The 121,896-nt window shown below is 44.0% G+C and overlaps 4 protein-coding genes and 1 pseudogene across 11 annotated transcripts; 2 read left to right on the top strand and 3 right to left on the bottom strand.

Annotated features, from left to right (window-relative positions):
- Nucleotides 1-455: 455 nt before the first annotated feature.
- On the top strand, nt 456-7,806 carry Znf397 (zinc finger protein 397). Of its 2 annotated transcripts, XM_057788279.1 has the most exons (4): nt 456-654; nt 2,075-2,547; nt 2,759-2,900; nt 5,755-7,806. In XM_057788279.1, the coding sequence occupies exons 2-4, from the start codon at nt 2,137-2,139 to the stop codon at nt 6,780-6,782; spliced, it is 1,581 nt and encodes a 526-aa protein (XP_057644262.1). In that variant the 5' UTR covers nt 456-654; nt 2,075-2,136; the 3' UTR covers nt 6,783-7,806. The 2 variants fall into 2 exon arrangements, with proteins under 2 accessions (XP_057644262.1, XP_057644263.1); XM_057788280.1 differs by lacking the exon at nt 456-654 and having other exon boundaries at nt 677-2,547.
- A 1,212-nt stretch (nt 7,807-9,018) lies between these two features.
- On the bottom strand, nt 9,019-23,709 carry Zscan30 (zinc finger and SCAN domain containing 30). The gene is made up of 4 exons (XM_057788283.1): nt 23,675-23,709; nt 18,332-18,754; nt 16,936-17,095; nt 9,019-13,177 (listed from the first exon to the last, which is right to left on the bottom strand). Exons 2-4 carry the CDS (start codon nt 18,734-18,736, stop codon nt 12,234-12,236), a joined length of 1,509 nt encoding a protein of 502 aa, XP_057644266.1. The 5' UTR covers nt 18,737-18,754; nt 23,675-23,709; the 3' UTR covers nt 9,019-12,233.
- Nucleotides 23,710-26,709: 3,000 nt separating this feature from the next.
- Nucleotides 26,710-40,238, top strand: LOC130886469 (zinc finger protein 271-like). 2 transcript variants are annotated; one of them, XM_057788282.1, is made up of 3 exons: nt 26,710-26,903; nt 27,136-27,330; nt 36,463-40,238. In XM_057788282.1, exon 3 carries the CDS (start codon nt 36,510-36,512, stop codon nt 38,073-38,075), a length of 1,566 nt encoding a protein of 521 aa, XP_057644265.1. In that variant the 5' UTR covers nt 26,710-26,903; nt 27,136-27,330; nt 36,463-36,509; the 3' UTR covers nt 38,076-40,238. The 2 variants fall into 2 exon arrangements, with proteins under 2 accessions (XP_057644265.1, XP_057644264.1); XM_057788281.1 differs by having other exon boundaries at nt 36,272-40,238.
- Nucleotides 40,239-44,582: 4,344 nt separating this feature from the next.
- On the bottom strand, nt 44,583-55,290 carry Znf24 (zinc finger protein 24). Of its 6 annotated transcripts, none has more exons than XM_057788285.1 (4): nt 55,177-55,290; nt 51,887-52,391; nt 51,053-51,197; nt 44,583-48,020 (listed from the first exon to the last, which is right to left on the bottom strand). In XM_057788285.1, exons 2-4 carry the CDS (start codon nt 52,304-52,306, stop codon nt 47,482-47,484), a joined length of 1,104 nt encoding a protein of 367 aa, XP_057644268.1. In that variant the 5' UTR covers nt 52,307-52,391; nt 55,177-55,290; the 3' UTR covers nt 44,583-47,481. The 6 variants fall into 6 exon arrangements, with proteins under 6 accessions (XP_057644268.1, XP_057644273.1, XP_057644272.1 ...); XM_057788290.1 differs by having other exon boundaries at nt 55,195-55,258; XM_057788289.1 differs by lacking the exon at nt 55,177-55,290 and adding an exon at nt 54,914-55,026.
- A 15,169-nt stretch (nt 55,291-70,459) lies between these two features.
- On the bottom strand, nt 70,460-92,695 carry LOC130886533 (40S ribosomal protein S8-like; annotated as a pseudogene).
- Nucleotides 92,696-121,896: the final 29,201 nt, after the last annotated feature.

Below are 121,896 nucleotides of genomic sequence, written 5' to 3'. Positions count from 1 at the left end.
CTGGCCTCTGCCCGCAATGCATGGTACAAATAAATGCGCAGGAAAAACATTTTTAAACATAAACAATAAACATTAAAAAAAAAAAAAGGAGGAAACCCCGACTTTGAACCCGAGTCTGTTTGAAGCAAATACAAGCGCCCAAGGCACCGCAGCTTGGTTTTGTGCAGTGACTAGGGCTGCACAGGGGACGAGGCGTGGACTGCTACTGCTTGCTGGTGCATTCACTCATAAGTTCACTCTTGACAGAGTTCACGGAAAACCGCTGTCATGGCAGGAGAACATGAATAGGGAACTGGGAAACCGGGAGAAAGAGTGGGACTGACGGGACAATAGAGCTGGCGGGTGGAGGCGGGAGAAAGACCCCATGTGGGAGGGGCCTGCACGCGAGCGGAAGGGGTGGGACACACGGAGGCAGCCGCGCGCGAGCGGAAGGGGCGGGGACGCGCCGCGGTTCTTTGTGGCTGCTGTGCGCCGCCGGGGCTGCTCCCGCACGGGCGCCAGGTCGGAGGTGAGGCGGTGGCCCGTCACGTCGAGGCCCTCGACCGCAGCTTTCCGCGGGACAGCCCGGTGGTGCCCCTAAGGCCAGCGCTGACGCTGTGCTGTAACCCGGAAGCGAATAGCAGGGTGAGAGCCACGGGCTGCCGAGGAAGCCAGGTTTGTGGCGGGTGTTTGCTTAGCCTGGACGGCGAGAGGCGGTGTCTTCGGCGCCTGGGGTCTCTGCCCACGGAACCGAGGTGTAGTGAGAGCCCCGAGCTACCGGGCGTGAAGGGCGCTGCAGACAGTGAGGGGCGAAGGAAGTTTCAGGCTCAGTTAATGGGTGGCCCCGTGCTCCGTTACCCGTAGGGGACGGCAGTGGTGTGACTTAGGCTACTTGTCAGGGGTCGGGTTCTCTGGTGGGCATGGGGCTGGGTTGATGTGTAAGCTGGGACACAGGACGGTGCGCTCGCCGCCTCCGTCCCGGTGGGGAGGGGTGTCCAGGGCCGGGTTTTAACAATTAAGGACATACAGGTCTCTGCATATACCCGCTCCAAACATCATGTCATGTTCGTTTCATATCCCCACATCTAGGACGTGATTACTACCATATTTCGATTGAATTTAGAATATTCAGCTCTTGAGAACTTAAATTGACCTTTTGCATTCATAATAGCATGTTTTTTTAACCCAAGCCAAGTATTTTACAGTTACTGAATTCCTCACTAAATTCATTCATAAGCCAAACCTTTCTATAATACTAGTTCAAAACAAAGCCCACACACACGTAAGTGCCTCCTATTCGCTGAAAACTTAAGTATACTAGTGGGATCAAACGGCAAGTATACAGCAATATTTTATTTAAACAAACTCATGTTTAGTACAAATTTTTAATTTTTACTACCTTAAATGTAGACTAACACTACATGCTATAAAAAACAATAAAAAGAAAATTAGGCTAGCATTCTATTCTGCCAAACGCTGGGCATAATGTTACATGCCTTTAATCATGGCACTGCAGAGGCAGGAGGATCTGTGAGTTCAAGACCATCCCAATGTACATAGCAGGTTCCAGGACTACATAGACCCTGTCTCACAAAAAGAGGAAAAAAATTGCCAAAGTATTATTATTCTTAGGTTTCTGAACCTGAAGCTTGTATTTTATTAAAATTTTCTGTGGCTGGGGATGTAGCCCTATGATAGAATGTTGTCTCGCATGATGAAGGGCCTGAGTTCAGGTCCCAGCACTGTCGAAGAGAGACAAGGATGCGGCTTAGTAGCAAAGTGTTTGTCTGCCATTCATAAGACTGTGAGTTCATTCCCAGCACTGAAAAAAGTTCTGCTTTATATATGGGGTAAAGAATTTAATCTGGACTGAAACATGACTGAAAAGGAAATAATCTTACAATGTAATTCATATTAATATTGCATTCTTACACTTCTAAGCATTTTTTCTGTAATTAGGAGTTCTACACAGTAGCGGTATGATCTTAATTCTTTGTCGAGTTATTTAGTTTAAGCCTGTTACCTTTCAATATTACAAGTTTTTAGAGATTTTTCTTTGTATGCTATAAGTTAATAGTGTTTTCATATCTTGTAGGATCCTCCCCCAAGCACAAAGCTCAGTTATACTAAGGTTTCTGTAAGCTATTTCAGCCCAGAATGGCTATGGAATCCAGAGCAATTTCAACTTTAAAACCTCAGGATCATCAAGAAGAATTAATACTAGTAAAAATAGAAGATAGCTTTTCTTGGAGTCAGAACTGTAAACAGAATGGAAGCACCCAATCTTGCCAAGAATTGTTTCGCCAGCAGTTCAGGAAGTTTTGCTATCATGAAACACCCGGGCCCCGAGAGGCGCTGTGCCGACTCCAGGAACTTTGCCATCAGTGGCTGATGCCAGAGCTGCACACAAAGGAGCAGATCCTCGAGCTGCTAGTGCTGGAGCAGTTCCTGAGCATCTTACCTGAGGAGCTGAGGGCATGGGTCCAACGGCATGGCCCAGGAAGTGGTGAGGAAGCTGTGAGTCTGCTGGAGGATCTGGAGAAAGAGTTTGATGATCCAGGGCAGCAGGTGGGAACAGAGATAGGATGCTTTGTTGGGGGGGGGGGGGTGCAATACAACCTCGATTATGTAGTATCTTATCTGGCTAAAATGTCTCTCAGGAACCACAACCTTAATATAACAGTAGCACATACCTATCTCTACCACCCATCCTTCATCTGTGACAGTGACCTCATTAACCTGTTCAGGGTTTTTACTAATCATATTTTACTTGTTTTAGGTCCCAGATAGTCCACAAGGACCATCAGTGTCATGGAAAGATTTAACATATCTCAGAGAATCCCAGGATTCAACAAGCATCCAAGTCCGGCCTCTGAAGACACAGCTAAAATCCTGGAAACCTTGCGCTTCCTCTAAAAGTGGTAAGAGCCGGGCGGTGGTGGTGCACGCCTTTAATCCCAGCACTCGGGAGGCAGAGGCAGGCGGATCTCTGTGAGTTCAAGACCAGCCTGGTCTATAAGAGCTAGTTCCAGGACAGGCTCCAAAGTCACAGAGAAACCCTGTCTCGAAAAATCCAAAAAAATAAAAATAAAAAATAAAAGTGGTAAGAATAGAAAATCCTTAGATTTATGTAAGTTAGGCCTCTGGTTTTGAAAATGCAGGCTTGCATTTATAAATTTGTTGCGTGTGAATATCACTTGTATTAATCAAAACAGAGGTACTAGGGCTGGAGAGATGGCTCAGTGGTTAAGAGCATTGCCTGCTCTTCCAAAGGTTCTGAGTTCAATTCCCAGCAACCACATGGTAGCTCACAACCATCTGTAATGATGTCTGGTGCCCTCTTCTGGCCTGCAGACATACACACAGACAGAATATTGTATACATAATAAATAAATAAATAAATAAATAAATAAATAAGTAAAAAAAAAAACAGGTGCTCACTTCAGTAGCTGTGACCCTCATGAATTGCAGTCATCTTCCTTATATGACCCTGTCATTGATTCACTTAATTGTTTTATAACTTTGAAGACTGCTAAAAATGTCTAATACTGTAGTAGATAAGTTTCTATCTTCAAGTAACTTTGAGGCCTTCGTGAGTGGTTCCTACAGAGAAAAGCAGATGCAGCCTAGTGCAGTAAATGATGGAATGCACATAGGCACTGTGTGGGTACTGTGGCAGCACATAAAGTGACTCCAGACCTAATGTGAAAGCCAAGGAGGGCTGGAGAGTTGGCTGTTCTTGCAGGGGACATGGGTTCATGGCAACTTACAACCGTCTGTAACTCCAGATCCGACACCCATATACATAAAATAATAAAATAAATCTTTAAAAAAATGAAATATTCAAGGAATACTTTCTGGAGGAAGAACCATCTAAGCTGTAATTTGAACTAGAGTAAAGAAAGCCAGGTAAATAGGTAATTAAAGTGAGAATACAAACGGTTATGGAAATTATAAGTACTTTAATTTGACTGGAGAATTGATAAGGGAAGGTATAATGAAGAAAATCTGAAGGAGAAAATGAGGCACAGTTGTTACAGCCTTTATGTCACACTGGTCCAGATCCCATGTGTAAAGGGGTGCAGCTGAAGGGTAGTGGGTAGGGAAGTGTAGTTCAGAACTCAGCTGCAGAGTATAGAAATGATGTGAGAAAGGCAAGACCAGAAGCTTCACTATAGAAGCATCCAAGAGGCTGTAGTGAGTGAGGAAACCTGTGCTGCTCTGATGCATAGAGAAGATTAAAGCTGGATCTTATTCCTCAGCATTGAAAGTGCATTACAGTAGATGAGCATCATTAAAAGCAGATCGTGAATGAGAATAATCTGAATGTGATAAAGTTTCAGTCTTGAACGACTTGGTTAATAATGGTACTGTTTGTAAAAAAAAAAAAAAACTGATGTATTTGATGTGGTATATTTGGGTATAAATATAAGCAAAAATTCAGTATGGAAGTCTCCAGGTAGAATTGAAGATCTGAGAAGACATAAGCTTAAGTGCAAGTGCTAATTGAAATCTAGGGTAATGTTTCAACAGTGAAGCTACAGAAAACCCAGGGTAGACTCTGAAGGAGTATAGTTTTTAAGTGACTAGCCCTAAAATCTAAAACAATAGGGAGAGAAGGAGGGCACTCTCATTTCTAATTCCAGCCTTTAGATGGCTGTAGGCTTGCCCTTGGTTTGAGGCCAGCCTGCTCTGTAGAGTGAAACCCTATCCCAGAGGAAAAATAGAACAATGAGAGGTATGGCTCTCAGTATCGTGCTCCAAAAAGACTAAGATCCAAAAGTACCCATTCAGTTTATATAGTTATCAAAGTGGTGACCTTGACAAGAGCCAAGGAGCAGTAGAGTTGAAGAGAAAGGCAGACTAGAAACCAGACTGCAGAATGGGATGATTCTAGACAAACCGTTTCAAGAAATTTCACTGTAAATGGGAGGCTGCTCAGCAGATACATAGGCAGAGAGCTTGGTTTTTAAGGAGGGCGGGAGTGACCTGCACGTAAGCTGGTAAGTGGGATTGTCTTAGGTTTCTTTTGGGTTTTATAGTAAGATATCCTGGCTAAAGCAACTTAAGGGGAAAATGGTTTGTTTTACCTCATGATTACAGATTACATTTCATTGTTGAAGGACAGTTAAGACATCAAGAACGTGAAGCAGCGAGTTACATCCACGGTACAGAGCAGAGGAGGATGGAAACATGCATGCCTGCTACTGTACTCTTTCTCTACTCTCACAGTCCGCAGTGTGCTGGGCCTTTTCACATCAATTAACAGAAGACAGTTTCCCTCTCCCAGACACGCCCACAAGCCAACTGATCAGACAGCCTCACTGAGACATTCTTCCCAGGTGACCCTAGATTGTGTTGGGTTGATAATTAAAAACTAATCATTACAGGAAGTCAATTTAGAAAGAGACTGAAAATAGTAGAAAAGTAATGAGCAATTGTCCAGTTGATGTCTTAAAAGAAAGGAAAGGTGAAAGGCGCAGGAAGATGTAGGCTTCAGCACTGGGAAAGAGAAACTATCCTAGGGGACACTGACGTCTTTCTAAGTGGACCCTAGAAGGGTCTATTTTCCCTTACATAGAAAGTACCTTAAGTTAGCCATATGGAGATGACATATAATCCCAACGACTTGGAAAGGTGGGTAGGAAGAAGCCTTTGAGACCAGAAGTATCAGGCTAACCTGTGGAACATAGAAAGACTTGAGAGTGTTGAACGAATGTAAATTCTGGAGTTTTACTAATTTTATTTTGTTTTGTTTTGCTTTTACCGTGTCAGATTCTAAGAATAATGAAACAACAGCAAAAGAGGACATTTCAGAAGAAAAATCACCGGGACTCTCTTGGGATCCTTCATTTAGAGGTGTTAGTGAGCACAAAAGCAATTTAGAGTGGCAGCAGAGAAGTTCCCCTCTCCATAGGGGTAGTTTTAGTCAAGTGATCTTCACACACAAATCCTTAGCAAAGAGAGATCATCATGATGAATCTCAAAGATGCTTAATTCTAAGTACCAACTCTGTAACATGTCAGAAAGTTTCTCCAGAAGAGAGACCTTACAGATGTGATGTATGTGGACACAGCTTTAAACAGCATTTCTCTCTGACACAGCATCAGAGAATCCATACTGGAGAAAAGCCCTATAAATGCAACCAGTGTGGGAAGGCCTTTAGTTTGAGGTCATATCTCATTATTCATCAGAAAATCCATAGTGGTGAAAAAGCATACGAATGTAATGAATGTGGAAAAGCCTTCAATCAGAGCTCAGCCCTCACTAGACATCGGAAAATTCATACAGGTGAGAAAGCTTGTAAATGTAATGAGTGTGGCAAAGCATTCAGTCAAAGCTCTTACCTAATTATACATCAGAGAATTCACACTGGTGAGAAACCCTATGAGTGTAATGAGTGCGGGAAAACCTTCAGCCAGAGCTCAAAGCTTATTAGACACCAGCGAATTCATACAGGAGAGAGACCCTACGAGTGCAATGAATGTGGAAAAGCTTTCAAGCAGAGCTCAGAGCTGATCACCCATCAGAGGATACACAGCGGAGAGAAACCCTATGAATGTAGGGAGTGTGGAAAAGCCTTCAGTCTGAACTCAAACCTCATCAGACACCAGAGAATTCACAGTGGAGAGGAACCCTATCGGTGTAATGACTGTGGCAAGACCTTCAAAAGGAGCTCAGCCCTTGTTCAGCACCAGAGAATCCATTCTGGGGATGAAGCTTATATATGCAATGAATGTGGGAAGGCTTTTAGGCACAGATCAGTGTTGATGCGCCATCAGAGAGTCCACGCTGTTAAGTAACTTAATACAATGATTCATAAATAGTTTATTTTTCTCTATATTAGCCAGAACGTTGACTTTGGAGCAGGATTCCACAAAGGTAGTTTTAAAAAAACAAAACGGTCTTTAGTCTAACTTGCTATGTGTAACACTTCCCGATGCCACTGCGAATTTTCTTTGAAACTTCCTGTGATTGACCAGAGCAAGATAAAGGACCATTCCTTTGAGATTTGCTCTTAACATTAGGAATACTCAGGAAAATAAAAAAAAAAAGGTAATGTAATATTGAGACCTCATTTTCTATGAGAATGTCATTGGAAGAGGCTACATCTGATTATACCAGATAATATGGATGACAAGAGAGACTGCTTAAGAAATTCAAAAGTTTTTTACTTAATAGTAGCCAGTCAACAAGAAAAGTGAGCAAACAATTTCATTGATGATTTGTTGATCCCAAGACAGGCCCAAAATAAACTGAGCTTGAGAAGAAAAAGATACAAATTAGTTTAGACAACCTGAGGGCCCTGTCCATTCCCCACCCATGTGCTGGGTATTGAATTTAGGGCCTTACATGCTAGGCAAGTGGTCAGTTTTGTTATTTTTTTATGCCGGCTTTGTGCCAGTGACTAGAAATAAAGAAAGATATTTCTACAGTCTAATGGCCATTACCAGTCAGGTGATGACACTTTAGTATGGCCACAGCCTTTGGGGGTGGAGTTCGGGTTTATTTGTGCAGCCTTGGCTGTCCTGGAACTCTGTAGACCAAGCTGACTGGCCTTGAACTCAGAAATCTGCCTGCCACTGCCACTATACACCAAGTGCTAGGAGTAAATGCGTGTGCCACCACTGCCCTGCACTTTCCCCATTTCCCTCTTGTGAATAACTCTGGATAAAGGATATTGAAATGACATGGAAAATGAGTTAACTAGGAAGGAAGGCAGGCCAGGTTACAATGAAAGATTGTTTTGTTTATCACCAGAAACATTACCTATTGAGTTCAAAATTGGCATCCTTTCTGTGAGATAGGATTACAGCCAGATTCTCAAGCACTGCATATGAGCCTATGAAATTTCTATTAATAAACTCGTAAAAACCTAGAGTCCTTGGTCAGTGTGGCCTAATGGTAAGGGCTAATCAGTAGTTTCCCAGCAGAACCTGAGACAATGTTTAAACTTCTACAGAGAGTGGGAAGAGTCCAATATAAGAACAGCCCAGATGCAGACTCTTTGGGTTCTTTAGACAATATTGGAGTTGCTGTATTAAAAGATGCCATAGCAACTGTTTGTAATGCTGCCATTTCTCCACCTGAGCACAATCTGCCTTGTGCAGCTGCTCAAAAAGTCTCCATTTCTGGGTCTTTGGCTTTTTCTCCAATTACCCTGCACATATTTTGTCTTATGTCAGCAATATTTAGCAGTATCCTGAACGTTTTAAGGGCATGCTAGAGCAGTGAAGACGCTGACTTTGTTGGGCCTGGCCCTCTTCTGAGGAGCCCCACAGGAAGAGTATCCTAATGCTGGTGCACCGTGCAACGTGGAGAACTGATCAACTCAAGAAGCCTTGTCATCCCTGCAGTCTCAACAGTGAGACAAAAGGCATACCTGGTCAGTTTGAGCTACATGATGGGACCATCTCAAAAACACTGGGTAGAAAAAGTCAATTCAAAGACCTAATAGTTTGGAGGAATAATATACCTTAACAAAATCAAATCTATGCAGAAACAGAAAAATAATTTTTATAAGGATACAAAAGTAATGCTGTCTTGGACATTTATAGGTGAGTATGTAGTAACCAATAAAAATAAACTAAATGCCTAATGTAGATGTTCAGTAGATAATGTTAAAAAAGGGAAATACACTAGAGCTCTTACATAGGATCAGAAGGAAATGTAACAGGTATTTGTCAAGAGTTTTGTGTATGTTAGTCATTAGTACAAATCATATTGTACACATAGGAAATGGAGGTTATCATAGCTAAAAGGTCCAGAGTTTTAACTTAGAACTACAATTTTATATGTACTTTATACAATCCATGAAAAAGTCCCACTAACATTTAAATCACAGATGTGCTAGTGAATAATACACATATGTCCAGTCATAGAAGTTACAGTCATGTTGGAATAAGAGTGAAGGTGGTATTTATTTTCCATATAAAATTAACAAGGATTTGAACATTAGGACTCTTGCTGCTAATGAGCTGTGAATACATTACCTCTGGTAATCAGTACCAAAACCCTTCAGCACTGCATTGGACTTTGACATTCTACCCAGAAATATACTTAAGGAACCATGACTATGCAGCCTTACAAGCTGTTAAAACATGTGAAACATTCATGAGATATTAAATACACTATATACAACATGAACCCATGTAAAACATTACGCATTAAAAATAACAGACATACAATGTCAAGATGGTTACTTCTGGGTGGTGAAGTTACAGGTAATGTGCTATTTTTGTATTTAAAGTTTTACTGCAAAATCTAGCACTGCTTATAGAGGGAGGGGCAAGAGAATATAGTTCAGTTGTAAAGCATAAATTTACTATGTTTAAGGCCCCAGGTTTAATCCCTAGATCCATAGCCCTAGGCAGAGCAGGTAGTGAAAAGCCCAAAATAGTGAAAATAAGTACTTGCCTTCTAAGACATCCCTGTCTCAAGTTTTAACTAACTTAACTCTGATCTTTCATTGTTGACAAAATCAATGCAGACATACTTTCCTAATATTGAAAGAATCCCCTTCAAATTCTAAATTCCTGTGCAAGTTAACTTTCATGCATGAAAATTTATGGCTCAGAGAAGCAAGTTGTAAGTATTTCAGAACCCCCGTCATTAGTGCTTTCCCATGAGTTCAGCAGGCATAAACAAGTGAGCTCATCTGTATTCTCATGTTAGAGGAGCTGAAGATGATCTTACAGTCAGTGTCAGTCTTTATGAAACGGAGTGGACACCACAGCAGCTGAAAGGAAAACAGCCGGTACCCTTCTCTCTGCTCTGCTCTTCCTCTTGCTCCAGGGGCAGTCTGTAAAGCAGTGCTTGCCTCACATGGAACTTACCTTCCTCCCTCATGCCACAGCCTGCAACTAGATCTGAGAGGACTGAGTTTCCAAGTCATTTGACAGTAACCTAATAACCTACTTCTGTTTGTGAACCACTGACGAGGAAGTCACATCTCGGCCATAAACTTCATATGAAACCGTCTCAAAATTACCCAAAACATGGAACTAAAGAGATGGCTTAGAGCAGGAACTGCTTTTGTAGGGGACCAGAGTTCCATGCCCAGCACCCACATTGGGTGGTTTACCTCCTGTAACTCCACTCCAAAGGGATCCAGTGCCTGTTTCTGGCCTCTGTAGGCATTTGCATTCACATGCACATAATTTGATGTCAGACCAAAGGTCTTTCTCAGCACTTAGCACTGCTGAGGGAGGCTCTCTTGGTGGATTTAGTGTATGTATGAATTTAAAAGGGTCTTGATTTTTCACTCCAGTACTCCAGCAACTCAAAAGTCTGGCTATCACAGCTTTATGCTGTTTCATTTAATTTAACTAGAAATTAAGTGTGCTACTTCCCATTTTTCTACTCTCCTTCATACCCTCCAGCCTAACTCCACTCTACTCTCTTCATACCCTCCAGCCTAACTCCACTCTACTCTCTTCATACCCTCCAGCCTAACTCCACTCTACACTCCTTCATACCCTCCAGCCTAACCCCACTCTACTGTCCTTCATACCCTCCAGCCTAACTCCACTCTACTCTCCTTCATACCCTCCAGCCTAACTCCACTCTACTCTCCTTCATACCCTCCAGCCTAACTCCACTCTACACTCCTTCATACCCTCCAGCCTAACTCCACTCACACTGTGCTTTTACCTGAATGATTTAAAAGCAAAATTTTAAAATTTCAGTTTAATTACAATACATTCCATTACATGCTGATACTAAGCAACTGGAGTGCATATTGAACATAAAAATTTTAAAATTAGAAAATTATACTAGAGATTTTTACCAGAAATATTAGAATTACAGAAAAACAGTAGGAAGTAGTTCAAAAGTTAATTTTGCTATGGGTAACACAATTATGGATGAGTTATACTTCTCAATGCTCACAATTAGAAAAAGGGTTAAATGATACTTAAAACACTGAATCATTCACTTGCCACCTATAGGAAAGGCAATTCACTGTCCATTTGAATTATCCCTTTAAGTCAGTTCTTACATAATTGCACATCCTTTGGACATGAGAACCATATCCATTTTTATCTACTCACAATAGCTATTACCAAGTCTTCAAAAATGGTGCATTTTCCTAAGTAAAAATTACCATCAGCAATCGTGGGTTAATTAAAACTGCCAAATGAAAGTTTTGAAGAGTCTGAGAGATTGACTCAATATGTATTTCCCTCAAGTGGCTTATCATCTGCAAGCCTAATGCTGAGAGAGACTCCAGTCCCTCAGCTTCCAGTGTATGTTGTTTCCTTGGTATACATTAGAAACACTAGTTACCATGCTAACTGAATACTTCCAGATCATAAAAGTCTCATGATCTGAAACAGGTTATCCAACTCAGGCTATTACAAGCAGCAAAAGAAACCAACCTGGCTTCTGAACTGGAATCAAAATTCCAGCAGGAATCGAAGAAACAGGAATGTCTCCAGATCCTCTCTTCTCATCATTCCATGTATGTATTATATAAACTCTGCCTCTGTTCTTCTGCCATTAGCCTGGCTAACTTCTGTATTTTAGGTATCAAATGAGATATCACACCCAAGGAAATATTTAGTTAATTTGTAAATCGGTAAAGCATCTCTGAATATCTTCCATCAGAACCCTACATTTATCTAGCAGTTATTGACACACTCTTACCAGAATTACTTGATTAATAAATTTGTATATTCCATTAGCCCTAAATTTTGAGGGGGCAGTGATCAAGTCTGTTCTCCCAATGGTTAGGCCCAGGAGGTACCAATAAGGAAGTAGACTACATCAGGAAGCTCAGGGTTGAAAGAACTGGCAATGGGGCAGACAGCTTCCATTCCTCAGATATTAAACTGACCCAGGACATGACATTTCATAGCCTCAATTCAACATTTCAGACCTCAGTAACTTAAAAAATGCACTCCTGCCAGACAAAAACACTTTGGCTGGACAGTGATCTTTGCATTTAATAAGGAGATCTTGCAGGATCCACGGTCATGGACTCACATGAAGGTGCTCAATGACAGTTCTATCTGTAGTGGGGAATGGATGAAGAACATATTGGTGAGAGTCCTCATTCAGAGTGGGTCCGTCTTTCTCTCAGTCTTTGTAGACTAGATCTAGATAAAACTCTTCCAATATGTAAGCTGTTTGTGTGAGTCTCTTAAGAGAACTAACTAGGCTGGAAAGAAAAAGTCTTGCTGTCTGGAAACTTCTAATTTTTGTGGAATCTCCCCTTCAAAGTGAATTCCTTGCATTTCACAATTACATAACCCTTATCCACAAAGCTGAACTCTGGTGTGTGCTCTCTGATGCTGCGTAAGGCCTGACCTATGCCTAAATATTTTCCTACATTCATAGCATTCATAAGGTTTTTCCCCAGAGTGGGTTCTCTGGTGCTGGGTGAGGGCTGAGCTTTGATTAAAGGATTTTTCACATTCATTACATTCATAAGGTTTCTCACCAGTATGGATTCTTTCATGTTCCCTAAGAACAGAACTTCTCCTAAAAGCCTTACCACATTCAGTACATGCATAACCTTTGTCTCCACTGTGAATCTTCTTATGCTGAATAAGAGTGGAGCTCTGGCTGAAGGCTTTCCCACACTCTTCACAACCATAAGGTTTCTCTCCAGTATGAATTCTCCTATGCCTAATGAGCCCTGAGCTGCCCCTGAAAGCTTTCCCACAGTCACAACATTTATAGGGTTTTTCACCACTGTGAATTCTCTGATGTCTAACAAGATCTGTTCTGAAACCAAAGGCTTTTCCACATTCTTTACATGCATAAGGTCTCTCTCCAGTATGACTTCTTTGATGTCTAGTCAGCTTTGACCTATGGCAAAAAGCTTTCCCACAATCCAAACACTCATAGAGCAGTTTCCCTGTGTGAGTTCTGGACTGTGTAGTACCGTGTAAGTTTAGACTGAGAATTCCTTCACCTTCTTTACACTTGAAGGTATTCTGTTCTGTGGGGGGTTTCTTGTTAAAGCTTGCCAGACTGAAATAGCTTTCCTGGGAAGAAAGTGGACTCGTTTTGTTGCTTGCATCATCACTTCCTCTTTGCTTATTGTTCTCCAGACATCCCATAGTTTCTTCAACTATCTGTACTGGAGAAGATTCCCTAGGAAGTCTTCCTGGAGATGCCATGGTCACTGATGTAACACATTCAATAATTTCTTGCTTTGCTGTTAGTACTTTGTCAGTCACCATCTTGCTATCTAAAAATGTGAATAGGGTGTGTCATTCTTTTATGTTAAAAATGCTATAGGAGGAACAATAAAACAAAGGAAAAGGGTAAGTGCTGGTTCTCAAGAGATGACGTGGTGATTTTTTTCCTTCAAGACAGGGTTTCTCTGTGTAACAGTCCTTGCTGTCCTAGAACTAACTCTGTAGACCAGGCTGGCCTTGAACTCACAAAAACCTGGCTGGTTTGGTGATTTAAGGGGCATACTCTTGCAGAGGAGCCTGGTTCAGTTCCCAGCACCCACCTGGTGGCTCACAACCATCTCTAACTCAGTTCCAGGAGATACAACACCCTCTTCTGGCCTCTGTGGGGATCAGGCATGCAGGTAGCGCATATGCAAACATGCAGGCAAACACTCATACGTTTAAAAAAATACCAGGGCTGGACATACAGCCCAGTGACTTTAGAGTGCTTGCAAACACAAGGCCCTGGGTTTAATCTCCAGGATTGGGGAAGGGATACGGGTGGGGAAATGAGAATTCCCTATACAGAACTCAATAGTAAAATGGACAAAGAATATAAGTAAGTATTGGAGACACTGACAATTGAACAAGAAAACAATACTTAGAGGTGACAAACAGTAATACCAGTCATAAACCAGAAAGAGAAGAGATGATTCTAGGTTAGATAACATGAAAAAGGAGAAGAGGTTATACAGAATCAGGAATAAGATGACTTAAGGGTTGTAGATCAGCAGTACATCTAACAAAGTAGGAGAGCATGTGATACTATAAAATGTTTGGGGGATAGATAAGTATTGGACACAGGGAGGTGGGCAGGGAATAGAAAACAAGATAGCATTTGCAAATTCTGGCAGGTTCCAATAGGGCAAATCAATATAAGCAGTAGAAAAAGACAAAGCATTTAGGAAGGAATACAGTTATAGTGACAATTATTCAAAGTGGTGCTTATCTTAATGGAAAAAGGCTAGGTGGTGGCACACACCTTAAATCCCAGTGCTCAGGAGACAAAGACAAATAGATCTTTGAGTTTGAGGCCAGCCTCGTTTACATACTGAGTTCCAGGCCAACCAGGGTTATATACTGAGACCCTATCTCAAAAAAAATACATAAATAAAATGCCCAACAAAGCACTAGTATATAATAAAGGCATAAAAATAGTGCACTTGTTGGGCATAGTGGTGCACGCCTTTAGTCCCAGTATTCAAGAAGCAGAGATGGGTGGATTTCTGTGAGTTTCAGGCCATTCTGGTTGGTTGACACAGTGTATTCCAAGACAGCCAGAGCTACTTAGTGAGACCCTGTCTTGAAAACAAAACAATAAAAATAAGTATTATATTAAGTGAAATGATGTGACCAGAGAAAGTTTGCATAAATCAGAAAAACATTTTTTTTCCTGTTCCCAAAAAGACAGCAGCCATAATGGATAAGGAACACAGTAACCTCATGTCCAAAAAGTACAGTCATACCCTAAGGTACTAAGTAAGAGCTAGCGCTTCAACCAATGATACATTAAAGGAAATCAGAATCTGTCAAGACCTTAATAAAACTAAGTAGAGGGCCAAGTGTGGCATACACCTTTTAATTCCAACACTCAGGAGGCAGAGGCACGGGCCTTGTCTACAGGTTGAGTATCAGGTTGAATATCCTGATACTCTCAAAAAACCAAGACAGCAATAGAAAGAGAGGTGGGGGAGGGGTTGATATATCTGTCCTAAAAGATTTAGACATTCTTAGGGTTTGCATGCTGTTTGTTCTCTAAGGCTTCTCTGTTGGGAGTTTGGTCCCCAGTATAGTGATGTAGCAACTGATGGAGCCTTTAAGAGGGCAGGCCTACTAGGATATGCCAATCAACTGTAATGCTCTCAAAAAGGATTAAGATTTTTCCCATGGAAACTGAGAACTGGTTAGTTCTTGCAAGGACTGTTCTAAAAACCTGAACCTAACCTTGAGTTGGTATCTCTGCTGTCGCTTTTATGTGATCACACGTTTGTCTGTATTCTTGTAACCATCATGATATGTTACAGAAAGGACCCTAACCAGAAATGAGCCAATGAAGGTAACACAGCCCTAAATCTCCAAATGTATGAACAAATAAACCATTTTTCTTTATAATGTTAACTGCTTCAGGTATCTCATTATACTGATTAAAAACTAATATAGATGCCGGGCTATGGTGGTACACATCTTTAATTCCAGCACTTGGGAGGCAGAGGCAGGTGAATCTGAGTTTGAGGCCAGCCTGTTCTATAGAGTGAGTTACAGGACAGCCAAGGCTACACAGAGAAACCATGTCTCAAATAAATAAATAAATAAAATCTTTATCAAACAACAACAACAAGAAACTAATACAGACAATTAGGTATTATTAGCTATTAGTAGATAGTTCTCTGTAAGGCAATATGATAAGATCATTTTTTAAAATGCATTTGAATGTGTAAGGTTGAGTGGGTGTTTCTAAATTAACCTCAGTAGATAACTTACATGATTACTTTGGTGAAATGCCAAGGTCTAAGGTCAGGCCTTCAGGCTTCTGTCCTCTTATATCCAATTCTATCAACATACAACAGATTTACCTCTTAGCGCAGGCTCATACTAGCCAACCTCTTGTAACTATATACTATAACTGTAATAAGAATAATGTAAATTACATAGATTTGACTGAATAAGGCATTCTCTTAATAATTAAGCTTCATGGGACTGTAACAAGATTGCTTGGTGAAAATGAAATCAGAAACAGATGTGACAGGCATTAGCCACCTGGGATGGCTGATGTCTATAGAGATGTTGTCAATAACTTAAAAGTCCTTTTGGCTCTAATCCTTGGCATCTGTGATACTTTGATTTATTGCCTCCTTATTTCAAATCTATCATTGTCCTATCCATAATACTGGCATTATGCTAGCATATGTGTTTTATCAGTTGAGGAAGTTAGAAGGACAGTGAGGAGGATCTTTCTCTTTATTCCTACAGCATTTAAGACACCCAACAACAAACACTTGAATAAGTTTCAAAGAAGCTGTCCACTTTGGCAGCTTCCCAGCAAATTTTATACTAAGTCAAATTTCCTGGCAGGCTTTTAGTACCCTAAAGGTGGCTTCTACTGGATCTAGCCTGCTGAGCATTTCAGAGCACATCTCTTCTGTCTGTGACTGTACCTCTCTAACAAGATCAGATGTCAGCCCTAGCAGGAGCAGATGACACACAGCACCTCTCGCATATGTGTTCTTCTGAGGACTTCCCATCTTAGTCCTGTATGCTCTAGAGTGTGACTTTTAGTGAGACTACATAGTGACCAATGCTCTGCTACTTTTCTTCTTGAGACCACCTCATTGTGTAGTAGTCCAGGCTGGCCTAGGTCATGCAGCCCTCCTACCTCTCAGCCTTTCAAGTCGGTACTGGTATTATAGGTGTATGCCACAACATCTGGCTTGCAGCTGACAATTTTTAATATTACATTTTCCCTTTTCCAAGTTATTATGAGACAAAAATACTGTGTCAGTGACACAGTATTCTTGTCCTTCTTAGAAACTTCCTTATAAGTGTGACAAAAAATACTTTTGAAAACAGCATTAGTCTTGGAATATGGCATCAGAAAATCTTATGAAAAACTTTAATTATTAATCCAAGTTTTAAAAATTATATTGAAATTTCAGATTCTAGGCTGAGCCAATAGAAGAATATTTCAAAGTCAGCATGATTTTCCACAATACTTAGTGACAGTACAGATGACAGTCATTAAAAAAGTCTTGGCACATTTGATAGTCCTCACCTTCATCCTCAACCCTAAATGGTAGGGTTGCCCCATCTCTCTCATGGAAAACCTGAGGCTCCTGGGGTTCACTCCTGCAATGGTCTTCCAAGGACTGCAGTTGGCTACTCAGAGGTGTCTGTGTTCCCATGAGTGTCATTTCTTGGCCAAGAGCTGTGTCCTAGAATAACAAATACCAGCACTGTGACTATATATAGGAGAATGGGTTGTAATCAACCCCTAAATGATGTCCCTAAACCCAAGGGCAAACTTGACTGGGAGAGGGGACGTCGTCCTCTAGAATTACTTCCAGCTGTCATGGGGGCGACGTTCTTTCTGGGGGATCCTGTGAAAGTAAAATGATGGTTAAATTTCAAGATCAATGTCTTTTAAAATTGCAAATAGTCTCTGAGTATTTTGTGCAGGTCTGGCCAGAATGTTGTATAAGATGTGCACCATTTCAGCTAACCAAGTCGGAACTGTCTTGTGCAGCTGGTACCCAAAACAGGTCTTGTAGTAGCGCTATCAGTATCATGACGTCAGTTATGTTAGACCTTAGCCAAAGTTGGTTGCTTCAACGCTGCAAACGTGACCTTGGGTGATTGCCCAGGTAGCTAGTTGTCTCTGTGATTTGTTGCATGTTTTGGAAGTTGTTTGATTGCACTTCCTAATTACTCAGGTAACATTATTTCCCTTCTCAGATCTTCGATGGGGTTGAAGACTATATAAATATAGTTACTTTCCACTCATGACTTGGCCAAGCTATTTATTATATAAGACTTAAGCTAGTTAGAATAGGATATTTGTACTTATTGTATATAATTTCGTAGTAGGTTTAGAACTCTCTTACTTAAACAAAAGGGGGAGGTGTTGCAGGAGGTCCTTCTGCTCCTCCAGCCAATAGCCGCTGAGATACCAGCCCATTGGGGCGTGGTCTCTCTCCTTTTAAAAAAGCGGCCACTTCCCTCATCGCGCTCTCTTCTGCTCTGCTTCCGGTGACTAGACTCCCTTCCTGATTGCGCAGAGGGCTATTGTCTGGGACGGTGATCTGTAAGTTTTTTCCCCTTTAAATAAATAACCATTATATTAATCATAATTCCAAACTAGCATGGGATTATTTATGATTTACACCTTCACCTTCATCTGGCGCCCAACGTGATATATATCATGACTATATACAGGAGAATCACCAACAGTGATGGACAAGGCAGAAGAGCCAGAAAACTCTTCAGATGACTAGGAAAAAAACAACAACACTACAGACCCCATGACTTGAACTAATGGGTGAATAATTAATTTACCAAGAGGCAGAAACTGGCTAAGTTCCTGAGAGCTGAGTCAGTGCTACTCATAATGACTTCTCTAATAACCACAATAGATCAAAACCAACAACAACAAAAAAAACCTTACCTCTTACCTGTTGTTTAGGTTCGTCAAATTCTCTCTCCAGCTCCTCCAGCAGAGTAACAGCCTCCTCTCCGTTTCCAGGTCTGTGCTCCTGCACCCAGGCCTGCAGCTCCATAGGCAGGATGGCCACAAACTGCTCCAGCACCAACAGCTCCAGGATCTGCTCCTTGGAGCGCTCCTCTGGCCTCAGCCACTGCTGACAAAGCTTCTGCAGTTGGTTTAGAGCCTCCCGAGGCCCACTGAAGTCAGAGTAGCCAAATTGTCTAAACTGCTGGCGGAAAACCTCCTGGCTCTGGAGGTTTCCCTGAAGACTGAAGTCCTGCCTCCAAACATTTTCTTCTTCAACTTTCACATAGCTGAGTCCATTTTGTCCTTTTGGAGCAAGACAGGCCAAGGCTGTGGCCTCTCTGAACATCCTGAAAAGACTACCTAGCTGAGGCAGAGAGGAGGTGGACAGTGTTCACGTTACACAGGGAAAGCATGTGCTCAGAATATAACTACATGTTTATGGAGGACAGCCACTTGGTATACACCACTGGGGGCGGGGGAGAGACTGGCCTGCAGAGCTAAGGAATGCAACTCTCTGGTTACCGTACCTGTGTAGAAAATGGGCTAAAAGGGTACTTCCATACAAATGATAACCTATAGATTATTCAAGATTGTTTTCAGAACATGAGACAAAATTTTAGTATAGCTACAATCAAGTGACCTTCAGTAATAACATTAGGGATAATAGTGCTCCTTAAGGACAATCATGATTTGCCCATTCTCCGAATGAAGCTTCTGAGGATCATAAGATGACCAAGGCACACAGCTAATGAACAGCAGAGCTGGACTTTGCATGCAAAGTATTTAGCCCTGTCACAGTCTCCCAAAAGACAGGAACTCAAAATGTAGCACTGGTCATGGGCCAGGCAGCTTACAAGAGATATTTTATTGAATTTCAACAATACCACTGTGCAGTAAATACCATCCCCATGTTTTACAGATGAAGAAGTCAAACATCTTGAATTTGCCTGACGTTCAATCACTAGCTGTTTTTATTCCAGAATGGACTGCCCAGACCAGTCTTGGTTGTTCTTGCAAATTAGTAATGAAGGCAAAAATGTTTGGATGGGGTCACAGGAAATGTCCATGAACGCACAAAGAAGGGAAGATTGTTCCTCACTGAAAGTCACAGCAGAAAATTCCCTTCATCATTTCACAAATACTTAAAAATCTACTGTGTGCTATGCAGACTGCTAAACAAGTCTCACATTAAAGTTTTCTTCCAATGGCCTCTTAGTTCAGTGTGGAGTAACAACAGGTAAGCAGCATGATAAATCAGGAAAGTAAGCACAAGGAAAATACCAACGACTAAGACGAGAGAGAGGGGCCAGAAGAGGCAGGGAGAGCAGCCTGCAAGATAAATCTCAGAGGAATGTGATCTGAGAGACACAGACGGGTGTGAGAGGACATGGCCCACTGCAGAAGCTGACGGTGGTTTAGGACTAGCAGACCAACGGCTGCCACCTCCAGGTATAGCTCAATTAGCCACGGAAGATGAACCCTATAACAGATCCAGTCAAAATCTCCAGGAATATGGCTTTAGTAAATGCCCCAGGTATTTCTATGCACCCACATTTAAAAGTCTATGCCAGACCCTGGAACACTAATGGATACTAAGAGAAAACATACCTATAGCAGAACAGCCAAATTATCCATGGTCTGAGCCAAAGCCACAGCATGGCTGGAAGGTCTGTCTCCCAGGCAGAGGGGTATGCAGAAGAGATGGGTCCACAGTCATTCAAGTGAGAGACCGTAACGGCTTGAGGAATACGATCCAGGATACAGAAACTGAACAAGACTTAGAGACCTACTTGATAAAGGTTTGGAAGATAGAGGGGTCAAGACCAGGTATAGTGTCTCAAGCCTGTAATCCCACCATTTACTAGCCTGAGGCAAGAAGACTGAATTCCAGGTAGCTCCGGCTACATAGTGAGTTCTAACCTACAGAGAATCTAAAGAAAGAATTCAGGTTTCTGGGCACCTCTAGTGGCTGGAAGATGACTGTGCCATATATTGAACTATTCAGTAAGAAAGTTGGGTCTGAGATACCTTGAAAGCAGCATTTCCTCTGTGCTGTGACAGATATTAACAGATGCTTCAGAAATAGCCAGGGACAAACAACATGCACACATACTAACTGTTCCCCCAAAGGACCTGGGATCAAGTCCAGAACCTACAGGGCAGCTCAGAGCAGTCTGTAACTTCAGTTCCAGAGGATTCAATGTCCACTTCTGGCTTCCAAGGGCTCTGCAAACACTTACTACACAGAACATGTAAATGAATGAAAAATAAAAGAATCTAAAAGACAAAATAAAACAAATAAACAAAAAGACCATTATGGGCCAGACTGGTTTCCACGGTGCATCACTCACTAGCTAGCAATTGGTTCTGGCTGGCAGCTAGATATACTACTAGTAAGACTAGATATACTACAAGTAAGGATGCTACATATGTTCCCTTCATGTGCCTTGAGAGAGTTTTTAATGTCCTCATCTCACTCACTGGGGATGGGAATGGGGTGACTTCTAGCTCAGTCAGATGCACCTAAATCAGATCACAGTAAGTACCTCTGTGACACCGTCTACAAAGGAGCCTGAGATGTCAGTGCTGAGAACTCTGACTCAGTCAAGGAGTTATAAGGTTAACAAGGTTAAAGTTAACTACATTTCCCTCAAACTACTTCACTTTTGGGGGGGAAAAAACCCACTTTATTGGGGTGGGGAGGGTTTGCTGGAGATGGTTCAGCACACTTACTGCTCTTACAGAGAACCCAGGTTCAGTTCCCAGTACCCACACAGGGGCTCACAACCACCTTAACTCCAGGTTCAGGGACTCACCTGCACATGGTGTACATAAATGCACACAGATACACATAATACAAACGCTTTAATGGGACTTCTGGTTTTGTCCATGACTATACAACAATCTATATTGTTCTGTGAGCCAAAAATTACTCAACCCAAAAATAACACGAAACTATACACCACAAATACACAGATAACTGAACATACATATGTGTGTGTGCACGCACATGTCCGTATTGTGTATGCGCTCATGTGAATGTCAGCATGATCAAAAAAGAATTTCAAAGAAGCATTGGTCAACACTGTCAGGTACCTAATACAAACTGGAAAACATTTCCAGAGCATTTGGCAGATTGCAGGTAAGTGATTTAGCTCACAAAAGCACCAATGTTGGAGTCAGACAATCATACTCTGTCTAGTAATCATGGTGAGATTTTACTCAGCAGCTGACCTTTTCTGAGATTCCATTCCCTCTCCTGAAAAGAGCAAGGTGCTATAGGAGCTCGGGCTGCTGGTATTTTAAACACACTTTCACACAAATAGTCCTCTTCCCAGTTCCCACAGCAGGAAGCAACTCGGTGTGAGCATCCTTTCTCTGGGAACCAACAGACCCAGAATCCCCTCATCCCAAGGTCTCAGGAAGGCTCTCACCCTCAGGACCACTCTCCTATCCTAACCACTTCAAGGTCAGCAGCAAACAAGCATGAAAATCCCCACCTCTCAGAGTGCACTGAAGTGACTCAAACAAGCAAACACGAGACGTGCTTCTGCTGCTCCGCCACTGCCATGGTAAGTCAAGATTCTTACCATTTCCCCTTGCTTTTCCTGCCTCCTGACTGGGAGCTTTCGTGTCAAGGCAGGGCCCATCTCCTGAGGACTGTAGGAACAAATCTAGCCTTTCCAACTCAATCACCTCCTGTTCTTTGTCTCACCACACCTGAACAACAATAAAACCACATTTTAAAACTGGCCCAGTAAGATACTCAAGGCAAGAGGAAAATCCCATTCCACAAGGAGTGAGTTACAAAATAGGCCTCACTGGGAAATTTACCAAAAGGACATCAATAAAATCAAGCCCAGGTTCTTGAGTCTCCTATCCTCTCACAGAAGGCAAGTCTAGAGAGGCACTGCAGTGTTTCAGGGCCACACCCCTACTTCTTAGCATACAAACTGGGGAAGCAAGCTTGTCCACGAGGATATAGCGTAACCATTCTGATCAGAAAACCTGATTCAGGTGTCACCCAGGAAATGGCGAAGGGGATGGGAGGCACTGAGCTTGGGTCCAAGGCCTGCCTGGAAGGCAAATCCAGCCCCTCAACTAGCCATCAGTCTAAGCAAGAGGAAACCCCCAGGACCCTTCTGGAGGCAATCCTCTCCTGGCAGGGAAGGCTGTTACTATTAAAGCATCTGTCCTGAAAGTAACATGTCAGAATGTTCCTGTTTGATCATTTAATACTTAACAACACACTGGGCCTTTGTAGTAGATCCCAGTTTTATCAGCCCATTTTAAATGTCTCAGCTCACTTTGTCTTCACAGCATGCTATAGTGTAAGTTCAACTGTGCTAAGAGAAACAGTATATCCAAGCTGCCCCACCTATGGGGCTTGGGAGGTAATCTGGACTGCTGTTTCGTTGAGTTTGCTTTTGTTGAGTTTGCTTTTGTTGTTGTTGTTTTGTTTTTGAGTTTGAGCTGGACTTTAACAATGTGGTCCCCCTGCCTCCACCACCTGCGAGCTGGGACTATAGGCCTGACTCCGGAGTCCACACTCTGATGCAGCCTCTGCTGAATGCAGCTCACATCGGCATTACTAAGACAGGGTGCTCACCAGAGGGCCTGGTTTTCACAAATCTGTTAATATTTATTGTGTGCAGACACTCTATTAGGGGCTGGACGGTCATGAGGACATTACCCTGCCTTACAGAACTCAACAGTGGGGGAGGGGGCGGCATGTGTTAAACAGAAGTACACTTGAATCTAATAGTGAATACAATTACAGAAAGCCAGACCTGTTAGCACAGGACTGTGAGCTCTGTGGGGGAGGCTGAGGCAGGACTTCGCCAAATTCAAGGTCAACCTGGGCTAGAGTGAGCTCAGGGCCAGCCTGGGCAACAAGTGAGACCCTGTCACCGATTTTAAAATAATAACCTACAGAGAAGCTGGTGCTCTCGTGGTGTTTAATAAAGGAAAGCCAAGACAATGACTGAGATTCGGCCCTGGAACGAGCTTTGTTCTCAAGCAAAGATCCTGGCAGCACCCCCAAGCAGGAGGCGCCGGTAAGTGGGAGAGCAATCGGTGTAAAATTGGGAGCGCGCGGCAAGCAGAGAGACGCCAGATGAGAGACAGGCGACCCGCGGACCTAGAAGAGGCCTGGCACAGCTCCATGCTCTCCCTGAGACTGGCGCGGGGCGAGGGGTAGAAGGGAGGGTGTACAGGAGGATGGCGACCCGATCAGAAGGGGCTGGAAGGCATCAAAGCCGAGGGGCTGCACCTTGGCACTCACCTCGGCTCCGCAGGTAGCCCGAACCGCCCGGGGAAGCGGGGAAGTCACTAGAAGCACTCCCCCCGGAAGTGGGGACGAGAGGGTCCCTCTAGGAACCCCGGAGGACTACTATTCTGTGGCCGCCATGCTCTTTGGGGAGTCTGCTAGGGAGGGGTGTACTGGGAAAAGAGTGACTGAATACATGATAAAATTGCAAACAAATTTTACAGTGAACCAGATCTTGCGAGCTGAATCAAGTCAGTGCGTGGAAGGGAATATCAGGTTTTCAAGAAGTGTTCAATATCCGTACTATCCAATATGGACATTATTGGCCACATGAAGCTACTGATGATTAAATGATGTGTACTTTCCCCTCAAGTTGGTCTGGCCGCAAAGGACTCCCTGCTGATGATTATTCTTTCCCAACTTTATTAAGATCATTGTTTAAAGACAAAGCTTTTCTGAGAGCCAAAAAAGGTGTAAATCAAAATACAGGTGTTGAGCCTGATAGAATACCTAAGTTACGCAGGTTCTGAAATACCCTTCAGAAACCAGCACTCATGTTCTTTCAGGACTCTATGGTGAACTACATACAGTCTTCCCACAAAGCCAGTCATTTCTATGCATGCATGGTTTATGTTTTCTTAAAATCAAGATTACAGCAGGAAGTGGTGGTGCATGACTTTAATCCCAGGAGGCAGAATTCGATGGATCTCCAGTTCGAGGCCAGCCTGGTCTACAATGTGAGTTCCAGGACAGCCAGGACTGTTACACAAAGAAACCATGTCTCTGTACAAATAAATCAGCGGGGGTGGTGGGGACGACCACGATTACAAGCATCAAAAAGAAGAATGTTCTCGCTGTTTTCTCTGCCCCCGGTTCTGTTACGCAGTTCTGCTATTCACTGAGCTTTGTACAGTACATAATTCTGTGATCATGACACGAGAGTCTGCATGCATCTCCTCGCTGCTCCATGAATCTTCAAGCTGAGAGGGCTCAGGCTTTTGAAGACCATTCCAGATCCTGTGTGTCTGTTGTAGCACAGTGTCTGATACAGTAATAGTTACTGAATAAATAAATTCACATAGTCCTAAAAAATTCCAATGTTATCAAGGCATTGTGACACATACCTTTAATCTCAGCACTGAGAAGGCAGAGGCAGGGGAATCTTTGTGAGTTCTGATTTATAATAGTGATTTCCAGAAGAGTCAACGCTACATGATAGAGACTCTGTCTCAAAAATAAAACCCAGTAATAATAATATTAACCCAAGGCTTCATTCCATGACCATGACTCTCAGCTTACACCTGTGGCTCCTAGTTTGACTCTGCTTTCTTCCACTTTGCTCCTGCTCCTTTCTGCTTTGTCACTATCAAATTCCAGCATTAGACTCCTAGTCACATGAGCACTGCAAGACTACCTGACCAGTTCCTGTATTTGTGTAAGCCAATTTCCCTTAAGGATATACATACAGCACAAAACACTACTACTATTGTGCTTCTCTGACTGGACAATGATGCTATATCAAAAAAGAAAGTCATTTCATGATGAAAAACAGGGGGTGGGGAGTGCATACCTAAAATCTCATCACTCAGGAACCTAAGGCAGGAAGACAACCAGGAGTCCCAGGTCAGCCAGAGCTGTATAGCTAGACCCTATTTCAAAACAGCACCACCACACCAGAGGACTGTAAGATGCCTCCATGGATAAAGCACTTGCTGGCGCAGCTAATGACCTGAGTTCCACTCCTGCAACTAAACGAAATGGGAAGGAAACAACCAAGTAATGCAATTTTTCCTCTGACCTCCGTGTTATGTTACGGCATGTGCAAAGACAAATACACACTAAATAAATAATGTCATTTTTATAGAGAGAAAATAAGAAGTGACATGTCTGAAATCCCAGCAACACCATAGGCTCACGCAGAAGGATTGAAAATCCAAGGCCTGCACCTTGGTGGAGTGTAGTGGCTAGGCATATGTCAATAACCTAGCATTATCTGAAAGAAAGGAAACTTAACAGAGAAAAATACCTCCATAAGCCCAGTTGTAGGGCATTTTCTTAATTGATTATTGATGGGGGAGCACCCAGTCATTGTGGGTGGTTCCATGGGTTCTATAAGAACACCCCTGGGCTGGTGGTCCTGGGTTCTATAAGAAAGCAGGTTGAGGGGCTGGAAAGATGGCTCAGCGGTTAAGAGCACTGCCTGCTCTTCCAGAGGTCCTGAGTTCAATTCCCAGCAACCACATGGTGGCTCACAACCATCTGTAATGGGGTCTGGTGCCCTCTTCTGGCCTGCAGGCATATACACAGACAGAATATTGTATACATAATAAATAAATTAATTAAAAAGAGAAAGAAAGAAAGCAGGTTGAGCAAGCCATGGACAGCAAGCCAGTAAGCAGAAGAACCCTTCCATGGCCTCTGCATCAGCTCCTGCCTCCAGGATCCTGCCCTGTTTGAGTTCCTGTCCTGACTTCCTTCAATAATGAACAGTTATATGAAATTTAAGCCAATTAAACCCGTTCCTCCCCAACTTGCTTTTTGGTCATGGTGTTTCATCACAGCAATAGAAACTCTAACTAAAACAGGCAGGGTGGGGAGTGTGCAAAAGACAGCTGGGGATACAGTTCAGTAGCAGAATGTTTAACTAGCATGTTCAATCCTCTGTATGGATGGATGGCAGGGAGAAGGGAGGGAGGAAAGGGATTAGGGTGGGGGGCGGGGGCAGAGGCAGATGCAGAAGAGAAATGGATCACGAGAGTTAATTATCTGGTCAGAAAAATACCTGACTTTATAGAGGTTTTACGAAAGATGATGGATCCTGACATTCACCTAAAGAATCACTAAACCGCCGCAAAGGACAAGCCAGTGCCTTCGGCTAAAGCTGGGAGCTGCAGTCGTGAACTGCAAGGACTCCTAATTCACGCTGCTGTGTGGGAGTGAGGATGCACAATAGAGTTGTGCTCCTCCCAGATTCCTAGAGCGGCCGGCTGAGGGAGCATCGGAAATGTGGAGAGATTGTAGGGGTGGTTGACAAGCCGTCACTCCAGCATTGGAGAGTCAGAGTGGCGTCTTGGACATGGGAATCGAGCAGTTTCATGGCCGACTGTTCTGGATAGCTAGTCTGTGCCCACTGGGCCTTTATTCAACCGCATGAACGTCCGAAATGTTAGGGTGCTAGTGGAATTACGAAGTGGATGAACCCCCAGTAATTAGCCTGCGGAGCTGGAAAGGAGATAGCTGCCTTGTGAGTGTTGGACGCGAATACTAAACCCCTCCCCGCACTGTTATTCCAGTCACACCCCTAGTTTAGTATTTTTAATTTCCAGTCTTGTTTGAGCGCCTCATCTTGTAAGGGGGATTGAATTAAAGAGGGTTAATTCCCGCTTCCTGCACGATCGGAAAGGAAGCCTTCTCTAAGAGGAAAGGCACCTGGAAGCTAAATAAGATTTTTCTCCTTCTCTTTGTTCTGTATCTAGAAGCCCTAGTCTCAGAAATGACATCTCCTCTGTACAGTGGTTCCAATCTGAACTCAGGGCTACCACATCGCAGGCTTGTGGACAAGAAGATCTTACAGAAGAAATGGTAATTCTCCACTCGTTTCCTGAGGTGTCCGATTGTGCCTGTGGAGATCCAGTTCAGCTGTGACTCTCAAGAGCGTCACCCTCTGTCAGGTGAGGAGTGGTGCGTTGCATGTTCCTTCCGTGGTACCAGTGGTCTCCATTGTCTACACCCTCTCTGGCAAGCCATACCATGCCTTTGGTGCTCCAAGCCACGTCATACGTCTTTGTTTTGAATTCTAGAGATACAGCTTTTATTCAGTTGCCTCTTCTTTTAAAAAATAGATTTTTATTGTTTCACAATATCATGCATGTAAACAATGCACTTTGATCACATTCACCCCCAATCCCACTACCAATTTCCCAAAGACCCTTTCCCCTTCATGTCGTCCCCCGCCAAACTGCCTGGAAGAATGTTGAGATACCTTACTGTCTTGATCTTGTGCAGATAATCATAACTGCAATGAGTTCAGTGTCGTGTCTGAAAAATAGCGGTCCACAGAATTCCTCCCCATCTTCAGCTCATTCAGCCTTTCTGTGCTCTCTTCTGGGGTGTCCCCTGCGTCTAGGGAGAAGGCCGGTTCCAGGACTTAGCACTTACTAGTCACTGTGCTCAATACTTTGACCAGCTATCAGTCTCTGCATTGACTGCTGACCACTACAGAGAGAAAGAAGCTTCTCTAGCCAAGGTTGAGAGCAGTACTAACCTAGGTATATAAACTTAAATATTTAGAAGGCGGTTTGACAGCCTTTCCATTTAGCGAGACACCAGCAGTGAGTTCTCCACTAGGACCTGTGGCTTTTAACCAGATTTACAGTGCTGGGAATGAATTACCTCCCGTGGATCAGGTTCAAATCCAATCCAAAAGCAGTTATTACTCCCTGTGGTGATTTGACAAAGAATGGCCCTGATAGGTTCATATATTTGAATGCTTCTCACTACTTGAGAAGGATCAGGAGGTATGGTCTTGTTGGAGAAAATGTGTCAGTGGGGGTGGGCTTTGATGTTTCAAAAGCCTAAGCCAGTGTTACTCTCCCCCTGCTCCCTGTAAATCTGTATGTAGAACTCTCAGCCACTCCTCCAGCCCCATGTCTGCCATGATGATAGTGGGCTAACCCTCTGAAACTGTAAGCAAGCCCCAATTAAATGCTTTCTTCTGTAAGAGTTGTCACGGTCATGGAGCCTGTAGCATTAGAACGGTGACTAAGACACCCCCACAACCTTCGTGCTGTTATTGTGCACGCAGGCACATCCTGCCTGCTGGTCAGGGTCTTAATTTCCTATTGCTGTGCTAAGGTGACATGAACAAGGCACTGTAGAGAAGAGTTTGTTGGGGGCTCACTTACAGTTTCAGAGAGTAAATGTCCATGGCTATCATGTCAGAGTACGGCAGCCGGCAGGCAGAGAGAGCTAACTGGGAATGGTGTGGGCTTTGAAAACTTCAAAGAAGCCTACCCCCAGTGACATACATTCTCCAAAAAGCCATACCTCCTAATCATTCTTAGACAATCCCACCAACGGGGGACCAAGCATTCAAATATATGCACCTGTAGTAGCCATTCTCATTAGACCACCACCATCAGAATCATAGCCTGCAGTGTTGCACCGGGCATCGATGGGTGTTCTCTGCCAGTGGCCCATAGCACATCCACGCCCTATGAAATCTGGCCTGCAGGGAGAGCATTAGCTCCGGCTTGATTTCTCTATGTTCTGCGGCCGGAATGTGTTGTGTTTAATAGATTCTTTCCGTTTGATTGTGGTGGGCAGCGAGGAGCAACGGCAATGGCCTGGGTTGTTTTAGGACCTGACACTAACTCAGGAGGATTTTCATTTCCTGACCCACGTCTTCTTGGGGAAACATTGTCCACCCACGCAGGGTACTTGTGTTCAGGATAGTGGGGTATTGCTGTGACGGACCTCACCATGTTTTAGGGAGGGTTATGTAAAGAACCCTCGGTGTTCAGTGCTTGGTGAGCTATTCTGTAGGGTCTTGGAAGATAAGAATTTTTTTTAATTTATTTATTTATTATGTACACAATATTCTGTCTGTATGTATGTCTATAGCCAGAAGAGGACACTGGACCTCATTACAGATGGTTGTGAGCCACCATGTGGTTGCTGGGAATTGAACTCAGGACCTTTGGAAGAGCAGGCAATGCTCTTAACCGCTGAGCCACCTCTCCAGCCCAAGATAAGAATATTGAGGGCAGATGGAGGCCTGGCTTGTGTAGTTCCACAGGGAAGTTTAAGGACTCTATCATGCCCATTTGCCGTTTTGAATTAAGATTCTGTCATTCTGAGAAGCTGGGGCTGAAGAGTCAGCCATAAAGCTGGATGGCAGTCGTGCAGGCCCTTAATCCCAGCCCTCGGGAGGCAACAGCAGGTGGATATCCGTGAGTCTGAGGCCAGCCTGGTCTACAGGGCAAGTTTCAGGAAACCCAGAGCTGTTACACAAAGAAACCCTGTTTTAGAAAACCAAGAGAGAGAAGGAGAGAGTCACCATGTTAAAAGACTGGCACTCCTGAAGTGAACCTGTCATTAGGGTTTCTTTCTTTCTTTTTTAAAACTTTTATTTATTTATTTATTTATTTATTTATTTATTTATTTATTTTGCATATGGTATTCTGCCTGCAAATATGCCTTCACACCAGAAGAAGGCAAAAGATCTTATTACAGATGGTTGTGAGCTTCCATGTGGTTGCTGGGAATTGAACTCAGGACCTCAGGAAGAGTAGCCAGTGCTCTTAACCTCAGAGCCATCTCTCCAGCCCTGTCATTAGGGTTTCTATTGCTGTTAAGAGACACCATGACCATGGCAACTCTTATAAAGGAAATGTTTGATTTTGGTGGCTGGCTTACAGTTTAGAGGTTCAGTCCATTATCATCATGGCGGGGAGTATGTCAGCATGCAGGCATACATGGTTCTGGAGCTGAGAATCCTACATCTTGATCAGAAGGCAACAGGAACTGGTCTCCAACAGTGGGTGGTATCTTGAGCATAGGAAACCTCAAAGCCTGCCCCCACAGTGACACACTTCCTCCAGCAAGGTCATACCTGTTCCAACAAAGCCACACCTCCCAATAGTGCCACTCCCTAGGAGCTTATGGGGCCAATTACATTCAAACTACCACAGAAACCTTTGCTTTGTTGAGACAATTGATGTTGGTTAGCTGGAGCTAAGAAATTGATGGTGATTAAGAAAAGACTAGCATCATTGAGATGAAATCTTCTGGAAAGTGTTTCCTCAGGGTCAGGACACAGGCTGTGTTTCAGAAGCAGTCAAAGCTGTGCCTTGTGCTGGCGGCTGGACTTGGGGATCTCAGAGTCACCCAGGAGGTTCTGGTTTTGAAGGCATGAAGAGCAGCTGAGGCTTGGGACTGGGAGAGGTCAGGAGAGGCCATTGGCGCAGGTGCACACCTCAGTGTCAGTTGAAGGCTCAGAATGGAAGGGGTCATGCAGAGAAGTTGAAGCTTCACAAAGAGATCCTGAGAGGCTGTTGGTGAGCGCACAGCCCAGTTGCAGCAGAAAAATAACCACCGAGAGGAGCAGCAAGAGGACACACACAGCACTCCACCCCCACAGCCTCTGCATCAGCTCCTGCCTCCGGGCTCCTGCCCTCACTACTGTTGATGGTGGCTGTTTTACGGAACTGCGAGTGGAATAAACCCTTTCCTCCACAAGTTGCTCTGGTTATGGTGTTTCCTCAAAGCCAAGGTAACCCTAGCTAAGACAAGTGGACGCTATTTGTAACGGAATAAATTCAGTAGTTCGTTTTTCCCATGGCTGTGACAAAGTACCCTGACAGAGGCGACTTAAGGGAGAATGGACTTAGCTCAGCTCACAGCTCAGCACTGTAGCCCACCGTGGTGAAAATCTCACCAACAGGAACCCGAGGCATTGGTCACATCAGTGTGCCACCCAGAAGCAGAGAAGGTGAATGCTCGTCTTCAGGTCACTTGCTGCTTCTTAATACTGATTAATCAGGGTGATCCCCTACATGTGGTGATCCCCTTCATGTGGTGATGTAATGCTATTAAAATCTCTTACATTCTATGTGATTAGAACTTTTGCGGGACCTCACAGCCAGAGTTAATGAGTGACCTCACACCTTGAGGTCACTTGAGACTGCTATTGTACTGTGTATTCAGCCTGTCCAACCTGTCTTTAAGAGAACACTATAACAACCAACTTTACTTGTCTTGGGTTTCCCGTGTTATCAACTTTTACAATTAGGTTAGTGCATAGCTGTAATCTTAAATCCTTAATTATAGCTCAGAGTTCTTTATCTAGTTCATATTATAAACTCAATTTCTTTTTTTTATTATTATTTTTTAAACTCAATTTCTTACATTATTTAAGTCTTTGGCAGGGCTTTTATCCTACAGGCTCTTCAGAGTGCCATTGTGTGGGCCTAAAATTAAACTTGAGAGAAGAGGTACCCCCAAAGAATTCTCTAGAGTCCTTGCTCATGGCATACGGCAGCAACATATTCCTTGGAATTGTGACCAGTCATTATGACCACAGTGTCTATAGTATGAAGAGCCGGAAATGACCAAGAGGCAAATTTACTGGCAATCCTGACCATGTTCCAGAGTAGAAGCATCTCTCCGTTGAGCGCTATAACTTCAAACTTACCAGGCCCAGGATTGGGGATAGGAAGCAAAAAGAGCCTAAGTGGATGGTCAGGTGTATAATGGGGGACAGTGAGATGGCTTGGCAGTAAATGGTTAAGGTATTTACTGAGTTCAATCTCCAAGACCCACATGTGTGGAAGAAGAGAACTGGCTCCCATAGGTTGTTATCTGGCCTCCATAATCATAAAATACACCATTGCACACACACACACATGCACACACATGTGTGTGTGTGCGCGCGCGGGTGCTCACATGCATGTGTGTATGTGTATGTGCGCGCACGCGCGTGTGTGTGTGTGTGTGTGTGTGTGTGTGTGTGTAATATATTTCTCATATAGAGGAGGAATTATTCTCATGACTCCTGTGCTGGCTAGTTCAACTTGACACAAGCTAAAGTCATCTGAGAGGAAGGAACCTCAGTTGAGAAAATGCATCCATAAGACTGGGCTGTAGGCAGTCTTAATTAGCTCACTGTGGGTAGTGCCACTCCTGGGCTGGGACTCCTTGCTGCTATAAGAAAGCAGGCTGAGCAAGCCATGATGAGCAAGCCAGCAAGTAGCAGCCTTCCGTAGCCTTGACATCAGCTCCTCCTCCAGGTTCCTGCCCTGTGTGAGGTCCTGCACTAGCTTCCCTCAATGGACTGTGTCTCTGGATCTGTAAGCCATATTAAACCATTTTCCCCAGTTGCTTTTGGTCATGGTGTGTAGTGGGAGCTGTGGGCTGCGTTCCTGCCGCCCCAGCTCCTGGGCCGCCTGGCTAGCTTATGCCCCAAAATAACAACACACAAACTGTATTCTTTTAAACACTGCTTGGCCCATTAGCTCTAGCCCTTACTGGCTAATTCTCATATCCCGATCAACCTATCTCTAATAATCTGTGTAGCACCAGTCTTACCAGGAAAGATTCAGCATGTCTGACCTGGCGGCTTGCTTCATCGTGGCTGCCCTGCATCTGCCCGGGAGAGGAGAGCATGGCATCTAAGCTCACTTCCTCTTCCTCCCAGCATTCTGTTCTGTTTACTCCACCCACCTATGTCCTAACCTATGAGGACCAAGCAGTTTCTTTATTATTTAACCAATGACCTTCCTCCATCATTGGTGTTTCATCACAGCAATAATAACCCTAACTAAAACAGCTGCTCCAACTCTCAGTTCCTGTAATGCATATGTGTTTGACCATTTAAAAAAAAAAAAGCCAGGCGGTGGTGGCGCACGCCTTTAATCCCAGCACTTGGGAGGCAGAGGCAGGCGGATCTCTGTGAGTTCGAGACCAGCCTGGTCTACAAGAGCTAGTTCCAGGACAGGCTCCAAAAACCACAGAGAAACCCTGTCTCGAAAAACCAAAAAAAAAAAAAAGAAAAAAAAAAAAAAACAGACAGCTTTTTTTTGTTCTTTGGCATAGGGCACATAGCATGTCTTCTATGACAACTTTCCTAGTGTAGCCCTTAGAACATTCCACCACAATCCCAAGTCTGCATTCTTCTCAATGGAACATACATAAGACCCAGGAGCTCCAGGTATTTGAGGTCACTTCTCTACTTCCTTTCTTAGAAGGTTACTTTTTTCGAGTTTGTATTATATAGGCTAGCATGGTAACAAACAGAATTACCATAAATAAATACAGCTTTGTATCTGCAGTGTGAAAACAAATTTCATGACAGAACTGGTCCTGTACAATGACTCTGCCTCCAGGAACCTGACTGATCGCTCTCCAGGAAGTGTTCCTTTAGCTGGTGTGCACTGTTCACCCTGGTGGTTGAATATTCAGGCATACAGAATTGATAATAGGCATGCCCCCTTGGAGAGAGGAGATCCATATGTTTGTAGCTATGTATAGCCGTCATCCTTGCTGCCGTGACCGTTCTGTACATCAGTCAACCATGCCAGCTGGAATAGAGGCAGATTGATGTAGTGCTGTGGATGTTCTTGTCTTTCAGGTTGAGAGGCCTCTTTGCTGGTTACCTTTTGCTGAAAATGTACAAAAAACACAATATATGTGCATACTGAGCCCATTCCAGAAGGTCTATCCCAATGTTTCTCCCAGGGTTCTACTTTCTTTCTAGCATTCCAATCTTGTTCTTTCCATGTATTTGATAAGTGATTTGTCATTAGCCATGAATCTATCTAGGCTTATATCATAGACTGTTTCCTTTCATAAATAGTAGACAGATGGCAGGTTTATTTCTAAACTTCTGCCTGTGGAAGAATTTGCTTTGACCAGTGTCTGAGACCATCCCGAGCGGGAAGATGAGTGAAGGTTTTCAGACCCATCTGTAAACCTGTTCTGAAATCATCTAGTAAATAATAAGAAGTTTCTAATGTGTAGCCGTTTAGTATTCTGTAATCAAGAAGTCTCCATTGGTGCCTATAAATAGTAACCCGGGATTTGCTTCTCACTTAGAAAACTCCTGCTGGCAGAAGCATATATGGCACTGAGCCACTGTAGTCCTCTTACAAATCTCCCAGGTAGTATCCTTGACTATCACCTCTACTGCCATGGTTGTCCTTGGAATAAAGTCAAGTTTCACTCAAGAGTGTTGTGAAGAGAGGGGGCGGGCCCTTTGTCCTGGCCGCCTGAAATAACCACACAGAAACTGTATTAATTAAAACACTGCTTGGCCATTAGCTCTAAGTTCTTATTGGCTAATACTTTTTTTTTTTTTTTTTTTTTTGGATTTTTCGAGACAGGGTTTCTCTGTAGCTTTTTGGTTCCTGTCCTGGAACTAGCCCTTGTAGACCAGGGTGGCCTCGAACTCACAGAGATCCGCCTGCCTCTGCCTCCCGAGTACTGGGATTAAAGGCATGCGCCACCACCGCCCGGCTTTGGCTAACTCTTATATATTAGTTTAACCCATCTCCATTAATCTATGTATTGCCACATGCCATGGCTTACTGGAAAGATTCTAACCAGTGTCTGTCTCAGGCAGAAGATCCATGGTGTCTCCCACTCTGCCCTTCTTCCCAGCATTCAGTTCTCTCTTCTCTGCCTACCTAAGTTCTGCCCTATCAGGCCCAAAGCAGTTTCTTAATTCATTAACCAATGAAAGCAACACATAAACAGAAGAACTTCCTACACCACAAAAGTAGCAACCCAGCTAAGTATGGTAGCATCACCTGTAATCCCAGCACTGGTGAGCCAGAGGCAGGTGGCCTACCCTGAGTCCAAAGCCATCTTGAGCTACAACGTGGCTTCAAAGCCATCCAAAGGCTACACTACAAACAAAAATAGAGGTGAGAGTAGAGCCAGGTGCAGTAGTCAGTATCTGTCTTCTCAGCACTCAAGAGTTGAGACAGAAGGATTACCATGAGTTGCAGGCCAACCTGGGCTACAGAATATCTCAAACAAAAACAAAAATAGCAAACCTGTAATTTTTTTAGTCATTTTAAGGGACAGTGAGATGACTCAGAGGGCGAAAACATTTAGCACTTAGCACCCAGCCTGCCAACTAAGTGTGAGCCCCAGGACTCACACGATAGGAGAGAACCAGCTACCTTCCGCAATTCATCCTTTAATCCCAGCACTAGGGAGGTGGAGACAGGAGTGATATGGCTGGGCAGAGAGAGGAACACAAAGGGAAAAGACAGGAACTCAGTGGTGTGGAATCTGAGGATTCGTGGAGACAGGATCCCAGCATTGTGGTCTGAAGACTTGGTAGAGGTAAAAGGTCTCTGTAGTGGTTGGATGTTTGCTTTTCTGATCTTCATGTTGAACCCCAGTATCTGTCCCTGGGTTTTTATTATTCAAGCTACACATGGCATAAAGAACCACACAAAAGCATACATAATCTTTAGCTGTACTGGCACACACAATTAAAAAATGAAATCAGTCTTTACATCAAAATTGATTCCTTGTTACTCTCATTAAGGCATGCAGATTGAAAAAGTAGAAAGAACTTGACCATCTTACTACTCCGGCCCTCTTGTTTCTGATGCCAAATGTAGTTCCAGCTGGAGATCATAATAAAAAGCACCGCGGTTATTTTGCAATAGATGTTGTTGTATGAAAACTCAATTTTAAACCGCTGTCTTGAACTGGTCCTGCTTGTGACGTTTTTGTAGAAAGTATTTAGAATACAGTGCATTTCTGTGTGTAATAACTTTTTTTTTACTGTTTCTTAAGGGTAGATGCAAAGGAATTAAACAGTTTTTATTTCTCTCTTATTATTTTTCTTTAGTACCTTACTTTTAGCCTAAATACCTGAGCATTGCTAGGTAAAACCCAGCCCACTTCTGTTTTCTATGCTTTTTATACTGCTTGCTTTAAGTATATTAGCAAGTTATTAACTCTAATGTAATCACACTTTTATTATCATAGTGAATCAATTTCAGTTTTCCCAGGTCATCTGTGAAAATCATACTTTTGTATCTGATAAGTCCATTCCACGAAATGTGATCCATTATTACTTATTTATTCTTCCAGTTTTCCTCAGTCTTCAGTGTCTGGAAGCCTCTCAGCTCATTTGCAGTCCCCCACCTTAACCGCGAGGATCACCTTGTACCACATCCTCCCCTCTCCTGGTAACATCTATAGACAAACACTGATTTGCTGCATCTGGAACTTATCTGCAACATGGAGCACATTTTCCATTGGGATTTTGTTTACTGTTCCAGATGGTGAGACCAAAATCAAGATTGGAGAGCCAGCTTCAGAGGAGGAAATGACAGGAGACACTGAAACGTTGACTGAAGAACCTGGCAGCCTCAAGGAGGATGTTCTCCCGAAATCCAGAGGCAAAGAATCCCGTGAATTGGGGGACGAATTGAATGAAAAGCCCCGCTTAAGAAGAAGACAGTATACCTGTGATGAATGTGGCCAGCACTTTGCTTGGAAAACGGGTCTCGTTAGACACCAAAGAAATCACTGCGATAGACCTCACGGATGCGATGAATGTGGAAAGGCCTTTCGTTCGCGCTCAGCCCTGGCTTTGCATCAGAGAATTCATACTGGAGAGAAACCCTATCCGTGCAATTGGTGTGTTAAAAGCTTTAGTCGGAGCTCAGACCTTATCAAACATCAAAGAGTCCACACTGGGGAAAAGCCTTACAAATGTGAGGAGTGTGGGAAAGCCTTCAGCCAGAGCTCGGATCTCATCATCCACCAGAGAATCCACACAGGAGAAAAACCCTACCCATGCGGTCATTGTAGCAAAAGCTTTAGCCAGCGCTCAGACATGGTCAAACATCAGAGGATCCACACTGGAGAGAAGCCTTATATGTGTAGCCAGTGTAATAAACACTTCAGCCAGAGCTCTGATCTTATAAAACATCAGCGAACCCACACTGGGGAGAAACCATATAAGTGTAAAGCTTGTAAGAAGGCCTTTAGTCAGAGCTCCGATCTTATCCTCCATCAGCGAATCCACTCCGGGGAGAAACCATATCCATGTAATCAGTGCAGCAAAAGTTTCAGTCAGAACTCAGACCTTATTAAACACAGAAGGATTCACACTGGAGAGAAGCCATATAAATGTAGCGAATGTGGAAAGGCTTTTAATCAGAGCTCGGTCCTTATTCTGCATCAGAGAATTCATACCGGAGAGAAACCCTTCCTATGTAACCAGTGTACCAAAACCTTCAGTAGGTTTTCAGATCTCCTTAACCATCAGCGAACTCACACTGGAGAGAAGCCGTACCCGTGTGGTCAGTGCAGTAAAACGTTCAGTAGGAGGTCGGATCTTATTAAACATTACAGAGTCCACACTGGGGAGAAGCCCTATGAATGTAAGTGTGGGAAGGCCTTCAGTCAGAGCTCCAACCTTGTTCTCCACCAGAGAATCCACACCGGGGAAAAACCCTATCCCTGTGATGACTGTGCCAAGAGTTTCAGTCGCCGTTCAGACCTCATAAAGCATCAAAGAACACATACTGGCGAGAAACCATATACATGCGATCTGTGCGATAAAAGCTTCAGTCAAAGCACAGACCTCACGAAACATCGGAGAATGCATTCTGGTGAAAAGTCCTACCACTGTGATAGCTGCGGCAAAGCCTTTAGTCAGAGTTCTGACCTCATCCTTCACCGTAGAATATACACAGGAGAAAAACCCTATGAGTGCTCGCTGTGCACCAGATGTTTCAGTCAGAATTCAGGCCGTATCAAACACCGGAGAAGCCACACTGGAGAGAAACCCTACCCATGTGCTCAATGCGGCAGAAGCTTTAGTAGGCGCGTTGATCTCTTTAACCATCAGAGAATACACGTTGGGGAAAAACCGCAAAAATAATACCCGTGAGAAATTGCTGGGAATGACCCTTCTGTACACTGAGTATGTGTACTCTCACTGGCTGATAAAAAGCGGACAGGCCGGTAGCCAGACCGGAAGTTAGGCGGGAAAGCCAAACTGAGAATGATGGGAAGAACGGGGGTGGAGTCAGGCAGACGTCCTAGCTGCCTAGGAAGTAAGACATGCTAGAGAACAGGTAAAGCCATGAGCGATGTGGCAATACCTAGATTAATAGTAATGGGTTAATTTAAGTGTAAGAGCTAGTAGCAAGCCTGAGCTTTCGGCCAAGCATTTATAATTCATATTCAGCCTCTGAGTCAGTTATTTAGGACCCAGGAATTGGAACAGGAAATGTCTGTTTACAGGAAACCTTTCGGTACTGTGACCAGTCTCACTGAATAGCAAAGGATGCACATAGAAGGGAAACTATCCTCAGTTCGGGGTAGCAGACGTTTTAACACACCTGATCGTGGTAACTTTAAGAAAACCCATTCTAGCCAGGTGGTGATAGCGCATGCCTTTAATTTCAGCATTCAGGAGGCAAAGGCAGGCAGATCTACATAGCAAACTTTAGGACAGCAAGGGCTACACAGAGAAACCCTGCCTTGGATGGAAAAAGAAGAAGTAGGAAGGGAGGAAGGAAGAAAAGGGAGGGAGGAAGGAAGAAAAAGATTCTTCCTGAGAAGGAGGAATTGCATGAACGTGACAGCTATGGGAAAGTGGTGCACAGATTCTGATCCCACACGTGAAAAAGGTTTTAATCAATGTCCAGCCCATGCTGCATTTAAAAAATAGAAATTCTTACCCTTACTATAATCTAAGAAAATCTCTTAAAATTCACAGCAATATCATTATAAAATATAAGACATTAATGCAGAACTTACCATATTTAAAAGTAAATGTGGAAAGTCTCAATCAAAATTATGAGGAAAATATATTTATCTTAGAATCTCAAACCTTTATTGAGTCTAAATTACCAAGTGCATATTAGAAGTTATTTCAGAGAATGCAAGGAAACCTTAAATCCTGTAATTAAAGCGGTATTAATGCTGATGTCACAGTATCCTCTAGAGATGGAGAGTTGGGTCCTATGCACAAGCTGAGTATAAATTCACTGTGTAACTCCATGCCGCTTTGTCTCCGTGATTTGTTGGTAGCGGTCTAGTTTCGGTTTCCTCGTGAGCATGAATTCCTATGGTGCACGCAGCAAGGCTAGTTTAATTTTCAGTAATGCAGACCAATATTGAACAAAATGGAGCTGTTTTATTGTGGTCCTGTAAATACTGTAGTTCCATGATATCCATGGGGGCTATGCCCCGAGGCATAGAACTTCGCCAGTCAGCTGACAGTCTTGCTAAGTCCAGATAGACTGTGAATAGGCAAAGTACATGACCCTTTGCATTAGTGATAGAGGTTCTCAGTTCCTGACTAACAGTTCCAAACTTTGTGTGCCAGTGACTCAAATCCTACCTAGTGTTAGTGTCTTCGCTGCTCTTCTTTCAGTCAGAACCATCAGCTACCAGAATTTTCCAAGAGATGGAGCTAGCTGGTCCCAGCACTGGTTACCAGCCATTCTCAGTGGTAACAGTTCTAAGGAAACCAGCCAGTGTATACTACCCTGAAATCATAAATATGCAAAACCATCCTGAAGAGATGCTATTGGTACTGGTGCTGCAGCAATGCATGGGCTGACAAGATGGAATGAGAGAGGGGCAGATTATATAGACAAAAGAAAGAGACGCATGTGTGTTTGTGGTGTCCTGCTGATGAACGGCAGACTTTATGCAACTTTAGGTTGTGAGCAGGAGAAGGGTCTGGTGTTGGACAATTGTATTCTGTCAATTATGTTTTAAATAAACACTGATTGGCCAGTAGCCAGGCAGGAAGTATAAGTGGGACAACCAGACAAGAAGTAGAGGTGGGTCAAAGAGAACAGGAGAATTCTGGGAAGGAGAAAACCCATTCCTCCCGAGTCCTGTCCAGACACCGAAGAAGCAGGATGTGACCTGCCCCATTGAAAAAGGTACCGAGCCATGTGGCTGACATAGATAAGAATAATGGGATAATATAAGTAATAAGAACTAATAAGAAGCCTGAGCTAATGGGCCAATCAGTTTATATCGATGTAGACTCTGTGTGATTTTCTTTGGTACCTAAAGACTGTGGGAACCGGGCAGGACAGAAATCCCAACAAGCAGGCCCTCATGTTACAAGGGTCCTTTATGGATATGGAGACAACTAAAGCATCAGCTGGTACCAACCAGCTGCATAGCTAGAGTGTATGTAGTCCCTCACTGTGGTTGCTGTGCACTTTGGAAGATTTGACCCTCTGTATCACGTGAACAGTACTGCATTCTTAACACCATTTCCTGATTTAAGCACTCACTGTGCACCAAGTCTACAACTTGCATTTTGAGATGTTAGAATAATAACAAAATTTCCCTTCAGTTTCACAAGATTCATTCTTACTGGAACATCCTCAGATTTTTTTTTTCTTCCCTTAAATGAAAACCTTCCACTTTTTCACTTACAGCTGATAAAACTGTCTTTTCTTCAACTTCTCTAATTGCCAGCACCACTTCATCCTGGGGCCATTGTTCAGTGAAGTAAGGATTCCTTGAACATAAGCAGTGAGAGTATGGAGATGGAATCTGATGGCCCAGATGGCTACCGTGACTAATGGTGGAAATAATACATGGGAAATTGGCATCCTAGACAAAGCAGTGATTCACATTCTGGAGGGTGTGCAAAGGGGCTCAAGGTTTCACTTCTGAATGCACTGAGAGACTATGGGAGGTTCCAGGCAAAGGAGCAACATGATGGCGAGGACTAATGTAGAAAACAAAGACCATTCAGTTTCTTAAATGCTTTTTTATAGTCTGAGGGCTTTTGTTGCTTGAAACAGGGTCTATGCAGAGCAAGCTGGCTTGAAACTCAAAAGATGTGCTGGGATTAAAGGCATCCACCAAGCTGGGCTGTGGTGGCGCACGCCTTTAATCCCAGCACTTGGGAGGCAGAGGCAGGCAGATCTCTGGGAGTTCGAGGCCAGCCTGGTCTACAAGAGCTAGTTCCGGGACAGGCACCAAAGCTACAGAGAGACCCTGTCTCGGAAAAAAAAAAAAAAAGGCATCCACCAGCACCACATCTTTATGTATTATCTTATGGAGGATATACAGTAGAAAATATATAATAAAAAACTACCCCAAACTTGAGTTCACAAGTAGTATACTAGCACTATAGACTTCATCTGCATGAAGCCACATATATATGTATGTGTGTGTATATATGTAGTCTTAGAATTTTATTGATCTGGAGAGATACCATGACCACACCAACTCTTATAAAGGAAAAGAGGAAAATATTTAATTGGGGTGGCTTACAGTTTCAGAAGTTTAGTCCATTATTATGGCAGGACATGGCAGCATGCAGGCAGACATGGTGCTGGAGAAGGAGCCAAGAGTTCTATAACTTGATCCACAGGCAACAGGAAGAGGACTGAACTGTTGCAATGGGTGTAGCTTGAGCATTGAAGACCTCAACACCCCCCCACCACCACCACAGTGACACACTTCCTCCAAGGCCACACATTCTAATAGTGCCACTCTCTATGAAGGCCTTTTCTTTCAAACCACCACATACGGTGTGTAAACCACACACACACACACACACATGTATCTTAGGGTTTCTATTGCTGTGATAAAACACCATGACCAAAAGCAACTTGGGAGTAAACAGTCTACTCCATTTAGACTTTCACATCATAGTTCATCATGGGAAGAACTCAAGCTGGGCAGGAACCCGGAGGCAAGACTGCTGCAGAGACCATGGAGGAGTGCTTACTGGTGCTCAGTGCTTGCTCAGACCACATTCTTACATCATCCAGGACCACCTGATGAGGGGTGACACCACCCACAATGAGCCGGGGCCTTCCACATTAATCAAGAAAATGTCCTATAAACTTGCATAAGATTCTTTCCATCATTCTAGGTATTGGGCTCACAGAACTTCAAGACAATGGACCTAAAATAGAGTGCCCCTCTCCCAAAAACCCATCCTGGGTTAAGGTAATTGTGCAGGGCTCCAAGGACCACGGGCAGTAAGTGTGAAGGCAGTGCCCTGAGCCATGTTTGCTATGTACAGCAGTGTGCTGGCCGTCAATACGACACAAGCTAGTGCCCCCACCACGTTGGCCCGTGGAGTATGTGGTGCATGTTCTGGATTGATGACTGATGGGGAGGGCCCAGTTCACTGCAGGTTGTGTCACCCCCTCAGCTGGTGGCCCTGGTTGCTGTAAGAAAGCAGGTTCAAGATGCTATTAGGCACAAGTCAAATCAGCATTCCTCCATGGCCTCAACATCAGTTCTTCAAGTTTTTGTCTGGAGTTCCTGCCCTGACTGAACTCAGAGACAGAAGTCAAGTCTGAGCAGGAATTCAAGTAACCTGAGAGTTGTAAGATAAAGTAAACTCTTTCCTCCCCCAGCTGCTTTCAGTCATGGTGTCTATCACAGCAATAGACACCTAACGGATTCAGCAGTTTAACATACCCGGACCCAATCAATCTGTTGGAGACAATGTATGAAAAGTTGTCAGACTTAATGAAAGCCACTGTTAGAATGTCAAGTATGGGAATGGTGTGTGAACTGGGGAGGGGAGAGAGTAAAGTAACACATGGCAGAGGCTGACAGAGTCCAAATTATAAAAGGCCATTGCTAATTTTATTAACTTATATAATGTGTGAATCTAGAATTAAAACTACAAGTTTTCTACAAATCAACAAGAAAATACAAATACCCTATATTAATCAGGACAAATACAATTATCTTAAACAAGAAAGGGACTTTATTGGCTCACAAACTTTAAAGTCCAGAGGTAGGGCAGGCTTTAGGCACAACTGGATCTAGGGCCTCCAGAAAAACGACATCAAAACTTAGTTTTTCACCATCTCTGCTAGCCTCTGAGTTTCTCCTCAGGGACTTTCTCCACATAGGAAAAATGCAGGCTCCCGTCGTCCTTGGGTCTCCAGTGTCTCCAAAGCCTTCTTTCCAGGAGTTGCTGTTCTCTTGAGCGCTCTCCTTAGCCTGCTTCAGATTGATGCCCACTGTCTAATCACTGTGGCTAGTGTGGCTCAGGAGACGAGCCTGGTCCTGTGCTCACCAAAGCCATATGGAATGGGTTAACCACAAGAAATAGGGATACTGTTGCCGTAAATGAGGGAAGAGATGCTGAACAAACACAGATACCCACATAACCCAGTACAAAGGCAATAGAAGCATGAATGAACAATCCTCCGGAAATTATAAATGACCAACTTCACTATTCGACAGGGAAATGCATATAGGAAGGTCTCTTCTCTCTCCTTTTCCCAAACAGGTAAGGGCTGTCCAGTGTGGGTAAGGCGGCTCTGTGGGCAATGAGTACTCTACAGAGGTGAAGACTCTACAGCTATCTGTCGGAAAATGGAGGAGAGTGTCAGGCAGCAAGTGCCTTACAGCCAGCCATCCACCTTCCAGGAGTTTGAAGACCAGAATATCTAAGACAAAGATGTCTTAAAATTCATAATAATCCCGTTTATTTAAAGGGAGTCCACATTTCTGTATATTCACATGGAAATGTGCACAAATTGTACTAGGATGTACAGTAAACTGGAAAATGGAACTGACCTGGGAAAATGGTCTTACATTTGTCTCTCTTAAGTTTATGATGTTAATGTAGTCATTTATACTTTCATAATTAGAACAAAAGAAGAAAAGAACAAGACCAAAACAGGACATAAAACAGCCAATGAACAAAAAAAAGTTCCTTCTTACCAATAAAGGCGCACATGCATGCGTGCACACACACAGACATACATGCACACACACACACACACACACACACACAGAAAAGAAAATGAAAAAAGACCTGGTCTGTAAGACGAGCAAAACCTTTTCAGGCTGCAGTACTGTCAGGAGAGCAGGCAAACAGGCGTTCTTACTATTAATGGAGTTATTGGTCCAACTTTTAAAGTTGTATTTTCTCAAAAATGTCAAATATGTATTTCCCGACCCAATGAATTCATTTCTAGTTATTTGTGTTATAGGGACAACTACATAAGTAGTAGAATCTATGTTTATGGACAGCAAATGTATCTGTTATGCATAAAGAACCTACAAACCCATCAGTGGGGGTGGGTTAGATGGACTGAGTGTAATAATGCAAAGGAATACCATAACTATGGAAAATGCCCACAGCAGTGGGGGAGGGAAAGCCAGTCTCTCTACGGTAGATGGAGCTATGTAACGACCTCAGGTCTGTTGAGGATGAAAGCAGAGTAAGGCACTTTAGTTGGTGCCTGTACTCAATCCAAGACTGTTATTTTAAAGGTGTTTGCTTAAACGTGTATAGAGCTGAATTTGGAAGGACAATAAACCAGATTACCACCATTTCTGGCTAAATCTGATGTCTTTTTTCATCTTTTGTTTCTGCATTGTGGAAAATTTAAATGGGTGTATATATAATAACTTTCAAGTTTATTAAACTTGTACTGCCATCTTTTTTTTTTTTTTTTTAATTTGGTTTTTTGAGACAGGGCTTCTCTGTGTAGTCCTAGTCCTCGCTGTCCTGGAACTCACTCTGTAGACCAAGTTTGCCTTGAACTCACAAACAACCACCTACCTCTGCCTCTGGAGTGCTGGAATTAAAGGTGTGCACCACCACCCTGGCTAACACCATCACTCTTGACAGAATAAGCAAACAAATGAACAAACGAACTGGCCTGTGGAATCCACAGAACTAGGTTTGTGTTGCAGTTCTAAGTGGCCATTTCCAAGTCACAAGTTCCGAGATTGTTGGGTCTTGTTTTCCTAATCCACAACTCTAGATGATTAAGTACTCCAAGCATTTTAGCATGCACATTCTCTCAGAACAGGCACCCTCCCCGAAGCTCACACGAATCTAAGACAGGCTGCTAATGGTCAAACATCTGTGACTATAAAATCAACAGACAGCCTGTTGGGCCCATTAGTGTGCATGCCTTCACAGAAGTGCTCACATGCTAACCAGAAAGGTGTTGGCTAGGCTACTGCTTGCCACCTGCTCATGTCTACTTCATTAGACTGGGTACCCCCAAATAATGATGATCTGTGGGGGACAGTTCTGAAGACAGCAATCACTAACTGTTACTGTAAATTAATCTGTCTAGTGGAGACTTATGCCTAGCCAGAGTCAGTTAAATATACATCCCACTGCTTTCCTTTTCCTTTATACCATGAGGGGTTTTAGACCAGTCCCTTGTCCGAGCTTCCTTCCCAACAGATACACAGGGGTCAGAGCCAGAAAGATAACACCTACCTGCCAACTCTAGTACCGCCTTTTCTGAGCTTCCACATTACCCAATCTACCCCTAAAATTGTAAGTCTGGCATTCCACCCTTTTACCTACTCTGTCATCCCAGTAGTCATCAAATGTGCCACGTCAAAAACCTACTGGGAAAGAACCAGCCATAAACAAGTAACACGGTTCCAGGTTACGCTACCTTAGAGCAGAGGCATTTACAGCTTTATTGGACATTAACGTGTTTCCTCTCAGCCACAGAGAAAAGACCCAAACAAAAGTCCCTACTTTTCTTGTATAACTTAAAAATACATTATAGCATTACTACATATTTATACTTCAATAAATCTTAATCTATAAAGCACGTTTTTTAGAATTGTTATCAGAAATCTATGAACAAGCTTCATTCTGCCTCATTCACCAGCTGCATTGCATTTAGAACTGTTTTCAATAGACTCACGCAAAAATCTCACTTTTCAGTTTAAAATTCAACCAAGTACCAGATATAACCCAAATTGCTGGAAATATCTGTCCTCCTGTGGATAATTTTCCATGTAATGACGCCTGTCTTACATAAAACAAACAAACAAACAAAAAAACCCCACATTTTCTTATCCTCAATGCTTTAACTTCCAGAGTTTGCCACTGAACAGTAGAGCCACAGTACCTGGATTCTTAGCCAGGTATACAGAATCCTACTACTAAAATGTATTACTTTTAATGTTTTTTTAAAAAATGTGTTAAGACTGTAAATTAAAAAATTCAATCAATTCTGCCAGTTAATAAAACTAGTTATTCATAGCTTAGTTATTTATTTTTAATGTAGAACGGTCCATTCAACTTAACGTGTAGTTATAGCTACAATACTACTAGAAATTACATTTGGATTTTTAAGATTCAAAACTGTTTAATAGAGGGTGTCTTGAGCTCACCTCTGAAAAGTGCGAACAGCTGACTAGCTAGCTTTCTGAGCTCACCTCCCTCCAAACACAACACACTGCTAAGAGAACTACAACTCTGGGAATCTCAGAGGTGACCTGGGAATGCTGACGGGAACCCCTATGACTTACAGTGGAACAAATACCTACCTACTGACAGCAGGATTACAGTACCTAGCACAGTGCATTGTCGGTAAAATGTTTAGTAACAAATGCATGGCTGTTTTAGCCTGGTGTTCAACCCTTTTGTACCAAAGGAATAAGAAGAGCAAACCTGATATTGTTGCCCTCCCCTCAAGGAGTTTTCTATATCCTTAACTAGGATGAGAGCAAAATGAGTTAGACTTGAGATTTTTCTAAAAGCCACATCATCTAAGTGCCTTAATTTTACATCTGCCTTTCGACACCAGCATTCTTCCTTAGTGTAATATTTATCTTCACTTTACAAGTGCTATTTTTACATAGGAAACTCTTCATTAGTAAGATGCCCACAACTTAGATAAAATCAGTTTTTCTTTTTTTGTTGAAGTTTTCCTAAGGAAAGATGCCTGTATGTAACTGATACACTTCGGTGTGTAACTTTTCCAGTTTTTCCCTTCACTCTTTAAAATTCTGCCACCATCACTCATCTGAGATCTTAAGGCTCATTTAACATTGAAGCTTTGACTAGCCTCTATCTTCTAGTTTCCCCAAATATACTCAAACTGAACAAAAGGAAACTAAATGTTCAAAGATGTTTTTAAATGATGGGCTTTAAGATTTTACAATTCTTACGTTGCCTTTTAAAATAGAAAGGTATGTATCCTTATAAAACAACATTCCAATGACCAACACAGAAATAAACTCTTTGTCTGAAAAAGGAAATTGTTAAGAAAGGGACAAAGAATTAGGTAGCTCATTACTAGGGAAAAAAGAGAATATAAATATCACATGGAAATTTTAGGTATTAATACCTGAATTATTTAAAATTTCAGTTTTTAGGCATAACAGCATTTCTTTCGAGATAATAATGATGAATGAAGATTTTTTTTTTTGTATCTCCCAGTGGATTTTCTCGGTCAACAGGGAAAAAAAACTTTTCTTTATCACTTCATGTTTTTAATAGTATTCATTTCTGAAGAAAAAGACCTGAGTGCTCATTGTTTCCCCCTAATTTCTTAAACTTTCACAACATTCAAAAGTTTTTCTGCATTGTGTCGTCTCTGATGTCTAAAAAGGTTTGAGCTTTGACTATAGGACTTTCCACACTGAACACATTCATAAGGTTTCTCCCCAGTGTGGATTCGCTGATGATTAATAAGCCCAGAATTCTGGCTGAAGGCTTTCCCACACTCAAGACACTTGTAAGGTTTTTCACCAGTGTGGACTCTCTGGTGCTGCACAAGGATGGAGCTTCTGCTGAAGGCTTTTCCGCACTCGACACATCCATAAGGCTTCTCCCCACTGTGGATTCTCTGGTGAAGAATAAGGGCTGAGCCCTGGCTGAAGTGTTTCCCACATTCGTCACATATGTGCTGTTTCTTTCGAGAGGGATTTCTCTTTCTTTCAAATCTGCCCTTGGGTAAACAGGTTTCTCCATATTTAAAAATTTGAGGAACACCTATATTAAGAGTGCCAGGAACTTCCTGAGATTCCACAGCGGAAGCAATCTCCTGCTTTGGAGCCAGCGCTCCATTTTCTGTCCTGACATCATCATCTGAAATTAAAAAAAAAAATACAAGTATCACTCAGTTCCTACTTGAAGAGAAAAGAACTTGAAGGGGGAAAAAATGGTTATTTGTTGTTGAAACAAGGTCTCACTATGTAACCATGGCCAGCCTGGAACTTGCTATGTATAGACTAATTCGGCCTACCTCTGCCTCCTAATGTTGGCATTAAAATTATGCACCACCATGCCTGGCAAAAAAAACCAACCAAACAAAACAAAACAAAAAGTTGCTCATGAACTAAAACAAAAGCAAACAAACAAAAAACCCTGTTCACGTCTATGAATGTATAAGGCTGACAATTCTCAATGAAGGAAAGGGGGTGGTGAAGAGGCCAATGAGCTAATGGCCTGACAACAAAACGACAGAAGGTTTTATTTTATCTATTTTGTTTGTTTTTTGATTTTTCAAGACAGGGTTTCTCTGTGCATCCCTGACTGTCCTGAAATTCATTCTGAGTTTGGTGGCCTCAAACTCAGATCCAACTGCCCCTGTCTCCCAAGTGCTGGGATTAGAGGTGTGCGCTGGTTTTATCTAAATTTAACATAGGGGCTAGAGAGATTGCTCAGTCATGAAGAGCACATGGTCTTTCAGAGGACCCAAGTTCAGTTCCAGCACCCACACTGGGAGGCTCACAACCACCATCACAATTCCAGGTCTAGGGGGTCCAACTTCCTCTTCTGACCTCTCTGGGCAACTGAACAAATGACATACATATACATACGTACATACATACATACCCACATACATGTAATACACACACAAAATTTTCTAAATAGAACATAGTCAAAAAGGTGACAGATTATAAAACAAAAGTGAAAAATCAAACTGATATGGCTAGGTCTGAAGGAAACTTCGGGAAGAAAAATGATGGCCATTAGGAAACAGTTTTTAAGAGATTATAGCAAAATGAAGGAATAACAAAAAGGTGTCAAACAACAGCTGCTGCTGAAATAAATTAATGTGTCACAATCGATACTGAACTCAAAGCAGAACAGAGTCCTGATTAAGAAAAAGTCGAGAACTGGGTGTGGTGGCACATTCCTTAGACTCCAGCACCCACAGGAGGCAGGCGTCTTCAGACCAGGCAGAGACAAAGGCTCAAACAAATAAACAAACAAACACAAAACAAAACAAAAAAAACCCCAGAACAAATAAAACCAAAAACAGCCCATGTTAACTAAAGCCGACACTCAGAGCTTTAATACACCATAATGAAAAGTCCTCATTAAAGCAGCTCGCCCCAATTTGCTATTTGTCACAGCAGCCAGAAACATTGTTCCTTGTAAGTCTGAGTGAGACGTGTCTAGAAAAAAGCCTCAATTTTACAGTGCAGCACTTGCTACTCACAGGCAGAGGAAAGAGCAAGACTCACCCACAGTCCCCTGAAGTTTAGGCCACACAGCGTAACAGGGACTACGGTGAGCAGCAGCACCGAGAGTGGCCAAAGATGGAGCCACCACGGGTAAGACAAGCGGGAAAGCAGGGGGGAGGAAGACCTAAGGGCCTGAAGGGTTAATGCGGCTTAGCTACTTGAAAAGTCAAGTATGAAGGGCAAGTGAGGATGCGTGGCATGAAATAAATGAACTCTCTGAACGTGAAAGCGGCCAGACTGCTAACATGAGGCCAACCATGGAAAGCCATCCCAAAATTTAGGAAGGGAACAGCTTTGACCCATTAAAGTACACCTCTGAAGAGCACACTGAACAACATCCCACGAGCTAGGGAAAACCGCAGTAGTGAGCGGATCGCACCTCTGCCTCAGGTCTGATTTACAGCACCACCCCTCACACAGGAAGAAAACCTGCTCATGTCCCTGTGTGTGGCAAACCAACATTATCTCCATCTACCTCAGAGACTGACTCCTAACGCACTCTCAAACAAACTTCCTATAAACAAAACGCTAACACAGCAAGTTGAGTATCCTAGATCATATAAACAAGTACACAGCATTAAGTGCCAGTATATTGGAAACAAAAAAAATCTGAATTATTACAATTATACTTTGATATTTCTGCATTTAAGCCATACTATAGCTTGGGAGCCTAGTTTGAATAAAAACTCAGGAAAAAGTAAAGAGTTTATCCTCGTCTCATTTCTGAGTTTTTTATTTTTATTTTTTAAGTTCTAGAGGGCTGTAGAGATGATTCAGTGGTTAAGAGCACATACAGTTCTTGCAAAAAAGCCGCATTCAGCTCCCTGCACCCTCATTGGGCGGCTCATTACCCACCGACAACTCCAGGGATCCAGTGCTCTCCCCTGCCCTGAGACCTGCACTCACATGCACATCCTCACACACAAGCACACATTCTTTTTATTTAAAACATCTTTTTAAAAAGCTTCTTAAGGGGTCTGCAGAGATGGCTCAGTGGTTGAGCACTGGCTGCTCTTCCAGAGGACCCAGGTTTAATCCCCTGCACCCACGTGGCAGCTCACAACCATCTGTAACTCCAGCTCCAGGGGGTTTGACTTCCACTTCTGAGTTCTAAGGACAGCTAGCAAGCACATGCTACAGACACATATAAAGGCAAAACACCCATACACATAAAATAAATTAAAGTATGGGGGGAAAGTTTCTTAATTAAAAAGAGGCAAAATATTGAAGCAAAAAAAAAAACCCAGAAATAGCTGAAATTTTAGGAAGTAATTCAAGTAATAAAATGAAAGGTTGAAGGAGACTTCCAGTAACTTCACCGTATTAATACAGTTAGGCGGGAGACCAAGAACAAGAGAGCACACAGCAGGCGGCAGATAAGCAGTGTCATGTGTGAAACAGACATGGTCTACAGGCACTGGCACAGAGTCAGGCAGACCGAAGCCCCAGTATGGGCGGTCGTCCTTAAAGAAATGCTAGAGATGCCAAACCCGAGGAGTAAAAACTCCCAAGGCCATTGAGTCGGCCACCAGGAAAGTCAAGCTCTTCACAGCACGGCAATTTCTAAACAGCAGCTTAAAAGTGTTTCTCCAAAAAACAAACAAAGCACTCTGGGACAGGCCGGCCCCATAGAGTTCTGGTCCTCACCACAGTGCCTCAGAGAGCTGAGTTCCCAGGATGCCCACTTGAGCTGGTTCTCTACAGCATCAAGCTCCGAACTTGGTAATCCCTGAGCATCTTCTTGAGACATCTCTTCTACAAGCACTTCCCGTTTCCGCCGGCGGAGAGAAACCTGAAAACAAGGTTTTAGTTTGGTTGAGAAGGAATTTTGATACTAAGCACATAAGAGATGCCACAAAAAATGTAATACAAAGCCCTAGAGAGCAGAGCAGTGTTGCACAATATTTGTTTAACTATGCAGTGTTGTATTTGTTTAACTATGTAAAGATTGAAGCATCTGTTTATATCATGTAAAGATGTGCTGCTGTTTTGCTCTGCCTGCTTAAGGCACCTGATTGGTTTAATAAAAAGCTGAATGGCCAACAGCGAGGGAGGAGGTATAGGTGGAAGGAACTTCTGGGCAGGAGAGTAAGTAGGAGGAGGGATTTAGGCTCAGAGAAGAAAGGAAACGATAGGGAAACACCAAGGGCCAGTCAGCCAGACAGGAAGGAAGCAGGAAAGTAGGACATACAGAATGAAAAGTCAAAAGCCCCGTGGCACAATGTAGATGAACAGAAACAGGTTAAGTTAAAAGAGTTAGTGGAACACTCATAATTAATAATGTCTCCGTGTCTTCATTTGGGAGCTGTTTGGCAGCACAAAGAAAATTCCAACCACAGAGCAGCCCAGGTATTGCAGAGTGACAAATGAACAGGAGGGAGGCACAGACATAGTTTAACTTAGTCAAATGAAGTTAATCGCAGTTTGCCTACTGCTATATGAGTGTTTCTGACTTGGGAAAAATGAGGCAAACATGCTCACCGGCTGTCCGGGATCATCAAGTTCACTCTCCAAGTCCTCTAGAACGGTCACTGCCTCCTCTCCATTCTCTGGGTGATGTTCTCGAACCCAAGTCTGTAGCTCCTTAGGTAGGATGGCAACAAATTGTTCTAACACTACCAGCTCCAGTATCTGTTCCTTAGTGTGTGTCTCTGGTCTGAGCCACAGGCGGCAAAGTTCTCGGAGCTGGCTCACAGCCTCTCGGGGACCTGGAGAGTCCTGGTATCCAAACTGCCTGAACCGCTGTCGGAAAACCTCTGGGTCAGGGAGCTGACTCCAGGAAACGCTCGATCCCTCCTCACCATCAGGGTCCTCCTCTAGCTTCACTCTCAGAATTTTTTCTTCTTCATCTGGATTTGGGATTATAAGTATTGAATCTTCTTCTACCGACTGTGCAGACATCCTGTTACAATCCTTCAAGAAAAGGCAGCCGAGGCAGGATATAGACCGTACTCACAGAAATACTCTGCTTTCCTCAAAGGTACTCCTAAGTGATAAGAAATATAAGACACATAAATTACCGAATACCCCAAGATATTTGAAAGCAGCAGAAAAAAAAAAAAAAAAAAAAAAAACGTTTTTACTGGATTAAAAATTTCAATCAATAGTTTATACTGACTAAAATGCTACCATAGGTGGTAGACTACAGCCAAATCTAGTCCGCTGCCTATAGTAAGAGTAGTGTAAAAACTTACACTAGCCATAGTAAGAGTAGTATAAAAATTTAAATTGCTAAAAGGCATAGAAACATTTTATGATAGGAAAATATGATGTATTTATCTAGGGCCAGCAAGGCCACTCCGTTAGCAAAGGAACCTGCTGCCGAGCCTGATGACTTGACTCTGACAACCAGCATTCCATAGGAGAGAACTTACTTCTTCTGTTATTCTCTGGCCTCCACACACATATACATACACACACATAAAATTAAAAAAATACTTTAAATAAAAAAAATGGTTTATTTTATGTGCACTGGTTTTTGCCTATATGTGTATCTGTATAAGGGTGTTGGATTCTCTGGAACTGGAGTTACAGGCAACTGGGAGGTATCATGTGGGTGCTGGGAATTGAACTTGGGACCTCTTGAAGAGCAGTCAGTGCTCTTAACCACTGAGCCATCTCTCCAGCCCTGTATTTTTTAAATTTGTATCTATAAATCATTACATTTAATCATAGTTCAGGCAATAATGGAAGAGTTTACAGGGTTCGACAATTTCAGCTAAGATCTAAAGCAACTTAATATTTACTATCTGGCCCTTTCCAGAAAAAGATTGCAAGTCTGTGACATGAAGTCAACAGAAGGTAATTTAATTTAATAACCCAAAGAACCCACGTAAGACTCCATCGACTGCAGTGTTCTCCAGATGTTCTGAACCCTTGGGGTTGAAGAATTGGTTCAGCAAGTAAGAAGGCTTACTGCCCTTGGAGAGGACCCAGATTTGATTCCAGCACCCCCGAACTCTCTTCTGGCCTCCTTAGGCACCAGGCAACACATGGTGCACACATACATAAAATAAAAAGCTAAATATTCAGAACTGTAGGACACTTAAAACATTTTTTGACATTGATTTTGTGTTTGTACATCTCAGCCAGGTGTGGAAGTCAGAGGACAGCATGCAGGGTTCGTTCCCCTTCTGTGCAGAATCTGGGATCCAGCACCGGCTGTGAGGCTGGAGCAAGCCCCATACCCACTTTTCTTTTCGTCTTTACAAATCTGGATTAGGAAACAGGTCGACTGTCCGCACCCACCCCCATGGTTAGAGACTGTATACAAGTACCGTGCAAATCTGCTCTGCTGCTGAGCTACTGCTCAGAATGTGAACACATGCGCGCACACACTATTTCTTTAAAGTTAAAAAAAGTATTGTTTAGGAACCCCTTAAACAAAATATTTGTGAAAATGTTCTGTTCACTTGTTCTGGTGTCCTCAACCTGTAACCCCAGCACCTAGGTGAAGCAAGACTGTCCTCATTTACATAGCAAAGCTAACTGCGCTACTGGCTTTTGCCACAGATTCACTTTTACACAGTCAGTAACGGATCACGAAACACTGGGGAAGAAACTATTTCACATAAAAAGCAAATGGCATTTAGGCATCCACCACACCATACATGCACTTAAACTTACAGCGACAGTTCATCTCCTGCAGCAAATGCTATGGGAAAAAGCACTCACAACTTCTCACGGTGGCCTGGAGTCTTTTTCCTTAAATAGCTTCCCCTAACTTTTCCTTTGGGGAAATCTGTGAGCTACTTTCTCATCCTTTTAGTATCTGCAAAATCATACCAGTGTCACGGTTCACAGCACATTACGAATAATAAGTTTAGCTAGGCAGTGGTGGCGCACGCCTTTAATCCCAGCACTAAGGAGGTAAAGGCAGGTGGATCTCCTTGTTCGGAGCCAGCCTGGTCTACAGGGCGAGTTCCAGGACAGCCAGGGTTACACAGAGAAACCTTGTCTTGAAAAAAAACAAAACAAAATAGAGGAAGAATAACCTTTACAGCCACTATTTATTTATCAGAGCCAAGAATATGAAAAACAGAAACTTAAGAAAACCTTACTGAAACCTGTCAAGGTGAAGACAGAGAATGAGAAAACACCGTATCAACAGACAGACCATATAGATCCATTAAATATTGAGAGGAACGATGGCCTGAGAGCAAAATCCAAATTATTTGTTCCTCTTCCTGGACCCGACCCTATCAACGGCTCAAGCATTTCTACGTAATAGAAATTGCTTTGACTCCTATTTTGTACTGCACCAGGCTCGTGGGACGAGGAGGAACGCCGTCGGGCACCTGGCGGGATCCTGGTCTTCAACGACCTCCCGCCTCACAGCGCCAAGCCCAGCCAGCCCCAGTAACTCAGGCCGATGTCCTCTTCCCAGCAACAACCGCGAAGGGCCGCAGAGGCGCCACAACACCCCACCACCCAGGACTGGCACTTCCGTCCTGCACCGGCGGGACTACAAATCCCAGAAGGCCGTGCGCGAGAACCACAGGATCCCACCTCGGCTTGAGCGATTCCCAGAACCCTCAGCGAGCCGATAGAGCCTCGAAATAGAACAAAACCGGTCGGTGGGGGAGGGGAGGACATGCCGGCGAGGACGCGGATGCTGGGGGTTTTGCGGACACTCGAAGTACGGCTAGCCGCGCCGCCGCCCTTCCGCCGCGGCCTTCTCCGCGCACGCCCGAGACGCCGAACGACGCCGGTCGCTGTCCGACCGCCCCGCCCCGCGCCCCTGCTCGAACCCTGTCCCGCACGCCGCTGACCTCTGGCTCGGGACCCACCGCAGCCTCGCAGTCCCGGGCAGACGCTGCACCGTCGCTCACAGCCTCTTCCCACAAGCCCCCGGCGCGCCCGGCTTCCGGTCCGCAGGACGGGGGGCGGGGGTATGGGGGGGCAGACGAAGCCCCGAGTTGCCATGGGGACGCGCGGCAAGCGGGGGAGGTGCGGCTTGATGACAATGGCCGCATTGAAGCCGGGCTTGGCCTTGCGCCTCTGCCGGAGTGGGCTCTGCTCTCTGTTCCACTCGACGAGAAGCAAAGGGGAGCAAGAGGAAGGTGGGCGGCAGTTTCCCGAGTGTCCCATACTCCTCGTAGGAGCCCTCTGAAGTAACTAAGGAAAGTGAACATTTCTGAAAGCCTGTCCCAGTCGTGCCAAGCACAGTCGCTTTCTCTAGTGTAAATCTTTACCCCCACATCCTATAGTGCAGGAACTTTGACTATTCCCGCTTCAGGGCCGAAAGTAGGAAGGTTTGCACCTAAACATGGCTCAAACTGTCGTCTTCCACTAGCTGTGTTACAACAATTACGTCAAGTTATCAAAGAAAACAGATGAGACTAGCTGCGAACTTTGGCTAGTCGTCACAGGGAATTTGTAGAATCTACGCATGGTTTTTATTTCATGCCCCAAAGCAGCTGCAGGTGTAATCAATCGGGGCACCTCATTCCCCAATTTAAAGTCCAGTGGATCTCAGCTACCTTAACTATGACACCAAAATGTGTTACACTATCCGGCAGGTCGACTATGGTCTGTTGCTTGCTTTTCCCTCTGACTATGACTCGGGCAGCCTCAACCTCTCTGGCCAATGTTCGTTTCTCCAGGTGGTCCCCACACGCTTAGGGGCATTCTTAGAAGTGATCGCATTACTTAGTTTTGCTTTGAAAGTACAGTAAAGGTTGAGTCGTCTCTGTCCTGGTTTCCACAGCACCCCCACCTAGTCTCAGGATGCCGGCTGGTACACAGAAAACTCAGTACATTTTTCTTTGAATAAGTGAATGAATTGCGAGCTGGTCACATTGCGGCCTTTGCTAGGTCACATGTCAAGTCTCAGAAATGGCACAAAAGAGCCCTGTTTTGGAAAGCCTTGCAGAACATTTAAAAGATCCCCAAGCTTTGCGTTATTGTCTCATTCGGGAAAGGGCCTCTGCGAAGTGCCCTGGCCTCTGCTGGGGTAGTGAATGGGAGCAGTAAACAAGCAGCTGGCCACACAGCAAGCGCTCACCTTCCCACAGCCCCTGCTAAGGCCTTCCTTCACTGTGAGGCTTTTGTCCAGCAGTTCACTCTCCCGTTTGCCGCCAGCCAGGATCCAGCTTGGCGGCTCCCTGCCGCCTTTCGAGCATACTGTTTTGTTTCTTTAAGAGATTTTATAGCAAATTAATCTTGAAAAACAAAAAGAATAAACATACTCAAGTAAAAATGTGGCATTTTGTAATCTTTGCCTCTTGATTCCATTCTCAGTTTTAAAGTGGGGACCAGTGAGAATTGCCTCGCAGCACCTCTTCTTTGAAGGCACTCACTTTAGAAAACTGTCATTTCAGTCCCTAGTTTGAGGGCTTCTAGACTCATATCCCTGGTCTTCTTAAAGATCTAGTCAAACTGGGGCAGACTGGACCTGGAGAGCCCATAGCTCAGTTCCCAGATCACAACCAAGTGTAACGTAGCTCTAGGGGATCCAACAACCTCTTCTGTCTCCACCACACTTGCACAGACATAGCATCTTGCTGGACAGCGGTGGCTCACACCTTTAGTTTCCCTCCCTCCCTCCCTCTCCCTCTCTGCCTCTTGTTTGTGGGTCAAATGTAAGCACTCAGCTACTGCTCCACCATCATGGCTGCCTGCCAAATTCCTTACCATGATGGCCACAGACTCTACTGCCCCCTGGAACCCTAAGCCCCAAATGAAATGTTTTATAAATGAAGTGGTGTGCACGCCTTTAATCCTAGCACTCAGGAGACAGAGGCAGGTGGATCTGCAAGTTCGAAGCCAGCCTGGTCTACAGAGCTAGATCTAGGACAGAGAAACCCTGTCTCAAAAAAAAAAAAAAAAAAAAAACAACAAAAAAGTTAGCTTGGTCATGTTGCTTTGCCCCAGCAGTAGAAAAATAACTAAAGCAAGTTAGCAAGACAAAAGTTCCTGGAGCGTTGCAGAGCCTCCTGGACTCAGGTGAATCTCAGTAGTCAAATCGTGGGCCGAGCTGCACCAGTGAAGGTTCAGGTCCTGACCAGAGGCCCACTCCTCTGTCTTTTCTGTGAGAAGCCCAGCAGGCTCTTCAGGGCTTGGAGAAGGCATGTTGATGACTCTTTGCAGACATTTTGCCTGGCAATAGCTCAGGACTGTAAGGCTTCTTTCTGAGGATATGGGAATCTCCTTACAGATTCTCCGAAAACACACTAAAGATAGAAATGGAAACAAGACAACACAAATTCCTCTTCCAACCAAACAACTAAGATCAGAAACAAGACTACAGAAGTGCTGCCCCTGTCCTTGATATCAGTCTCTTTCAAAGATGCCTTTCTTAAGACAGCCAAGGAGCTAAGACTCATTAACTCATGGGTGTGAGTGATTTCCAACTTCTAGAAAAGCCTTGCCCAAGAGGGTAATGAAATGGCAATAGGAGATTAGCCAGGACTGCAAAGGATCTGCCAGAGAACAGGAACAAAAGAAAAATAAGAAAAGCGCTCTCCCTGGAGCAGGTTCAAAGAGACCAAAGAAATGGCCTCATGGGAAAAGACTTTTGGGTGGATTTTTCAACTTCTGGTAACTGTTAAAACTATTATTTATCGGGTATACAATCCAGGCCTTGTGCATGGTAGGCAACGTTCTACCTCGGAGCTCTCTCCAGCCCCAACGATATTATTGTGATGCTACATGAACCATTTTTAAAAGCAAACACATATTCTTCATCTTAATGTGTTCTAATTTGTATAGTCTTTTATTTCTCATTTTGAGCATCATTATATTTACTTGACTATTACTCTACTGTAGAATACTCAATTTCTATCTGATTTTCTCGATTACAAATACTGCCTGCAGGTACATCTTCATGAACACAGACTTTTTCTCCTTTAAGATTATGGCTTCAGGTATATACCAGTGCAACTGCATATTGGGATCAAAAGAGAGTGGCAAACCCCGTCTTGTATATTATCAAACAAATTATAAAACAGAGCACCAATCATAGTATTACTAGCAACATAGCAATTTGCCAGGACAACTGTTTCTGCATGCATTCCTTTGCTAATAATGAAAAGGAAGACCATTTTAGTTTATGAATCACTAGTAATCAAATATTAAAAACTGGACAGTGTAAACAGAGACTGCTTTTTCTTTTTCCAGCTGCCCAGACCCAAATAATCACACAGAAACTATGTTAATTGCAACATTGTTTGGCCTACTAGCTCAGGCTTCTTATAGCTAACTCTTACATCTTAAATAAACCCATTTCTATTATTTTGTGTATCACCACGAAGCTGTGGCCTAACAGTAAGGTTCCCATGCGTCTTTCTGTTTTGGCAGCTACATGGTATCTCTTTGACTACACCTACTCTCTCTATGTATCTCTTCCAGCCTGGCTACATCCTGCCCTGCTGTAGGCCAAAGCAACTTCTTTATTAACCAATGGTAATAAAACATTCATAGCAAACAGAAGGGAGTCCCACATCTCCCCTTTTCTGTCTAAATACAAAGTTCTAACTTTAATATAGTAAAATTACATATACAAAACAGTTGTCAAGCAAGAATTATAGTTATAATATTTAGTTCATTTATATTCAGCAAATTGAGGAAAATAATATCCTATTTTTGTAAGTCTAAAGTTTTACATCTAATCTTTTGTTATCAATAAAACTATAACTATTTGTTCTTCAACTCTGTCAAGACATCTTGCTGCCTGGACAGTCACACAAAGTTCTTCAGTAACGTTGAGGCATCCATCTTCAACCTACAGGCCTATAGTATCTTGCAGACTTTTTAGTGAAGCAGAAAAGTTGAAGACCTATTTTTTTTTTGTACTGGAAAAGTTCATTGGTTGCTTTATTTTGTATCCTGTAGAATGTCTGGCAGTTTCTTCTGTGAAGCAGGAACCCTGAAGGATCGTTATGTCTTTTTGAAAGTTTAGCAGTCACTTTTCCGTGGGTCCTGCATGTCCAGTTTATACAGCATACTATCAAGCAGTCCAGGCAAGAGCAGTTTCTTGCCCAAATAGCACATTAAAGTCAAATTTCATAATGAGTTTATTCGATGCCCATCAACCTCTGTGAAGTAATTGGTACTGCCAGAAGCAGACATGTGTCACCGTCAAGAAAAGTCTAAGTTCTTAAAACATTTTAAATGCCATATTCTTCAGGTCTTTGAAAGGGTTGAAGAATACTTATACATTTGAAATACATCTCTATACATCTAGAAAACCTAACTAACATGGCTACAAGTTTTACTATTATAAATGACTTTATGAATCTGTAATTTTTAATTATATATCACACTTTTAAATGAGCTATGTAAACAATATCTTAAATAAGAGTAGAAATATATATGTATATATATATACAGTGTAACAAAATCAACCTGAAATCTGTAACAATAGACCAAGATCCATACCAATGCAAAGTATTCATCTCTATATCATATCCCCCTTATTATTTTTTTTTTAGAAATTGACCATTAATCACTTGTAATCAGCCCCCTTTAAATGAAAACAAACATTTATAAACAATTATTTTAGGAATTTGGGCATAGTTTTCCTTAAACTGCTTCTTGCTGTTTGTTTGGGCAAAGTATATTTTAGGGTTCATAGAGAACTTTCAGGGAGTCTTGTTCTGTTTTATCAAACCACATTAGCCTGGAAGGAACCCACAGGTTCTCATTCTCTGTGGAAACAAAAGCAGAGCTTCTTGCTGTGGGACAATTGTCTTTTATCCTGTCAGTTGTATTATTTTTAATAAAATGCTGATTGGTCAGTAGCTAGGCAACAAGCACAGGTGGGGTGACACAAACAAGCAGGAAGTAGAGGCATAACAATGAGAATTATAGGAAGAGGGAAGTTTCAGTCTGCAGTCGTCACCCAGACACAGAGGAAGCCAGATGTGACTGCCTTGCTGGAAAAGTTACCAAGCCACATGGCTAACACAGACAAGTATTATGGGCTAATATAAGTTATAAGCGTTAATAAGAAGCCTGAGCTACTAGGCCAATCAACTTATGATTATTGTAGTCCTCTGTGTGTTTCTTTGGGACTGAATGACTGTGGAACCTTGTGGGACAGAAATTTCTGTCAACAACCTCTTTTTAAAAGCAACATATTCTTAGACCCAAATTGTGAAGTCATAATACCTTTTTGTTGGTTTAATTTAGCAGCCCCCAGAATCAAATGTCTCTCTGCAGTCAAAAAAATTCAAAGAAAACACAATAATATGTATAATCCAGACTCTCTGTGTGTTTTCCATCTTTATATGGCTTATTTTTCTTTATTCCTTTAATCTACAACTGTCTGTACTCTTTTATATTACTTTTACTGTCTCTTTAAAGACTTTAGTTCTTTTTATAACTGTCTATACCCATTTTCCCCTCTCTATCCCAAGCCTACATATATTTTAAAACATACTGTATCTCTTTTGGAGGTCTTTTATGTCTGAATCTGTCCTATTGTATATCTGAAATCCTTTTCTGACAAGGAGCATTTTAAAATGATAAACAGTATGGTTGTGGCACCCCTGGATGCTGGCTTCACCTCTTTTGGTCTTTCAATATGATGGAGGCACATTTACTGCCAGCCCTGGGACTGCTGGGCAGGAGCCATGGTCACCACCTCAACTCTGGGAAGCACCATGCAGCACATAAACCTTTTTTGTCTGAGTAAAAGCTAAATCTGACATGCAGCACACTGCATGGCCTGGAAATATCTCTGTGTATGGGGAATCTGCCATGCTCTTCTGCCTGGGCATGCCTAGCAGACATGATTCAGCCAGTTGCCTAGGCAGAAAGTGCTGAGCTGCTGGCATGCTCTCAACTGCTTTCCTCCTAACCCTGAGTGGGTATACAAGGACCCAGATCTGAAGTGGGTGGCAGGCCATGCGTGTTAGCCCAAGCTGTTTGGGCGCCATTTTTTTTTAAATATTTATTTATTTATTATGTATACAATATTCTGTCTGTATGTATGCCTGCTGGCCAGAAGAGGGCACCAGACCCCATTACAGATGGTTATGAGCCACCATGTGGTTGCTGGGAATTGAACTCAGGACCTTTGGAAGAGCAGGCAATGCTCTTAACCTCTGAGCCATCTCTCCAGCCCCCTGGGCGCCATTTTAAAATAAAGACTGCTCATTCATTTTCCAGCTGCCCAGACCCAAATAATCACACAGAAACTATATTACAACACCATTTGGCCTATTAGCTCAGGCTTCTTATTAACTAACTCTTACATCTTAAATTAACCCTATTATTTTGTGTATCACCACTAGGCTGTGGCCTACCAGTAAGGTTCCCAGGCATATCTCTGCTTCAGCAGCTACATGGCATCTCTTTAACTCCACCTATTGTCTCTCTTATATCTCTGGTAATAAAACATATTCATAGCATACAGAGGGGAATCCCACATCAGGACAGTATATGCAACAGTGTAAGTTTGGTCACAACTGATAAAACTAATATTACCCGTGTCCTTGTTTTCCCTCTTTCTGGAGCCTGTGGCTTTATCCCACTGTGGTTACAGCACTCCAGGTACTTTATAAGGCAGTAATAATACAGCTGTGACATGAGTGAGGCCTGAGGTTTTATAAAGCTTACGTTACCAACTAAATCCCTTTAGACAGCCACACGGTAGACTGCAAACACTAACAGAGGTCACAGGCTTTGCCCTGTTCTGTAGCACTTGGTAAACCTTGCTTAAGTCCTCATAAAGCCTGAGCTTTACCATGTTGTAAAAGAGGAATCTATCACAGTCAGATAAGGTTCCCAGGGACTAAGGGGGAAGGGTGGGGTCCTGACATGGCTCCTACTTAGAGGCCCAACACAGAGTTAGAGGCCTGAGGCCCACAACAGCACACCCTGATAATTCTAGGCCTGAACAAGACTATGGGTAGCTCAGAAAGGCTTCTGGAAGTCACAGGAAGGAAGCCTTCAAAATACCCTGCCAATTCAGCATTTCAGAAGGAATCAATGATTCCACAACTGCTCCCAGCTCTCCACCTGAGATGGTAGACCAGATGGCCCAACACACCCAGTGGCCTGAGGAGCAGGGTCCCAGGACTTGAGGATACCCCACTCCTAGACAGGACCAGGGTGTTTCAGGGTGCCTCTTAGGCCGGGTACCATCTCAGCAAGCAGCAGGGGTTCAGTGTGGGCTCAGAGAACAAGGGACAGACAAGTGCAGGATGTGCATGGGAAAATGGTAAGGGTGATGCTTCACAGCTGGGCCTGGCCAGGTTTGTGGGAGAATTCCAGAGAAAGCCGACTCCGTGCTGCTTAGAGTCTTGGGGTCCCTGATTGGAGGCAGTCTCCAGATATAAGAGCAGTTGCCATGGAAACCAGGTGCCCCTGACTTGGGCTTTGATGCAGCCAGGGGGATAGGCGGGGTGAACTTGACCTCTCATGAGTTTAGGGCCCTGTGCCTCTCACTCCAACAAAACCATCATTTCTCAGAGTTCTGTCAACAACTAGGTAAAGTTACAAAAACAAACAAACAAACAAACCACAAAACCAAAGTCCTGGGCTTGTGTAAAGGCACAGAAACTGGGAGGCTGCTGGGGCTTTGTCACAGTTTGCTGGTCCCATCTTTACACTAAAACATCCAAATATCGATGTTTTAACGAAGAAGTCTGTTCACAAAACAGAGTGGCCTTAGAAAAAGGTAAGTACCACCGGTACCATGTGCTTTGTCACCAGTAATTTGTTTCTACATCCTCAAATATCTTCTTGTGCAGTGGGAAAATAAGGATGGGGCTAAATGTGGCCCAGAATTCAGATTCCTCCCCCATCAGCCTGCTGCAGAGGCCGAGGACAGTTCCACAAGCGCTCTCAGCTTATGATTGTGGAGAAAGTTCCACGAGCGCCCTCAGCTTATGATTGTGGAGATAGTTCTACGAGCGCCCTCAGCTTACCATTGTGGAAACAGTTCCACGAGCGCCCTCAGCTTACGATTGTGGAAACAGTTCCACGAGCGCCCTCAGCTTACGATTGTGGAAACAGTTCCACGAGCGCCCTCAGATTGTGGAGACAGTTCCACGAGCCTCTCAGCTTAGGATTGAGTTGGCGAATGAGTTCCTAAACATTACGACGATGCTTCGGCTCAGAGCTGAGGCTTTATAGACTTCTAGAAAACACACATGCAGGGGGAAATGAGGGATTAGACAAGAGAATAAGGAATTAGTCAAATGCTTGAAAACCATTAGCTAATCCATAAATGGCAGCAAGACAGACTCCTTTTGGTGCAAGACCAGAGGCTGTGTGGTCCCACACTGGCCGTGGGCACATTGAAAAAGTAGAGAACCTGGTACCCGCTGAGCCTTAGCAAGCCGCAGAGCAAAGGGGATCCGTGACCATTTGGAAACTCCTAGCTGTCACCAGATGAGTCTGCATTGAAAGACTGGATGAGCTGGATCTGATGTTTCCCATAACAGCAGCCGCAACAGGCACACACACCCAGGAAGAACAGAGCCTGTGTGTACTGGGTGGCCTTCTCTTTTCTACCCCTGTTCCATCTGGGTCCCCAGCCTGCTGGATGGAGCCATATGCATTCAGGCCGTTCCTCCTCGGCTGCCATCCCACCTGTCAATCCTCTCTAAAAATGTCCCCAGAGACACACTTAGAGGTGTACACTTACTTCATGTATGCGGGGCCACTCTGCTGCCTGAGACGCATTCCCGAGCCCTCGTACCCTCTTCTGTATTTCTCCACTTTCATTTGGCTGACCACTTCCACCCAGCTGGCTCTCTTATTCTGCAATCCTTCAAGCTACCAATGTCATCCACGGCACCTTCGGTTGCTGCACCTTCCACGCAGTGGGTTCCCTGTGAGCCAGCTCGTCAGTCCCACCAGGACTCCAACTACTAATGAAGTCCAATGTGAATCTCGAGTCTGACCTTTTCCTTGAATTCTCTGTGGAACTGACTACCACCGAATGCCGTTACTTCTTGCACAGGCATCCTTACCAGACTGTAAATTATTACCCCTCACCTCTGACTCTCCATTTCCGGGCTAGCTAACCACATCGGCCATTCGTTCTCCCCAAGAGAAGTGTGGCCTCTCTTAAGGTGTCTTTCACTCACATATGCGTGTGGTAGGATGAGCAGACGTGGCGCTCACCGTCGTTCTTGCTATGCCCTTTGTTCCCTGATGTGGGAGGTCCTTCTGTATATGTGTGGCTCTTATTGGTTAATGAATAAAGCTGCTTTGCCCTATGGAAGGGCAGAATATAGCCAGGCTGGAAGAGATATAGAGTAGATGGAATCAAAGAGACGCCACGTAACTGTCAAAGGACATAGATGCTCAGAAACTTTCCAGTAAGCCACAGCCTCATGGCGATACAAAGACTGATAGAAATGGGTTAAGATGTAAGAGTTAGTTAATAAGAAACCTGAGTGAATAGGCCAAACAGTGTTGTAATTATTATAGTTTCTGTGTGATTATTTGGTTCTGGGTGGCCAGGAAGTAAAAGAGCAGTCTCTGCTTACAGTCCCCTGTGTGGTGGCTGGTACATTAATCTCTACTGAAATTCACGCAGATACAAAATCCATGTGGATATGGACAGAAACATGAGGAATAAATGGGGAAGAAGAGTCAGTTTCCCGTTAGTCACGGCATCAGGAGCGTGAATTGGACACCAGTGAGTGAGAAATTTAATTTTATTGGTAACGGGAACCCAGAGTAATACCAAATGGAGATACAGAATGAAGCCAAAGTGTTAAATCTGGAACTGAACAGAGACTGTTGGGTATTTCATAGCTGTCAGCGAAGACAGTAATCCGCGAGGGGAAGCTCATGACTCAGAGAAGGGCTGCAATTAGACACATTTAATAAAAGCATAATGGCTTCGTGACTCTTTGAAAGCAAAGAGATGAAGATTATATATTTTATTCAATACTAAAAATACACATCTAGAAGATGGTGACGTGCAGGGAGCTGAAGACAGGGATTAGCATTTTAGGGTCTTCTAGCACTGTGTGTTTTTAGCACAGCTCTCTATACAGTCTTGCTTCTTGCCAGTCATGGGTTTGATGAGATGATTATCCACAGACTGAAACTAGACATTTTTGTGAGGTGATAGTGATGTGTGTGTGTGTGTGTGCGTGCGTGCACGCACACCAACGTGCACTTCATATCTCCTTCAATTCCTGTTTTATTTTGAGACAGGGTCTCTCACTGAACCAGGAGCTCACCATTTCTGCTAAATCGGCTGCCCATAGAGCCCCTGGGATCTGACTGTATCCACCCCTCCAGTGCTGGAGTTAAGTGGGTGTTAGCGATCAGGACCCAGGTCCTGGTGCCTCTGAGAACACTTTGCCCACTGACATCTCCCCAGCACCTGCAACTAAATACTTAATGATGCCATAATTGGGGTATATTAATTACCACAACAAATTACCAAAAAGTTAGGTGGCTTAAACCCCTGCAGGGATGCTAACCTCTTGATTGGGGCTTACCAGAAGACTATAATCAAGGTGTTAAAGACCACACTGGGTTGAAAACGGAAGGAACTCACTTCTGGTCCCCCTTGCTCACTGCTGGTCATTGCTAGCAATCCTCTCCATCCCTTGGCTTGTAGCAGCACTGTCCCAGGCTCTGCCTCTGTTCTCACATGGGCTGCTCTCCTCGCTGGACACGAACGAATTTCTCATGTTCTTTTAAAGGGCACCACACAATCAGATGTCATTTTAACACATCCCACAAGCAAAAGAGGTACATTTGCAAATAAAATCGCATTATGAGGTCCTACATAGACCAGAAGTGAGGGGACGGTGCTAGCATTCCACGGAAATTCAAATTTATTTGGCTCTTTTTTTTTTTTTTTTTTTTTTTTTTTTGGTTTTTCGAGACAGGGTTTCTCTGTGGTTTTGGAGCCTGTCCTGGAACTAGCTCTTGTAGACCAGGCTGGTCTCGAACTCACAGAGATCCGCCTGCCTCTGCCTCCCAAGTGCTGGGATTAAAGGCGTGCGCCACCACCGCCCGGCAAAAAGGTGGCTGGAGACTCAGCCGTGGGTGCTGGGAACCGAACTCTTTATATATATATATTTGGTTGTGTTGGCTCTTTTTTAAAGTGAAATGGGCCCCCAAAGCTCTTCTGTAACAAAAGCCAATGTTCTAGTGTGCCACTAGAGGGCGCAAGAGAGCCGCTCATTGAGTGGCCGCACGGGCCAGCTGAATAACTGCGGTCAGATCCTAGCATCGCTTTCCCTGACAGTCATGCCTGTATATTCTAGGCAATTTTGCTAAACAGTGCTTCCCTGAGCTATCTGGCAGTGTTTGGTTTACCATTGCACCTTAGAGGTTTCTGTAAGTTCCAGGGGGCGAGTTTCAATACCATGGCATTACTCTGGCTTTTCTGCTATCAGTGAAGCAAGACGGTGTGCCGAGGGGCAGCTAAGAGTAGCTGGGACTGCAAGTGTGTGCCGTAGCACCTCGCTGCTCGGCTGTATGGGAAGTTCCCTGCAGGAATAATCTGAGGTTAGGATGACGGTACCAACTAGGGAAGATTTTCACGTGCTACTAACCAGACACCAAGGAGAACTACCAGCCCAAGCCTCTTTAAACCTCCCGTAAGCCTGGAAACTTCCCAACCATGCAGGTTGTTCAAAACTAGCCTGCGATTCTGTACAGAGACTGTGTCTCTTCCCAATATGAGGGAGCTTTTTCACTGACTCCTAATATTTCAGGTATCTGTTCTTCTGGCCTTATTAGGCCGTTGTAAAGGGAAACTTTAAATGTTCCCTAGTGGGCAATCTTTTGGAAAGTGAATCGATCTACCTGCCTTCCTTTTCTTTCTTTTCTTTCTTTCCTCTTTCTCTCTCCTCTTTCCTCTCCCCACCCCGTCTCTGAAAACATCTAACATCCATGCTATATCCTAGCTCAGAAACTGAATCTTGACTCTTACCTTATGCTACATAAAACTTATTTTTAAATGGAAAGTATATACCTGTATGCTGGTTGGGTTTTGTTTGTTTGTCAACTGGGCACAAGCCAGGAAAAAGAACCTTCAATTGAGAAAATGCCTTGGTAACATTGGCCAATAGGCAAGTCTGTACGGCATTTCCTTGATTAATAGTTGATTTAGGACGGCCCAACCCACTGTGCGTGGTGCCATTCCCAGGCAGATGGCTTTGGGTTGTGATGTGGGATGCCTCTTTGTATGCTATGAATATATTTTATTACCATTGGTTAATAAAGAAGGTGCTTTGGCCCATGGCAGGGGAGAATACAGCTAGGCAGGAAATCCAAACAGACACAGGGAGACAGAAGGCAGAGTCAGGGAGATGCCAGCAGCTGCCGGAGAAGTAAGATGTGAGGTAACGAGCCACGAGCCTCGTGGTTAAATATAGAAAAATAGGAATGGGTTAATTTAAGTTGTAAGAGTTAGCTAATAAGAAGCCTGAGCTAATGGGTCAAGCAGTTTGTAATTAATATTAAGTCTCAGAAGCCGGGCGATGGTGGCGCACGCCTTTAATCCCAGCACTCGGGAGGCAGAGGCAGGCGGATCTCTGTGAGTTCGAGACCAGCCCTGGTCTACAGAACTAGTTCCAGGACAGGCTCCAAAGCCACAGAGAAACCCTGTCTCGAAAAAACCAAAATAAATAAATAAATAAATAAATTAAGTCTCAGAGTGGTTATTTGGGAACTGGCAGGCAGAAGAGAAACCTCCAGTTACAGGGCTGTATGTCAAGCTAATGACCCATCGGGAACAAGCCAGGAGGCAGCATTCCCCTATGGTCTCTGCTGCAGCTACCGTTTCCACCTTCCTGCCTTGACTTCCCTTCGTGATGGACTTCATATAAATATAAACTGTAAGATGAAATAAACCTTCCTTCCCCACACTGCTTCTGGGCTGCTGTTTATCACAGCACTAGGAAGGAAACTAAGATGGCAGGCAACGCCAAAAGCTAATTTTTTTTGTTTTTTGTTTGTTTGTTTATTTGTTTTTGGCATTTTGATTTTTCAAGGCAGGGTTTCTCTGTGTAACAACCCTGGCTGTCCTAGAACTTGCCTGGTAGACCAGGCTGGCCTCGAACTCATAGAACTCTCTACCTGACTTCACCTCCAGAGTGCTGAGATGAAAGGCCTGTGCCACCACACCCAGCAAAAAACAAAAACAAAAACAAAACAAAACATGATTTTATTAACTCAGATCAGGCAAAGGATTTCCTAGTGAGGGGACAAGGATGAACCTGGCACAATATGAAGGATGCTGTCTGCTCCTTACAGGACCCGTTAAGGGAGGTGTTTTAATGCCAAGAGCCCTTGTTTCTCTCCTGGAGGACCAAATTTAGCTCCCAGCACCGATATCAGTCACACCAGGTGGTTCCCAACTGCCTGTAACTCCAGCTTCAGGGGTAAATACTCTCTCTTGACTTCTGGACATGCACATACAAACCAATAACACACAAACACATTTAAAAACATCTTACAATAGTTTTAAACATAACTCCATTAAGAAGCAAATGAGACAGGCACAGTGGTGTGCACCTTTAACCCAGCACTCAGGAGGATCCATGATCTCCGTGACTCCGAGGCCAGTTTGGTCTTCTGAGTGAGGTTTCAGGCCAGCAAGAGTTACATGGAGAGACCCTGTCTTAAAAAGCAAAACTAGCCTTTAATCCCAGCACTTGGAAGCCAGAGGCAGGCGGATCTCTGTGAGTTCGAGTCCAGCCTGGTCTACAGAGCGAGTGCCAGGACAGGCTCCAAAGCTACAGAGAAGCCAGTAAGAAACTGGGTTGAAAAGAGCACAGAGTTAGGAGTGTCGCTCAGGGGAAGAATAAAAAAGTCTCATGTGCAGAAGACCCTGGGAGAGAGAGAGAGAGAGAGAGAGAGAGAGAGAGAGAGAGAGAGAGAGAGAGAGGTTAAACATGTAAATAACGTAAGTAGACAAAACCACAATGCTCTGAGAAAGACAGAGGTCTTGAGACTTTTCGGTCTCCCCATTCCATTCTTGTAGCATGCACCAGACATGGCCTTCTCCGTGCGTTTTGGTCTCCAGCCCAGTTGGCAGGGTTTGGGAAGGAGGCTCAGGTCTATGGAAGAGCCAGAGAAAGCTGGATCGCTAATTTTCCTGGAATACTTTAGAAAGATCTGTGGTCGCTGGCAGTGACTTTGCTCGAGCAGAGCAGGCTGTGTTCCTGCTCAGCTACTGTCTTCTGTTCCTGTGTTTGTTCCTCTGTGGTTTGGTGCCCAGAGAACCCATAGAGGAGTGATTTCCCTGAATCCCTCACACATCCTGCCTGTGTCGTGAAGGACAAAAGTTACTACTTTAAGTTTTCAGTTCCCACGATCGTTCAGAACGGCAAAATGTAAATTTTCATCTGGACAAATGTTGCCTATGGCGGGCAGCCTTTGATAACATTTTGTTTATTCGTTTGTGTGTGAACATGTTTTGTAGAGGAGCACGCACACGTTGTGTGCACGTGAATGGGCTTGTGGCGGCCAGTGTCTTCCTCAGTCACTTCCCACCTTATTTTTTTGGAAGCTGAAACAGGCTCTCTCACTGAACCTGGAGCTCAGTGGCTGGTCCACAGGCCCCAGGGGTCCTTTTGTCTCTGTCCTTCCAGACTGTAATTACAGAGGCAAACTGCCTGTGTGGCTTGTTACATCAGTGCTGGGGCAAGCATGTTGCTGGCGAGCCATCCCCCGAGGCCCATAATCAAATAAGTTTATCAATGGAAATAGAGTTTAGCATTTCCAGTAACTTAAAGAGCTGGCGTGAGGCTACGATGCATGCAATCACGTTTTTCTTTCCCAGGAAGTACTACTATGTTAAGAACTTGCTATCGCTTGGGAGAAGGACACTGAACACCTAAGAACATTAAGCTGTGGCCCTAATCACAGTACAAGACACTCACCCTGCCAAAACCGGCTTCCTTGTTGTGACATGGGAGTGCTTGTGACCTGGATAGAGTCTCTTCTCGGAATTTACACGTGGATGAAGAAAGAGACATACTTCCTCTGGGAAAAACGAAGCCTACTGTGGAATTATTCTAAATTTTCCAAATTCTCTTTTCCATAGCAGCCAGCCAAGGATCCCACATGCTAGATTTCCCTTTCCTGCCTGGGCAGTCCGTTCAGGAACTCCAGCTACATCATCCAACGCTGCGCTGCAGAAGTTGGTACCGGGACAGCACGCCATTTCATCACCCCTCTGCGCACCAGGAGGGGTCGTGACCACTGGGCAAGGACTGACGTCCTTTCCGGAACCTGGTCCTTTTGTACTTCAGAGAACCCTGCGGGATGAAGGGATTGGGGACAAAGGTTGGTCAAGTGTCCCGGGAGCCTGAAAGGGCTTCACCAAGGCCACTCTTGCCTACGCGGTTTTTTTTTTTTTTTTTTTTTTTTTTTTGTAGAACATAAACACCTTTATTACATGAGCTATGAATGATGGTTTGTTTGCCTTCCCACGCTTTGATTTTCCTCAGCTAGAATCCCAGCTCTTGCTTTCTAGCCCATAGCTCTCTGCTTTGCCGCGCTGCCCTGGTCTAGAGGCAATGCAGGCAAGAAGACGCTTGCCCTGCTGGAACCACTCCTCCAGCAGACCGCTCCTCCAGCAGACCGCTCCTCTAGCAGACTGCTGGTTTGGGCTTCTGTTTCCTTTCATCGTATTTCTTTTGAATTTCCTTTGATAGTTTTCTTGTTTAGCTTGGTTCCCTTCTTGCGGCCCAGGCGCAGTGCATTGTGGGACTCGCACACTGGTGGTGTGGTATGCTGTCAACAAGCAAGCAGTTCTTCACCAGGGTCTTGGCGCGGACCGGCTCCTTACTGGATGCACTGTAGACAGCATCAGTGATCCTTGTTTTGTAAGTATAACACTCAGAGCCCCAGGAAAAGTTCCTCACACCCAATCTTAGGGCTCGGTACTTCTTATTGCCTCCTCGCATTCGGACTGTGCCAATCTTAGCGTTGGAGCAGGTAGTCCCAGCTCACACTTCATACTTGCACTTCTTATGGTAGGGTTTTCTCTTACGTCTGTCTTGTGTTTCTTGTGCCAGTTGTCCCAAGATGTCTATCGCTTGGCACTGGCTGGAAAGAGCCAGATTCGTGTTCCCGTGTTGTCCTATCGCTGTGAAGAGACACCATGACCATGGCAACTCTTGCTAAAGAAAGCATTTAATTGGAGCTAGTTTCAGAGGTTTAGTTCATTATCATCATGGTGGGGAGCATGGCAGCACTGGGGAGCATGGCGGCATGCAGGCAGACAGGGTGCTGGAGAAGTAGCCGAGAGTTTTACATCTGGATCCACAGGCAGCAGGAAGAGAGACACTGGGCCTGGAATGGGCTTTTGAAACCTCAAAACCCACCTCCAGTGACACACTTTCTCCAACAAGGCCACACCTCATAATCCTTTCAAATAGAGCCACCACTTTAGCATTCAATTCTATAAGGGCCATTCTTATTCAAACCACCATAAATTCCTTACTGAAGACCCTCATCAATTGGGGTACACACTCCTGGTCCCTCTTCCCAGAGCTGGGGTGTGTGCATGTGTGTGTATACATGCATTCATGTGCACACAGTCGTGGAAGCCAGAGGTTAGTTACTTCGGTGCTGCTCCTCAGAGTCTGGAACTTTCCAAGTCACCTAGACCAACCGGTTAGCAAGCTCCAGGACCGCCCAGTCCCACGTCCCAATGCTGGGGTTACAGCACACACTACTACGTCCGCTTTTGAAAGTGAAGGTCAAACTTAGGGCCTTGTGCTTCTGTGGCAAGTAGTTTGCTGACTGAGCTCTTTCCCCGAGCAGAACTAAGTCCTCAGAGTAGAGTGGACACTGTCCCAAGAAGCTGGGACCGCGAAACCTGGTGCCACACCCTTCCTACCGCTGAGGTCAGTGACCTGAGGGACTGTTTCAGAAGACAGAAAGATCCAGAGTTTCTCCAAATTACTTTTTAAACCCCAAAGCAGAAATAATCTTTAAAGCCAAGACTTATTATTGCAGAAATAGGTTTTTTTTTCTTTTAAAAAAGAAGATGAGGAGGAAGGTTTTTTGAGAAATGTCTTCATTCCTTTTTTTTCTTTTCTTGAGTTATAAAAATTGTATTTGCCAGGCAGTGGTGGCACAGGCCTTTGATCCCAGTACTCAGGAGACAGAGACAAGTGGATCTCTGAGTTCGAGACCAGCTTGGTCTACAAGTGAGTTCTAAGACAGTCAGGACTGTTACACAGAGAAACTCTGTCTCAAAAAATAAAACAAAACCAAATAAAATTGTCTTTGACATGAATGTAGAAGTGGAAATATTTGGGGAGATGGAATCTCCCAATGAGATCCACCTGCTTCTGCCTCCCAAATGCTAGGTTTACAGGGTGCACCGCCACTGCCGCTGCTGCCTGGCTAACTCCTCCTCCAAACCCTCTCCCAATCTTTTATTCCTTACTTGTAGGCAGTTTCAGGTTGTACCGGCTCTGTGGAGTCAAACCGAAAGATGAAATCCAAACCACTGAAGACGGAACGTGTGGTGAACAGAATATTCTCCCTGGATGGCGGCTTAGCCACAGGCACCCGAAGGTGTGGTGATTTAAGCTCACAGACAGAATGAATCTTGCTAATAAACTGACTTTAAGATAAGAGATACCTGAGCCGGGCGGTGGTGGCGCACGCCTTTAATCCCAGCACTCGGGAGGCAGAGGCAGGCGGATCTCTGTGAGTTCGAGACCAGCCTGGTCTACAAGAGCTAGTTCCAGGACAGGCTCCAAAACCACAGAGAAACCCTGTCTTGAAAAACCAAAAATAAATATAAGATAAGAGATACCTGCAGTTATGGGGGGACCCAGTGAGGTCACAGGGGCCCTTGAAAGCGGAAATACGAATTGGGAAGAAGAGCAGAGACTAACAGAATGCAGGCGTGGAACTTGTTTTGAAGATGCAGGACAGCCTTGTCAGAAATGAAACTTACACTGTGAACTTGTGAAAAATATTTGTAGACCCATAGTGAATACTCATCCTTGTGGTTAAAAGGGAAGGAGGAAAAACTAACCTTATCTTCTAAGACAAGCAGTGGAGTTATCCTTTTGTCCACTAGAGGGCAGAAACCGAACGAAAGTTTCCAATCGGATTTCTTAATTGGCCCTCTACCTACCTCCTGCTTTCATTTTGGTGGACTTAACAAATTGTTGTTTTATGTGAATTTATTTTGCTTTATTTATTGTAACAGGGTCTTACTATGTAGACCTGACTAGCCAAGAACTCACTGTGTAGACCAGGCTGGCCTCAAACTTACAAGGATCCACTTGCCTCTGCCTCCTGAGTGCTGGGATTAAAGGCGTGTATCACCATAAACTGTTCCGAACATGGTGCCTTAAACATTCAGAAAAAATGGCTCAGAAAAAAGCCATTCCTAGGCCGGGCGGTGGTGGCGCACGCCTTTAATCCCAGCACTCGGGAGGCAGAGGCAGGCAGATCTCTGTGAGTTCAAGACCAGCCTGGTCTACAAGAGCTAGTTCCAGAACAGGCTCCAAAACCACAGAGAAACCTTGTCTCAAAAAACCAAAAAAAAAAAAAAAAAAAAAAAAAAGCCATTCCTAAATATCACATGATCTAAATACAACACTTCAAAGTATTTGCCCGAAAGGATTCAAAGGTAAGGGCAACAGAGATATCTGCACACACGTTTATCGTGGCTGTTTTCACACTTATGCAGTTATGGAATTCAATGATGTGCCCGTGGCTGTAACAACGAGTAGATTGCCACTGTCTAGTGCCAGCCCTGCCTCTGTCTTGTCGAGCTGTAGCTGAAGAAGTAAGTATGGAGGACTTTATACCATGACTTGAATAAAGCAGACTGCCCTTGGGGAGAAAGGTGAGAATGAGAGACAGCGGATGTGGGATGCCCCTCTGTAAGCTGTGAATGCCATTGGCTAATAAAGAAGCTGTTTGGGGCCTGTGATAGGGTAGAGAACTAGGCAGGGAAACTAAACTGAATGCTGGGAGAAAGGAGGCAGAGTCAGGAGAAGTCATGTGGCCCCACTGGAGACAGATGCAGGAACTTTACCAGGTAAGCTACAGCCTTGTGACGATACACTGATTAATGGAGATGGGTGAATTTAAGATATGAGTTAGCCATAAATACGCTTAAGCTATTGGCCAAAGAGTATTGCAAATAATATGGTTTCTGTGTGATTATTTCGGGACTGAACAGCTGGGAACAAAACAAGTGGCCTCCTACTATAGAGTACTCTACTATAAAGAAACTGCAGGAAAATGGGTTGATCTAGAGACCATCATTGGTCTCTAGATCATTTATAGCACAATAAACTAACCAAAAAAAAAAAAAAAAAGCAAATATCATGTTTTCCCTCATGTGTGAAGTTTCTGGAGGTTTGAGCAGAGACAGGGAAGTACATGGGAGGGAGGCTGTTAGGGAAGGGGAGGGGACGGTAGGGCAGGAAAGAGTAGTGGAGGGTGCATGTGACCAAAGTGCGTTATATGTATGGACTAAAATATTACAATGACGCCCTTTCTTATGTGTAACTAATATACACTGATAAAACTAATTTCAATGAAAGAAAAAGATAACATATATTGGATGTCAATAAATGCATCTCTTTCAGCCTCCCTGGCTCTGGTGGCCACTGTGCTGTGAACAAGTTTGACTTTACCTCACTGAAGTGGAGTCGCCCAGCGTCGGACTTCAAGACTGGCTTACTATAGTTCACATGATGACTTAATATCCATTCATGTTATAGCACGTAGCAGAATTTCCATCCGGAGTGCAAAGACACTACACTTCCTTCATCCTTTCGTCTGTTACTGCACATTTAGGTCGCTTTCGAGACCATTTCTGCAGTGGCTATGGAAATCTTTTCCAAATCCCATTTCTGTCTGTTTACTTCTACACCCAGATGTGGGATCACAAATCAATTAATTAAAGCTTTATAGGCTGTGCCACCATGAGCACTCTTGGTATTCCAGCCTTCAATCTGACTATAAAAACTAACGGTGGGCCCCGGGAGATGGCTCAGTTGGCAAAGTGCTTGCCACACAAGCATGCAGACCTGTAGGCCTGTAGAATGGTAGAGGGGTGGAGGCACGGGGATTTCTGGGCATTGTAGATGAACCTCTGGGAGTCTAGCTGAGCTACTGGGTTCCAGATTCAAAGGAGTGTGTGTGTGTGTGTGTGTGTGTGAGAGAGAGAGAGAGAGAGAGAGAGAGACAGAGACAGAGACAGAGACAGAGAGAGATCCAGCATCAAAAACTAAGGTGGGGAGCAATTGAGAAAGATAGTTATCATCAGCGTCTGGCCTCCACTTTCAAGGGTGCACGCAGGCTCGCACACACATGTGCGTGTGCACACACACACACGTGCCACATATGCACAGGTGTTATCTCATTGGTGTCATCTGTATTTGGTTAAAGCCGACTGATGAGCGTAAGTGCACAGTCCATTGGTCTCTAGTCTCTTTCCAGTAGCTGTTCACTATCTCTGTGTTACAGTAAGTGGTTTTTGTTTTGCTTTGTTTTGCTGTTTGTTTTTCAACACAGGGCTGCCCTGTGTAGCCCTGGATGTCCTGGAACTCACTATGTAAACCAGGCTGTTTTTTAACTCAGAGATCCTCTTGCCTGTCTCCCATATGCTAGGATTAAAGGCGTGTGCCACCACCACCCAGCGGCTTATAGCAATTTTAAAGACATTGCTACACACATAAACCAGCATTTGTCACATATTTTGAGAGTCTTTATCTGTATTTTGACATTTTTGAAAACCGTGACCAAATTGTTATCTCCACTGCAGAGCAAGGCAACCAAGGAAAAGCTGACTGGCAAAATAGTTACTTTTTATTTTTTTTGAAAAAAATTAAATTAGATATATTCATTTTATTTTATGTGTGAGTGTTTTTGCCTGCATGTACATCTGTGTACATCATATGCGTGCTTGGTGACAGTGGTGGCCAGAAGAGGGTGCCAGATCCTCTGGGACTGGAATTATGTTGGTCCTGAACCACCATGTGGGTGCTGGGAATCAAACATGGGTCCTCTGTAAGACAAACAAGTGGTCTTGACCACTGAGCCATTTCTACAGTCTTTGTACACTTTAAATATGTATTACTCTCATTGGTTAATAAAGAACTGACTGGTTTAGAGCTGGGCAGAAAGAGACTGAGCAGGAGAGCCAGGCTAGGAGGATGCTGGGAGGGAAGAAGGGCCGAGTCTCAGGAGTCATGAACCTTGTGCAGAGGAAGCAGGAGATGAACATGCCATACTGAGATAAGGTACTGAGCCACAAGGTAGATCCAGGATTAAAATATAAGATAATTTAAGTTGTAAGAGCTAGTTAGTAACAAGCCTATGCTATTGGCTGAAAATTTATAATTAATATTAAATCTCTGTGTGATTATTTGAAAGCTGGCTGGCAGGACAGAGCTGACTAGTGGTCTTGATGAAAACCTCTGCCTACATCTGTGTCTATTTGTCCTTCCCTTTATAGCTCCTAGTTTACTTGGGGTCCCTGGAAATATTTTCCTGCCATACATGCAAAATATTTCTGCATTTTATAATTACTTGTAGTATTCTTTGAGATAAAGAACAAAACAAGAATCCATCCTTTTTATTTATTTTTGATCTTATTCATATATTTATTTATCTATTTATTTATTGTGGGGATGGATACTGGACCCAGAACTTCTTGCATGCTAGGCAAACTGACCCTAGACACCGTGGTTGTTTTAAAGACCAGTCTTGACACTGGTGTTGGACAGTCACCTCCTTCCTCCCCCTGACTTGAAATACCATTCTCATGCCACTCACCATCGCCCTATCTGTTTGGGTGGCTGCTCTTCTCTTTCAGTGTTAGCATACCCGTTCTTCCAGTTCCTGTAACTGGTCTGTTTTAAATCTCATCTGTCCACATTCCTAGACCTTTCCCCCCAGACATTTTCTTGTCGTTTTAAGCATCTTTTTTCTTTTCAAGTTTAAAATAAATCACCTCACTTTTGTATTAAAGGGTAGAGAAATTAATGCCACTCAAGGAAGGGAACTTTAAACACTTTGGGCTAAAGGGGTTTGGAAGCTATCAGAAGCGATGCCCCTGACCCTCTGCCCTCCTACTGACTGCATCCTTTTTTTTTTTTTTTTTTTTTTTGGTTTTTCGAGACAGGGTTTCTCTGTAGCTTTGGTGTCTGTCCTGGAACTAGCTCTTGTAGACCAGGCTGGCCTTGAACTCCCAGAGATCCGCCTGCCTCTGCCTCCCGAGTGCTGGGATTAAAGGCTTGCACCACCACCGCCCGGTTGACTGCATCCTTGAAACTAGGGTTCCTCTTTCCCAAGGTGAGTGTAGGAACTGGAAGTCCTTTCCTCAAATGCCAGGGATGAAACCTGGAAAGACGACTCCCTTCCTTCCCCCTGAGCTGTTATTCCAGAAGGTCCTGGCTTAAGCCCCAGCAGAGATAACGCTGCACGGAGAGACCAGGAAGAATCGCAACAGGGGCTTTTCTGGGGTTTTCCACCCTCTGTTACATTAGCTCCTCCAGCCTGGCGTAGTGGCGCCCATCTGCAACCCAGCACTTGGAAGGCAGAGTTGGGAACATCAAGGCCAGCCTCAGCTACTTGGCAAGTTTGAGGCCAACCTAGGCTAAATGAGACCCCGTCTCAACCAAAAACCAGAAACACTGTGCCATGCTAAAGTAGCCACATACCACACACAATTAAAAATACTAATAAAAAACAGTTCTCTGTGTCCTTCCTTGGTCTTCATTTCTGGGGGGGGTTGGGTCATATAAAACTTTGATCAAACAAAATGTATCATGCTGGGCTCTTGCTAGCCATAGCCTTAGCTAATCTCTTGCTATGGTGATAAAATGCCCTAAGGAAAGGAACTTTAAGGGAGAAAGAGTTTATTTTGGCTTACAACTCTGGAGGGATGGAGTCTACTATGACAGGGAAGCCGTGACAGCAGGCAGGGCAGGCTTGATGGTAGGAGCAGAAGGCTGGCTGGCCACATTGCGTCTACATAGGAAGAGGAGAGCCTGAACAGGAAGTGGAGTGGAGCGAGGCTATGAAAACTCAACGCCTGCTTCTGGTGACCCACTTTCTCCACTAAGAATCCACTTCCTAAAGGTTCTACAGTCTTCCTAAACAGTGCCACCTACTGGGGACCAAGGGTTCAAACACTTGAGCCTGTGGAGAAGGTTTCATGTCCAGACCACAACACCTGTCCACCCATCTCATGGAGGAAGCTTTGGTTGGCATCCTCAGGACGGATACAGAGAGGGCTCACCTCTTCCCACCCCTACACAAAGAGTTGGCATGCAATGAGTGCCCAGATTAATAAGTCAGTTCAAAGCACTATCCACAGTAATCAGACCTGAGATGGGTATAATGGGCCTGGGTTGTAGTTCAGCTGTCAAGTACTTACCTAGCATACACAAGACACCAGAACAAAGAATTTTAAAGGACACATTTGAAGGACATGTCTCAAAGGCAATGAGCTGAAGGAAGGTACTAGAGGGGGTCAAGGAGCTACGGGGATGATGTATCCATAGCAACATCGACAGTGTGTTTAGACGAGGCAGCGAGGAAGAGTTAGGTGCACAGAGAAAGCCAGTTTGGGGACTGTTGAGAGCCCAGGGTGGCTGAGAATGTGGGCAGTCCCTCACTAGGCTTTTGGGCCGTGGATGAAAGAGCTGGGTTTCTTCGCCAAGACTGCCAAGACTGCCAAGACTTGGGCAGACTGAGATCTTCTCTCTTCAAGTCCTTCAACCCCCTTCTCAGTTCCCCTAACACAGAGCGGAACATTCTTTAAGCCCACAAGGCTATTCTGTTCCCACATACCCTGTGATCTTCACACACCCCTCCCTGCCCGTCCTCCCTTAGCTGATGGCCTTCTGCAGACTTTATTCTCCCTTTCCCTCCACAGTGGTTATTTTCTGTGCTCAGGAAAATTTCTGCTTAAGTTTGCTTCGCCTGTCTTCCCCTATGATCTCTCTCTCTCCCTGTCTGTCTCTGTCTGTGTGTGCATGTGCGTGCGCACACTCACGCATGCATGTTGTCAGAGTGACTCTCAAATATCAAGCCAGGCCTTCTCTAGTTCAGAACCTACAAACCCTCCCAGCAAAGGCCTCTTCAGGTCTTGGGTATTTCTTCCCTGAAGCCTCTTGGTTCTCTAAGCCTCTTTTTGTTTTGTTATTTTAAGATAGGGTCTCACTGTGTAGCCCCGGCTTGAACTCAGTTCACTTTATAGACCAGGCTGGTCTCAAATGAAAAAAAAAAAAACTCTGCCTGCCTCTGCCTCCCAAGTTCTGGGATTAAAAGCGGGCAACATTATCACCCTCTAAGCCTTTTATTTCCTGCTCCAGGATTGACGTCACTCCTCTCAGTCTCTCTGTCAGATGGTCAGAGGACCCCAAAGCAGTCTGCCCCTTGGGTCCCAGGAAGCCCTCATGGACACAGTCTTTTTTACCTCCATGCTTTCTTTGGTTGTCTGATCTTCATACTCCATCCTGTATGTCAATCTGATACCACAAAGCAATGGAAAGTGTAGTCACGTGGCCCCGTCTTTCAGATTCCCAACATGCTTCTAGAAGATTACTCCCGTTAAACAGGGCACAGTCGCCGCACAAGGGAGCAGGCATCATAGAGGCTGTGGTTTCCCCTGGGGCTGCCCCTTTCTGGAAAGGCCACCCGAGGCACGCGAACCTGCTGGTGTCTGTCAGCTCCCCAGGCAGTCTTGAGAAACCCCTGGTGCCTACGAGTCTCACCCTCACAGAGACCGCGCGGCTATCGCTGGAGTTATTACTATTTCCTCATTGGTGAAACTCAGGTGAGACTTCTCAGGGAAAGGAAGCTTCTCCCAGGGCCTCCTTTGTGGTCTCTTGTTAAATTTGTTGATTTACAGACCGCAATCTGAATAACTTGCGGAAAGCAGGGAAGGGAGACAGAGGAGGAAGGGCACACTGTTCTTGGCTCTGTGCCAGTGACTTCTGCAGCCTGGGGTTCCCACACTCCCCTTCCCTGCGGGCTTTGTACTGTGCAGCTGCCCATACTGTAAAGGGATGGGCCGGGCGCTGCCAGCAGTTTGGCAGATGGCCCTGGCCCCTCTGCAGTGTTAGTCCCTGACACTCCAGGCAGCATGAGGCAACTAGGGGACAAGAACTCTGGCCCCAGGCTGGCTCTGGCTCCTGGTTTCTTGGGAGTCCCTACCTTGAATCCTCCTTTGGGGAGCCCCATCACCGCAACACCTTAGCCCTTACTCCTTTTCGTCTGTTCATGGGTTGTATGGCAGCCATCATCTGGGGAGGCAGCCACTGGCAACTGGCGTACAACCATATCATAGGTGTCTCTGTCACCTGCTCACATTTGGATTTCTGGTTATTGACAGTATCTGACAGCAGCCTGCTGGTTGCTGCAAGCTACCTGCTCCGTACGGATACACTCATTTCTACTCGGTAGTAAAACCTCTCATAGCCTGAGAAGCTTTGGGGGCCTGAGGGAAAGGCTGGTCTCTCACCGATGCTAAGGCCTGATCAGATAGCCCCCTTCCTTTCTGCCAGTTCTGTCTGTCTCCTGGCCTTTCACTGCCTTCCTGCTTTAAAACGGAAGCAAGCAGGAAGCAGCCAACCTCACTGAGCATGTGCCAAGGCTGGCAACATTTGCAACAGGGACGACACTTGACTCAGTGTGGGCTGATACCTAGCCAGCACTGCACTGTAAAATAGAGGGTCATGGGTTCAAGGCCAGCCTGGGCTCCACAGAAAGACGTGAGGTTTTTAAAAGAAGGAAGGGAGAAAGAGAAAAAATAAAGAGCATCTTTTTATTACAAAGGACGCTGTCGGGTGGGGTTTTCACTCAGCAGTAGACTGCTTCCCTCAAATGCACAAGGCCCATGAGGTCCTGGGTTTGGTTCCCAGTACTGCAACAAACAAAACAAAAGATGTTCCTAAAAACTGTCTTGTGACCCAGCTAACCTATAACCACTGACCTAGAAAAGAATTGGGCATGGCTGAGAAAGGAATTTAGGGAAAATGGCTGGTGTTCTGATATACAGAGGGCAGGTGTAAACGTTGCTGCAGGCCAAGGGGATGAGCAGACTCAGGCACAGGACGGGGTGTGGCCACAGAAGTTTCCAGAAGCTCTCGTGGGGGGGGGGGAGGAGAAGCAGATCTGAAGGGATCTGGATGGCTGGAATGATCAGAATGTTAAGCCTGAAGCCTCCTCCCTACGCCCTGCATTGGCTTGGGCCTGGGCCATTACTTGGCCTGTATGAACTGACTGCCCGCTTCTCCTGGTCTTCACTTCACTGGAATGTGGCACAACCTGGACTGGTCTCCCGGTGGCCTCTTCTCGTCACTCAGGGAACTGTTTGCCTAATTCAGCGGCTGCCAAGTGGTCACACTAAGCTTCTCTGGTGGTACTTCATAATTGGCAGGAGTGGGTGAGCTGCCCCAAGTCTTGTCATCCATTGTCAACTTCCTCAGGAATCCCCAGGCTCTTCTGTCAGATGCACTTGCTCGGTGGTCAGAGTAAGAAGTGCTTCGCTGACTGCTGTGAGGGACCAGACCTGTCTTCAAGAAGCCTACAGAGTGGGAGGGGAGAGGCTTGCTCGGGAGCCACTAGAGCCACAGGAGAATGACGGGGAGTCCTCAAATGGTCACACTTGGGACGGTGGATCCAACTCAGCTGAGAAGGGCTGTGAAGTCGTTGCAGGACAGAGAACTCCCAGGCTGAGATTGTTTAGAACAGCAGCCAAAGAAAGGCAGCTTAGTGTTCACATAGACATATGCAAAGCCAGTGGCAACACACATGCAAATGCTCTCAGCAACTTGAGACAGTGGGATCTCACTCAGTTCCCTGATCGGACGGATTACTCTGCACTTGCATGAAATATCAGATGTATACTATTCTTAGCATGGGAACCTGCCTTGCACATTCCAGATGCCCAAGTCACGGACGTCCAAGCTTGTCAGCATTCAGACGCCACACCTAAGAGCAACAGGTGTGTCCTTGTGCCGTTCTTGTTCAGCTGGCTTGATTCTCCACCACAAAAAATCCTCCCAGTGTCTAAGACAAGACCTGCTATACTCCCTTGATTACAGAGTTGCCTCATCCTTTGATGTATACCTTCATCAAACTGTAGTCATCAAAGCCACTGGAGCTCATGGTTCCCCTGCGAAAGATCAAGACAAAGGACTAAGACCCGAGCAGGGAAAGGTCAGACAGAATGGAGGAGGCTGGGGAGAGGACAGGACAGGGTGGGTGACTCTGCAGCCACAAGCAAGATAAGACTTGATGGGCTGAAAGACACTGTGGGAGGCTGAGAGGGGCCTGTTGAAGCCAGATCAACATGGGGGCAGGCATGAGGTTGTAAAGAGAGCAAGCACAGACCGTTCCTGTAGAAGTCTGGCTAAGAAAGGACAGGGAGCAGGAGGGCGTGTTTCTCATGGGTGAGGTTTGAGCGAGATGGAAAGTCTGCTTTTGCTTTAGCTGCTTCTTGGTTGTAGTGCGCCAAAGCCAATGTGACATCCAGTTGATCTGTGGGCAGGGAATCACACAAGTGTCTACCTCTAACAACACCAATGATGACACACATCCCACAGTGTCCACAGGGCAGAGTTTACACCCAAGAGAGTCTGGGCTGAGCAGCAAGGAAGCTGGAGGAGCTTGAGGAAGCTCTGCTGATCAGAGGATGGAAATAGAGAAAGAGGAGAAGAATGGTCAGACACATCTTAGGGCAAATGGAGACTGATTTCAGAAATCTACAAACACCCAAAAGATAAATGGGCTGGGTTTTAAAACTTATGTCAAAATCCTCTAGAGCCCCAAGGTTTCCACAGAGACCAGGGCTTCTGTGGAAAGTTAGGTGGACATGGCCGATGTGACCATACCTGCTTCAGGGGAAGCCAGCTATGGTCACAGCAGCTGACGACTAAAGACAGCAGCAACAGCTATCCCCAGCTACCGGGAAAGAGGCTCTGAAGTCTGACTGGCACATGCTGACTGCAGACAAAGAAAGGGAAGGTAGAAGAAATGGGCATATCTTGTACAGTATAGTCTACTAAGGAGACTTGAGGTTGGTTGCTTTCTTAGTTAAAATATAATGAAATGTCCATGTCTCCAAGAAAGTAGAAATGAGAATCTGAGTTAACTAAAATTAGAACAGAATAAATATAGCTCTTTAAGCTAAAACACTCAGTATATGTGTGTGTGTGTGCGTGTGTGTGTGTGTGTGTGTGTGTGTGTGAGAGAGAGAGAGAGAGAGAGAGAGCGTTTGTGGAGACCAGACATTGACTATTGTTTCTTAGGTTCAGCTTACCTTGTTGATTCTTTGTTTATGTTTTGTTTTGTTTTGTTTGTTTTGGTTTTGAGACAAGGTCTCTCTGCGTAATTCTGGCTGTCAACCAGGCTGGCCTCAAACTCACAGAGATCTGCCTGCCTCAGTCTTCCTCAGCGCTGGGTTGCTGGGATCAAAGGCATCACTAAACCCTACCTACTAGTTTGTTTTGTTTTTGAGACAGGGTCTTTCACCTTTAGCATGCGCTCACCAAGTAGACCAGGCTGGCTAACGAGTCCAGGGGTCTTCCCAGCTCCACCTCTCCAACCTGAAGTCACAAGTGACCCTCTGCACCTGACTTCCTTTTAGAACAGGTTCTGGGACCAAACTCAGGTCCTCATGCCTGAGCTGCAAACATTCTATTGATTGAGCCATCACCCAAGCCATCATAACCTATGTTTCAAAAGAAAAGTTGGGGTTTGTTCTTAACCAAGGCAAAATAAGAGACTATATTTACCCTCCCATAGGAAGCAACCCCCACCCATGAGGCTTGGAGAACGGACAAAACACAGAAAACAATGGTCCTCAGAAGCTTGGACAGAAGCAACAAAAGCACTGACCTTGGGATGAGGGAAGCAAATTATTTCCTCCAGTTCATTCATAGCCCCCAAACCCAGCAGGAAATCCAGAGACTAAAGCTGACTCTAAAATAATTGCTTGTTGTGATCTTTGAAAAATGAAAGATGAGATTATTTTTTTTTTAAAAAAAAAGCAAAGAAATTCAATAACTGTGAATCTGGAATAGACATTTGAGGAAGAAATTAATGAGCATCTGATGAGTCAGAAGAGAATCTCAAATACAGCAGCAAAAGTAACAACCAAGGAACCATGGGAAGGAACCTGAGATGAGAAGTAGTGGAGCAGAAGCCCTATGTCAAGAATTTATAGTTGATTTAAAGTTAGCAGAAACATCAAAGCTCTATGTAAGCATTGGGTGGAGCTCGGCAGCCCACCTGTAATCCCGGTGTTTGGAAGGAGGAGGTGAGGATCCCTGGAATTGTTTTAGTGAGCTCTGGGTTCAGTTTGTGAGACCTTGCCTCAGTGCATAAGATGGAGTGAGGGAAAGTATTGACATGGACCTCGAGTCTGCACATAGGAGCACCTGTGCACGTGGGTGCACCTGAACACACACTGGGAACTTGCGCCACGCACAATGCACACAAAAAGATGTTACTTAAACGTAGGCCAGCAAGATGGCTCAGAAGGCAAAAGCACTTACCGTAAAAACGTGACAACCTGCATCCAGCAGAGGAAGGCAAGAACTGGCTCCTGAATGTTGTTCTCAGACCTCTGACCTCTACAGTGCACCATAGCACGTATGTGCACACACGCAATAATAATAAATCAACAAATAAAAATTTTAAATTAAGCCATTAACTTGAGCTGACTTCTCAGCAGAAACAACAGGATCTGGGAGACAACAGGACGCCTGTAAAAATGGAAACACGAGGTGATGAACACCGTGGACGTGTGCCACAGCAGGTCGGAAGCAGGATTCACGAAGGAGCAGAGAGTATGAGAAGATCTCAGGAAGTGGGAGGGCACTGAGCAGGTGCCTAAGGAAGTTTAGGGAGATGCGAGGAAACCTGCCTATGGCTGGAACACACAAGGGAGTCGACTTGGAGGAGGCAGAGCTTCTGGTATGGAAGGGAGCAGGATGGATGCCCAGATTGGAAAGGAGGCAAAATGGAGAAGGATCTCTCTGCAGGGACAGGCAGTGGGGCACTGAGAGCTTTCGCAGGATTTCCATTTGTTTCTTGATGGATTTCCTAATCAGAGGCAGTCCTGCTTTCCTCATGCAAGCATTGCACAGTCCTGCAAGGTCTTCTTTCTTTACTCACAGTGCTTCGAGCCGTAGACAGACATCAGGTCAGCTGAGACTGGACTTGTGCTCCCTGGAGAGGAAGTATTATTAAGTTGCCAATTTGAAGGAATCCAATCACAGGAACCTCATTTCCACTTTCACTTGTGCCTCTGGGGCAGGCGCAAGACTTCCAGAGAGAAGGGAAAGCCAGTTAGTTCCCCTTCAGATCCCTTCCACAGGCTGACCTTTAATTCTCTCTCTAAGCATGAGTTCTGTTCATCACAGCCCCTCCACTGTCTCCATGAGGGATGATGTTCCTCATGCATCCACACACTGGCATCAGCAGCCACCCCTGAGCCTCATCACTGAGGGGCCCTTCAGTTGTTTGCTCCTCGGCAGTACTGCCCTGATGTGTCTGCTATCCACCCTTACGTAATTTATGAGTCTTTTAAAAAAAAAAAAATCCATGGTGTTCTTTAGAGGGTGTTTCATGTTATATCAACAGCATTGTGCTTTTAGATCCTGTAATCGGGCCCACTCGACGGAAACCCATATTGCCAATCTTATCACTATTAGTTTCTTTAGAATTCTCAGCTTTAGCATTTGGTGATTTAACATTTCAGTCATAAACTGGGCAGTGGTGCATGCGTATAATCCCAGCAACTAAGAAGCTGAGGCAGAGAATCATTGTGAGTTTGAGGACAGCTTAGGCTATCTAGTGACTATAAGGCAAGCCAGGGCTGCTTAGTGAGACATTATCTCAAAACTAAAAAAAGTACAATGGTCAGAGAGACCCCAGAGGCCTCCAAACCCATACAGACCTTCCGCCATTGCTCTTGGCTCCCACCTGAACTAGACGGGAAAGACGTTTGTGGAAAACTCTGCAGACTTTTATCACAGGACAGAGAAAATAAGCAGAAACAAGCTAGAGGCTTCTCTCTCGCCTACTGCCTAGTATTCACAGTATCAGAAGGTGGTGTATAGGATGCTATGGGGGAAAATATCATTAACAGCCTCACCCAGCTGCAAATCCTGCAGCTACTGTACCAAGCTGCCAGGCCCACTGTATGGTTTGGTGCAGTAGTGGCACGATTGTTATGGGAGTAAACAAATGCTTTACGACTGCATCTCAGCTCCACTCCACAGGAGGAAACTCATGCTTAATTCTATTAGAATGGTCTTGAGCCTGTGGTTGGGAGGTCATGGGCCCTGGGGAGATCTAATACTATTGCTTTGTTAAATAGTCATGGTACCAAACTGCCTTCTAAATATTCCTGTTTATATCCATAGATCAGTGCTACACAGCCTTCATCAGAAAAATTCCTTATTGCAGGGGATGATGCTTAATACAGAAACCTGCAACTGGCCAGAATGTCAACAATAAGTAGTGGTGGAATGTTCATCACTAAATGGTACATCTATGTGACCTTCCCCAAGGCTCAGGGTGTAAAGAATATAAAAGTCAGGGGATGAGGAGATCTTCTGGACGTGATATAGCCATTGCTCATTGCACCTCACCCCACTGGGGCCATCCACACAAGACCTGCACGGGACTGCACCTCATCACTACTTCACCATGAACAGAGAGATGCGAATTCCTGCCCCACCCTCAAGGATCTATTAGCAACTGATGTTTTTTTGGGGGTTGTGGGGGCAGCCTGGCAGTGGTGGGGAGGTCATTTTCTTCACTGGTGTAGCCACTATCATGTTCCCTATGCTGTAAATACAATTAGCGGATCATATACAAAAGGAAGATGGGAAAGTGGGAGAGGGACCTGCTGGGAAGAAAGGTCTCAGTGTGGAAAGAAGGAGATGAGAGTAAGGGATGAATGAATAAACTTCATATAAAGATAAGAAACTCTCAAACATGTTTAAAAAGCAAGAAAACAAGCAAAATACATATAAGCCTAAACAAAAGGCTTTCTTGCTATAAATTTGATAAGTGCTCTTTTTTCTGATGGCTGTATGTAATAAGAAAGGAGTCCACAAAAGGACACCAGACCCATGGGTGTAAACATCCATTTAGTTGAAGTAGACAGTGACGGGTGTTTCTACAACAACAGCCACACCACTCCACATCCCTATTGTCAACATAGGAAGCCTCCAGTTTTACAAGCTGACCATTGGATATTGCCCAGCTTTCAGCATGAGTCAGTATTACAGGTGCATTTCTAACTACTTGGGTTCTCTTTTGTCCATTGCCCATTTTCCTAAGGAGCATCTTAACTTTTTTTCTTGTTCTATAAAACATCCCTGTATGTCTTAGAACACTACTGTTGCATACCGTGAACAGTTATAAAACTGTGCTTGTTCATGTAAACGTGGCAAACGCTGCCGCCAGCAGATTAGTTCTGGAAATGTGGACGATGTGGCTGAGGAACTGGGTTTTTAAATAATGTTTAATTTTCAGCAGTTTAAATGTAGACGTAGCTAGCAATAGGTGTCTAGCTGCTGTCATGTTGGGCAGCTCAGGGTCTATATATTGATCCTTTGTCAGGTTTTAGTCATTGTAAAGATCTTCACCCCAAATATCTTCTGTCAACTGTCCAGTGACTTGTATACTGGATCTTCTGGAGAGCAGAGACCCTTAACTTTGAACTTGACTCTTGCTTCATAATTGGCATTTTAGGGGTCATTGTTTTCTCTAGAATGGACTCTCTACCAAGTTCATGTGACCAGACTGCTCCCCAGCAGGCTGATGGAGTGGCTTAGTGGGTGAGTGTAAGAACAGCACAACGATGAGGACCTAAACTTAGCTCCCCAGCACCCACATAAAAACTGGGTGTGTGGGGGGTGGCTGGAGAGATGGCTCAGAGGTTAAGAGCATTGCCTGCTCTTGCAAAGGTCCTGAGTTCAATTCCCAGCAACCACATGGTGGCTCACAACCATCTGTAATGGGGTCTGGTGCCCTCTTCTGGCCTGCAGGCATACACACAGACAGAATATTGTATACATAATAAATAAATAAATATTAAAAGCCACGGACGCCTGTAGCACCAGTGCCGGAGGACAGAGACAGAGAGATTTCTGAGATCCTGCCTCTCAGCAGAGCTAAAATATAGTGAACTCTGGATTCAGCAAGAGACCCTGTCTCAGGGGCAGAGCATGACAGAGAAGGACCCCAATGCCATCTGGCCTCTGAACACACACAAATGGGTGCACAGGCACAAATGGGTGAGCGTGCTCATACACACACATGCTCATAACTTATCCAAATCTTCTTTGATTATTTTTTAAGCATTGCCTTCAATTTTTAGTTCTTTAATCTGATCAATGTTCCTGTTTATACATAGTCTCAAGCAAAACTTACTTCATTTTTATCCAGATGGAAGGCAGTCTTCTCAACACTGCTTATGAAACAATGCCTGCCTGCCTTCCAGGGGGTGGGAGCATTTTAGCAAAGTCGTAAAGCTCCAGTCATACCAAGGCCCATTTTGGTCTGTCTCCATTTGCCTGCTCCTGTGCGGGTCACCCTGCATTGACACCACTCTTCCGGAGCGTTTATAGGTAATTGTTAGGACAGCTTGCCCTTCTTTGCTTCGTTATCAAATTGGCTCAGCTGTCCGGCAATAGATAATTATACCCGTCTTACCGCACACATCTTTACACTGAAGTTGCATTTTTTTTTAATAGGTGGCATTTAAGCAAGTGCTGCTTTTTAAACCCCACCGATAACCTGCGCACTCTCACTGACCGTGACTATGGATGCAGTTGTGTTGAAAGCTTTCATCCTGACACTTACTTACTGTGTGTATTTTGCTTTTTGTTTCTCGGCCCTCCTTTTCTGCTTTATTTGCTGCTGATTATATTTTATGACCCCATCTTATCTCATTTGTTGCTTCATTGGCGGTCACTCTTCATCATATTATTTCTGTCTTGCTTTAGGGTTACAGTATTCATCTTTAATGAACCAAATTATGTTATATTACCCATATATATTGCAAGAGTCTTACAAGAGTGTGTTCCCATCTCTCCCCTCCAGGCCTTTGTAGCATTGTGGTCATTTGTTTTACCTCTAAATCCAACAACATATGGTTATTGTTTTTGCTTTAAGCAGCCCATTATCTTCATGTGAGATTTAAAAAATAAAAACCATCTTTCTACATCCTCCTGGAATTGTTATTCCTAACTCATTTCTATGAGGACATCTAACTCTCTGTCGGATGTCATTGTGCTGTCTGCAGGACTTCTCTCAAATGCTTCTTGTAATATGAGTTTTCTGGTGATGGATTCCTTCTATTTTTGTTTGAAAAACAGCTTTACTTTGTCTTCTGTTTTGAAAGACAGTTTGTTGAACAAGGATCTTTAGATTGACTGATGTTAATACCTCTGTACATTAAAGATATTGATTCATGGTTTTTTTTTTTTTTTTTTTGCTTACATTGTTTCAAGAAAGGAGTCTGTTGTTCATGTCTGTGTGTGTTCATATGTAAGACTCCCCCAGAGACAGACAGAATACCTAAGATGTTTGTGACTGGGCCTCTTGATACAGACCCAAGTCAGGCCTCCCCAGTTTTCCCTGCCTCCCCTTCCATCCTGTCCTCCGAGACCATCTTTATTCCTTTGCGACTCCCTGGCAAACTACAGTGCAGCTCAGCACAGCCATCCTTGGCTAGGACCCAGATTGGGCAACCAAAGAACCAGAGAACACTCACCTAAAAAGGCAAGACCAGATTTCTATACCTAGAAACACTTAAAATGTCATAACTCCAGATGCTTAGATCCCAGTGCAAAAACAAACGTGAACAACCAAGACAAGGTCCCTCCTCTGGGATGGAGGAAGCTCAGCGCAGCAGGAGAAAACAGATTAACTGGTCCAGAAGGCAAGGACTTCACAATTGCAATTATAAAGAGGATAAGAATAAACACTTTCAGGAAGATCATGAAATACAAAGAGTTGAATTAAATAATGAAGACAATTCAAGATATGAAAGTTGAATTTAACAATGAATAGAATTACTAAAGAAAACCCAAATTGAAGTAAAGCTGAAAATAAAAACTTTAGAAAGTCAAAAAAAAAAAAAAAAAAAAAAAAAACCTCCAAGGTAAGCCTCACCAAGCGATTAAAGATCAGGAAGAGAGGATTTTAGGTCTTGAAAATGAAGTAGAAAAGACAGATATCTCAATCAAATACAAACCTAAATCTCAAAATCTCCAAGGAATCTATCACACTGTAAAAAGTCCAAACCTACAAATAATAGGTATAGAGGAAAGAGAATAAAACCAGGTCAAAGGCACAGAAAATATTTTTAACAAAGTATTTTTATAAATGATACAGAAGGCTTACAGAACATCAAATAGGCAGAACCAGAAAAGAAATTCTCCATGATACATAATAATCAAAACACTAAATGAACAGAACAAACAATGGGTATTAAAATCTGGAAGGGAAAAAGACCAAGTCATATATAAAGCAGGTCCCTTAGAATAACAGCTGGCTTTTCATTGTTGACTTTGGAAGTCAGAAAGGCCTAGATGGATGTTCCCCAAGGTCTGAGAGGCCACAGATGCCAGCCCAAACTACCATACCCAGCAACTGAGAGAGGAAGAGAAACATTTCATGTTAAAAACAAATTTCTGTACAGCAATCCAACTCTAGAAAAGGTACTAGAAGAAAAATTTCAGTCTGAAGAGAAGGTTCACTACCCCTAAAATGACACAAGGAATAAGTAATCTCAGACCTAATCAAAGTGGGGACCCGTACCACCACAACAAAATAACAGGGATTGATAGGCATGACTATTGAATAATCTCAGACCTAATCAAAGTGGGGACCCGTACCACCACAACAAAATAACAGGGATTGATAGGCATGACTATTGAATAATCTCAGACCTAATCAAAGTGGGGACCCGTACCACCACAACAAAATAACAGGGATTGATAGGCATGACTATTGAATAATCTCAGACCTAATCAAAGTGGGGACCCGTACCACCACAACAAAATAACAGGGATTGATAGGCATGACTATTGAATAATCTCAGACCTAATCAAAGTGGGGACCCGTACCACCACAACAAAATAACAGGGATTGATAGGCATGACTATTGAATAATCTCAGACCTAATCAAAGTGGGGACCCGTACCACCACAACAAAATAACAGGGATTGATAGGCATGACTATTGAATAATCTCAGACCTAATCAAAGTGGGGACCCGTACCACCACAACAAAATAACAGGGATTGATAGGCATGACTATTGAATAATCTCAGACCTAATCAAAGTGGGAACCCGTACCACCACAACAAAATAACAGGGATTGATAGGCATGACTATTGCTAACTCACAACATTAATGGTCCCAAATCTCCAATAAGAAGACATAGACTAACAGATTGGATTAAAAAATAGGATCCAAGTCCCATCAGTGGTGTGGGACAATCATCTATATTCTGTCAATTATGTTTTAAATAAATGCTGATTGACCAGTAGCCAGGGAGGGAGTATAGGCAGAACAACCAGACAGGAAGTAGAGGTGGGTCAATGAGAACAGGAGAATTCTGGGAAGGAGGAAGTCTATTACTCCCTAGTCCTGTCCCAACCACAGAAGAAGGAAGATGTGATTGCCCCACTGAAAAAGGTACGGAATCATGTGGCTAACATAGATAAGAATAATGGGTTAATATAAGTTATAAGAGTTAATAAGAAGCCTGAGCTAATGGGCCAATGAGTTTATAACTAATGAAGACTTCTGTGTGATTCTTTGGGACCTAACAACTGTGGGAACTGGGCAGGACAGAAACCTCAGTCAACACATCAGGTCCTGGTAGGCCTGGACAGGTGGAGTACACTCAACATGCCCAATGGGCACCATTATGCTCAACAACTACATGGTGGAGAAATGGGAAGAAAGAGAGGTGGAGAGGTGCATGTTCTGTGGAGAGAGGAGTAACTGAGGAAGCAAAGGGGGCGAGGAAGGGGCTGATGTGGGCGGTCTGTGTTGCCACCCAGGACCATAGTGACATCTGTGCCCAGGCTGCTGCTGAGGACCACATATGGGTGTGTGATCCTACTGCAGCCAGGGTCTGTGCTGATGTCCATGGCCTATGTTGCCACCAAAGGTCACATGGATGCCCGGGGCCACCACCTGTGGTCATGTTGGTGTCCAAAGGCCATGCCACTGCAGAGGTCATGCTGACCTGAGTGGCCTGGGCTGCCACCCGGGGCCATGGCGACATCAGCCCTGAGCTGCTGACAAAGGAGATGTCTGGGTCTGTGGCCCTGCCAAAGCCGTGGTCTGTGTTGATGTCCATGGCTCCTGTTACCATCAAAGTCTATGCGGATGCTTGGAGTCTGGACTGTCACCTGTGGCCATGTTGGTGTCTAAGAGCCTGCCACTGTTGGGGCCATGCAGATCTGGGTAACCAGTGCTGCCACCTAGGGCCATGGTATCCAGTGCTGAAATGCTAAGGGTCATGTCTGGGTCCATGGCCCTACCACAGCCAGGGTCTGCATCGATGTCTGTGTCTCCTGCTACCATCAAAGGTCATGCAGATGCCTGGGGAATGGGCTGCCACCTGAGGCCATGTTGGTGTCGGAGGGTCATACTGTCACCTGGGCCATACTGATCTGAGTGACTCGCACTGCCGCCGAGAACCATGGTGACATCCAACTGAAAAACCAAAAAGAAAAGGATAACCTGTTTTGAAATAGAAGCAGTAATTTTTCCAAGCAGGGACTGGTTAAGAGCACATACTGCTGTCCTGTCGGGTCTGGAGTTCAAGTCCCAAAACTGTAGCTCACAGCTGTCTATAACTCCAGTTCCATGGAATCTGATGTCCTGATTTACCAAACATGGACACCAATGTCATACATGCTTACACACATGCAAGATAAATACTCATACATATAAAATAAAGATAATAAATTTTAAAAATCTTCTACCCAATAATAGCCCAATAATCATTCCAATACCAAAAAGACCCAACAATAACAATAAAAAAGAAAAATATAGACCAATATCCCTTATAAGTGGAAAATTTTCCCAATAAAATACTCACAAATCTAATTCAAGAACATATCAAAAACATTATCATCATAATCAAGTTGGCTTCATCCCAGTGATGCAGGGTTAGCTCAACATACATAAATTAATAAATGTAATCCACCACATAAACAGACTTAAAGACAAAAACCACACAATTATCTTGTTATATGCGGAAAAGGCCTTTGACAAAATCCAGCATCCTTTCATGATAAAAGTCCTAGAGAGACTAAGGATATATGGGACATAATGAAGACGCTTTGCAGCAAACCCACAGCCAATATCCACCCAGAGAAAACACTCCACCATCTCCACTAAAATCAGGAACAGGACAAGGATGGCCACTCTCTCCAAACTTCCTCAATATAGTCCTTGATTCTTAGGTAGAGCAATGAGACATCAGAAGAAGATCAAGGGGATACAGGCAGGAAAGGAAGAAATCAAAGAATCTTTATTTGCAGATCATATGATTTTACACACAAAAGAGTCTCCAGTTTCCGTTAGGAAACTTCTATAGCTGTTAAACATTTCCAGCAAAGCATCAGGATACACAACACAAAGAGTAAATACTAAAAGAGAAATCAGGGAAACAGTACTTGATCACAATAGCCTCAAAAAGTTTCCTTGTCATAACTCTAACCAAGCAAGTAAAAAAAAAAAATTGAACAAGATGCTAGAAGATAGGTAGGATTCATTTTGTGAAAATGGCCATCCTGTCTAAAGCAATCTACAGATTCAGTACAAACCCCATCAAAACTCCAACACGATTCTTCACAAATCTTGAAAGGATAATTTTGTTTCACATGAAAATACAAAATATCTAGACTAGCTAAAACAATCCTGAATAATAAAAACAGTTGGGGGTATCACCATTTCAGATTTCCATCCTATTACTGAGCTATAGCAGTAAAAACAGCATGATACTGGCATAAAAACACACGCACGGATCTACGGGATCAAATAATAACCCAGATATAATTCCATCCATCTATGATATTTGACAAAGAAGCCAAAATTTTACACTGGAAAAAAAAAAACAGCTTCTTCAACAAATGGTGTTGGTCAAACTGAACGGCCGCATGTAGAAGAATGTCAATCAATCCACAACTGTCATTCTGCACAAAATTCAACCTCAGATGGATCAAGGACCTCAGCATAAGGCCAGATACCCTGACTGATAGAAAAGAAAGTGGGGAATAGTCTTGAACTCATTAGCACAAGACAGGACTTTCTAAACAGAACACCATTAGCACAGGCACCAAGACCAACAATCAGTGTATGGAATGTCTCAAAGCTAAAAAACTTCTGTACGACAAAGGACACCTTCATTTGAGCAAAGCAGCAGCCTACAGGGTGGGAAAATCTTTATCAATTATGCATCTGATAGAGGGTTAGTTTCTAGAACATATATAAAGAAGAAGACAACGCAGAAAAAAACCCCTGAGCATCAAGAAAGCAAACAACCCAATATATAAAAGAATGTGGTGCAGAACTAAACAAAGTTCTCAAAAGATGAAACATGAATGGCTGGGAAACACTTGTAAAACGTTCAACAACTTCAGAAATCAAGGAAATGCAAATTAGAACTGCTTCGAGATTTCATCTTACCCCGGAACGACTAAGCTCAATGACGGAAATGACAGCACCTGCTGGGGAAGTTTCGGGGAGGGGACCACTTTTCACTGCTGGCGGGGGTGCATACTGGTACAGATACTATGGAGATGAGTGAGGAGGTTCCTCAAAAAGTTGAAAAACAAGAAAATTCAGCTATACCACTCATAGGCAAATACCCAAAAGTCTCCACATGTCACTACAGACATATTCCTTGCTTCTCTTTTCACAACAGCCAGAAATTGGAAACAGCCTAGATGTCCATCAGCTGATGGATAACAAAAATGTGGTATATTTACTCAATGCAATATTATTCAGTTGTTAAAAAATGGAACTTACATATAAATGGATAGAGCTAGAAACAGTCATCCTGAGTGAAGTAATCCAGACCCCAAAGATGAATATTTCATGTATTACTTTTAAGGTTTAGGTATCTGTGCTTCAATCAGAATAACCACTGAGATTAGGTAGCTGATAAAGGACCAGGTGTGGGGGGGGGGGTGGAGGAAGAATCTTCCAAGCAAGGGGAAAGAATATAGCACTATGAAGAGACTAAGAAGAAACTCAAATGTCAATATTAAATAAGGAAGTGGATGGGTGCGAAGAATAAAGGAAAGAACATGGGGAAAGCAATCAATACTAAAGACCTTTGGAACGCATATGGAAGCCAGGCATGGTGGTTATGACTTTCATCCAAGCATTTGTAGGCTGAGGTGGGTGAGATCTCTGCGAGCTCAAGGCCAGCCTGGTCTGTGTAGTGAGTTCCTGTCTCGAAAACAAACAAACAAAGAGGAAGGAAGGAATGAAGGAAGGAAGGAAGGAAGGAAGGAAGGAAGGAAGGAAGGAAGGAAGGAAGGAAGGAAGGAAGGGACCCATATGGAAACCTACTACTGTAGGAGTTTTCTAAAATACAAACTTATAAGAAACAAAGTTAAATGGAGCCATCATATAAAGGGGAGGGGGAATGTATCTTTGGACATCTTACACCACCAAGTAAATTTCTTATGTCATCAAAAAGCGTGGAGAAACAAGCTGGTGCCCAAATGGAAGCTTCATTCATAGTGACTAGCTTTCATGTTGCTAGGAGGTACTGTACACACTACCAGAAGAGAAAGGTAATCATCAATATCACCCAGCTGCAAACACTTCAACCTACAACAGTGAATGGCCTGCAAGATGCATCGGCGCAATAGTGGCACAAATGCTGTGGGAGTAACCAACCTTCGGCTTAGATTTAAGGCCCACTCCTTATCATGATATCCATGCCTAACACTGCTACTAAAACCTGAGATTAAACAGATCATGGACCTAGGGGAAAACCTACTACTATCCTTCTGCTAAAGGAACATAACAATAAAATGACTCCTTAATGACACACTGCTGTACCCATAGATGAGAGCATCGTTTAATCCAGATCAGACGAGTGTCTTCTTATAGCAGATGGCAATTAACACAGAGCTCCACAACTGGGCCACTGCAGAGAGTGAGAGACTTTGGAGCAATTAGCATAATATCTTCTTCAAACCCTCCCCTGAAGACCTAGGGACCTATATGGAAGAAGAGGCGGAAAGATTGCAAGAGCCAGAGGTGGTGGATGACGCTAAGGAAACAATACTTTCCAGATACGACAGGATTGATGCACAGAGCTCACAGAGACTGTGACAGGATGTGCAAAACCTGCAGAAGTTAAAATCAGACAAAACCCCAGCACTAGATCGGGGAGGTGACACAAAGCTGAACAAAGTCACACTCCTAACTAAGAAGCTATTTGTAATTGACCTAGTGGAGAAGGCCTGCAGCTCAGATGGCAGAGGACTTGGATGGTGTGCATGAAGCCCTGGCTTCCTACAGCACCACAGTCGCCGTAGTTCCCAGACATAGAGACAGGACGATCAGTTCAGAGTTATCCTTGGTTACACAGTAAGTTCAAGGACAGCCTTGGATGTATCAAACTCTCAAAAACAACAAGAACAAAGGAGACATTATTTAATTTTTGTAAGGCTGAGGGCATCTTTATTTCTCTTTTGCAAAGAATGCAGATAGAAATGTCGAGCTCAAATATTGTTCCGTAATGTTCACACACCATCACACGCCCTTCTCCCTTCAACAGTAGCCTTTCATTGATGTAATATTTGCCTTGCTCTAGGATGTCTGTGGGTGCTCACAAATAGTGTCCTTTTCCTTTTCTGCAGCATATTTCTAATAAAGTCAAGCTACCAGATCTTTCTCCAGAGAAGGATGAGGACTCCATGTGCTTCTGTCCTGCAGCCATGGCTGAGGAGGACTCCACGCGCTTCTGCCTGCAGTCATGGTGAAGGCCTTCCATGGGGTTCATGAGGCTGGTTCACTGACCTTCATAACACACCCAACAGCTGAAGACACACCCAACCGCAGAATCAAGGCCTTCATTTCTGCAGTGCTGAGGACTGAATCAAGGGCCTGCACATGCTCAGCACCTCTATCCTTGAGCTAATCCCCAGCTCTTTCACAGGAGTAGTTTGCTCCAGGGAACAATATGAAACACTGGGTCCCCAGAGGCAAGGCTCAAGGGAGATGGAAAAAGAGACAGGCCCACTCTGGGTTCTGTGTGTAGGGTTCCATGTCTGTCTCCTCCCTAAGGGCTCTGCACTAGCCTGTTGGCAAAAACGGATGTCTTGTGTTGGTAAAGGAGGAGCGGAAGTGTGTTTGGGTTTAGGAGTAACAATGTGCTGGTGACATCCTGGAGCATGGTGATCTTACAGTAGAGAAAACTTTGAAGAAGGGATAGAGGAACAAACTCAAGTGGTAGCCTCCAGTCTATTTTCCTCCCGCCATTTTATGGTTTCAGCATGAAATGTCCCTCGTAGGCTCACGTGTTCAAACATTCGGTCTATAACTGATGGCTGTATTCAGAAAGGTTGTGGAAACTTTAGGGCATGAAGCATGGCCAAAGGAAGCAGGTGATTTGGGTGAAGGCGCTGAGGTTTACAACTAAGCCCTACTTCCCACCCCAATCTCTCCTTCCTTCCTGACTGACATCCCAATCGGCCAGTTGCTTCATACTCTTGAATTGTCATGGAGCTGCCTGCCACCATGCCTCCCTGCCACCATGCCTCCCTGCCACCATGCCTCCCTTGCCTCTAAAGTCTGTTCTGTCATCACAGACTGTAGTTCCTTAAACCGTGAGCCAAAATAAAGATGTCCTTTCTTAAGTGGCTTTTGTCCTATATTTTACCAGTGCAAAAAGAAAAAGGAAAACACTAATACAGTATCATGTTCCAGAGGTTGGGCTGTGAATATCTTTTTAAAACATTTACTTAGATTTATTTATTTGTTATGCATAGTGTTTGTCTGCGTGTATGCCTGCAGGTCAGAAGAGGGCACCAGATCTCATTACAGATGGTTGTGAGCCACCATGTGTTCGTTGGGAATTGAACTCAAGAACTCTGAAAGAGCAGCTAGTGCTCTGAACCACTGAGTTATCTCTCCAGCCCAGGTTGTGAATAACTTTAGGGTTCTCTCTGCCATAGCCCCTTCCCTTGCTTATCCGTAGGTTTCAGGCATATGGTTGGGGTACAGAAGCCAGAAAAGCTATGTAACAACAGGATATGAAACACGAGGAGAAAAAGGATTTGAGCTCTGTAGAGCCGCAAGGGGTCCTTGTGTCTTAGCTTCATTTTTATGTCTGTGGTAAAAATACTTTGACAAAAAAGAAACCTAGGCAAGAAAGAACTTATTTGAGTTCACAGTTCCAGGTGACTATCATGGCAGGTAAGTCACAGTGTCAGTAACTTAAAACAACTGGTTACATCACATCCACAGTCAAGAGCAGAAAGAAATAAATGCATGCATGCCTGCTGCTCAGTTGACATCCTATACTCTATGTAATTCAGGACCCAGGGAATTGTGCCACCCACAGTAGTCTGGGCCTTGCTATGTCAATTAGCATAATTATAACAGTACCTCACAGATAAGCCCACAGGCCAACACAATCCACACAATTCTTCCTTGAAATTCTTCCCAGGTGTTTTAGGTTGTGTCCAGCTAACAATTAGAACTATAACATTAATCAACTGTGGTGGAGCACATCTTTAATCCCAGCACTCAGGAGGCAGAGGCAAGAGGATTTCTGAGGAAGAAGACAGCCTGGTGTACATAGAGTTCCAGGACAGTCAGGAGAGACCCTTTCTCAAAAAATTCCAAACAAATAACTAAAACTAACAGTCACACCCACCATGAAGAAAGGAAATATAAAGTCCTATGAGAAATGTGTAAAGAGACACCTTTGCACTGTGCCCAGCCAGGCTGTAAAGACCTGAGACACCTTTGCACTGTGCCCAGCCAGGCTGCACACTAAGGATATGATTGGAGAGGAGAGATCTGGGGTCCTTTCTTTCTTCTAAAGAGACTCACACTCCATGGGACCCAAATGGTGGCAAATTATCAACTATCAACCAGTGATGACAAGCCTTTGCCCATCCATGCAGGTCTGGTTCTCATTGCTAGAGGACTATTGCAAGGAATACCCACAGGGCTGGAGGTGCTGTTGCACAACCGAACAGACTAGCATCTCCTCCCCTGTGGTCAGCTGACAAGGGCTGCACTGATGAGCGTGTTTCACATGCACTCTGTCCAAGAGCATGTGCCCAGGAGAAAATGCTGGAGAAAGGATCCCACCTCTTCATTTCCTCTTTCAAAACACAGGACTGTAACAAGTTTTTCTCTGTCTCACCAGCCAACTCCCAAATAATGACATGGAGATTTCTTATTAATTATGAAAGCTTGGCCTTTAGCCCTCAACTAGTTTTTATAAGTTAAATTAATCCATTTATAATAATCTACATTCTACCCTGTGCCTTTTTTACTTCTCCATTTCTGGAAGTCTGATTTATCCCATGTTTCCTGGTGTCTCCTGCACTCTTAGATTCTCTTTCTCTCTCCCCAGAAGTCCTGCCTATGTCTCCTGCCTAGCTATTGGCCGTTCAGTTTTTTATTACACCAATCACAGCAACACATCTTCGTACAGTGTACAAATACATCACAATATTTCCCCCTCTTTTGTCTAATACAAAGGAAAGGTTTTAACTCCAACATAGTAAAACTATATTCAATAAGAACAATTATCAGGTAAGAATTACATTTACATTGTCCAATCCACTAATATTGGTAAATTCAAAGAAAATACTCCATTGTCTACCCTATCTTGGTGAGGTCAAGGTTTTGAACTTAATTTATTTTTTTATCCTAACTTGTATTATCAACCCAAAACTATGTTTTCAGACCTCAAAACATTTTCTTAGATAAATAACTTAAGCTCTTATATGTCTCTCAACTTTATATATGTTGTCTAGGGATAAAGGCATTTTTAGGGGACATTGAGAAAACTGGGATAACTGTCAAGTCCTGGGAGAGCTAGGTGTATTAGTTTTTGTTTAGTCTCTGTGTGATGGGAAAGTGTAGAGCTTATCTGAAGTCTTGGATAGACAGTCTGTGAGGCTGGACCATCTCATCTAACAGCTTTGAAGTTGTTCTGGATGCAGAATTCTGAGGAAATGGCAACAGAGGCATTTTGGAATGCCTGGACTACTTGCCTTTACTGATAACTGGTCCTTCTGTTCTGAAAACACAAACATTTAAAGGTAACACGTATATCTGCATTAACACAAGCATGGAATGCTCAGTGTGCACAAGTCAGTTAATGATGACTTTTTGTTTTATGCTTGAGCAGGTAAAAGACATCTGTTAACTTTATGTTTGTTTGAACTGTATAACCAAACTGTAATATAAATCTCTATTCATACCATATGAAAAGATGGCATGTAATAATAAGTCATCAGGACTCTGAAGCCAACAAGATTTATCATGTCTCATTCAGTCTCGGAGGTGTTCCCATGTTGAGGGATCAGCTTATAGATCATCTGTCTTGTAGTCTATAGCCAAGATCCTCAGGAGGTCTCCCCTGATCAAATCTGATCTTGATTAATTTTGAAGGAATCCATAGCTTTCCATTTCCTATGGAAACAAAAGTACAACCTCTCTCTCCTAATACAACACATTGTCCAACTTCCATTCTGAAGCCAAGATATCCCTACAATATCTAGGCTAGTTTAACTCGGCAGTCCTTTCCACAATCCAGTGTCTCTCAGCAGCTGTCATTCTCTGTTCATTGGCATTCAAAAAATTCAAACTTAACACAGCACCATACAAGGTATGAATTCCCTGTGTTATAATATTTTCCATCCTTATGTGACTTTTTTATATTCCTTAACTCTCTTTTTAAAGACTTTATTAATTTTATATTATTTTTCTATGACTGTCTATGTTCATTTTCTTTTCTTTCTTTAGAATCCAAACACATTTTTCAAGCATAGTCTACCTGTTCAGAGATTTTCATGATCTGGACCTGACTTTCTGTGCATCTGCAGTGTTCTCTGACTGTGAGACAAACCTTAAAGTGCTAAGCAGAGGCTAGGCCCTCAGCTGCACGGCTCAACTTAGCACGTGGCCTGGTGGCTGGCTCCTCCCACTTCAGGCTGGTGAAAGTGGAGCCTCGGGCCTGCAGGAACCAGCTCAGGTAGATGCTTCCACCAATCTCCCACCACTGAGCAGTGTGCCTTACCCCAAGTCTATCTGAGAAACCGCTTTCTCAGGCTCTATGTGAATATCCAAGCATCCACATCCAATGCCATAGGGAGTTGGACTTTCCTTTGGACTGCCAGTTCACAAATAATGACATTTGGCCTATAGCTTAGGCTTGTTCCTAAGTAGCTCTTATAACTTAAATTAATCAGTTTATATGAATCTACATTTTACCATGTGGCTTTTTACCTTCCTTTCATTCTGAATGCCTGTAGGTCCATATTTCTACATTGAATGGTGGCCAGACTTCCAGGCCATAGTTTGCACCTGTCACACAGGAGGAGGTCACCTCCCTAACAAAGGGTCAGGATATGGTAATGTGCTGATCCTTGTTTGTAATTTGGAGGGTGCCTGTAAAGAGATGTTAATTCAGCCTACTGACAGAGCTGGCGTGTGACAGAGCTGGTGTGGGTAGATGTGGACATGACCACAGCCATTCACCTGGTTACCTAGGAAACAGAATGCTAATAAATTTCCCCCTCAGTTCACGTTTTTTGTATAAAGGCTGGAGAATAAACAGAGGAATTTTCAGGATGTGAACTCAGGATTTCATGAGGGATCACTGAGAATCTCCCTCCCGAAAAAGTCAAGTGAGGTGTGTCTTTAATCCCACACCTCCCTCTGGTCCCGAGAAATAATTTAGGGTCTGGGCTGGCACTGGACCCCAACAAATGCCAATCTCCCTCCATGTCTCGTTGGCATCTCCTGTGTTGTTAGATTCTCCTCCTCTTCCTTCCTCTCCCTGGGAATCCTGCCTATATCTTCTGCCTAACTATTGGACATTCAACTTTTTATTATGCCCATCACAGCAAATGCATCTTCACACAGCACTGGGGAATGTCAAACCTCATATGTTCAGGTTTATTAGAAAGAAGGACAAGCAAAACGACAAAGCGACATCAGACACATTTACTGGAAGGATCATCCAAATAGATCTCAGGAATCATTCCTAAGCATGAAATGCCTTTGTGTAAGCCAGGATTTGTGGCCAAGCTCGCCTTGCTCAAAGCCAGCCTGTCTGCAGTCATAATTGACACACACTTACTCGCAGCCATCCACACTTGCTGATGCTTCTCCATTTGCTGGAACTTCTTGAGTTCATGGCCAACTTTTGGAAATCATTTCCAGATACTACCCCTCATGCATGTATTTTCTATAGTATATAATAGGTGTGTTATTAATCTGACACAATCTTGATTAAATATCAAGGGCTGGTGAAGTGACTCAGTGGGTAAAGGCACTTGCTGCCAAGCCTTGAGGATCTGAGTTTGGTTCCCAGTACCCACATGGAAGAAAGAGAGAACTGACTCCCACAAGCTGCCCTCTGATCTACACACACACACACAGACACACACACACACATATGCATACACGCATGTGCGTGCACACACACACAAACACACCAAATAAATGCAAAAAATCTTGGTATTTTATTTAGCTACTTAGGAACACTTTGCTGTCTGTGTCTTGCCATGTAGGCGTGTGTCCATGAGTGCTTCACACTTTCATTTCCATAAAGGAATCAACTAAACGGCGTTCTATTTCCATAGTGTGGTGGCCGGTATCAACTTGCTACAACCTAGCATCACGCAGAAGAGAGTTTGAATGAGGAACAGCCTAGATGAGGTTGCCTTATAGGTGGTCTGTGGGGGTTGTCGATAAGCCTACCCTGAAGGTGGGGTCACCATTCCAGGAGCTGGGCTCTGAACTGTGTAAGAGCGACAGTAAGGAGGCGTGTGCTTCTCTCTCTTCTCGGAATGTGGATGCGCCGTGAATGGCTGCCTGAGATTCTGCCTTGAATTCCTCGAGAGGGTGGACTGTAATCTGGAAACTGGAACCAAACGGCCGCTTCCCTCCTCGATGCTGCTGTTTGTCAGAGTCTGTTGCAGCAACAGAAATGAAACCAGAACATGAGCCAAGACGACTTCTTTTAGAATTGTGGAACTAGAGCAAGTGTGGAGAAGACACGTGATTGGACGTGAATCAAAGCCAGCCATACGCTGGGGTGATTTCCTCCTTCGTCGGAATTCTTATTTGTACTGGGAATCGTGGCTACAATGCAGATTGTGCGCCTCTGTTTATCCTCTTGCCTTCCAAAGAAAAGCCAGCTCAGAACTCGCTCTGTGTAGACAGTCTTCAGGGAATCCAGAGACAGGAACCTCACGGGTGTCGGTCCCTGGTCCCCACACCACTCCTCTGTCTCTCTTAATAAACTCCATCTCTCCTTCAGACGGTTCACTATGAAATTCTTTTGTTTGGTGAGGCCAAGGATGTGGGTCAAAGTCCTTGAGTCAAGGTCCCAGGCTGCGGTAATTGACGTGCGGAACTGTTGCGTCTCCATCCCTGCTGTCCCTGACAGGAAAAAAGCGAGGGGATCGGGCTCCAGCGAAGTTCAGCTACAGGGTCTCGGCTGTGCTGTTGGCCTTCACGGGAGCCTGTGTCCTAATTCGAAGCCCTTTTCAAGATTCATGACTGTTCCTGAGCCTGGAGCTCTAGACAGGCTGGGGATCCAGCCACTCTGAGCACTGAACAGTACAGAGAGGGAGAACAGTGTGGACGCTGGACCCTACACTCTTTCACCATGAGGCTCCTGTCCCTGTTTCTTTGTTCCGGGAGAGGTTGGAAAATAGAAAATTGCTATGTACCCTAGCAAGATAAACGTAACAAGCAAGGAGAGAAATGGAAAGGCCAGAGACACACAGAGAGATAGATGGGTTCATCTGCATTTGGGTGAAAATTTTAGGGCTGTGACAACAAGCAGCAATTGTGGCTTGTGACCATGGCCCCGCTGAAGGAAATCTGCACCAGGCTGAAATCCAGGGACTCTGAAATGGAGCTTTGTAGCGGCTCGCAGGTTTCCACTGGTCGTTTCTTAAGCTGAAGAGTTACAATTAGAGGAGAAATGTGTCCAATTATTTCTGGGTCCTGTCTGAAAGGCTGAAGCTGGTAATGAGAATCACATGTCTCAGCTGCCCCTCCCTCTAGTTCCAAGCAAGCTGCCCCACAAGAGAAAATCCCTTCTATTCAGCAAAGCTCAGAAAACCACACTTCCCTCTCCTTCTGGCTCCGGCGACTGTGTGCTCCCGCTGCCTTTTACCCATCTCAATTATGAACTGCTCATAAATGTCATGGACAATGTTTTCACTTCTCTCTCCGTTCTTTCCTTTGTAAGACATGACAGGGTGACAGGACACAGCTCTCTGTTTCAAAGAACTCCATCAGAAGAGTGGAAATATTTAGTTCCAACCAGCTATGACACAGTTGGCCAGGAGCGCCAGGCAAGGAGCTGGACCACTGCCACTCAGGGTATGGTTAGGCTAGAAGAAGGAAGTAAAGAAGCAATGACCAGGAACAAGTTTCTCCACTATGTGAATGAGGTCCCCGTGACATGGTGACAACATGCTCTGGAAATGCAGGGTTTTGAGACAGAACATCATGGCTACCAGCAACGAAGGCATTCCAGGCTTACGCTGTTCTTACCATATTGGCTACTCAGAGATTTGATTTAGGCATCACATATTCTAGGACAGCAAAACAACCCTACCCCAACTCCTGCCACCGGCAGAGCCAGCCCCTAGATGTCTGGAACACTCACATTTGCCAGAAGTGTGTTGCCATGCACTTCTCTGGTCATTTGAGTATCTCTGTTAATGAAATTCCTATGAAAATCTTTGACTCGTTCTCAGATTGAGTTATTTGACTTACAAATTGATAGATTGTAAAAGATCTTTTAAAAAAGATTTTTTTTATGTGTATGAGTGTGTGCTTTCATGCATATATATGCACCATGTGCATTCAGGGTGCAGGCCAGAAGAAGGTGTCAGATCCCTGTAGCTGGGACTCCAGGTTGTTGTAAGTCATCTTGTGGGTGCTGGGGACCAAGCTCAGGTCCTCTGCAAGAACAGCAGCTGCCCTTCGTTACTGGGGCACCTCTCCAGATCTTTATACAGTCTGGGTACAAATCCCTTATGACATACATTTACAAATATCTCTCACAGTTTGTAGTTTGCCTTTATCTGTTTTTAAAGTTAGTTTGCTTGTTTGTTTGTTTGTTTTGTTTTTAGACAGAGTGCCATGATAAGGATGACCTTGGCATTCTGATCTTCCTGTCTCTCCTTTGCTTGTGGGCGTGAAGCACCCAGCCTGATTTATGTGGTACTAGGGAATTAAACTCAGGGTCTTGCCCAGGCTACAAAGACTCTTTACTAGTTAGCTAAGCTATATCTCCAGAACCTTTCTTGAACTGATCAACTGAAAAGCAAAAGTTTAAATTTTGGTGGCCTGATTTATTTATTTGCTTATTTATTATTGCTTGTGCTGTCTTGTGCTTTTCAAATGCTATTGAAGAATTCTATACCCAACCCCAAATTGCAAAGATTTTCTGCAATGTTTTTTCCTAGCTATTTCACATGTTTTACTCTTAAATCCTTGGTGTATTTATGGTCAATTTTTCATATATATCTTGAAGGGTCTAATTGAAATTTTCAACTTAAGGATATTCAATTTTCCCAGCAATATTTGTGGAAGGCTAATCTTTACCCAGTAATTAACTGATAATAAATATACAGGTTAGTTTCTTTCATAATTAAAAAAATTAACTGTGTGTGTGAGAGAGAGACAGTGGGCATACACACGCCACAGCAAATGAATGAAGTCTGAGAACCAGTTATGGGGGTCAGCTCCCTCCTTCCACCTTGTGAGTTCAAGGATTGAACCCAGCTTGATGCCAAGCTTTCAGTCATCTTGCCTTTCCAGGTCCTGAATTGTCCGTTGGTCAGTATGCTTAGCTGTATGCTATATGTCTGTCTTTCTGCTCACACTCGCATTGTCTCCATTACTACAGCTTTGGAGTTTCTTTCGGTTTTGTTTTTATGAGGGAAGGAAATTTTAAGAAAACATTTTGCTGTCTAGTTCTCTATATGACAGGCTTAGAACTCACTATTCAACATAGAATGACCCTCCTGCCTTTGCCTCCCAAGCGCTGTACTTACAGGCGTGCACCACCACGTGCAGCTGTGGTTACAGCCGTGCATCACCACGTGCAGCTGTGGTTACAGGTGTGCACCACCACATGTAGCTGTGGTTACAGGCGTGCACCACCACATGTAGCTGTGGTTACAGGCATGCACCACCATGTGCAGCTGTGGTTACAGCCATGCACCACCACGTGCAGCTGTGGTTATAAGCGTGTACCACCACGTGCAGCTGTGGTTACAGGCGTGCACCACCACGTGCAGCTGTGGTTACAGGTGTGCACCACCACATGCAGCTATGGTTACAGGTGTGCACCACCACATGCAGCTGTAGTGCTTGAGTGCCTACAGTGAATCTTCCCAAGTTGCTTTCCTTTAACGTATTCTAGGTCCTTTACATTTCATATGCATTTGGAGTTGGGTTGTCAATAGAAACAAGAAACACTGCTAGGAATTTGATTAGGACTCTGATAAGTCTATCGAATATTTTAGTGAGGACTTCATTTTTGCCTTGAGACAGGGTCTCTCCACGTAGCCCATGCTTTCCTCAAATTCACATCTTGAGGATTCAGCCCCCAGCAGGTGTATGCTGCCACCACTGCCAGCAAACAACCCTTTCAATAATGGCGCTTTCTAAATCCACAAAGACAGATGTTTCTATGCTTCAGACCTTTAATTTTTCTCACAACATTTAATACATTTTAGCAGACAAGCCTTGTACTTGCTTTGGTCTTTTTTGTGTGTCTTTGTGCATGCACACACATGTGTGTGGTATGTGCACAGGCATGTGCATGTGCATTTGTTTATGCATGCATGCATGTGTGCAGGCTAAAGGTTGATGTCAGGTGTCCCTGTCTATCACTCCCTACCTTGGTTTTTAAGGCAGGGTCTTCCATGGAACCTGACCCTCACCATTCCAGCAGCTTCTAGGCTCAACTTTGTTCCAACAAATCAGTGCTACACATACAGATTCCCACTGTCATATCCAGACTTTATGTAGATACTGGGGTTTATAACTCAGGCCCTTATGCTTGCATGGCAAGTACTTTACCCACTGAGTCATCTTGCATCAGCTGGACCCTCCTTCAGTTAACCTTCCACCTCCCCACTACTCCAGAGCGCCCTGAGAACATGTGCAGCTGAGGTGTATGGCTGGACTCTCAAGATAAGGTCTGGTAGTCCCCACCTTCTAAAGGAGAGTGATAATATCCCATCACTAGCAGCATGGACCTTGCTATCATTGCATTGCTATGCATTTCTTGTTGCCATAGCTGTAAGATCAAAGGTTACCACAACAACCTGTGCTCCAGTGATGGCCAATGGTCATGGCAGGCCTAGAAGAAATTGCCACATCACTACACCTTATTTCCTTGTAAGCTGGTCACCTCCAGTGCTCTGTGACAGTGACAGCCAGCTGACTATGACACCGAAAGGCTTCTTTTTAGCATTTTCTTAAGGGGGCTTAACCCAGGACTGTTACAGTATTTCATTCCTTATTTATCTGAGAATGTGTCTGAATGTTAGTTTTGCTGGCTATGAATTTATTTGGCTGACAACTGTTTCTTTCAGCACTTGAGACTGTTCTTCCTCTGTCTTCCACCATCGCTGACTAGAGTGCAGCCTCTTAAAATGACACTGTGGTAGACCGCTCTGACACCATTTTAAAACAATGCTATGGTAGATTGCTCTGACACCATTTTAAACAGAAAAGAAAACTTCTTCAGATTACAGACCCTCCCCACAAACAAATTTGTTTTCTTTAAAAAAACAAAAACAAAAACACCTCAGTTTTCTAAGTGAGCTGAGGTGACGCACACTCTGTGACCGGTCGTGTCTTGGTGCCAGTGCACCATGGACACTGGGATTGAAAAAAAAAATCCCAATTTTGGGTTCTTGAACCTCAAGTTAATGCTTTATGTTCAAATTAAGGGAGTGCTCGGCCAGTATGTCTTGGCATTTCTGCCTTCCTTTCTCTCTTCTTGAACTCATTTGCAGCTGGTGGGGTCGATCTGCCCACAGACTATTTTCTTTCTTTCCTCTTTGTTTTTCAGATAGGATGACAGTTTATCTACTGGCAAACTCACTTAAGGCTGCTCCTGGCCCCCTGCAATCAGTGTTTCTCTTTGCTGTGAAAATTTTCAACTCCAGACTTTTCCATGTGGTTTTTCAAAAAAATCTTCTTTATTGATATTTCTACTCTCCAAATCATTTTCATAATATTTTCCTTAAATTCTTTAAGCATGTGTTTTCTTTAATTTTCTCAACATATTTTAAATAGCAGTTTTCAAATGTTTGCTGAATCCAACATCTGGACCACTCTGTGAGTGGTGACAGTTTCCGTGGACTCCCCAGGAAGGCTTGCAGTGAGCTCTCTTCTTGTATAATTCACAGTGATTTTAAAAATGTGGATATCTTCAGAAATATATAGAATAAAGTTTGGATTCTCTTTTCTTTTTCTCCTCTGAAAAATCTTACTTATTACCACTGTGTGTATGTGTGCATATAGTTTTTCAAGTTATAGTTATTTTATTTTATGTGTATGAATATTTGCCTGTATGTATATAGGTTTACAATGTTTGTGCCTGGTGCCCGTGGATGCCAGAAGAAAGTATCAGATCCCCTTGGACAGGAAGTATAGACAGCTGTGAGCTATCACGTGGGTGCTAGGAATCTAACACAGGTCCTCTGGAAGAACAAGTGTTCTTAACTCCAGTCCATATAAATGCATGCTGTTACTTGATTTTCAGGATTGTCCTGCAGTATGTATCTCCTAAGATTTCTGCTTAATTTTTAAGACAATCTCACTTATACCTGGTTTTGGTGGGATGTCTTAGTCACTGTTTTCTTTTTTAAAATATTTATTTATTTATTTATTTATTTATTACGTATACAATATTTTGTCTACATCGCAGGCCAGAATAGGGCAGCAGACCCTATTACAGATGGTTGTGAGCCACCATGTGGTTGCTGGGAATTGAACTCAGGACCTTTGCAAGAGCAGGCAATGCTCTTAACCTCTGAGCCATCTCTCCAGCCCACACTGTTTTCTTGCTGTGAAGAGACACTGTGACCACCATAACTCTTATAAAAGAAAGCATTTAATTGGCGGCTTGCTTACCATTTCAGAGGCTTAGTCAATCATCATGGCATTAATCAATCAGCATGACCTGGGAGCTAGAGCTGAGAGCTGCAACCTGATCAGCAGGCAGAAAGAGACAGAGAGAACCTGGGCCTGACATGGGCTTTTGAAACTGCAAAGCACACACACACAGTGACACCCTTCCTCCCACAAGGCCACACTTTGTAATCCTTCTAATCCTATCAAAGAGTTCCAACCTCAGGTATATAAGCCTATGTGGGCCATTCTTGTTCCAGCCATCACATGGGAGTATGGGACTGGTTTTTTATGAGTCACCTCTGTCTTTGTAGCTCAATGATCACTCAGGGACTGGTCAGAGGCTACATTCTGTTGCTGGTGGATCTTTGCTTGAATTAGGAAACGTAGTAAGCTTGGGGCCATTTTCAATTCTGACTCGACGTTCCTTTAAGACCCTCGTGGGTCTTCCCTGTGTGTTCCCAGGCTGCTGGACAGCCAAGCATACATGGAATGTCGTCATCAGGCCCATCATCCTGCCTCAGTTTCGGCTCTTCCTGTAAAACTTCTGTCCAGTCCAGTATCCCTCACCTCAACCAGAACTGCAACGTCAGGACAGATCTGTAAGTTTTCCCCACTGGTTGCTGGCTGTGGGTTTCCAGACGTCCACTCTAAGTCAAGTGAAGGCCATCCCTCCCCTGACAGCGTAAGCACACTGACCCGGGAATATGGGAGACAGGAGGGCCAGGAAAACCGCCACAAAACACCTACAATTTCACCTGGGCTGACACGGCTTTTGCTCATTTGAGTTTTTTGATTTGTTGTTTGACAATTCTGCTCTATTTGTTTTGAGAGGTGAAGGTTCTGCCAACCGCTCACGTCCACGACTATTGGTTTCAGCTACATGAATTCCCAGGGGAAAACAGGTAGTTTACGGCATCGGCATGTGAAGAGGACAGAAAAGTAAGGTGAGACTGAGCAGACCGCACTGGTGTGTCCTTGTTGGTTCACCCTCAGAAACCCAGGCTAGCTTCAACCTCACAAAAATCTACCTGCCTCTGCCTACCAAGTGCTGAGATTAAAGGTGTGTGCCACTACCACCCAGCCCAATGTTCTTCTCTGGGCATTCTGAGCTTATTCTGAAGATATGAACCTTTGGCTTGAAATATCTACTTGTCCAAATATCAAGAGATTCATATTTTCCCAGCATATTCCAAGTGTTTAATTTATCAACAAGCATACACATTAATTCCAAATTTACTTTTGACCTCGCTTGTTACTGAGAGCCATATAAATGTGTGTCTTGGGAGAGGTGGAAAGCCTTTTGAGGTCATGATTTATGTATTTTCTATCCTTACCAAGAGGGGAAAGCTGCTGAGGTCAATGAACAGTTACAGTTCTTAGCCTGACCACTTCCCTTGGGTACTTCCCAGTCCATGTCTCCTTGCCTGAGCATCCATTCTGAAGATGGCACAACACGGGAAGAGGATGAAGAGGACATGTAAGCCTGGTCTAGAATGCTCAAGGCAGCATGAAGAGGTGCCTGCAGAGGAAGGCCTTCCTACCAGAGGTACCAAACACTTTGTCCCTTTGTCCCCTTCTGCTTGGAATACTTATTTGTTTGCCCTGCAGATTCTGGTTTTTAGGCCAGAGTCACCCACTGCACCCTGGCCTCTCCATCTCCTGGAAGGGCTCCATGACTCCTGTCTGACTCTCCAAGGCCCCTGAGTTTTCATGATCTGACCTAGCCTTATCCATCTACTTCCCAATTGAAGGACTTAGAGAAAGGGGTAAAAAAAAGACAAGACACTTAGGCCTGCTTGACCGCCAAGAATGCACTACTAAATGTCCTAGTTTTTAGAAACATATTTTTTAGTTAAAAAGCAACTATAATGCATCTGTTATATATAGCAAATCAGACTATCTCACTTGGGCTGACAATACTCACCCCAAAAGTCATAGACTATTCTAACAAAACCCCCTATACTAGACATGAAAAGCCACCTTTTGAGCTGTTGGTCAGTGCCATAGAATCCCAACAGGCTATCATTCGGTTGTCCCTCAGAGGTTGAAGGTAAGTTCCTATTGTGAAGACAGCATGCGTTTCTGACACAGGACCTGGAAGGTCTAAGCTGGATCTTCCTTGAAGATTAACTGTCCTAGAACTGGAAGGTGCCATGCAAGCTTTCAAGGAAAGACAGCAACCAGAGGTCCTACCCAGCTGCAGTGCCTGGGAGCCATGATGACCAGCATGCCATGAAAACCCTAGGGTGCAGGAGCAGCTCTATTATCTTGATAGCAACCAGCAGCTCTCTAACTGGACCTAAGATCCACTCAGCAGGAGGGCGATCATGCCTGGTACTGGAACCTAGCTAACCACCCCAGGCTAGGGAGGTTCTGGATCTCAGAGGGGAACTTTAATTACCACTTTACTAAGCCAGCCCGATCCCTAACTTTGTTCTAAATATCTACCCTTATATCCACACATAGTGCAACTCTCACCCCTCATCAAAAAAAAAAATCAATCTTTGCAACAGAAGGAGATTGTTACAGAAAACCACAACCAGTCAAAATATAGAGAGCACTGATTACGGGGTGCCCCAAAATTGATTCATCACAATATAACTCCTCGAGCCTCAGCGAAAAGAACATGGCAGAAGAAGCGGGACGGGGGACAGATTGTAAGAGTAAATGACCAGCCAATCTGCTGTGACACTGTCTCCTAGAAATGACAGGGAAATTCATCCACAATCCACAACAATATGGCTGCCGAAACAAGATCCGAAGAAGTACAGCACCAATAGACAGGCTACCATAAAAGAGAGAAATCTCACTAGCCCCTAAGCACAAACAAGGAACTACAGGCAACTGCAGAATTCTGGGAGCAGGAGGAATAATTCTGTTTAGGGATGAGCCCCCTAAGTGGTTATCCAATATCAAATGGTCAGCCTTGAAAACATATACACCAAGTAACACTCAATGGACTGAGTAGTTTGAGTGTGTGTGTGTGCGTGTGTGCATAAATATGTTAACAATAACAAAGAAAAAGAGACCATTATTTCAAGAGTGAATAAGAGGAGGACATGGAAGAAGTTGGAGGGAGGAAAGAGAAGGAGAAATGATGTAATTATATTTTAAGTTTTAAAATAAATAGCAATATTATACTCATGTTCACACTAATAAATATATCTGGTGATGAGCGACATTCCCAAAATCATACCCACTATAAGTTGGAAAGGTCCAAAAAAAAAAAAAAGTTTTCTGTGAGAAAAAAAAATTGTTACAGAAACAGTTGCAATAAATACATTTCCAAGGTGTCAGTGGGAGTGACTCAGAGTCAGCCGACCCAGGGCGTGGACGCGAGTTCAGAGAGGCTGCTCTGGCCCAACTTTTGCGGCTTTAGTCTCCTGGAGCAAGGGCTGCCCCTCCCATTACTGCTTCTTTCCGAGCATGGCCTGCCTGTGGGCTGAACTGTGTCACCCAAAAGCATCTATTGAAGTCCTAATCCTCAGGTTGTGCTCCTGTGTGGACATGAGGCCTTTGCAGAAGTAGTTAAATGAGCGCGTCGGGGTGGGTCTTAATCCTGCGTGACTGGCGTCATAGGAAGAAGGAATGGTTCGAAGACAAAGGCACAAAGACAGAGCATTGGTGAGTGAGGTCGATGGAAGCCGAGGAACTGCAGAACTTTCCAAAATCTTGAAGAAGCAACAGCTGAGGGCAGTGAGAAGGCGCTGTAACCCTCCAGTGGTGAACAACATCAGCTCCCAACTGCAGCGTCCTGTAGATGTACAACCAGGATACGGACATTTACAGTGGGGCGAGCGCGAAGGGTCCTGTGAGAGCCAAAGCCACATTTTAAGTTTTAATTACTGTGCCTTAGAGATCCATCAGGGCGGGCACGACTCTGATCTGCACACCCCTTGCCCAAGGACGGATAGTTCACGAAATGCTGGGGGCTGTTGTTTATGGGAGATAACTAGTCAGTCACATGTGGGCAGGAGGTTCACAGGCAGGAAGTTCGTCAGGATGTATGCTTACTCCTGATTGGACCTGAGGGGAAATGCAATGAATTATGGGTTTTCCTTCTTAAACCCTTGCCATATTTGATTCTGGGTCATTTCTCAGGAATCTGGGTATGGACCAGGGCAAAGCTCATCCACATGGTCAGTATTTAATTAAAGTTTGCTTCGGATTTGGCTTTAAACTGTGGTAGTGGTCTTATACACAATCAGTGGGATTAACATGCCCAACATAACACCCCCTCAAATCACCCTTTTAATAGCCATACACCTTTCTTACCTGTGCAACATTCCTTTACGCTGCGAATATACGGCACTGTGATTGGTTTAATACAGAACCTGAGTGGCCAATAGCAGAACAGGATAAAGTTAGGTGGTAAAGCCAACTGAGAATGACGGGAAGAAGAAGAGCAGGGTCAGAGGAGTCGCCAGCCAGACACAGAGGAAGCAGGATGTGTAGAAAATGAGGTAACAAGCCATGAGCCACGTGGCAAAGCATAGATAAGAAATATGGGCTAATTTAAAATGTAAGATGTAGTAAGTAACAAGCCCGAGCTATTGACTGAGCATTTGTAACTAATATAAGCCTCAGTGTGTTTATCTGGGAGCTGCTCGTGGGACAGAAACTTCTGCCAACCCTTGCCCTTACTTTCTCCATAGCCCCTAGGAGTTCCTCACCTGTTCTCCATTTCTATGGCCTTGTCCTTTCAAGAATGCCATGGACATGGGAAGCCACAGTTAGTAACCTTTGAGGGGTTGGTTTTTATCCACTAAAGACAATTCTCGAGTGACTCACTAAGCAACTATGTGTAACAATAGTTTGTTCTCGTGTTAGTTGTTGAGTGCATGCATGCACCACAGTGTGTTCAACCATTGTTGATCCCACAGGCCAAGAAGACCACTACCATGATTTAAAGCCAAATTCGAAGCAAGTTTTAATTAAATACAGGCCAGGTGGATGGGCTCTGGCCAGATCCATCTCTGGATTCCCAGAAAATGGGCACGAGTCACGTTTTGCAGGGACTTAAAAAGGCAAACCCACACCAGGTGGTGGAGGCACAGCTGGGCAGTGGTGGCGCACGCCTTTAATCCCAGCACTCGGGAGTCAGAGGCAGATGGATCTCTGTGATTTCAAGGTCTGCCTGTTCTACAGAGCGAGTTCCAGGACAGGCTCCAAGGCTACAGGGAAACCTCTCCCTGCCCCTTCCTGCCTGCTCCCTGGCAGCTCCTTCCCACCTTTTACCCTGAATACCTTTTAGGATCACTGATGCGGATCTGAGACCAGTCCTCTACTAGTCTGCACAAAGGCCTCAGCACCCACAGTTGTAGACTTAGGTCATGATGTGGGAACAGGCCTGGGCATGTGATCTCCAGACAGAGCATCCCAACAGGTTACTTAAAAAAAAAAAATCGTAATAGTTCAAAAGGGAAAGTGGTACTAGCCCCAAATAAATCTTATTACGACAGAGGAGTTGAGCAAATGTTCCTGATAGATAAGATGTCCAAACAGCAGAACCTGTCTCTCTGGTGAAGTTTCCCGGCACCCACTAGTCCCAAGGGAAGCCTTCTCCTTTCAAATGATCAGAAAGGCTTTAGTTAAAAAAAAAAACATTTGCACAGCCCCAGACGTGGGGGAATCAAGAAAGGTCTGTATTTCACCCTGGAAAACGAAAACCAAATAAATAAAACTCCCTGTCACGGCAACAGGCCAGTCAACTGTGGGAGTAAATGTCCAAAACATGCCTGGCTTCTGTAGAAGCTTCTGGAATACATTCAGAATCCTATGCACTCAGCTGGCCCAAGCCTGGGCTGGAGAGGGGTATTATTCTTACCTAAATTAGTCTCTTAGTGTCTTATTATATTGATTTCCTTCACCTTGGACATTTGTTTGGCATGTGTACTTATTAGGAAACTGCTGGGAGAAATGATTTGATAATATTGTAAAATAATGCTTTGGCCTGACTTAAAAGTGAAACATTTATAGCATTCCCGCCGACACCAGATGGTGTCAGCCCAACTACCGTGTTGCTGCTTCAAAAACACATGGAGGTGAAGGAAACTTTATTGTTGGGAGGCCGCTAGTTAGTTTCCGGCTGCTTAGTCCCAAAATAATCACACAGAAATTGTTTTAATTAAATCACTGATTGGCCCATTAGCTCTAAGCTTCTTATTGGTTAACTCTTACATATTAATTTAATCCATTTCTATTAATCTGTGTATTGCCACGAGGCTGTGGCTTACCGGATAAAGTTTCAGCGTCTGTCTCCAGCAGGGCTCCATGGCTTCTTTCTGACTCCACCTCCTTTCTCCCAGCATTCAGCTTAGTATTCCCGGCCTAACTGAGTTCTACCTTACTATAGGCCAAGTCAGTTTCTTTTTCACCAGTGGTATTCACAACATACAGAGGGGAATCCAGCATCAAAACTTCAACAAGCCCCAGTGAGCCAGAGCTCTCAGACCCTTTCTGCATATGCATGACAGGACTCGATTTAGAGTTGCTATGGAAACCCAGGGTGTTTGCAGAAAGCTTTAACTGGATGTGGCATCAGTATCCCATAGGTTGAAGACCTGGACTGAATAGAAAGGAAAAAGAGAGCTGAGCACCAGAGGTCATTTCTTTCTGCTTCCTGGGTGTGGTGGGTGCAATGTTTGCCTCTTGTCCTACCATGCTTTCCCCCATGGGACGGGCAGTGTCTCCTCAAATTGTGAGCCAAAACAAATTCTTTCTTAAGTTAGCTTAGTCACAGCAAGAGGAAAATAAGTGATAAATTCTTCACCTCTGACACCTGACCCTGACGTAACGCTCATGACAGCCACATACATGGGCACCCAGGTGTGCCAACTGACCCTGATGTAGAGTTCATGGCAACCATCTACATGATGGCTCTGACCCTTAGGAACCGCTGTGTCTCTGCATCTGATATAGAGGTGAGCAACTCTTGAGATGGCCCAGATACTGTTGTGTACAAGTGTCCGTGGTGCAACTTGTAACTGCCCAGGTGCAACTTGTAACTGCGATCAGTCATCCATGGCTTTGTTCCCCACTTTTATTCCCTACCCGTTTTTCTCCTATTTTTTTTCAGAGCTGATGTCTGAACCCAGGGCCTTGCTCTTGCTAGCCAAGCGCTCTACCACTGAGCTAAATCCCCAGCCCCTTTCTCCTGACTTTATCCTTCTATCTTTTCACCCTCTTACTATACTAAGCCAGACCTGTTAAACTATTTAATTATACTCTAGTCTTATCCCGAAAGCTTCAACCCCACAGTGGAGATGGGTAAGACATCGCAAGCTCCATGCAGTAAGCCACCACGTTCAGCAGAATCCTGTAACTCTCCAACCCAAAGGCTTCCAGCCCAGGGCAACTGAAGGGTGACAAAGGCCAGGGTGCAGTCACTGTTGCCAGATCTGCTTTATACCACATGCAACCTGACCTCAGCCTGAGTTCCACCGCTCACCTAGGGCATCATGAGAGCTACGGGAATTGGGGTGAATGTGAGGGTCAGAGGAAAGAGGTTTCATTCATGCTTCAGTGTGATCTCTGAGAAAGACATCAGTTTGTGGGAACAGGGCAGAGCCAATTTCAGGAATCTTTAAAGACTAAGCTACGAAGTGTAATGGGCACTGTGGGCCATGGGTAGGGGGAAAGGCAGGTGCCTGTCCAGGCTTACAGCTCTAGACAGACAACCATATCCTCAGCATCTGTCAGAGGCCCCAGAGCTCAAGTTAATGAGCCAGGAAATACTGGGCCTGTTTCGTGGAACTCCTATATTAGTCGGCTTGGACTGTCAAAACAGAATACTGTGAAATGAGTTGTATGAACAAGGATTTTAGCTTTTGTAGTTTTTGAGTCTAGAAAATTAGGATGAAGGTCTATGGCCAGTTAGGTTTCTGTAACTATATGGGGTGTGGACAGACAGACACACATACACACACACACACACACACACACACACAGGGGAAGAGAGAGAGAGAGAGAGAGAGAGAGAGAGAGAGAGAGAGAGAACTCCAGATGTCTCAATTGTTGGATCTGTTTGGAGTGAAACTGTGCTCTCCATGTGATGGTTAAAGTGTTAAACCTGTAACGGAGTGGCCTAGAGAGAGGTGGTTAGGTCATCAGGTGATACCTGCAGTGGTTTCAGTAAGGATGCTCCCTATACGCTCATATATCTGAATACACCACCAGAAGTTGGTGGAACTGTTTGGGAAGGATTAGGAGGTGGCATTGTTGGAGATGTATCTGTGGAGATGGACTATGAGGTTTCAGATACCAGATCCATTCCCAGTATCTTTCTCCTTCTGCCCTGTGATTGTGGATCGAGATTTACGCGCCCTTACTGCTTCAGTGCCATGCCTATCTGCCTGGTGTCATGCTCCCCACCATGACAGTCCTGGACTCAAAACCTTCTGGGACTATGAGTCCCAAATGGAAGACTTTTATAAGCTGTGTTTTAGTTGTGATGTTTGACACAGCAATTGAAAAGTAACTAAAGCACGGACCTTAGAAGGTATTGATGTAGTTCTTCTAGAATCCTGTGTAACTTCCGGGAAAATACATTGTTCAAGAGAGCAAGGTTGGTGGCTGGAGAGATGGCTCAGAGGAATAGAGCACTGGCTGCTCTTCCAGAGGTCCTGAGTTCAATTCCCAGCAACCACATGGTGGCTCACAACCATCTGTAATAAGATCTGGTGTCCTCTTCTGTACTGCAGGATACATGAAGGAAGAAACCTATATACATAATAAATAAAAATCTTTAAAAAAAAAAAAAAGAGAGCAAGTTTGGTCCATCCTCCTGCTCTCTAGCTTCCTGTCTCTCATGTAGTTTCTCCCCTTTGCTTGCTTTCACTTGAACCATGATGTCATCCACCATGATGTGTCTTAGCCAAGGGCTCCTCATCAGAGGCTGAATAAATTCTTAGAGCTCCAACCTCGCAAACTGTGACCTAGATAAACCACTTTCACTATAAAGTATCCAGATTCAGGTGTTTGGTTACATCAGTGGGAAAGTGACTGTACTAATCCTACTGGATCAGGACTCCACCCCCTATGACATCACTAAGCCTTAACTGTATTATTTCCAAATATATTACGATTTTAGGCTTCAATGTATGGATTTTTGGTAGATCCCCAGGACATGGTGTTCCATTCCATACCCCTAATCAGAAAAGGACATCTTAGACCTTGGTTTGGTCATGGTTTGCTTATGGAACACGTTGAATGTCAGTCGCTGCTCTGGGAGGAGGCAGGGCAAGAAGGCAGAGCACCTTGCCTTAGCAAAAGCCCCGCTAAAGATGTGAACGCTATATTACACAAGAAACACTGACCTCATGTGTCTGGCTTCAGTCCTGAGAGCTGAACAGAAAACAAAAAGGAGGGGTCAGCCGCTGGTGACCGATCTGCATGTGTCCTCCCTTCCTACACACACACAATGGAGCTAACAAGGCGAACTCTCGGCATGGGACCCCAAACATTTCCTCTTCCTCTCTCCTTTACTCCTCAGTCAAAAGGTGAGAAGTTTGGGCCCAACATGTGTTGGTCATGTGCTGCCTCACCCAGGGCCAATCCATCATGGATAGGAACCTCCAAAGCTACAAGCCAAAATAAACCTTTCTGTAAATTCAGAATCTCAGGTATTTGTTATAGTAACAGAAATCTGACTAATACAAACCCCAATCCAGAACCAGACAATGATATTACGAGAAAAGAAAACCACAGACCAATATTCCTCATGGATACAGACATAAAAATTCTTAACAAAATAATACCAAATTGAACACAGTATTTTTTAAAGGGACAATAATACAGCATGACCCAGTGGATCTGTTCCCAGAAATGCAAGATTGTTTTATTATTTCAATATCAATCATTTAGACTATCCATCACATTATCAGAATTAATGAGAAAAAAACCATACAACCATCTCAGTAGATATAAGGACAACATTTAACAAAATGTAATACTTTGTCATGATACAGATCCTCAGAATAGTGGAAGGAAGGAGTGTCCTCTGTCAGACACGGGGAGTTAAAAACAAAACCTTCCAGTAAACACCATGCAATGCAAAAGATTTCTTCTGAAAGTAAACAGCGTAGCAAGAATGTCCATTCCAACTACCACAGCCCACATTTTCTGGAAACCACTGTTCCCTGGAATAACAGAACAAGGAAGGCCAACTAAAGGCTGACAAAGACTGGAAAGAACTAAAATGAACCTTTGAGTGAACGTCTACCTCTCTGAATATAAGAGCATTTGACAAACTTTAGCTGTATTTCTAGGTACCAATAACAAATAATTGAAAAATAAAATTATCAACAATCCCACTTAAACTACAAAGATTGAGGGACTACTCAACAGTTGATCGATACTCACAACCCCCCTACACATGTGCATTATCTCTCTTCTCTCTCTGTCTCTGTCTCTCTCTCTCTCTCTCTCAAACACACAAACACACACACACACACGTTTAAAGTCCTGTGTGTCAAATCACATGACCACAAGTCGGAAAGCCCAGCTTACAGAATAGAACAAAACATCCTTGGGGCATGTATTTGATAAGAGCCTAGGATCCAGAATATTGAAAGATCTTTCTACCTCCACAGTAAGAAAGATACAGACCCAGTGGGAAAACAGCCACAGGACTGTCAATACACACTTCTCCCCCAAACACGAAGGGGCAATAAGCACCCGGAAAGAGACTCATGAGTGCAACACAAACAGCAAAGACGAGACACTTCACACCGACTAGGATGACCATAAAGAAAATGGACACACACAAGTGTTCATGAGTATATGGAGGAACAGGAACCTGTGCAGGTTGCTGGTAGGGTGTGAACAGGGCCACCACTCTGGAAAACAGCTCAGTAGTTCCTAGCAAAGCTAAACAAAGAGTTATTTTATGACTCAGCAATTCTATTCCTAGATATACACTCAAAAAAAAAAAGTCAAAAACAATTATTTAAACAAAAACATGTGCATAAATTCCACAGGCACAGTATTCACGAGACACACAGACAGGTGTTCATGGATGTGATCATCACAAGACTCAAGCAATGGTGCTCACAGGCACAGGGTTCATAAGACACATGCATTGGAGTCCACGAGCCGGGGGTCACCAGACAAGTGCATAGGTGTTCACAGATACAGTATCCACAAGATACATTGTCTTGGGGTTTCTATTTTGTGTGACATCTGATCAAAGGCAACTTGAGGGGGAAAGGGTTTATTTCCTTCACTTCCTTATCACAGTTCATCATCAAAGGCAGTCATGGCAAGAACTCAAACAGGGCAGGAACCTGGAAGCGGAAGCTGGCACAGAGGCCATGGATGAGTGCTACTTACTGGCATGCTCCTTATGGCTGCCCCAGCCTGATTTCTCATAGAACCTAGACAGCTAGTTCCACCCACAAGGGGCTCGGCCCTCCAAAATCCATCACTAATTAAGGAAATGCCTTCCAGACTTGCCCACAGCCTGATTTTAGGGAGGCATTCTCTCTATTGAGGTTTCCTCTTCTCAGAACCTCTAGTTTGTGCCAAGTTGACATAAAAATCAGCCAGCACACATGGACATAGGTGCTCTTGGGCACAGTGCTTATAAGACACACTCTCCACTTCCACAGAACACCCAGAGTAGAGTCTATAGGGACAGGAAGTAGTTAGTGTCAAAGTGGGAAGGTCAGAAAGTGTGGCTACTAACCAATGTAGTTTCCTGGGGGGCTGGAGGACTCAGGGGAGAGAGTTGCCCAGCCTTGTAAGTGTACTAAAATTATTCATTTGTATATTTTAAGTGATTTTTTAAAAAAGTATTTTTTAATTTTCTGTGTATGAGTGTTTTACCTTCATACTTGTATGTATATTACATGTGTCCCTGAGGCCTACAGAGATCAGAAGAGGGCATCTGATCTCCTGAACTGGAGTTACAATGGTTGTGAGCTGTATGCTTGTGAACTTTCCATGAGAGTTCTGGGAAGCAAACTCGGGTCCTCTGCAGGAGCAATGGTGCTCTTAACTGCTGGGCCATCTCTCCAGTCCCTACAATTCTTTTATAATTCATGTAAATTATCATTCAGCTTTTCTCAAAACAAGACCCTAGGAATATAAAAACATTTAAAATGTGGGGGCTGAGAGATGGCTCAGTAGTAACTAAGAGCACTGGTTGCT

The sequence above is a fragment of the Chionomys nivalis genome, chromosome 14 (genome assembly GCF_950005125.1).
Source record: "Chionomys nivalis chromosome 14, mChiNiv1.1, whole genome shotgun sequence".
NCBI lineage: Eukaryota > Metazoa > Chordata > Mammalia > Rodentia > Cricetidae > Chionomys > Chionomys nivalis.
The sequence above is the reverse complement of the archived record's forward strand: the minus strand, read 5'-3'. Positions and strand labels throughout refer to the sequence as shown.

Coding starts and splice junctions, on each gene's coding strand:
- Znf397 (XM_057788279.1), top strand. CDS start 2,137: ATGGCTATGGAATCCAGAGCAATTTCAACTTTAAAACCTCAGGATCAT. Junction 2,548..2,758: donor TTGATGATCCAGGGCAGCAG/GTGGGAACAGAG, acceptor TACTTGTTTTAG/GTCCCAGATAGTCCACAAGG. Junction 2,901..5,754: donor TTGCGCTTCCTCTAAAAGTG/GTAAGAGCCGGG, acceptor TTACCGTGTCAG/ATTCTAAGAATAATGAAACA.
- Zscan30 (XM_057788283.1), bottom strand. CDS start 18,736: ATGTTCAGAGAGGCCACAGCCTTGGCCTGTCTTGCTCCAAAAGGACAA. Junction 17,096..18,331: donor TTGACGAACCTAAACAACAG/GTAAGAGGTAAG, acceptor TTGTTATTCTAG/GACACAGCTCTTGGCCAAGA. Junction 13,178..16,935: donor ATTTAGGGTTGAGGATGAAG/GTGAGGACTATC, acceptor TCACATTTTTAG/ATAGCAAGATGGTGACTGAC.
- LOC130886469 (XM_057788282.1), top strand. CDS start 36,510: ATGACAGGAGACACTGAAACGTTGACTGAAGAACCTGGCAGCCTCAAG.
- Znf24 (XM_057788285.1), bottom strand. CDS start 52,306: ATGTCTGCACAGTCGGTAGAAGAAGATTCAATACTTATAATCCCAAAT. Junction 51,198..51,886: donor TTGATGATCCCGGACAGCCG/GTGAGCATGTTT, acceptor CCTTGTTTTCAG/GTTTCTCTCCGCCGGCGGAA. Junction 48,021..51,052: donor CAGCTCTCTGAGGCACTGTG/GTGAGGACCAGA, acceptor TTTTAATTTCAG/ATGATGATGTCAGGACAGAA.